Raw genomic sequence first — 132,646 nt, forward strand, 5'->3', positions numbered from 1 at the left:
GAAAGTAACAAAATCATTAGGAGTAGAGATGTTGTATTCAATGAGACTGTTATGTATAAAGATCACTTGTCGAAAAGGAAGAAAGTAAATGAAGACACATAATACACAACTCTTGATGAAATCACAGGTGATAAAATTCCAAAGGTTACAGAAAATGAGAATGTATAACAGCAGCAAGAACCTTACATTCCTCCAAGTGCACTTAGAAGGTCTACGAGGGTAAGTAGACCACCTGAGCTATTTTCTCCTTTTAATTATGCTCTATTGACCAATTCTGGTGAACCAAAAACGTATGAAGGACCAATGCAGGTAGAATCCAAAAAGGAGTGGGGGTGAGGCATGAACGAGGAGATGGCTTCTTTGCTACAAAGCCAAACTTGGGATTTGCTTTTCTTGCCAATGGGAAAAATACCATTGCAGAATAAATGGGTTTACTGGGTGAAGGAGGTGGAAAAAGGAGGTACAAGGCAAGGCTTGTTGTAAAGGGATTTGCACAAAAGAAAGGTATATATTTTGATGAAATATTCTCTCCTATTGTTAAAATGACTTCAATCATAACTATTTTGAGTCTTGTACGTCACTACTCAAAAACCAAGTAGAAATGGCAATAGGAAATGGCACCCAATTTTCATTTTTTCCATTTCTTATGTATGAAATGGCAACCATTCCTCAAAGTGCCATTTACTCAATAGAAATGTCAATTGGAGATGTCAACTAGTTCTTGAGTTCCCATTTCTCAGGAAGAAATGGTATTTTTTTCTTAGGAAGAAAGGGCAACAAAGGAAATGGCAAGAATTCATGAAAATAATGGCAAATTAAAATGACAATCATTTTTTGATTGCCATTTTTTAGATAGAAAGGGCAGCACAAAATGGCAGACATTCCTGATTGCCATTTCTTAGGAAGTAATGGTTGTACAAAATGGCAATTTCTTGATTGCCATTTATTAGATAGGAAGGGCACTTGAAAATGAAATCCTTTTCTTAATTTCCATTTCTTTGATAGAAGTGGAAATAAACTAATAGATTAACATGATCAAAATCCAAGACCTAATTGGAGATGGCAACTAGTTCTTGAGTTGCCATTTCTTAGGAAGAAATGGTATTTTTTTCTTAGGAAGAAAGGGCAATAGAGGAAATGGCAAGATTTCTTAAAAATAATGGCAAATTAGAATGGCAATCATTTTTTTATTGCCATTTTTTCAGGTAGAAAGGGCAGCACAAAATGGCAGATGTCCTTGATTGCCATTTCTTAGGAAGTAATGGTTGTACAAAATGACAATTTCTTGATTGCAATTTCTTAGATAGGAAGGGCAATTGAAAATGAAATCCTTTTCTAAATTTCCATTTCTTTGATAGAAGTGGAAATAAACTAATATATTAACATGATCAAAATTCAAGACCTAGTACCTTGTGCAAACTAAGTAAATGATGACTATTATAAATCCTTTAGAACATTATCTCATTTATCTTACATTTTTGGGCATACATGCAACTCTAAATGAATGAATAACTATACTTGTCTTCTTTGTATTTATAAAACAAGAAGATTCTAGGAGCATGTCTAAGATTCATATAACATTGAAACTCTATGTATGTATAAGAAATACAACTGACTACTTTTCCCAAATCCCATAACTCTTATTCACATAAGAGCTCTAAAAGGGTTTCACAAGATCAATTTGAAAGTGACACAGTAGCTATGAGATCATATAACCTCACTAGTCTTGGGATAAACTTCACAATATTAAAAATCTTGCACAATCTTGTTTATACTTATAATAGCATAATGAATGCACAAAGACTCACAAGTTCATGTGAGGAATGATGCATGGTTATCATCAATCTCCTCCGTGTGAATTCAAGTGCTTAATATATATAAGCTCAATTCCTATGATGACTAGCATTAAAAAATGATAATATTGGATAGTCACATATGAGTTTTGGGTGGTGGGCAACTCAAAACTCTCTTTTCACTCACTACAAGAGGCGAGGGGGTTAAGCATCAGTGCCTATCATAGAAGTGTCATGGGCGGGTTTTTTAATGCTAATTTTGATGAATATGTGTCAACCAAATGAAATTCAAATTTGTAAAAATGATGGTATCATATCAATTAATTATACTATTTTCGACACATATGCATCATTGCAAGCATCATTACTAGTGTCACCCGTAGAGTCATTGCTAGCATCATTCCTAGCATCATTTTGGAATTAGGTCCAAGAAGCATCCATTTGAAGGGTGCATGAAGTGGTTGTACATAAGGCATCCATAACACTTATTTCATTAATTTTGGACTCACATGTCTACATTTGGACTAATCCTAAAACTCCTTCCCAAATGAAAAGTTTACTTATGAAAATGCTATTTGAGAATCAAAAGTTTACTTTTCTAGCACTGTCATTTCCACATAATAAATTTCAAAATATCTCTCTATAATGTTGCACTTAATAACAATTTAAATTAATAATTTAATAAAAAATAATAGTTTAATTACATTTAAATTAATAAAAGCAATTTAAATGTATGGAAATTTTATATGTATGCATGCATGCATGCATGTATGTATGCATGTATGTATGTGTGTATGTATGTATGTATGTGTGTATGTATGTATGTATGTGTGTATGTATGTATGTATGTATATGTATGGCCCATACATGACATTAATTTACCATAAGAGTCCTCTAAAATCTTCAAGATATCATATTGATATAAACAAACACCTTTTGAGAGTTTAAAAACTCTAAAATCTGGTAGATATGGAGTCACACATGCATGCATGGAACGTACATGTCCTTGGTTCATCAATAAAAGGCCATTGATACATATGGTGGGACCAGTGCATTGCACTATCCATGTGGCATGGGCATGCCCGTAAGGATTTTATATTTATCTTTATACAGTTAAGGTCCATGTATGAGATTAATTTACCATTTGAGTCTTCTAAAATCTCCGACTTGTTAATAAACACCTTTTAGAGTTTTGGAACTCTAAAATTGCCAAGACTTAATAATGATGTCAATAAACACCTTTCAAAGTTTCAGAAAGTAACATCAGTATAATCTCAAAGAACTTTATAAACACCTTACAATAGTTACCAAGGTTTTTAAAGATGTGTTTGCACTGAGTGAAGCACACATCTTCAAATGATGCATCTTGATGGAGGGCGAAAGAGCGGGAAAGAATGAAAAGGGAAGGGAAGGGGAGAGACATGGAATGGAGAGGGAAAGAGAGGAAAGGAGAGGGGCAAGCCTCGGGGAAGGAAGGAAGGTAAGGGAAGAGCGAGGGAAGGAGAGAGATACTGAGACAGAGACAGAGAGACAGAGAGAGAGAGAGAGGACGAGGAGAGGAAAGGGAGGGGAGGGGAGAGGGAGAGGGAAGGGAGGGTAGGGTAGCTCTCTTACTGCCGTGATAGCAAAAAAACAAAAGTGCAACCCCCTTGCATTGTTGCAGGGAAGGAAAGAAAATAGGGGAAGAGTGGGGGGAGGGGGGGGGGAGAGAGAGAGAGAGGGGGGGAGCTCTCGCGAAAGGAAGAGAGAGAGAGAGAGGGAGAGAGAGAGAGAGAGAGAGAGAGAGAGAGAGAGAAGGGGGGGGGGAGGGAGAAGGGGGAAGAGAGAGAGAGAGAGAGAGAGAGAGAGAGAGAAGGGGGGGGGGAGAGAGAGGAGAGGAAAGGAAAAGGGGAGGAGAGGTCTCTTGCACTGCCGCGACAGCAAGAAGAAAGGAGAGAGAAGAAATGATTTTTTAAAAATAAATTTAATTAGATAAGAGGAGAAAGAACAGGGGGGGAGTCGTGCTGCCATGGTAGCACACACAAAAAAAATTTGTCATTGCGGCTGTGAAATGAGGGTGGGGAGGCATGGGAGAAGAGTAGAAAAGGGTGGGGAAGCAAGGGAGGGAGGAAGGAGAGGAGAACAGGGTTCATAGTTTAGGAACCAGTATTAGGGTTAAGGGTTCAAGGTTAAGGGTTTAGGGTTCAAGGTTTAAGAATCATGGTTTAGGGTATAGAGTCTAGGGTTGCAGATTTACAATTGCTCGTTCAAAGCTATGAGAGTTTATTTTTCCAAAGTGTATTTAGCTTAATCAAGCACACATATTCTTAGATGTGATGTTTGATACATCTTCACATATAATTATGGATGTGAATCAATATTGATATATGCAATGATCCATGCTCCTACAAATGGAGCTACTGACAAGAAAACTTCCATACTAGCGACTACTCAACATGACTCTCATAAGTTAGAACATTATAATTAACATAAAAAGTAGCAGAAGATAACCCGTCACCGCTTCTTTCACCATTATGCATAGCTTCTTCAAAAACATTGTCCCTCCACATTGCTTGCATGTAAGGTTGCCATCACATTGAAACTACATGGCCAACCTCCCTTCAAAGGTTGCCTCCTAACAAGCCCCCATTAAGCTAAGCAAGGGAATGAAACATCAGTGTAAAAGCTATCACCTACATAGGGTCAAGACACATGAAGAAAACTCTCTAGAACTTGCACCACCCACACAAGGCAAGGCTAGCTTGAAAATTCAACCACCCTAATAGGGCAAGGACAACTAGAAAAGTTTGACCACCCATACAGGGTAAAATCAACTTAAATAAAGATTGGCATCAATTGTAAATTTTAGAAAGCATATTCTTCATCATTTGAACACTCATCTTCAACCACTAACCCTTCAAAGTCTTCAATTATTAACGATTCTTCTACCAAGCAAGCCTTTGTTTAATTGCATTGTATATCATAAGCCTTTTTGTATAGAACTTTGTTGGATCTGTCCATCTTTTCCATAGTACTCACATATGGCCTTGTTTTGCTGCTACTATTCTTTGCCTTTCCTTTGTGTTTTACTACATAAGCTATTTCTCTTCTTGTTATGATTGCTTCAGCGCAATGTTTCTCACATAAAAGCATTGATATAATATCATTAACCTCAAAATTCTCTAAATTACTGCAATATAAGATGCTTCATGATAGATTACATTTATTAAGATGTGCACCCAAATTCTCTCATTTTGCCACGTGTGACCAAAATAACTCTTTCTTCAAAATGATCTATGAGTTCTTCAATTTCACACCACACAAAGTCTCAAGCATTACCCAATTCCGTGCTGTTATTTTTGGCACATCGACATGATGAAAGTAATCAAACCCTAAGGCTCTTCTAAGCATATCAATAGTTTTATTTCCAAGCATACCAATAGCATTCTCATCTTTTTATTTCCATGCCAAAACTTTTGAACCAGAGGCCTTTCACCACAAAGAAGAGTTGCACAACCAATTGCCAAGACAAGAAATTCCTCCCAGTAAACCTCATGCTGAATGGTAATACTGACAAAGAAGTCAATTTTTTGAATTATAAGAATTTAGTGGTACCCGCCACAAAACAACAACCATTGTGATTATCAATAGCCAAAGGTGATATGTGATAAATGTGGAAAGGAAACTCATATGGCAAGAGATTATTAAACCCTAAAGGAATCAATAATGATCTAGGCCAAAGATGTAGTATGCATATGCAATAGTTTTAGTGGACAAAAATCTAGTTCACTAGGAGTAAGGTGTGTACAACGTGGGATATCCTACCCTCAGCCTACTTGACCTGTGTATGCCTAGTGAACCTGCCAGTGTTCCTTAATTCCTGCATTAGTTCGGCCAACTACCCATTAAAGACGTGGATCTATTGCATCAACAATGCTTTTTCCTATTCAACCAACGAGAAAACATTTCCTCTTTGTGAGGTCTAACAGATTCTATCGAAAGCTCTTCGTAGCAATCCAAATGTACCTAATGAATATGACATTTCCCCATTCATTTTTCCACTAGAATTTGTTTGTGGGAGTTGAATAAATGAAATGGAAATAGGGCCTAACGTGTCTTGTAGGTACTGAACAAAGAAACCCCAATCCAACCTCTCATAGGCTTTGTCAAAGTCCACTTTAAAGAAACATATGTCCTGATGAGTGTCTTTAGCATGCTCACACCCCTACTAGGTGTTTATGATTGCCTCTAACAAATCTTTACATTTTATGAAGCCTTTCATTAAAGAAGAGTCCATTTGGTCATTCTCAATTTATTCCTCAATGATAATGCTTTTGCAAAGTTTTTATAAGTGTAGTTCACCATTGCTAGAAGTCTCCAATTTTGGAGTTCCTCCTTTGCAATTAGATTGATTATCCCTCCATCGACATGGGAAGAGAGTCTTCAAACTTTTCTGCCAAAGAAGAAGAAGGAAAGGACCAACAAAACTTTGTAAAAGTCTATGGGTAGTCCATCCTCCCCTAGGTTTTTCCCATCAGCCACCATAACATTAACTCCTTGTTTTAACTCAATAAGTGTCAAAGTTGTTCCAAAAAGAAAAGATTAAAATTTTCCATAGATTTGGATTTGGCCTATTGACATGTGAGTTTTCATCCAAAACCTCCCTTATAGGGATAATTGTTGTATCATTCAAGAGGCCTGCCGAAAAGAAATGGGTGTTAGACTCAAACTTCAACAAAGAGCTTGACTTGGTGAGCACCTACAATTGTCTATAATAGTAGACAACACACAGAGCTAAAATCTACCGAGGCAGGCACAATGAGCAACACAAAGTGCAGGTGGAACATCATCAGCACTCCTAATCACTGAACTCATTAAATCCATTGTGCCTTCGGCTTTTAGATAGCTCCTTGCCTAAAGCATGGGGATGATAGGCGTTGGTGGCTCCTGTGGGGCCTTCGGCTTTTAGATAGCTCCCTGCCTGAAGCATGGGGATGATAGGTGCTGGTGGCTCCAAAATCGATGCAACGAACTCATGTAAGCACGGCAATAGCGAGCCTCTAACAACAAACCAATAGATGCAATTCCCGTTGAAGGAGAACATGAACTAGTACGAAGTGAGGGCAAGCCAAAAAAGGAAGTGCTTGCTTGAACTCGAAAAGTAAAGGGGGAGCAAAATATTGAGCCGTTGAGAAAGGGGGGTTTTCCAAAGGTTCTCTTTATAAAGCTCACAACACCCACTCTTTGCGGGCTATGGAATGCAACATTCCATACACTATCATGGCCTTTGCCTCTAGCTGCTTGCTAGTGAAAGAGTGGCTCTTCTCTTTTGCTGCTTGAAAAGCTGCCACACTCGCAAATCTCTTCTGCTTCCAGCACTCGCTTCCATGAATATTTGTATCATCGCCTGCCTTTGTGCGACAACAATAGCATGCCTCCGCCGATACTGCTGCAGATGAATATCTTTGGTCCCAACGTGCCTTGTTTAAAGCATGGCCGATCACGTGAGCGGTGTGCAGCGATATGTCAAGGGGGTGACCCTTGGAGAAGGAACGTATGGTGTTGTTTATAAGGCGTTAGATCGCCAGGTGAGCTTTTAGCCTGTGATGTGCGCCATCAGAATATTCAATGGGTACGATCAGAAAGCATTTTCATTTGCTTCCGAAGGAAATTATAACTTAATCTGCTGTCTAAACAAGTTTGGAGTACCGTAAGGTCTCTAGGTGGGAACCAGATTTAAATGTAATTGCTCTACGCTAAGTGAACAACTAGGAAACCACTGGAAACGGCTCTAAAAGGACAATAGAGGTGTCAACCTTCCGAGTGTTTACGCCCAAGGATGATATCAACGATTCATCTAGGTCTAACAGAGTCGTCCAAAGATATCTGGAATACTTAACAGACATAAGTGAAGCACAAGTTCTATCAGGTCAGATTAGAGCTCCATCTTGGGAAGTGTAAATCTCGCTACAAACCACCAACAGCTGCTTTGTGAAGTTGCCTTGTCACATCTTGATCATCTTGCATATTTCATGCATAGTATAAGAGATTCTGGAATCTTTAAAAACCCAGAGAACATAAGGCATTGCTAAGTTACTTTTATTTTAATTTTTCTCATGTACTCATAATTTTTTTTTTGGCAAAAAAGAGACTTTTATTAAGTAAGAAAGAAACTCGCTAGAGCAAGCTCTGTGCTGAAATACAACATGCTAAGCATGTAATGAAAACACCTCAGAGGAATGAGGTAGAAAGAAAGGCTGAGGCTGAAAATGCCAAGTCAACCCTGTAGAAGTCTCAGCAAAGAAGGGAGAGTCTCTCCAATCTCTGAGAAAAGTAACTCTCCTGGAGGAGGCTGCTCGAGATGATCCCTGCATGGTCGCCCAAATGGCCATCAGAGTGTGTATCGTATCTGTCCAAGTACTGGCCAAGATCTGAGAAGGGTGAACCTGAGAACCCTCCAGAGCCTCAGTGCATCTCTCCAAATGTGCCATGCTGCAATGCTAGCTAAGATCTCCCATGGAGAGTCAACCGAGGAATGAGCAGCTCTGAAGAGAGTGGCCGGAACATCCTCTAGAGAGCACGACTCCACAAGATGTCGTCGGATGTGAAGAGCCTAAGAGGAGTCAAGTCTCTCAAAGAAGACCTGGGGCCCTGAAAGAGTAAGCCAAGCCACCGATCCCAGGTCATGAAGAAGGGTAGGCGAACAAAAGTGCTGAAAAGTCTTGCAATACCCTTCCATATGATTCTCGCCTGTTTGCAATCCCAAAGGCAGTGCTGTATTGTCTCCAAAGCAGAAAGGCAACGAGGGCAAGAAGGGTCAGCTCCGAACCTAGATCTCCATTGGTTCACTGCTATCCCACCATGAATAGAAAGCCAAAAGAAGAGAGTGATTTTTCTATCCCGGTGGGATTTTCAGAGCCTTTGCCAAAAGGATTTTCAGAGCCTTTGCCAAAAAATTTTCTGCAAGTCAGCATAAATCTGAAAGTTCTTCCAATGATGAACTCTGGTAGGCCTCCAACCCCTACAGCTGAGTTGGAATTTCTTGGCATTACTGATCGTGTAACGAAAGAAGGGGATGCCCTTCTCTCCGTGCCCCAGGTCATGAAGAAGGGTAGGCGAACAAAAGTGCTGAAAAGTCTTGCAATACCCTTCCATATGATTCTCGCTTGTCTCCAACCCCTACAGCTGAGCTGGAATTTCCTGGCATTACTGACCGTGTAACGAAAGAAGGGGATGCCCTTCTCTCCGTGCCCCAGGTCATGAAGAAGGGTAGGCGAACAAAAGTGCTGAAAAGTCTTGCAATACCCTTCCATATGATTCTTGCCTATCTGCAATCCCAAAGGCAGTGCTGTTTTGTCTCCAAAGCAGAAAGGCAACGAGGTTAAGAAGGGTCAACTCCGAACCTAGATCTCCATTGGTTCACTGCTATCCCACCATGAATAGAAAGCCAAAAGAAGAGTGATTTTTCTATCCCGGTGGGATTTTCAGAGCCTTTGCCAAAAAATTTTCTGCAAGTCAGCATAAATCTGAAAGTTCTCCCAATGATGAGCTCTGGTAGGCCTCCAACCCCTATAGCTGAGCTGGAATTTCCTGGCATTACTGACCGTGTAACGAAAGAAGGGGATGCCCTTCTCTCTGTGCCCTTCATCTATCCATTCCCATTCCCCAGGGTCCCACTGCAAAAACTTAATTGGGACACCTCCATAGAGCCACAGCCTCCATGAGCCCAGGGCGATGAGAAGCATGTCAGGATTCAAGTACCACTGTGAGAGAGAGCCATGCTCCATGAAGGCCACTATCCTGACTGGTTGAAACGGTACCTCCAACAAGATATCATCTGTGGATCTGGACAGCTTGCCCCCTGAAGAAACATCAAAGACTAAGGCATCCTTATGAGTGTCACGAAAAGCAATCACCTGTAAAGGAACTCCCAATCTAGAAAAAGCCCCCATCCAGGTGGAGCAAGTAATAGGCATATCATCTGTGTCCACCCAATCCAAGGGCAAGGCTGCATCAATCTGTTGGACTCTCCCTGCACTCCCTCTCAGATTAAGAATCAACTGGGCCTGTAGATCTGCAGGAAGCTTTCTGAAGGCTTTCCATGCTCCCATAGTGGATGCAGGGCCCCTCTCCCATCTTGGCCACTGCATGTAAGGAGAAGCTCCAAGTGGTCTGCCATGCTCATCCAAAATGCTGTCGTTCCACATGATAGGCTGCCTTTCAATCTCTTCACGGGTGGAAGGGGGAATCCTGCGAAGAGTACTCTTGAAGCTGGCCCATGCTTTCAGGATAGCAACCATAAGAGGGGAAGAGGGAGATCTGAGGTGGGCTGTGGTGAAAACCCATCTGGTACTGTGTGTGCAATCCTCTCCAGAGGTGGGCGTGCGAGACTATATGCATTTGATAAAGAAATCCTTCCAAGGCTCTTGCCTTGGCATAAGTCCTCTCACAACGACCTTGCAGAGTAGGGCTCTGCACTGTAGATCAGGGTCGATGATATTCAAACCCCCTTCTCTTGGAGGAAGAATCAAGGTCTCCCAAGCCACCCTAGCTGTAACATCACTTGTGCCATCTAGACCACTCCATAAAAAGTTTCGTACGGGCCTCTTAAGCTGATTGATACAATCCTTAGAGTGGCACCAACAAGAGCATACAAACCATGCTGTGGCTAGAAGAACCTGGTTAACCACCACCACCCTGGAAGTCAAGTCAAGTTTGGCTGATCTCCAGAAAAGGAGCTTTCTTCTGATACTCTCCAACACTGGAGCAAACTGTTGTGAAGGAGAGATGCCCACCCCAACCTGGCAGCCCAAATATCTGACGGAGACGCCCCTCTGTACCCAAGTGAAGCCAATATCATTACCCCAATCCGGGGTGTCATCATCGCAAATCCAGAAACCATTGGATTTATGCCAATTAATGTGTGCACCTGCAGCCGTGCAAAATAAATCCAAGGCTGTCCGGAAGGAAGTGAGTGTCTTGGGGGAGGCCTCCAAAAAAACAGCCGTGTCATCTGCCAACTCACTATCCAGGAGCTCTTCTTCCTGGCGGATAGGAAGCCCGGGGTGTCATCATCGCAAATCTAGAAACCATTGGATTTATGCCAATTAATGTGCGCACCTGCAACCGTGCAAAATAAATCCAAGGCTGTCCGGAAGGAAGTGAGTGTCTTGGGGGGGGCATCCAAAAAAACAGCTGTGTCATCTGCCAACTCACTATCCAGGAGCTCTTCTTCATGGCGGATAGGAAGCCTCAGCCCATAAATATCAGCTTGAGATCTAATGTAGATACTCATAGCTTCCGCCACAAACAGAAAAAGAAAAGGGGCAAGAGGACATCCCTGGCGGACTGATCTGAAAATCTGAAATCTGTCCTCTCTTCCCCCCCCAATGAGCACCTGGCTATGGGCTGATATGTAGAGAGAGGATATTCCTCTAATCCATGCATTTGAAAAACCAAAGCGAGATAGAGTACCCTCTAAAAAATCCTAGTCTACTCTGTCGTAGGCTTTCTCAAAGTCCAAGAGTAGAATGGCCAATCTCTGGCGGCTCTGCATGGCCCATTCTGAGGCCTCCCAAAATGAGAAAATATTATACAAAATACTTCTGCCATGTACAAACCCTGTCTGCGTGTCATGAATCAAATTTGGAAGAAAAACCTGTAGCCGCAGACTCTGATGCCGTTCGCCAGAATCTTGTAACAAGTGCCCAATAGAGTGATGGGTCTCCACTAAGACACTAGATTTCTATTACCCCCCTTTGAGATGAGATGAATGAGACCATCTGTAAGTGAATCAGGCATCTCAACAGAGTCCCACACGCCCTGCAGGGCTGATGTAATGTGATCACCAATCTGCTCCCACAAAGTAATAAAAAAGGAAGGGGTAAGTCCATCCGAACCTGGGCACTTGCCCTTGTGAAGGGCAAGCAATGCAGTCTTGAATTCTGCATTGGTGAAAGGTGCATCCAGAGAACCATACATCTCATCCTTCACCAATATAGGGATACACTGTCAAATAACCTCTCTCGCATCATCTATGGCCTGTGTGCCCGGATCTGCAATAAGAAGGGATGCAAAAAATTCTGAGGCTATACGCATGACGGCATCCGGATCTGATTGTAAAACCCCGTCTGAGTCAACAAGCTGCGAGACACTATCTCTACTATGTTTGGGCCCATGAGTAGAGAAGAAGTGTTTGTTGACTCTGCCACCCATCTGAATCCAAAATGATTCCCGTGCATGAAAGGCATGCTCTGCTCTCTGATCCAACAATGTCTGCATATGAGCCCTTGCTGCAGCAAGGCGCTCCTGAATCCAAGCATCAGTGGGCCTCTTTTGCTCTTCCCTCTGAAGGGACGCTAACTGCTGGCGTATACCAATCTCACGTCTAAGAATCTCAGGTCTCTTGGACTCGGCGAGTGTATGATAATAGTGAGTAATTCCGGATATGGCTGTAGCTAACTGAGATGGGCGGACAACTCCACCTTGTATGTGAGAAACCCAAATCTGTAAAATATCCTCCGTGAGGCTCTCCTCTGCATAAAAAGCATCGGGAGTCCTTACACTGGCAGAGCGTCCTCTCCGATGAGGCTCAAAAATCTGCAATACCACTGGAAAATGATATGAGGTAGAAACCCCATTAGAAATGCATACAGATCCGCCTCTGTCAAGTGCGCAATCGTCCACATAAAATCTGTCAATACGTGCATGGATGAGCATATGTAATCTCCTGTTCGACCAAGAGTACAGGAGTGACTGTGGGATAACATGAAAGGCATCATCAAACCAAGTGTCCCTGCCACTGTACTGAAAGAGAAAGGCATCCTAGGCTGCCCTCTCCAAAGAGTTAATTCCATCCTGTCTGCCTGTCTTTTTGTCTGATGGCAATTCAACCATGTTGAAATCACCACCAATGATCCAGGAATCTGCAATGGGGGCCCAAGAGAGTAACTCCTTCCAAAAGGAGATTCTCTCCCCTCTGTTGTTGGGGGCATAAAGATTGAGAAGACCAATCTTACGCCCTCCAACCAAAATAATGATCCATTGAGCTCTAGAGGGGGAGATAATACCATGACCTGCAACCAAATAGAAGAAGAGACCGAAATGCAAGTACCTCTTCTTGTGCCCATAGCAGGCGACCAGAAGGTATGTCCTGAGAGCAGTTTGCCAGACTTAGCGCAATCACTGGCATCCAACTTGTGTTCTTGGATAAAAAGGATATCAATAGCACCTCCAGTGACACTTGGATGAAGCTGATTCCGGATCTGTTGCCTACGGTGATGATGTGGAACTCTGCCTAGGACCTGTATGTTTCAGCTGACTATCCTCATTGACGGGAGGATGCTAGATGGAAGGGATTAACCGACCTAGTAGAGGAGACCAGCTTCCCCTGGGCCGAAACACTCTTGTTGAGGGCAGGAAACTCAATAGGTGAAAGGATCCCCACACCTGCTGAGGGGGAGGCCCTATCAAAAGAAATCCCAATGACCGGGACCCCTAAGTTGGAGGGCACAAACTCCTCATCATCCATGAAAGTTGCCGAATCTGCCAGTGTCGAAAAAGAATTCTTGAGAAGCAAGTCTGGCCGAGGAGTGCGAAGAAGACCTGCACTCGTAGAAGATGGATGAGAAGGACCTGCCAGGCCTCTATCAGCAGAACTGGAGCTGGGGGTTGAGGAGGCCTGTGGCGGGGCTGAAGAGGGATCTGGAGTCCTCATTGGTGCATGCACTCCCTCGATTGTCCTGACTGTGGCAGGAACAGTCTGTGGGGAAGAAGTATCGGAAGCCCCCTCGTGATCCGAAACCAAAGTGACTGGGGCTGGTGCATCTGAAGGCCCCTCTTGATGTGGAACTGTAGTGTCTGGGGCTGCAGCAACATCCATCTCTGGAGTCTGTATGGCGTCTGTCTGAACCTGATCAAAGGTCTCCTCTTGAGGTAAAGGAGCCGCTCTGATTGCTCTCCATCGTGGTACTGGGTGTGCTGCGGGCGTTGGGCGCCTTGCTGCCCCTTGTGGTCTTGGGGTGCACGAAGCAGGGCGCCCTGCTACTCTTGGTGGTTCCTGAAGTGCGTGGTATAGGGCGCTGGGGAGGTGCAGTCGGGGTAGTACGTGAAGGAGCCGCACCAGAAGGCCTCTTGGGTCTTTTTCTCTTCCTTGGGCAGTCTCTAGCAAAGTGCCCAAGTGTCCTGCAGATCCTGCACTGGTCTTGTCTACCTGCGATGTCGACTCTCTATAGAAAGAGAGAGCCATGTGGATGCTAAAGCATAATGTGGTCATCTGAAATGTTAGGGTCAGAGACAGTGACCCTAACTCGAGGCACCCCGTCCGCTCTGATTGCCTCTACCGAGAAAGAAGGCATGTCAGGAAGGGGAGGGATCTCCATGACCACTCTGAAAGTGGCTCCGATAGTACCAAGAAGTCGATAGTAGACCTGAGGAAGACCAGGGAACCTGATGAACAGAGATGTGACCTGACTGTCCTCCTCTACTGGATCGAAGCCCAAGGTGTAGGGCAAAAGAAAAATCCTCCTCGAACCCAAGGCCAAAGGATTAGCTTTGAGAACAAGGGCTGTGGACTCATGGGAGTCAAAAACAACCTGGAAAAATCCTCGTCTCAAAAGTCGAATATCCCTGAGGTGTGGGGCGAGATCTCTTGGTAATGCCGCCAGCATCCAGTCTCTAGTATGTGATCTGGAAGGGTGTGATCCAAAGATGCGTGCAAAGAGCGATGTGGAGCCCTCGAGCTCTACATCTTTTTTGAGCTGCTGCAACTCGTCTTCTGAAAATATGACGGTTCTCGCGGCCAGTGGGGGTGGACGAAGATTGGCTGAATGGGGATCCATTTGCCGATCGAAGTGAAAAGGCCGATTTAAACACTATAATTACTCCGTCCGTGGAAATGCTGCCTAGGACGCCCTGGAACAAGGGCGCAAGAAGGGGAGGAAAAGTGGAGAGGGGAAAATAGAAGAGGGAGGCGAGTTGCGAGTAGGCAACAAAGGGTTAGGAAGGGGGTGGAGGAGAGGGAGGGAGGGGCGTGAAGTAGAAAGGGGTGAAGGAGGGGGCGGGGGCGAAGGGGGGGGCCGGGAGGGGAGGAAAAAGGCAAGGGCAAAAGGTGGGGGGGAGGGGGGAGCGATCGGGGGCAAAGGAGGGGGCGGGGGAGAGGGAGGGAGGGGGCGGGGGGGGGAAGGAGAGGGGTGGGGGAAAGCAGGGGCAGCAGACGAGAGGGGAGGAGGGTGACGGGAAGGGAAGGGGTAGGCAGGAGTGAAGGAGGGGGCGGGGGAGAGAGAGGGAGGAGCGAGGGGGGGCAGCAAGAGCGAGGGGTAGGAGGGGTAGAGGGCGGGTGGGTGAGGGGCAGCAAGAGAGGGCAGCGAGGGGAGAGGGAGGGCAGCGAGGGGGGAGGGAGGAAGGGGGCGGGGGGGGGAAGGAGAGGGGCTGGGGAAAGCAGGGGCAGCAGACGAGAGGGGAGGAGGGTGGCGGGAAGGGCAGGGGTAGGCAGGAGTGAAGGAGGGGGCGGGGGAGAGAGAGGGAGGAGCGAGGGGGGGCAGCAAGAGCGAGGGGGAGGAGGGGTAGAGGGCGGGTGGGTGAGGGGCAGCAAGAGAGGGCAGCGAGGGGGAGAGGGATAGGGCAGCGAGGGGGGAGGGAGGGAGGGGGCGGGGGGGGGAAGGAGAGGGGCGGGGGAAAGCAGGGGCAGCAGACGAGAGGGGAGGAGGGTGGCGGGAAGGGCAGGGGCAGGCGGGAGTGAAGGAGGGGGCGGGGGAGAGAGAGGGAGGAGCGAGGGGGGCCAGCAAGAGCGAGGGGGAGGAGGGGTAGAGGGCGGGTGGGTGAGGGGCAGCAAGAAAGGGCAGTGAGGGGAGAGGGAGAGGGCAGCGAGGGGGGGAGGAGGGGCAGCGAAGGAGGGCTGCGAGGGAGGGGAGAGGGCAGCGAGGGGTAGGAGGGGTAGAGGGCGGGTGGGTGAGGGGCAGCAAGAGAGGGCAGCGAGGGGAGAGGGAGGGCAGCGAGGGGGGAGGGAGGAAGGGGGCGGGGGGGGGAAGGAGAGGGGCTGGGGAAAGCAGGGGCAGCAGACGAGAGGGGAGGAGGGTGGCGGGAAGGGCAGGGGTAGGCAGGAGTGAAGGAGGGGGCGGGGGAGAGAGAGGGAGGAGCGAGGGGGGGCAGCAAGAGCGAGGGGGAGGAGGGGTAGAGGGCGGGTGGGTGAGGGGCAGCAAGAGAGGGCAGCGAGGGGGAGAGGGATAGGGCAGCGAGGGGGGAGGGAGGGAGGGGGCGGGGGGGGGAAGGAGAGGGGCGGGGGAAAGCAGGGGCAGCAGACGAGAGGGGAGGAGGGTGGCGGGAAGGGCAGGGGCAGGCGGGAGTGAAGGAGGGGGCGGGGGAGAGAGAGGGAGGAGCGAGGGGGGCCAGCAAGAGCGAGGGGGAGGAGGGGTAGAGGGCGGGTGGGTGAGGGGCAGCAAGAAAGGGCAGTGAGGGGAGAGGGAGAGGGCAGCGAGGGGGGGAGGAGGGGCAGCGAAGGAGGGCTGCGAGGGAGGGGAGAGGGCAGCGAGGGGAGAGGGAGAGGGCAGCGAGGGGAGAGGGAGAGGGCAGCGAGGGGGGAAGGAGAGGGGCAGGGGAAAGCAGGGGCAGCAGACGAGAGGGGAGGAGGGTGGCGGGAAGGGCAGGGGCAGGCGGGAGTGAAGGAGGGGGCGGGGGAGAGAGAGGGAGGAGCGAGGGGGGGCAGGAAGAGCGAGGGGGAGGAGGGGTAGAGGGCGGGTGGGTGAGGGGCAGCAAGAAAGGGCAGTGAGGGGAGAGGGAGAGGGCAGCGAGGGGGGGAAGGGAGGGGCAGCGAAGGAGGGCTGCGAGGGAGGGGGAGAGGGCAGCGAGAGGAGCTGCGAGGGAGGGGAGAGGGCAGCGAGGGGGGGGGAAGGGAGGGGCAGCAAAGGAGGGCTGCGAGGGAGGGGAGAGGGCAGCGAGGGGGGGAGGGAGAGGGCAGTGATGGAGAGGGCAGCAAGGGGGGGAAGGGAGAGGGGGGGCTAGCGAGGAGGAGGGTGAGGGAGGGGCAGCAAGAGAGGGCAGCGAGGGGAGAGGGAGAGGGCAGCGAAGGGGGGAAGGGAGGGGCAGCGAAGGAGGGCTGCGAGGGAGGGGAGAGGGCAGCGAGGGGGGGAAGGGAGAGGAGCTGCGAGGGAGGGGAGAGGGCAGCGAGGGGAGAGGGAGAGGGCAGCGAGGGGGGGGAAAGGGAGGGGGCAGCAAAGGAGGGCTGCGAGGGAGGGGAGAGGGCAGCGATGGAGAGGGCAGCGAGGGGGGGAAGGGAGAGGAGCTACGAGGGAGGGGAGAGGGCAGCGAGGGGAGAGGGAGAGGGCAGCGAGGGGGGGGAAGGGAGGGGCAGCAAAGGAGGGCTGCGAGGGAGGGGAGAGGGCAGCGAGGGGGGGAGGGAGAGGGCAGCAAGGGGGGGAAGGGAGAGGGGGGGCTAGCGAGGAGGAGGGTGAGGGAGCAGCTTCACGGGGAGGAGCAGCAGCTCTCGATCGATGTGCCCAAAAAATGACTATTCTGTACTCATAATCGAAACTCCTTTCTTTCCTTTGTTTTTTTACTTTTTTCATAAAAATTGTAATTTTCCAGTCTTATGAAGGTATATAATATGAGAGACTATGAAAATGGTTGTCTCGGTTGATGGGGTGTTATTCTTCACAACTACTCATGTGGATACTCTCCATGCTTAGAAAACGGAGTTATGTGTGGGCTTCATCTTCAACGTTCAACCTCCATGTAGCTTCAAGCTGATTGCATATAGTATGCATTTTATGGGATGGAATTTATTGCTGTACAAAACCATTCTTACTTGGTATTTGCCACAGCTTGTCCAGAATCTTTTCAATGTTTGTTGCCCATTTCACTAACCAATTGATACCTGCGTTTTTAAAGAGTCCCTGTAGCACCTAGGAGGTGTAAGATTAATACATGATTCATCCTCATACCTCTTTATCTCACTTGAAATGGTCTGCATGCAAGAAGTGTAGTTAGTGGAAATAATTGTCGAGTACATGTAGAATACAAGCTGTTTTGAAAAGATGCCATACTAATATAAGTTGAGAGTGTGAATCTCATTGCTTCTCATACGATGCATGCTCACTAAGTGCTTGCTTAAAATAGAGAACATAAAAATTATGCGCTAAAGCTTTAAATATACAAGTGGCAAGGGGATGGACTTATTCTAGTCTTACATGTACTAGTGAAGCTCGAATCTGTTTCATGAAATGATGGACAAGGCTAAGAGTACTTCCTTCCATATGAGTTACCCGCAAGACAAGAATTAAAGGATGGAGACCTTTCAATATGGCCTACGTGTCACTCTAAAAACGAGTGATCCAAGCACATCCTTTGTACTGTCATGCTCTCTAACCTGGTTGAATTAGGCCGCTCTAACTACGTGTTGCACAGCTATGGATGGGTCCACGCATGAACTGCCATCTCGTATCCACATTTCTTGCAACCTACATATTAACATTATAGACATGGACATACAATTCATTCTTCAAAATTTAACAATTGATCAATTATGATTTATTATTTGCCAATGAGATGTAGCTATGTAGTATGAGCTTTAAATATACAAGTGGCAAGGGGATGGACTTATTCTAGTCTTACAAAGGTATATTATGCTTACCTCTTAGGTATTAGGGAGTCGCATGTACTAGTGAAGCTCGAATCCGTTTCATGAAATGATGGACAAGGCTAAGAGTACTTTCTTCCATATGAGTTACCCGCAAGACAAGAATTAAAGGATGGAGACCTTTCACTATGGCCTGCGTGTCACTCTAAAAACGAGTGATCCAAGCAGTCACTCTAAAAACGAGTGATCCAAGCACATCCTTTGTACTATCATGCTCTCTAACCTGGTTGAATCAGGCCGCTCTAACTACAATTGAGACACCACTGTCTGTCGAAGAGCTGCATGCATTGCAAGAAGGTGCTCCTAAACAAAGTGCATGTATGCAAATCGTGTCTTCAATTGTTGGATAATTTCAAAGTTGCTATATCTTGATCGTCCTACCTGCCATAGTGCCCAACGTGAGAATAGAGTATGGGATGGTAGTCTTCACTCCAATTTTTCAAGTGAAAAAGGTTTCCAAAATGTTATGAATATCATTTCAAGTGGATTTAGATATACTCTTGAATGTTACCCCTACTCCATAAAGCAAAACTTGTATCACCAAGGCATAAAAAAGAAATGCTTTCAAATGCCATCGCATGATATCAGCCTGCTCGCATCTATGCTCAAAAGCATAGTAGTTTATCCACCCAGCTGCAATTCTCCTTTTGGGGCATTATTGCCATCTATGATTGGATGCAACCTTAAGCACAGCTGAGACACCACTGTTTGTCGAAGAGCTGCATGCACTGCAAGAAGGTGCTCCAAAACAATGTGCATGTATGCAAAGTGTGTCTTCTATGGTCGAACAATTTCCAAGTTGCTATATCTCAATTGTCCTATGGCCAGTATCCAACAAGAGAATAGAGTATGGGGAGGTTGTCTTTATTCTGACTTGCCTTAGAAAGGTTTTAAAAATCTTGTGAATATCATTTTAAGTCGATTTAGATATACTGTTGCCCTATACTATATACTGTAAAGCAACACTTGTATCACCAATGCATAAAAAGAAGCGCTCTCAAATGACATCACATGATATGAGCCTGCTTGCACCTATGCTCAAACGCATAGTAGTTTGTCCTCCCTGCTGCTATTCTCCATTTAGAGCATTTTTTGGCATTTATATTGCCTCGGAAACAATTGAGTGATTGTCTCTCAAGGACTCTCTATAATGGGAGTCACATAAGATTTGGTGAGAGTCATGAGGTAAGGTACATGTGGCTTGCTCGTGTAGGAAATGGTAAGAATGTGATCAGACTATTGAAAATGTTAGAAATCACGGTACAACGGAAGCAAAAGAGATGAATACTTGTTGGGAAACAAGTCAACAAAAGTGCAGCAACAAAGTAACAAAGGAGATGGCAAAACTGAACAAGTTCTTCCTTCTAGAATAAAGGGCAAAAGGCTGCAAGAGGAGCAGCTACAAAGGGCAGCAGTTGCTGCAATCTTCTTCCACCAACGGTGGGCTAGACAAGTCGCCTTCTCCCTACTAAGTGCATGCTGCTGGATCAGCTTCAGTGCTGAGAGGCTGAAGGCTTGAGTGCTATATGATAGTGAGGGGGAAGGGGGCTTTATGTAATAGAGGGGAGAGGCCACAAAGGGGTGGTGGATTGACCACCGACCATTGACCTTCACCACCGACCATTGACCTTGGCCACCGGCCATTGACCTTGACCACCGGCCATTGACCTTGACCATCGGCCATTGACTTTGACCTTGACCACTGACCATTGACTTAGACCTTGGCCACCGACCATTGACTTTGACCGGTCGGTGACCCCCTCTCAATCACTCCCCCTTCTAACTGCCTAAGCCCCTTGCCCTTCTCCTCATAAATGGGGGGGCAAAACATGTGGGGCATTAACCACGAATTCTAACAGCCCCTCTTAATGACCCAATGGTGGGCTGATACCCATGTGTGTGATCAGATGCTCTCAATCACTCCCCCTTCTAACCGCCTAAGCCCCTTGCCCTTCTCCTCATAAAGGATGAAGGCTTGAGTTCTATATGATAGTGAGAGGCTGAAGGCTTGAGTGCTATATGATAGTGAGGGGGAAGGGGGCTTTATGTAATAGAGGGGAGAGGCCACAAAGGGGTGGTGGATTGACCACTGATGTGTGTGATCAGATGCTCTCAATCACTCCCCCTTCTAACCTGGGTGGATTGACACATGGGTGGGTTGACCACCCATGTGTGTGATCAGATGCTCTCAATCACTCCCCCTTCTAACTGCCTAAGCCCCTTGCCCTTCTCCTCATAAAGGCTGAAGGCTTGAGTGCTATATGATAGTGAGAGGCTGAAGGCTTGAGTGCTATATGATAGTGAGGGGGAAGGGGGCTTTATGTAATAGAGGGGAGAGGCCACAAAGGGGTGGCGGATTGACAACCGACCATTCACCTTGGCCATTGACCTTGACCACCGGCCATTGACTTTGACCTTGACCACTGACCATTGACTTAGACCTTGGCCACCGACCATTGACTTTTTTTTTGGGGCAAAAAAGAGACTTCTATTAAGTAAGAAAGAAACTCGCTAGAGCAAGCTCTATGCGGAAATACAACATGCTAAGCATGTAATAAAAAACACCTCAGAGGAATGAGGTAGAAAGAAACGAAGGCTGAGGCTGACAATGCCAACTCAACCTTGTAGAAGTCTCAGCAAAGAAGGGAGAGTCTCTCCAATCTCTGAGAAAAGTAACTCTCCTGGAGGAGGCTGCTCGAGACGACCCCTGCATGGTTGCCCAAATGGCCATCAAAGTGTGTACCGTATCTGTCCAAGTATTGGCCAAGATCTGAGAAGGGTGAACCTGAGAACCCTCCAAAGCCTCAGTGCATCTAGCTCTCCAAATGTGCCATGCTGCAATGCTAGCTAAGACCTCCCATGGAGAGTCGACCGAGGAATGAGCAGCCTTGAAGAGAGTGGCCGGAACATCCTCTAGAGAGCACGACTCCACAAGGTGTCATTGGATGTGAAAGGCCGAAGAGGAGTCAAGTCTCTCAAAAAAGACCTGGGGCCCTGAAAGAGTAAGCCAAGCCACTGATCCGTAGGTCATATAGAAAGGTAGGCGAACAAAAGTCCTGAAAAGTCTTGCAATACCCTTCCATATGATTCTCGCCTGTCTGCAATCCCAAAGGCAATGCTGTATTGTCTCCAAAGTAGAAAGGCAACGAGGGCAAGAAGGGTCAGCTCCGAACTTGGATCTCCATTGGTTTACTGCTATCCCACCATGAATAGAAAGCCGAAAGAAGAGAGTGATTTTTCTATTCCAGTGGGATTTCCAGAGCCTCTGCCAAAAAAATTTCTCCAAGTCAGTCGAAATCTGAAAAATCTCGCAATGATGAGCTATGGTAGGCCTCCAACCCCTACAGCTGAGCTGGAATTTTCTGGCATTACTAACCGTGTAATGAAAGAAGGGGATGCCCTTCTCTTCGTGCCCTTCATCTATCCATTCCCATTCCCCAGGGTCCCACTGCAAAAACTTAATTGGGACACCTCCATAGAGCCACAGCCTCCATGAGCCCGGGTCAGGATCCAAGCACCACTGTGAAAGAGAGCCATGCTCCATGAAGCCCACTATCCTGACTGGCTGAAACGGTACCTCCAACAAGATATCGTCTGTGGATCTGGATAGCTTGCCCCCCGAAGAAACATCAAAGACTAAGGCATCCTCATGTGTGTCATGAAAAGCAATCACCTGTAAAGGAACTCCGAGTCTGGAAAATGCCCCCATTCAGGTGGAGCAAGTAATAGGCATGTCATCTGTGTCCACCCAATCCAAGGGCAAGGCTGCATCAATTTGTCGGACTCTCCTTGCACTCCCTCTGAGATTAAGAACCATCTGGGCCTGTCGGTCTGCAAGAAGCTTCCTGAAGGCTTTTCATGCTCCCATAGTAGATGCAGGGCCCCTCTCCCATCTTGGCCACTGCATGTAAGGAGAAGCTCCAAGTGGTCTGCCATGCTCATCCAAAATCGTGTCATTCCACATGATAGGCTGCCTTTCAATCTCTTCACGGGTGGATGGGGGAATTTTGCGAAGAGTACTCCTGAAGCTGGCCCATGCTTTCAGGATAGCAACCATAAGAGGGGAAGAGGGAGATCTGAGGTGGGTTGTGGTGAAAACCCATCTGGTACTGTGTGTCCAATCCTCTCCTGAAGTGGGCGTGCGAGACTGTATGCATCTGATAAAGAAATCCTTCTAAGGCTCTTGCCCTGGCATAAGTCCTCTCACAATGACCTTGCAGAGTAAAGCTCTGCATTGTAGATCCGGGTCGATGATATTCAAACCCCCTTCTCTTGTAGGAAGAATCAAGGTCTCCCAAGCCACCGTGGCTTAACATCAGATGTGCCATCTAGACCCCTCCATAAAAAGTTTCATACAGCCCTCTTAAGCTGAGTTATACAATCCCTAGAGTGGCACCAACAAGAGCAAACAAACCATGCCATGGCTAGAAGAACCTGGTTAACCACTACCACCCTGGAAGCCAAGTCAAGTTTGGGTGAGCTCCAGAAAAGGAGCTTTCTTCTGATGCTCTCCAACACCGGAGCAAACTGTTGTGAAGGAGAGATGCCCACCCCAACCTGGCAGCCCAAATATCTGACGGAGACGCCCCTCTGTACCCAAGTGAAGCCAAAATCATTACCCCAATCCGGGGTGTCATCATCGCAAATCCAAAAACCATCGGATTTATGCCAATTAATGTGTGCACCTGCAGCTGTGCAAAATAAATCCAAGGCTGTCCAGAGGGAAGTGAGCGTCCTGGGAGAGGCATCCAAGAAAACAGCCGTGTCATCTGCCAACTCACTATCCAGGAGCTCTTCTTCCCGGCGGATAGGAAGCCTCAGCCCATAAATATCAGCTTGAGATCGAATGTAGATACTCATAGCTTCTGCCACAAACAGAAAAAGAAAAGGGGCAAGAGGACATCCCTGGCGGACTGATCTAGAAATGTGAAACCTGTCCCCTCCTACCCCCCCAATGAGCACCTGGCTATGGGCTGATCTGTAGAGAGAGGATACTCCACTAATCCATGCATATGAAAAACCAAAGCGAGATAGAGTATCCTCTAAAAAATCCCTGTCTACTCTGTGGTAAGCTTTCTCAAAGTCCAAGAGTAGAATGGCCAATCTCTGGTGGCTCTGCATGGCCCATTCTGAGGCCTCCCAAAATGAGAAAAGATTATCAAAAATACTTCTGCCATGCACAAACCCTGTCTGCGTGTCATGAATCACATCTGGAAGAAAAACCTGTAGCCGTAGACTGATGGCTTTCGCCAGAATCTTGTAAAAGGTGCCCAATAGAGTGATGGGTCTCCATTGAGACACAAGATTCCTATTACCCCCCTTTGGGATGAGACGAATGAGACCATCTGTAAGTGAGTCCCACATGCCTTGCAGGGCTGATGTAATGTGATCACCAATCTGCTCCCAAAAAGTAATAAAAAAGGAAGGGGTAAGTCCATCCGAACCTGGGCACTTGCCCTTGTGAAGGGCAAGCAATGCAGTCTTGAATTCTGCATTGGTGAAAGGTGCATCCAGAGAACCATACATCTCATCCTTCACCAATACAGGGATACACTGCCAAATAACCTGTCTAGCATCATCTATGGCCTATGTGCCCGGATCTGCAGTAAGAAGGGATGCAAAAAATTCTGAGGCTATACGCATGACGGCAACTGGATCTGACTGTAAAACCCCGTCTGAGTCAACAAGCTGCGAGACACTATCTCTACTATGTCTAGGCCCATGAGTAGAGAAGACGTGTTTGTTGACCTTGCCACCCATCTGAATCCAAAATGATTCCCGTGCATGAAAGGCATACTTTGCTCTCTAATTCAACAATGTTTGCATATGAGCCCTTGCTGCAGCAAGGCGCTTTTGAATCCAAGCATCAGTGGGCCTCTTCTGCAGCTTGTTGACTTGGGCTATTCTGTCCTTGATTCCCTGTGAGCACGAGATCATCCACATACAAAATGATAACCAGCAGCATCCCTCCCTCAATGAAGAAGTAGAGGTTGGGATCAGAAGGACTCCTCTTGAGCCCAATCCTGTCAAAGAAGTCATCTATCTTCTGGTACCATGCTCTGGGGGCCTATTTCAGCCCGTCCTCAATCTGTAGACTTGTGATGTGGACCCTGGAACAACCCTGGGGGTTGCTCAACATAAACCTCCTCCTCCAGGGTCCCATTAAGGAATGCAGATTTGACATCCATCTGAAAGATGGGCCAATTGTGATGTGCAGCCAAAGCTATGACTGTCCGAATCGATGTCATCCGAGCAGTTGGGGTAAAGGTCTCATCAAAGTCAAGACCCTCTGACTGAGCATATCCCTTCACCACCAATCTAGCTTTGTATTTGTCCAAGCTCCTATCGGACTTGAACTTCTGCTTGTAGACCCACTTGGTTCCGATGACCTTCCTCTTGCGAGGTCGATCCACCAAGTCCCATGTGTGGTTCTTCTGGATGGCGTCCATCTCTATCTGCATGGCCGCCTGCCACTTTGGGATATCCTTGGGCTCCTCAAAGGACCTGGGTTCTGTGACTTGAGTCACCAACGCATTGGGAGCAGATGAAGCCGAAGCATGCCGCTGGGACCTCCCTCTTAGGTATATCTGTCACTCGGGACTCCTGTAAAGTCATGATATACCACTTTGGGAGTTTCCTCACTGGTTGAGGATCCTTTGAAGTGGGTACTGGAGCTGGTTGCTCCTCCTCCTCGTCTTCAGCTTCTAGGGCCTCCTGGGGGACCTCCTCAATGACAACTTTGGGTGGGGGAGGGGGAAGGGCTCTGAATTCTTGATCATCATCAACAGTCTCTGGCAGTGTCTCCTCAAACACCACATCTCGGCTGACAATGATCTGCTTCTTCTTGGGGTCAAAGAGACTGTATGCCTTAGACTCTTCACTGTAGCCAACAAAGATGCACTGCTGGCTTTTGGGATCAAGCTTCTTCCGTTCATCCTTGTGCACATGAACATAGGCGTTAGAACCAAAAATCTGTTAAGTGAGAGATTGTTGGTTTCTTACCATAGCATTTCTTGGCAATACAGTAAACCCAAGTCATCTTGCTGAAGTCGTCGACAAATAAAAGAGAATACCTTGAACCTGCGAAGGAGTTTGTCAACATCGGTCCACATAAGTCGGAATGGACCAACTCTAGAGGGGCCTTAGCCCTGGATGAAGCCTCCTGAGGGAACTTGTCTTGATGTTGCTTGCCCTCCAAGCAAGCTCGATAGACACCATCTTTGCCCATGATTGGCGGAAGTCCATCGACCATTTTGGTCTTCTGCATGTTGGTCAAAGTGCCATAATTCACATGCCCGAACTGTTCGTGCTAGAGTTTGGACCGGCCCTGATCTCCATGAACAAGTAGGGCATTGAGACGATACAACCCATGGTCCTGTACTCCTCTAGCAACCACCTTTCCGTCCTTGGTCTTTACTGTGACTTGACCTTTGCTGAAGAGAACCAAGATATGATGCTGGTCCATAAAGTCAGGAACATAAAGTACACCAGATATTACCTTCTCTTTGCCGGAGCTCGTGACGAAAGGAATACTTCCAACACCTTTGACCAGCATGTTTTGCTGTCCCCCACCGTTACTTTGGAGCCTGGATGAGTAGACTCCATGGTGGTGAACCAATCCTTTTTGAAGGACGTGTGTTTTGAGGCACTGCTGTCCACGAACCAGCCATTGTCGTTCTCTCCTGCCAAGAGAGCAGAGCATGTTTCTGAGATCGTGAAGAGCTTCTCTGTGGTAACATTTGCCGCCTCTCCGCTTGACTCCTCCTTGCCCTTGTTCTGCTTCTTTCGCTTTAGGTCTGCCTTCTTCTTGCGGCATTCCTTTGCCAGATGACCAGGCTTCTCGCAATAGAAGCATTTCATGTTCTTCTTGCGCTCCTGATCGTCAGTCTTCTTGTGGAAGTCCTTGGACTTGCCCTTGCCGGACCTGTCCTTCACAGTGAGGGCTTTCTCGTCTGCCTAGGAGTAGCCTCCTCCTGGATGAGAAGAGGACAAAGCTCTTCAAAAGTCATGGGCTTTGTTCTTTGACCTGTTGTGACTGTTGTCACGAAACCTTTGAAGCTCCTGGGTAGCTTATGTAGCACCATCAGTGCCAACTGGCTTGAATCCACCTTTTGACCAACTGCCGCAAGTTGGTCTCTCACAACCTTTACCTTTGTCAGGTGGTCGTGTACTGTCTCCCTCACTCATATCCATGTTGTGAAGATGATGCTGGAGAGTGAGGATGCGGGTCGTGTTGTCTGTCTCGTAGAGGTCTTTCAAAATCGTCCATGCCTCTACGGAAGTCTCTGCCATCTGGATATGCGGGATGACCATGTCTGTCGTCATCCCAATAAGCATGGCAAGAGCTTGAGCATCTCGGTCTTCGCAGTACTCCAGATCATCGGGATCCACCGGGATAACTATGTTTCCTTTGCTGTCCAAGGTGTCTAGCAGCCTTGGATCACCTCCCGTGACGAGCCTCCATAGTTTCCGGGCCACGAGGTGACTCCGGATCTTCACCTTCCATATTGGGTAGTTGGTACCATCGAGCTTCCCGCTTTCTCCGAAGTTGGGGATGAAGGAAGTAGGAAGATGAGAAGAAGAGGGAGAGGGGGCTGCTGTGGATGAGGCTTTTGTCGACATGTTTGGAAACAGAAATCTTCTTCTTTACTGTTCGGACAGCAAGGGCAGCAAGTAATACTTGAACCAGGACTGTCTTCGGTGAAGATTCTCGCGTGGAAGTCCCTTCCTTCAAGCTTCTAAGTGAGTCCTAGAACTTGGCTCTGATACCATGTTAGAAATCACGGTACAGTGGAAGCAAAAGAGATGAATACTTGCTGGGAAACAACTCAACAAAAGTGCAGCAACAAAGTAACAAAGGAGATGGCAAAACTGAACAAGTTCTTCCTTCTAGAATGAAGGGCAAAAGGCTGCAAGAGGAGCAGCTACAAAGGAGCAGTTGCTGCAATCTTCTTCCACCAATGGTGGGCTAGATAAGTCACCTTCTCCCTACTAAGTGTGCGCTGGTGGATCAGCTTCAGTGCTGAGAGGCTGAAGGCTTGAGTGCTATATGATAGTGAGGGGGAAGGGGGCTTTATGTAATAGAGGGGAGAGGCCACAAAGGGGTGGTGGATTGACCACCAACCATTGACCTTGGCCACGGGCCATTGACCTTGACCACTGGCCATTGACCTTGGCCACCGGCCATTGACCTTGACCACCGGCCATTGACCTTGACCTTGGCCACCGACCATTGACTTTGACCGGCGGTCGGCGACCCCCTCTCAATCACTCCTCCTTCTAACCGCCTAAGCCCCTTGCCCTTCTCCTCATAAATGGGGGGAGCAAAACATGTGGGGCATTAACCGCGAATTCTAACAGAAAAGTGCATCAAGCAACAAAGGCTTCTCTAGGCTAAAGCATTAAAATAATCCTGGTTTGAAAAGTGCACCAAGCAAGAAAGGCTTGGTTTCTAGTTCTGGAGACTAACGCATTTGAACCATGCTTTTCCATTATACGCATTTCGACGATGGGCTACTTACTTGGTTCTATTGCGTGTGTCCTTTGGACCTGTCCTCTCGCCCGGGATCTCTTTTTCAGGTTGATGACAGGGCTTTGAGCTGATTTTCCCTCCACTTTGGGAAGCAGTTTTGGTTGTTTGGAAGACATGCTCCGATCCTGGAGTATGATCAATCTTCTCCTGGTGTCGATATTGGGCTCTTTGGTCATTGTATCGGGCTCGTACCTTTTGATTGTATGAGCACTTTTCAGTGATTGCTTATTCCCTTGGAGACCTTCTTCGGAAGTTTTTAATTTACTGTTTTTAGTTTTAAGTAGTAGCTGTCCCGGTCGGGGACAGCTATGTATGTAATTTCTTCTTAATGCAAAGTTTCTTTTACCCCAAAAAAAAAGTTTGTGTGTGCACGCGCGTGTAAACCAACCGTTGAGTATTCAATCAATGAAATGAAGTATCTGTGCCTGTGAGAGAGAGAGAGAGAGAGAGAGAGAGAGAGAGAGGGGGGGGGGGGGGGGGGATGTCGTTCATGTGTAACGTGACTTGGTATTGTAGACAAACCGGACAGTTGCTGTGAAAAAGATTCGTCTTGGAAAGTATAAGGAAGGTGTGCATGTCACTGCATTAAGGGAGATAAAGCTTCTTAGGGAGCTCAAGGATCCCAATATCATTGAGATGATAGATGTTTACCCTCACAAGCGCAATTTGCATCTTGTCTTTGAGTTCATGGAGAGCGATTTGGAAGCAGTTATCCGGGACCGCAACATTGTTCTATCTGCTGCCGATATCAAGTCATACATGCAGATGACATTAAAAGGACTTGCCCACTGCCATAAGAAATGGGTGTTGCATAGGTGAGTTGAGAAGTGGCTACAAAGTTTGTCAATAAAGTCCTGTCATTCTCAAATGTTTTTCTAATTTCTCAGAAAAGTATTAAAAAAAGAACAGTTTGTCTTTATTGCAATATGCAATTCTGTGGATAGTAGCTGTACTGCCCCATTCTCATAGGTTAACTTCCATGGCAGGGATTTGAAGCCCAACAACCTCCTTATTGCTACAGATGGCCAGCTGAAGCTTGCAGATTTTGGCCTGGCACGCATATTTGGGAGTCCTGGTCGACAGTTCACTCATCAAGTACACATTTTTGACTATAATTTGGATATTTTGGTTCTATCATGACACGTTTTGTGGTGTCAAGAAGTATGCAAATTTCCTTTTTAGAATTGCCCTCTTATTCTTTTTGCAATACTTCTCTGTCATGTTGTTTTTCTTCAAAGCTTCAAATATTCTTTTTATATGACAGCTTACTCTATATGTTCTCCACCAACTCTCTGACAGGTACAGGAGTGCAGACTCGTTTTTCCTGCATATCACATTTTCTGCATCAAACTTTGTTAATATGGAATAACTTTTTTGTTTCTATCCAATGTAACGTTAGGCCATGATTTGGCTTGCGATAAGTAGCTGTATGAGCTGCTTAGCTTTCCCCAGCCTGATTCAACAGTGCAAGCTTCAAACAGAGCAGTTTTGACATTCCTACATTTTTCTTCTTACAGACCAAGAAAGGGGTGCACATCAACTCTATGGCTTCAAGTAATAGAGAAAGTATCTCTAGGGATAAATATTTTATGGTTCCTTTCTCTTATGGGCAGATCCTACAAGAGAGAAAGGAGTATGATTTTACAACTGTTGCCCTGGTGATAAACGTTGTTTTAGGAACTCTGTTGCAGCAATCCTTTTGGGACTTATCGATTGATATTAGCATTTATTAAGGGTGTGGAGATTTTTCAAAATGTGAGGTTAATCATGGATGAAGCTCATGAAATGAGACACATGAGTAGAAATGATTTAACTTTGGGGGTTGTCTTGCTTGCAGTGTGGGCAAGGATTCTCTTCCATCCATTACTCACAATGGACTGCTGTGTGCGCAAGGCAGGGATTATAATTTAAAGATGATTTTAGGGCTTGAGAGTCCTAGGATGCAGAATAGGAATTTACTTTAAATAGCATTGCGTTAAGCTTTATAATCTGTTTTTCGTCTGACCTTGGGGATTAGATGTTTCAAAAACAATACTGAGATCGCTTAGTGGCAATTGACTTCTGTGCTCATGTCACATCCGTAAGACTTAGATATCTGACATCTGACTGGTGAGAATTGGTCTAGTAATGACTCCGCTGTTCATTTTCAAAATCAAGGTCCAAAGCTGTGAATACTTTGTGACATTTTTGGCAGTGTCAGCTTGTAGATATCGATTAAGGGATTCACTGTTTCTCTCTTTGTTACCAGGTAGAAATATATATGTATATATTGAGAGATATTTTGACTGACAGAAAATTGGTCTGCTGTTCATTTTCAAAATCAAGGGTCAAAGATGTGGCAATTGATTTCATATCTGGAGAATGTTTTTTTTTCCACAGAACAGAACTTTCTGTTATTGCTCGGGAAACTAACCATACAAGCGAATACCTCGCTTTGTAAAAACATAAAAGATGCTTGCAGGCCAAGCCTTACAGAAATGCTCCCACTTTTCGGTGATCGCCCTCGATCTTGAAGTCTTGTGCTCCCAAATGGTGCTCATGGTGTAAATGTTATCCTGCCAGATGGCTACAAGGGTGGCTGTAATGGGACCCTGATGGCCTCTTCTATCACAAGACTGCAGCGGGCAACCTAGATGTTCTAGGCAGTGATGCTGGACACTGTCTCCCAAACACTATCCTTTGGCGAAGGTACAGTGCGCAGGTGGGAAGGAGGTGTCGCATCCTAATGGCCCTGGATCCTGTGGATCAATGGAGTCCGTTAGCCATGCAGCCATCCCCCCAGTGAAGTCTCGCTGCATCCTCTGTGTGCTGGCAACAATCTGGAGGGTACTCATTCAGATCCTTTGTCTCCAGCAGTTTGTATGAACAGTGGCAACTGCGTCAATGATCCAGTACTTGCCCAAGGATCCCTTTGCTACTCAAGCGAGTCTAGAGCCTCGTCAACCCCTAGGTTCCCCATTGTCTCAGGCTGAAGAAGGCCTCTAGGCCCCACTTTGTATAGTTTGCATCGATACCCCCTCTCCCTTTCTTCTTGCCTTCCTCCCTTCAGACCCTGCCTTTCCAGCCCCGCTCCAACCCGCTATGCAGCTCGTGTGGACTTGTGGAAGTTTGTGGGGGTTGTAGTGTCCGAGTGGAGCTTCTCCTTGGTCACGACCTGCCTTGGCCCTAGTCCCAACTGCGCCGTACTGTTCCACCTGGCTTTCAGGCTCCCAAGCAATTCATGCCAGTCCCGGGCCACTTGGGGCCTGGTTTTCTTGGATGAACTAGTTGGTAAAGGGCGGCATTGCAACATGGGTGCTCGTGTCTGCTCCTTTTAAGGTCTTTTGGCGGTGGGTGTACCTAGGGTAGCTCCTTAGCCACCTCTTGTGCACCTTCCAGCTCTTAGAGCTCTTTGCTGGGCAGGATTTTTTGACTTCAGATTGCCGGATGCCTCCTTTAGTGGTGTTTGTATCACCCCCTACCCCTAGTTTGAGCTATGGGTTGGCCTTTTTTGTGGGGTCTTTTCCTTGCCCTTTTCCCTTTTCCTTTCCCGTCTTTTTGCACGTCCATCCTTCCTTTTTCAGCAGCACAAGATCCTTAGTCTTTCCTTGGAGAAAAGCGGCTGAGTCTTGCCTACAGGCAAGGGCGAGGCTGAGTCTTGTCGATGGCCTCTTCCGCGCCACATCAGGCTAGTGCTCTTTCAGCTGGGCCACTATCCCACTGGGCCCATCCGATGTGTTTCCACTGCCTCAGCTTGAGTCCTTCTTGATCCCGAACCATATGAGTGATTGCATCTCAAACTCCTACAAACACATCGGACTGATTCCTGCAGAGAAATGTTGCCAAACTGTGTGAAGGCTCCTCATTAGAGGGGAGCCCTTCCCTGTGAGGAGAGCCTTTGAAACATAGTTACGCTGAAACGCGTTCAGGGGCTATTTCGCCCCAAAACATTTCAGCAAAAATGTTTCTAGACAGAAACAGAAATTTCGCCCCCTTCATAAATGGCGTTGAGACATATCTGAAGGGACGTGAAACCTTTCAGTCCTGGGGCCATTGCAGATTGGCCCTATTTCTCCAAATCGCATTTGCCGCCGCCTCTTTTGTTTCGCCGTTTTTAGATGTTGGAGGACATTGGAGCTTGTCTCAGCCTTCCTTGCACTCCCTCGACTCCGTCAGCCTCCAATCCTTGCACTGCTTAGAGGTTCTTCAGCCCTCCTTGAGCTTCTTCCACTCCTACAACCCTCCATCAGTCTCTACCCCTTGAATCTCTCCTTCCGCCCTCCTTCAAAGTTAAGCCTCCACCCCTTCAGCTCTGTCTTTCAGTCCTCCCCCCCACTCCTTAATCCCTCTTACAGCCAGCTCTTTCAAGTTTCGGCCCTCTCTCAGTCCTCTCTTTCAAGTTTCAGCCCTCTCTTTCTACGTATGCATTGTGGCCATGGTTTTAGGAATTGGGATCCTCGAGTTTGAGCCCAAGAGGGAGTTTACCCAATCAGATTATTGGTGAGTCAAGTCAATTTGCAAGGCACGTACGACTCCAAGAAAGGAGGGGCTCGCAAGTTTATGTGTAGGTGGTGTGGATTGAAAAGCGGTGGGGCCCCTAATAGGGTGAAGGCCCATCTTCTTGGCATTAAGGAGAGGGGATTACAATATGCAGCATAATCCCTCAGGATGAGAAAGAAAGGATGCAACGAGAGGTAAGAGGCATTTCCTCCCTTGAAGAGGGCAAGAGCTATTGCATCTATTAGTGGAGGAACGCTCTACTTGAGGTTCTCATTAGCTACTGCAAAACGGACTTCTCTTCCCTTTGCTACTACTACAGTTTCTTCTTCTAGGATGGCACATGTTCTTGGAGCTACAGGTTCTGGTGCATCTTACTCACCTCTCCCACCTGCACGAAGGCAAATACATAGTTGGCACCCGCAAAGGAAGGCACAGGTAGATGCAGCCAATGGCCCGCTTTTTTAAAGATTAGTTTTAATGTTGCATGTTTTGCTTATTTCAAGGAGATAGTATTTGAAATCACAACATTTGGCCCACATATACTCCCTCCTCCCACTTTTGGTACGTGAAGGCAGTTAGTGAAGCCATTCAACTTGTGAAGGAGAAATGGTGTGACTTTGGTTGCAGATGGTTGGAGTGATGTGCGAACTTGAGGGCATTTTGGCATATTGTAGAGGATCTACCCTCTACATATACTCCATAAAGTGTGGAGTATGGCAAAAAGAGCCAATGTTTTGATGCAAATGCGGGCAGATGCATTGCAATATGTGGGTGCATCCAATGTTGTGCATTGAGGGGAAGCTTCTAAAAGATGAGGTGAAGGTAGTTAGTGAAGCCATTCAACTTGTGAAGGAGAAATGGCAAAAGTATGGTGTGACTTTGGTTGCAGATGGTTGGAGTGATATGCGAACTTGAGGGTATTTTGGCATATTGTAGAGGATCTACCCTCTACATATACTCCATAGAGTGTGGACTATAGCAAAAAGAGCGAATGTTTTGATGCAAATGCGGGCAGATGCATTGGAATATGTGGGTCCATCCAATGTGTGCAGCACTCAGCCCTTGGCTGTTACGGTGCCCCTCGACTAACAACCAGTGGATTGCAATGCGCAGCAAGGCGCACTCGCTGACTATTAGTAATCTCACGGCACAATCACCTGGAAAGCAGCCTCAGCCTGGAATCAGCCCAAAATCTCAACATCCAGCCTTCAACAGCCCAGAAACAGAACAACCACGGCATCCACAGCCTGGTCTCTGTTATAAATAAGCAAAAGACAGACCAGCCAGCGAAAACACAGCGGGAAGGCCCAGAAAGCAACTCGTCCAGCCTGTAGGAGCTCTGGAACAGCCTAGAACTGCTACATAACAATCGCCCCTGACCTGGCACACTCTAGGAGCACTTGCACAGCCCAGAGCCAAGTCGCCCTGCTACCATACCAAGAAATCAGCAACAAATGCTTCCAGATGAAATTCGCCCTGTTTCTTGGCCCCGGAACAGGAGAAATCTCCTCCTGGTGAAATCGTCTCCCTTCCCTGGCACCATAATTAGTAGGATTCAGCCCTATATGGAACAGCCAGAATCCGGCTCTAGATGAAATCGCCTATGCAAACCCTGCTCTAGAATTGCCTGCAAACCCTCAGAATCAACGCGCCCAGGCCAGATGCCCGAAAATAGTAGAAAACAAATCACAATTCTCTCTAACAGCCTCCTGCATGCACCAAATTGGGCAAAGTCACTCTTGGGCGCTTGGCCCCAGTTTGCACCTGTATCTTCTCCTTCTCTATCCCCTCCCTTCTTCCCTCCCCCTCCCCTCTATCTTTTTCACCCCCTTCTTCTCGGTGGAAACTAAAAATAGCAAATGGATTTTTACCACTCTTTTGGATCATCAAAAAACTACCCCAAGGCACCATTAATACACCACCAAGTGCACAATTTGCCTAGGATCACTAGGAATCAATTCCCGATCTTGATACACGTACCAAGACTCCCAAAATTCCTGTGCCACCAAGGTCCAAAGTATTCATGCGTAAATTCAATTACGTTAGAATTCACGTCCTCGTGACATACCCCCCTCTTGATACAAGGCAATCAACCTCGATTGCCAACCGCTGAAATACATGAACACAAGAATTGGTCAGATTTACAAATGTTCACATGCATTTAAAAATCAACATTGCACATACGATCAGTAGAGCCATGGATACCAAATTATACATCAATGCAAATTGTACTCTGGTCATAGAAGTCCCATGGCAGATATAGGGTCAGCTCAGTACCTCAGGTGAAACATGTAGTGTCACCAAGCGACTTCTAGACATCTGGGCTTGTCCGTGACAAGGAGGCGGAGGAACTCCCCCCTCTTGAATACGAGGCAATACTCCGGCCCTGTGCACCTCTGAAATAACCGACTGGCAGCTCCTTAATGGCCGACTGGTATGTCCCAAAACGAACCCCATGGGGCCTTCAAAACTAGGGCTTGTGCCTTATTTTCTCGCAAGGGCCTAGCCCCTATGCAAGCCGACCTGCTTGGCCGACTTGTGGCTTGCCTCCCCACCGACCTATGGGGCTATTTATAGCTGGGCCCTTGGCCCTTCATTCCTTGTAGAGTCCTAGCCTCTTGGTCTGCTCCATCGTGGGCCTGGTTGGTTGGCTCCAACCAGCCTAACCCGCCCTTCTTCTGGCCACCTTTGCAGGGGCCTAGCCCTCAGCCTATGCAGGCTGACCTGCTTGGCCGACTTGTGCCCTGCCTCGCTACCGACCTGTGGGCCTATTTATCGCTGGGCCCTTGGCCCTTCATTCCTTGCAGAGTCCCAGCGTCTTGGTCTGCTCCATCCTGGGCTTGGTTGGCTGGCTCCAACCAGCCCAACCAGCCCCTGGCCACCTTTGCTGCTGTTCTCCCTGCTCCATACCTGCGCTTCTTTGCTGCTCTTTAGTTGCCTCCTGCGAGTCCAGACCCAAGGCTTTGATGCCGCGTTATCTGTCCTGTACATCAGCTCCTTTGATGTAGCCTCCGAAGCTCTGGTTTGCCGTGAGGTGCTGCCCATGTGGCAGCCCCCTCTCTCTATCTCTTCTCTGGGCAGATCTTTCCCTAGGTCTCCCTCCCCTCATTTTGGGGCTTACAGATGGGGAGGTGACCTTTCCAACACCTTCCACTATTGACAGTCTCCTCTTGGATGTGACATCTATTCAATCCAACACATTTTCGGGTGATGGTGTGGCATTCCATCTGGCTTTCCACAGGCCGATCTGCTGATGTGGCAGTCATACATGGTGATGTGGCAGTTGGCAAGGCATGTGGCAGCCACATAGGTTGACATGAAGCATAGGGCATACACAGATGAGCTAAAACATGTACATATAGAAATGTTCATCGAGAGCAAAGAAACCACAAGAGAATCTTGTGTAACAGGGGGTTGAAAGGGCATTGAGTGAGGGCACTGAGAGAGGGCTGAGGGATTGAGAGAAGGCTGAGAGAGGACAAGGGGTGAGAGAGGGCTGAGTGAGTGCTGAAAGAGGGCAAGGGGTTTAGAGATGGCTAAAAGGGCATGGGCACTAAGAGAGGGCTAAGAGAAGGCAAGGTAGAACACCAGAAAGAGTCGCAGCAGCGGCGTCAAGTAAGTTTTTAGAGTTTTTAAAAAAAGGTGCCCGATGGAAGCAGCTTATGATTAGATGCGTTCAAAAGGCTTGGAATTCATCCAACGGTACCCTATGATAAGGTGTGAGCTCCAAATCAACCATGTGTATTCCGTACGGAGACTTGGGAAGTGTAATGCTATTAAAAATCTGGATGCATTTGTTTGGAGTCCTTGTTGTCCAATGAGAAAACGGATAAAGAAGACCATGTGAGGCCCAGATAAACATGACTTTGCCATATCAAGGTCTGAGTGGTTTTCGACCACGTGTGTCAAGAAAGGAAAACCCCCTCCTGTAGTGGTGAGTCCTCATCTAGAAAATTTTTGCTTGGACCTTCTTTCAAACTTGGCTTTACGAGGCTGACAACGATCCCACGATTTCCCTATGTTGTATTCCTTGATTGGCCCGCTGAACCTACTATTTCTTCTTATGTGAAAGGGGAATCTGAATGTCATATGAGTTGAGGATACTGCCATGTGAGCTGCTGTAGCCAAATCAAATGGTCAGTCAAATAGAACTTGGCAACTTGCTAGCAAAAGGAGGAAATGAGGGGAAAGTGTGAAGGTTGAAGAGAAAGAGCAAGGAGATGCGAAGGCGAAGTAAAAGGAAAGAGGATAGAGGGCTGAAACTGGCCTCAGGGAATGTATAAGAGAAAGGGAAAGCGATGGGTATGGGGGGTGGCGAGGAAGAAAAGGTGAGCCCACAAGGGTGTTGATCCAACTCAAGCAGACCAGAGTTGCCTTGAAATACCAAGAGGACAGCCCGACCTGTTAGAAATCGACCAACAGAGGGTATGAACAGTGGAAGACTGATAGAATAGCCCAGGAGCTCACACGGTGTGGTGTGGGGTGTGGAATCACAAACTTCTTAAACTTATGTGCAGACTCATCAATAGACAATGAACCAGCCAGATAGAGAAACCACCAAAATAATATATTTCCATCCAAAGTATGGACACAATACAAAAGAAATAGATCAGAGTCCCACGAATGGTGTGGTCCTCTGATCTTACCACAAGGTGCTCCTCCTATCTGATGGCTATCTCTAGACTCGAGTCTGCGTGCTCCACCTCGAGCGTCTGTAGACTTTCTGTCCAGAATGATCCTCTCCACCTTGCTGCCTATAGATCAGCCTAGGTGGGCAACCTTTCAAGCTCCGTCTGCAGCTTCTCTAGGTCTCTTGGTCCTCCAAAGTATAGGCTCCAAGATGGGCAGAAGACTGCTCCTGCTGCTTGTGTGACTGCGCTCCAGAGAATGGTAAATGAGGGCCTGGAGGCCCTCCTTTTATAGGCTTCCAAGGGGCTGCAATAGAACCGATTAGCCATGCCTATTCTGGCCGACCAGTCAGCATGCTGGCCGACTTGGTTGGCTGGTCCAACCAGCCCTATAAAAGGGCCTTTGGCAGGCCCTTTTGGGCTGCTGCCTTTGCGCCTGATGCAAGCCCCGAGCCTGCTCATGTTCTCTGCCAGATAGCCTGCCATGCAGGCGCCTCCAGCCTGCTCATCTGCTGCAGCATCTCTGCCTCTGTTCAAGGCTCTTCCAGCCCTTTGATCCCACACCACTGTTCTGTACAATCCAAAGCTCTGTACTGTTGCAAGTCCCTTCGTGGCAGATCCGTGTAGATCCAGGCTCGAAAGCCCCTCCATCCTTCCATGAGCAATCCAGCCATCATGATCCTCCAGTTGTCCCCCTCATAATGAGTTAACAACCTGGAGTCTTCCAGGCACCATGCTCTGAGGGTTTGTTTCAACCCGTCATCCTTTTGGCAAGGTCTGCAACAAATGAATATTTCCAGATAACCTGGACCACAAACTCTCAGTGAGTTCTGAAGCAGGTACTCTTCTGGCTTAAGTACACCCACACTTCCCCTTCTGCCTTCGAAGAAGGCCAATTCCTTCTAATCTTGCATTACCTGAGACAAATGAAGAGCAGAGTCTCTCCGCAGCATGCTATAAAGGCTCAAATGAAGAACATCAAGTACATGCCAAATCATCGTACTGCTTGTGTGCTTGCTCTGAAATTAAACCATGCACCTCATCGAGGCACACACCAATAGCCTGTATAATACTGTACTGTCCCCTTCTGAAGTACAGCATCCATCTAAACATGAGACCCCAGGGCACTCCATGGAATCCACCCTTGTGTCAGTGTCAAAAGCCACGCACGTGGAAGATACCAAGCACTCCATGCTGTCCGTCACCTTCACAAAGGTGTGTGACTCCTCGTCGACCCACATCTCAATGTCAGACATTCTCACTGTGGTTTCTAGGTCAACATATATGATCTCAGTAATACATGGAGATGTCACCAGGAACAACTCTTCGATTACCACATTTGCTTTGGCCTTTGTATCACCCTGTGAATCTGAGTCGGACTCCTTCCTTTTGTTTTTCTGATCTGCCTTCTTCTTTTTGCAGTCCTTCGCAAAATGTCCTGGTGTACCACAATAGAAGCACTTCTTCTTTTGCTTCCTCCTTCGCCAGCAACGCCTTGTCGTCTTTGTCGTTGTTGTAAAGTTTCTCCCTAGCTTCCTCCTGTAGCAGTAATGGACCCAATTCCTCAAAAGTTAGAGGTTTGGTTCTTTGTCTTGCTGTCACAGTCTTCTTTCTGCAGTCCTTCGCAAAATGTCCTAGTGTGTTACAATAGAAGCACTTCTTCTTTTGCTTCCTCTTGGAAGTGTCCTCGTCATCAGAGTCGTCTTTCTTGGACTTGCCAGCGTTAGGCTTGCCCTTTCCTTTGCCAGCGTAATCCTTCGCGAACAACGCCTTGTTGTCTTTGTCGTTGTTGTAAAGTTTCTCCCTAGCTTCCTCATGTAGCAGTAATGGACCCAATTCCTCAAAAGTTAGAGGTTTGGTCCTTTGTCTTGCTGTCACAGTCGTAACAAAGATTTTGAAACTCCGAGGTAGCCTCCTCAGTACCATCAAGGCCAAATGGCACGAGTCCACCTTCTAACCAATTGATGCCAGTTGATCCCTCACCACCTTGACCTTCGTCAAGTGGTGGTACCGAATCTCCCTCTTCCATATCAAGGTTGTAGAGCTGATGCTGAAGAACCAAGATCCGGGATGTGTTGTCTGTCTCGTACAGATCCTTCAGAGTGACCCATGTCTCTACTGACGTCTCGGCCATTTGGATGTGAGGAAGCACAGAGTCCCGCCGTAGTCCCTATGATCAATGCCAGGGCATGGGCATCTCTGTCTTCCCAAGCTTCATCGAGCTCATCTCCGTCTACTGCCACGAGTATATTCCTCTGTCTGTACACCATGTCCTCCGGCTTCGCTTCCACTTCCATTGTCAATTTCCATAGCTTCCAAGCCACTAAATGACGCCAGATCTTCACCTTCCAGATGAGGTAGTTTGTCCCGTCCAGTTTCCCAGACTCTCCAAAGTCAGGGATAGTGAAAGAAAGAAATCTGGGGGAGGAGGAAGGGAGAGCAGGGGCTGGAGAGGCTGAAGAGGTTGACATCTCTGTTGCTAAACCACACTGCAAAGTTGATCAAACTCAACCTTCACTAGACTAGAACTCCTTACACACCTGATTGAACCTGAGTCACCCTCCTTCTCGCCAGGGCAGTGTCCTCCAGTCGTGGAAGTCGATTCCCAAGAGCTTCTCAATTAGGGTCAGCAGGGTCCCTCCCTTCAGGCTCCCACACCTATGAGCCTCCTACTTGGGCTCTGATACCATGTTAGAAATCGACCAACAGAGGGTACACACAGCGGAAGACTGATAGAATAGCCCAGGAGCTCACAGAGTGTGGTGTGGGGTGTGGAATCACAAACTTCTTAAAACTTATGTGCATAAAATAGATGTGCAGAGTCATCAATAGACAATGAACCAGCCAGATAGAGAAACCACAAAAATAATATATTTCCATCCACAGCTATGGACACAATACAAAAGAGATAGATCCAACCAATGGTGTGGTCCTCTGTTCTTACCACAAGGTACTCCTCCTATCTGTTGGCTATCTCTAGACTCGAGCGTGCGTGCGGGGCTCCACCGCAGGTGTCTGTAGACTTTTTGTCCAAAATGATCCTCTCCACCTTGTTGCCTATAGATTAGCCTAGGTGGGTGACATGACCCCAACACCCCTGAAACCTTTGATCTGCAAGCAAACACAAGAACACACCAAATGTGAGGAAATTGAGTAGGCTGCTCACCACCCAACCGTGACATCTACAGGATGTGATCCCCAATCAGGAGATGTCCCCTCCGAGCCACGAGTTGAGCTAGTGGCACGAACTCCCAACCAGATCCTATCCAGCCTGGTGTCCCATATCATTAGGTGGCACCTAGAGGCTTGGGGTCTGTTGCTGGGCCTTGGGCTACGCTAAGATGCAAGCGCGCGTTCGCGACTCAATCCAGGATCAAACCTAGCACCTGGGAATGAGACTTGCTCCCATCGGCTCCGTGAGAATTGAACCTCTGGGCCCCTTATATATAGACTCGGGTCCAATGCGCCAAAAATAGCGAAGACCTCTAATTGGTTCATACCCTTGCCACTCAACCTGAGAATTAAGCCTGCCTAGCCCTAAGCCTCCCCAGGCTACCTGAGCTAGTCTTGTGTACCCCAGTACATTACAAATACCAATCCGTGCATATGACATACTTCCCCTCCTCTAAGCACTCACTCATGAGTTTGCTAAAAAACCCAGGAATGTCCTCTGGAGGTTCGGTAATGTTTCCCATGTTGCATCCTCCTCTTGTATTCCGTGATAGTTCGATTACGAATCTGTTTTTCACGAAATTCAAGAATACTCTCAGGTTTGTGTGGATTAAAAGTCAAATCTGTAACTTCTACTATTTCTTGAGGAGAAACAAGTTGATCATCCGCACTCAGTTACTTTTTTAGTCTACTGACATGAAACACTGGATGTACTTTAACATAAGGAGACAATTCTAGTTTATATGCAGCTGGTCCAATTCTTTTTATAATCTTGAAAGGACCATAGTATCTGGGGGATAATTTTGGAACCAAACCAGTACTTAGGCTCTTGGATTCCTTGGGAATAAGTAAATATACCATCGTCCCTTTAGAGTACTCTCTAGGTGAACGATGTCTATTAGCATAGAATCTGTCCCGATCTTGGACACTTCTAATAGACTCCTTGGCAAACTGCAACATTTCTTGCATGTCTTGCAAGAATGTCCTTGTAGCATCATTTTGAATTTCCTTAACCCAACCATAACTAGTGTGGGCCAACGATATTGGATGTTGTCTAGCTTTTTTCTCCCGAAAGCTACAGAATCTGCCCTTTTGAAATAAAGCTGCCCCAATCACAAAATCACTCGCATCGGCCTCTAAAACATAAGACCGGGTAGAATTAGGTAATGCAAGAACAAGAGCTTCCTTGATAGTTAGCTTCAAGGTTTCAAAAGCCTTGTTCAATGCATCATTCCAAGAGATCGGCTGGGTAGACTTGCGTCCACGACCTTTCAATATGTTGGTCAAGGGTGCCGTGATGTTCGAATAATCACGCACAAACTTCTGTAGAAAAACTGTGAATTCTAGGAAAGAACGAAGTTGTTTCACTATCTGAGGATGGCCATTCCAAAACCTTCTGGATACGATCGAGATCAATGCTAATACCTTCAGAAGAAATCTCGTGTCCTAAGTAACTAATCTCCTTCATAAAGAAGTCACATTTACTCATCTTGACATAGAGCTTATGCTGTCTTAGAATAACTAAGACAACCGGAAGTGTCCAATGTGATCCTCTAGCATTCTGCTATATACCAAGATGTCATCTTTTAACACGACAAGGAATTTGTCCAAATCTCGGAACAAATTGTTCATCATTTGCTAGAAGGTAGCAGGAGCATTGGTGAGACCAAAAGGTAATACGAGAAACTTGTAGTGGCCATACCTAGTTCGCAATGGGGTTCTATCTATGTGTTTAGCATAGATACGGATTTGGTGATAACCTGTACGCAAATCAATCTTAGTGAAGTACTTCACTCTAGCCAAACGGTCTATCAAATCATCGAAACGAGGAAGAGGGTATTGATTCTTAATTGTCACTTTATTCAGTCGTTTATAATCTACACACATTCTCCACGAACCATCTTTCTTCTTTCTTAAGAGAACAGGTGCACCCCATGGTGATTTACTTAGGCGAATATAGCCCATATTCAGATAATCTTGTAGCTGTGAAGTTAACTCATCCTCCTCAAGCTGGCTCATCCTATAAGGTGGAATACTAATAGGTTGAGCCCCAGGTACTAAATCTATGCGATGATCTACTGCCCGTTCTGGAGGTAAACCTTCTGGTAGTTGAGCAGGGAATACATCCATGAGATCATCCAACAACATTCTCAATTCACGGTGTTCAAACACGCTTAAATCATTTTTGTTATTAACAAAGACAACAAATGAAGAAACCGGAATCAAAACACATTGATACACATCATAATGAGAAGTGTTTATTATATTCCGAAGTTGCATCGCAAATACAATAGGTCCGTGAGGAGAGGAAATATTATCACATTGAATACAAAATTGGGTGTCCTTGTCCAAAAAAGAGAGTGTATGCTCTTTCCATCCAATCCGAAATTCTTGGGTTTTAAACCACTCTATCTGGTTACACCCTCTGTGACTGGGTCTCAATTCACAACTTGAATGGCCAAGAGGGGACTTCCAAAATGACCAAATACAATCAACGTGAAAAGGATACTAACAAGAGAACTCAAACCAGCTTCAAACGACTTCAATCCAGCTCTAGATTAGCTCCAAGGAACTCCAATCCAGTCTAGAACACCTCCACGAGAAGCAGACCCAGCAAGCAAGAGGTAGCAGGAGGAAATGGCAGCTAGGAGAAAGAAAGAAAGAAAGAAAGAAAGAAAGAAATTTTATTAGAGTCTTTGGAAGACCAATGGGTCTATGAGACTGAAAGAAAACCTGATACAAATCACAGTAAGGGTGGAGCTACTGAAACGAGCATCATCACCCGTGCTGAACCCTAAGTCTGATCATACATAATCAAATACATCTGGATGTAACAATGAAAAGAAAAGAAAAGGACTGGAGCGGAGCGGAATCCTCCGTATGTCATGTCGCCCTGGCTGGTGCATAGCCAGTGATGGGACACTGGCGCCCGTCAAGGTGTGCCATGCGTCTCGGTCTCTTGGACGAGGCTCGACACAAGATTAGAGCCACCGTGACTCCCATGGGATGTATCCTGGGTCTAAACAATGACGGGAGGTCCCTTAGAGTGACTGCGAATAGGCTGACTGATGCATCCAATACAGCTGCATAGATCTTGGACATCACATGTCCAATCATGATAGTCCTCTAGTTACTCGGGTCCATGGGATCCCCTGCCTTGTGGATGGGGGTGATGGTATTGAGTGTCCAGGTGCGGGGGAAACCAAGGCAAACATCGTCATTGAATAGCTTTGCTGGGATCGGGGCTAACGTGTCGATCCCATATGCGATAAACTTAGTGCATAGCCCCTCGTGATCCTTCGCTCGGCCATTGTGCAGTTTCAATGTCGCGTCCTTGACTCCCCCTCTGGTGAACAACGTGCAAGTGGTGGGGCGAGGTGTGTGTATGAGATCTGGAGTGGGCTGGTGTGGGACATCGTAAAGATGGTGTGCATATGTGTGCTAGACTCCCGTGTCGGTGAGGGGTGATGGGGACCTACGCTCAAGGAATCTCCGCAAAAAATCCTTGGAGTTGCTGCTGTCGAAGATGTGCAGTTGCTCCTCCTCATTTCGACAAAGAAATGCCTGCTTCTTCCGACGTACGAGACGTCGGTACTTGCTGGTGTGTTCGGGAGGTGACATCTGGTTTCAAATCGGAGCTGTCGGCGATAAGCCTTGCACTTTGCATTGTACCAATTGTTGCAGGGTATAGAATCAAGAGATGGTGGTCTAAGGACTGTGTGGTGTGGGGAAAGATTTGGAGGGCAGCCTCGTGGAGTGTGCGACTAATCAGGGCAGCACGGTCCTCTATGAGTGGTATGTGATGGATGTAGGTTAGGAGTCTGTTTAGGCGTCCAGAGTAGGCTGGTGAGAGGCTGTGATCAAAGTGTATGTCGTGGTTCCTATGTGGTGTGTGTGGTGTGGCTAAGCGTGGGGTGGCGATAGTGAAGAATAGGTATATGTGATCAGCTCCTGGAGGGAGTGGTGCTACGGTGAAGTCGGTGATACATGAAGTGAAGGTAGGGGATCCCATGATGTAATCTACTACACTAGTGCCCCCCCCGTGTGGGAAGCAAGTAAAACCACCTGAGGACGGCCATAGGTCGAGCCCGTTGTAGATGATGAGATCATGCATCTTGCCCAGATCAAGGTAGGGAATCCCATGATGTAATCTACTACATGAAGTGAAGGTAGGGGATCCCATGATGTAATCTACTACATGAAGTGAGGGCAGCCTCGTGGAGTGTGCGACTAATCAGGGCAGCACGGTCCTCTATGAGTGGTATGTGATCGATGTAGGTTAGGAGTTTGTCCAGAGTAGGCCGGTGAGAGGCTGTGATCAAAGTGTATGTCGTGGTTTCTATGTGGTGTGTCTGGTGTGGCTAAGCGTGGGGTGGCGATAGTGAAGAATAGGTATATGTGATCAGCTTCTGGAGGGAGTGGTGCTACGGTGAAGTCGGTGATACATGAAGTGAAGGTAGGGGATCCCATGATGTAATCTACTACACTAGTGCCCCCCCGTGTGGGAAGCAAGTAAAACCACTTGAGGAGGGCCATAGGTTGAGCCTGTTGTAGATGATGAGATCATGCATCTTGCCCAGATCAAGGTAGGGGATCCCATGATGTAATCTACTACATGAAGTGAAGGTAGGGGATCCCATGATGTAATCTACTACACTAGTGCCCCCCCCGTGTGGGAAGCAAGTAAAACCACCTGAGGAGGGCCATAGGTCGACCCCGTTGTAGATGATGAGATCATGCATCTTGCCCAGATCAAGGAGCGCATGTCCATATGGCGTAACAAGCCCGTGTCGGTCCCGATGAGGTCCTGGTGTCATACCTGCTCCATCTAGGTCCATGTCTGGTAGCATGATAGAGTCGTCTCGGAAGTACAGGAGTAGTGCCTGGTGCATGCTCGTCCTGGCGTTGAAGTCCCCAACGAGGAGAACTTTCCCACGGGCTGAAAGGTCTGGGATATCCTGATGTAAGGGTGCATATGGTGATGTCTCACCCTCCTCTCGTGCCACTCTGGCGAAGTGGGATGTGTCTGGCGGGAAGTAGCATATTGCTATGAAAAGGTCACGGGTGTCTGTGCGTCGGATCCGGATCCACATGAATCGGGAGTGTGCGTCCTTCCTCTCAATGGAGATGGCTCTAACAAGGGAAGACCTGTACAATATTGCGACCCCGCTTGATCCTCGGACTCCTCCTGTATCCCTCGTCTCATCCTTGAAGGTTGACTCCCATGTGTAGCCACTGATTATCGGTAGTTGACGCCCTGGGCTTTGGTGTGTCTCCGTGTAAAAGACTATGTCTCGTCCTGTATAAGACTCTGAGAAGTTCCCTGGGTCTGACCATAAGGTACCATTACAGTTCCAAATGGTGTAGTCTAGGGTCTCGGAAACCTGAGTCTCATAGGCCGCGACCCCTAGGAGGTACGGGTGGGAGCCCGACGGGGCAACAACCTACCGTCTCGGACCACGGCCCATTTTCCCTCCTTGCGGGCAACCTCTTGCTGCTGCAGAAGAACTCATGATTCATCGCTCCTCAATCTATAGTGGTGTCAAATCCTCGTCCATGGACATGGTGGAATGCTCTCGTAGAGTCGGAGTGTTGCTAGTCGAGCATGTGAATCTCTGAAGCGAATGACTAGGGGCTGCTCTCGGTTGGGATCTCTCCCAACACGCCATGCTCCCTTTATGCCATGGTCGGGGACTCCCATGGTGGTGGTCACAAAGGTGATCGCCTCCTCCATGGGCATCGTAGTGGTGCTGGTGTTGTCTCGTGTGATCCCTCGTACCCGGATGTTGAGGGCCTTCAAAGCCCTCTGCTGCTGCTCCTGTATGGCGGCTGAAACGGTTGCCTTTGTGGGCTCCCGTTTTGCCACGTCCACCCATCTAGTCGTCTCTGCTATAGCCGACTGTATCGTGGCTATCTGTGCCTCCATCTCTATGACTGGGGTCCCTCCAGGCGCTGCTTTGAGGGTCCGGAGCTCCTCTCGAAGCTGTGATGTCGTGTCTGGGTCCCTGGGTAAGGGTGCCCTGCTCCTGTGTAATGCGGGCCTGCTCCTGGGTGTATCGGGCTTGCTCCTGGGTGTATCGGGCTTGCTCCTGGGTGTAATGTGTCAGCTCTGCCTGACGGGCCCGGATGCTGTGTATCTCAGCCAATAGGGAGTCCCAAGCATTTGGTGGGGGCCTAAGATGTCCTGGTCTAGGTGGGAATTGGATCTCGAGAGGGGTTGGAATGAAGGTGGGCTGCTGAGGTTGTACTGAGGGTGGGGGGAGCATGATCTGGGCGGGGGAGTGATATGTAGGAGTAGCGAGGCCGGACGAGGTGATGAAGGGTGGCTGACTGAGAGGTAGAGGTGATACGAGGGGAAAGTACTGTGGCTAGTGGGGCCAGTGGTGAGGCTACTGGAGAGGAGACCTGTGATGATGATGCAGGAGAGGGGGAGGAGAGAGGTGGCATAGATGATGAGGCAGATGATGGTGGTGAAATAGTGGTGGTAACCATAGAGGTCGAGGATGTGGTGAGTGGCATGGGCTTTGGGTGGGCCCCTTTCTTCTGGGCCGCGGTGCTGTCCACTGTCAAACCGCTCCGGTTGCTGAGTTTGTTGAAGTCCTCCAGACTGAGTTGCTTTTGTGTTTTCGCCTTGTCACCATTCCCCTTCCCCATCTCCACGCGTATGCAGATTTGGATCGAAGGGTCTCCCGCCTAGTCTCTTGTCCTCATCCCCCTGTTCCCTTCATTATGGGGGAAACAACAGTGGGCAAAGAAGGGATTGTAGGAGGTCGAAGTTGCTTCTCTTTTAAAAAAAAAAAGTCGGAGCTGAGAGCGGGTTTTTTTTTTTGTGGGGGGGGGGGGGCTAAACGGGGGGGGAGGGAGCGGGGGTAGAGAGGGGTAGCGGGGGTAGCGGAGGGGGTTAGCGAGGGGGTAGCAGAGGTAGCGGGGGTAGCGGAGGGGGTTAGCGAGGGGTAGTGGAGGGGGTAGCAGAGTTAGCGGGAGGGGGTAGCAGAGGTAGCGAGAGGGGTAGCGGGGGGGTAGTAGGGGTAGCGGGAGGGGTGAGCGAGGGGCTGAGCGGAGGGGTTGAGCGAGGGGCTGCGGGGGCTGAGTGGAGGGGTGAGAGGAGGGTTGCGAGGGGGTGAGCAGGGGGGCTGAGCGAGGGGGTGAGCGGGAGGGTTGAGGGAGGGGGTGAGCGGGGGGCTGAGCGAGAGAGAAAACACTCAAGAGGGGCTGAGGCGGGGGGGTAGCAGACGTAGCGGGAGGGTTGAGCGAGGGGGTGAGCGGGAGGGTTGAGGGAGGGGGTGAGCGGGGGGCTGAGCGAGAGAGAAAACACTCAAGAGGGGCTGAGGCGGGAGGGGTAGCAGACGTAGCGGGAGGAGGTAGCGGGAGGGGTGAGTGAGGGGGTGAGCGGGGGGGTTGAGCGAGGGGCTGTGGGGGCTGAGTGGAGGGGTGAGAGGAGGGGTGCGAGGGGGTGAGCGGGGGGGCTGAGCGAGCGAGGGGGTGAGCGGGAGGGTTGAGGGAGGGGGTGAGCAGGGGGCTGAGCGAGAGAGAAAACACTCAAGAGGGGCTGAGCGGGGGGGGGGGGGGGGTAGCAGAGGTAGCGGGAGGGGTGAGCGAGGGGCTGAGCAGGGGGGTTGAGCGAGGGGCTGAGCGGGGGCTGAGTGGAGGGGTGCGAGGGGGTGAGCGGGGGGGCTGAGCGAGGGGGTGAGCGGGAGGGTTGACGGAGGGGGTGAGTGAGGGGCTGAGCGAGAGAGGGAGGCTGAGTGACGGAGGGGGGGGCAAGCGACGGGAGAGGAATTTCCACCGAGAGATTGGGAGACCAAAAGAAATGCAAGAGATTGAGAGGGGAAGGAAGAGAGAAGGGAAACTGGTAGCGGGGGGGTAGAGCGGGAGGGGTGAGTGAGGGGCTGAGCAGGGGGGTTGAGCGAGGGGCTGCGGGGGTTGAGAGGAGGGGTGCGAGGGGTTGAGCGGGGGGGCTGAGCGAGGGGGTGAGCGGGAGCGTTGAGGGAGGGGCTGAGCGAGAGAGAAAACACTCAAGAGGAGCTGAGCGGGGGGGGGGGGGGGGGTAGCAGAGGTAGTGGGAGGAGGTAGCGGGAGGGGTGAGCGAGGGGCTGAGCGGGGGGGTTGAGCGAGGGGCTGCGGGGGCTGAGTGGAGGGGTGAGAGGAGGGGTGCGAGGGGGTGAGCGGGGGGGCTGAGCGAGGGGGTGAGCGGGAGGGTTGAGGGAGGGGGTGAGCGAGGGGCTGAGCGAGAGAGGGAGGCTGAGTGACGGAGGGGGGGGCGAGCGACGGGAGAGGGAGGCTAGCGACGGGAGAGGAATTTCCACCGAGAGATTGGGAGACCAAAAGAAATGCAAGAGATTGAGAGGGGAAGGAAGAGAGAAGGGAAACTGGGAGCTGAGAAATGTGAGAAGAGCAAGGCTCACTGATGAAGATGCCCGGGCAAGAGGGAAGCTAGTTTGCCATGGCAAGGTCCACCTGCAAATCTGCAGCTTGTCCTTGAAAAGTGTGAAGAACAACCGCGCAAACCGCGCAAGCCTTGAAGAGTGTGCCCAAGCAGTCCATGCAGCAGCAACAGCACTAGTATCATACGTACAACAAAGGACTTGCCTCGAAAAAGGCACCAACAAGTCCGTACAACAGCCTAGGGGCCTTGGAATGCGTGTAGAATTGTTCGTACAGCAGGAAAAACAGCCTGTACTGCATTAATGAGTGCCTTGGGAGACGTGCAACAGAGAGAGAGAGAGAGAGAGAAAGAAAGAAAGAAAGAAAATTTATTAAAGTCTTCGGGAGACCGTGAAGGTCTATGAGACTAAAGATAACTAGTACAATGAGCATAACGGTGGCGGTCTCAAAACGGTCCGGCCAACCGTTTCTTCAAAAAAGTGCTCTGGCTCTCGCTCACGTCCGCGTCGTCGGCTAGACTGAGGAGAGGTATCCTGTGACTGGAAGAAATCAGTGATGGGTCGCTGAGTGTCCTCACGCTGTGTGGGCTGCGCATGCTGTCGTGCTCGGAGAGATGCATCTCGGTGGAAGGTCATCTCATGTAAGAAAGTGGCTAGGCACCGCTGGTCCGGGAACTGCAACATGCGTGTGAGGGGGCCGAATCCGTCACGAAATAGGCAATGGTACCGGCCTCGGATGGCATAATAGATAGGGCATCTGAAAGCAAAGTGCTCCTCCGACTCGATCTCCTACAGGTCGCAAAGTGGGCAGATGCGGCCCTCTCGTGGGATACCCTCTGCGCGTCCACTCTCGATCCGTAATCGGTGTGACGAAACCCTAAACTGGCCGAGTGAAATCCGGAGCGCATGCGGTAGATGAATCTGTGTATAGCCCGGGGGCGTGATGAAACCCTCCTATGAGATCTGGAGGCAGTGTCGGCGATAGCAATCGAGCTTCACAGGAAGCTTGGGATGAAGAAACCAAGTCCTCTAGGTGTGAAGCTGGAGCAGGTCCTCTCAGATGATCTGGTTGACCTCCTGGTCAGTGGGGGAGAAAGGGGATGGTGGAGCGTCGAGGCTATACTGAAAAGGAGGCAACCGGTCCATGTCGAGGCCCAGTCGGGTGAACCAACTGGAAAGGCGTCTATACCAACATCGCTGGTCCCCATCAGCGGATAAGGCCATAGAGGAGGATAGGGCTAGCCAGGGTAGGCGGAAGCGACCGTCGGAAGAGGAGCTGAAGTCCCTGACCCTGTGTAGATAAGTGATAGCCTGGAAGGCCGCAGCAAGCTGTACTGGTGAGGCGCCGAATTTTGCTAAGATGATCTGATGAGGTACCGATGGTGTGTTGCGGATCATCCGAGCAAATGTTAGTATTTGTAGGTGCTCGACGCGTGCCCACTCTGTGTGTGAAAGATCGGCCCCCCACCATGGGCTGCCGTACATGGCTCCTGGGCGGACCAAGGAATAAAAAAGAAGAGACTTGGTCCGCGGGTCTTGAAAGTGAGAGTGGTAGCACTGTCGCTCCTGTGTAGATAAGTGATAGCCTGGAAGGCCGTAGCAAGCTGTACTGGTGAGGCGCCGAATTCCGCTAAGATGATCTGATGAGGTACCGATGGTGTGTTGCGGATCATCCGAGCAAACATCAGTATCTATAGGCGCTCGACGTGTGCCCACTCTGTGTCTGAAAGGTCGGCCCCCCACCATGGGCTGTCGTACATGCCTCCTGGGCGGACCAAGGAATCAAAAAGAAGAGACTTGGTCCGTGGGTCCTGAAAGTGAGAGTGGTAGCACTGTTGCTCCAGTCTGGTAAGAGCGGCATAGCCTCGGCTGATCCTGGCCTGCATGGCCGGGCGCATTGTGAAGATCGGGCCTGAGAATACAACGCCCAGGTATGTATAAGAGTCGAGTATCTCAACAGGGTCGCCAGCGAAGAGGAACTGCTCTCGGTGCATAGCAGGTCGGGAGGTGTTGAAGATCATGACCTTGGTTTTCCCAAGGTTGACCTTCAAGTCGTGGGTATCACAGAAGATCTGAAGTCCATCCAGGTGTCACTGAAGACCAGTAGCAGAGGAGGATAGTGGATTTGCCACCAGGCAAGAATGCCATAGAGTACTACATTGTCTGCGTATAAGAGAATCTGGATGACAGTCTCCGCAAGAGAGCAGCCTGCACCTCCGAGTGTCCTGATGGTGGTCTCGGGCTCGTCGATGTAGAGGCCAAATAGAGTCGGTGACAAGGGACATCCTTGTTTGACCCCTATAGTGCTCGTGATCTCTGTGGTCCAGCTCGTACCAATCCTGACCCGGCCCGTCACCCTCTCATAGAGAGCTACTATCGCCCATATAACCTCCGAGTCGTAACCTAACTCCTGCAAGCGTCTAACAAGGCGGGCCCGAGGAACAGTGTCGAATGCCTTGCGGAAATCCACAAAGCAACATTATACCCTCTGTCTCCTGTGTCTGGCCTCCTCAATGATCCCTCAAAGTGTAAAAATGTGATCGTAAGTCGAGTGATCCGTCTTGAAACCGGCTTGTCCAGATGCCCTGAGGCCTCGTATCTCTGCGCGAGTGCTGACCTCACCATCTAACACTGATGCATAGATCTTGGACATAACATTTCCAATCATGATGGTCCTGTAATTCCCTGGATCCATGGGATCTCCTGCTTTGTGGATGGGTGTGATAGTGTTCAGGGTCTAGGCTTTGGGGAATCCGTCGCAGACAGCTTCATTGAACAACGTTGCCAGGATGGGGGCTAGAGTTTTGATACCATAGGCGACAAACTCCGTGCATAGGCCCTCATGATCCTTGGCTCGGCCGTTGTGAAGCTTGTGTGCTGCGTGGGTGACTCCCTCGGTTGTGAAAAGGGTGCAAGATGTGGGGCGGGGGGTGGCAGAGAGGTCAGGAGGGGGCTGATCAGGGATATCATAGAGTGTGCGTGCGTAGGAGTGCCGGAGGGAAGTGTCTGTGAGGGGGGTAGGGGATCGGCGTTCTAGAAATTTCCTCCAGAAATCCTTGGAGTTGCTACTGAACAGGATGTTTAGTAGCGTATCCTCATTCTGGCGCAAGAAGGCTAGCTTCTTACGACGGACTAGGCGGCGATATTCCCGGGTGAGGTGTGGGTCAGCCCTAGCATTTCGCTGGGTCGTGAGTCGGAGTGTGCGGCGTAAGGCTTTACATTCGTCATCATACCAGCTATTGCAAGCGGTGGAGCCAACGGGTGGGGGGCGTGTAGACCGAGTAGTGTAAGGAAAGATGTGGCGGGCTGCATTGTGGAGAGAGTGGGTGATGAGGGCGGCTCAGTGATCTAGAGAGGGTATGGTGTCTGTGTCTGAGGAGAGAGGCTAGGTGGGCTGAGTAGTTAGGTGAGAGGTTATGATCAAAGTGTATATCATGATAGGTGGTGTAGTGCGGAGTGTGGCTGGAAGGGGCTCGAGGCGTAAGGAGATGAAAGAAAAGGTAAGTGTGGTCGGCTCCTGGGGGTAAGGGTGCGGTACGGAAGTCAGTGATCTGTGAGGCTAAACCAGGAGATCCCAAAATGTAGTCGACGACACTGGCTCCTCCGCCATGTGGGAAACATGTGAAACCAGAGGAGGCGGGCCACCGATCTAGTCCATTGTAGATGACCAGATCATGTATACGTCCAAGATCCAAAAGAGCCTTGCGACGGACTAGGTGGCGATATTCCCGGGTGAGGTGTGGGTCAGCCCTAGCATTTCGCTGGGTCGTGAGTCGGAGTGTGCGGCGTAAGGCTTTACATTCGTCATCATACCAGCTATTGCAAGGCGTGGAGACAACGGGTGGGGGGTGTGTAGACTGAGTAGTGTAAGGAAAGAAGTGGCGGGCTGCATTGTGGAGAGAGTGGGTGATGAGGGCAGCTCGGTGATCTAGAGAGGGTATGGTGTCTATGTGTCTGAGGAGAGAGGCTAGGTGGGCTGAGTAGTCAGGTGAGAGGTTATGATCAAAGTGTATATCATGATAGGTGGTGTAGTGCGGAGTGTGGCTGGAAGGGGCTCGAGGCGTAAGGAGATGAAAGAAAAGGTAAGTGTGGTCGGCTCCTGGGGGTAAGGGTGCGGTACGGAAGTCAGTGATTTGTGAGGCTAAAGCAGGAGATCCCAAAATGTAGTCGACGACACTGGCTCCTCCGCCATGTGGGAAACATGTGAAACCAGAGGAGGTCGGCCACCGATCTAGTCCATTGTAGATGACCAGATCATGTATACGTCCAAGATCCAAAAGAGCCTATGTATCAGAGAGAGAGAGAGAGAGAGAGAGAGAGAGAGAGAGAGAGAGAGAGAGAGAGAGAGAACGTCCACAGGAGACCTCGCGGGCCTATGGGACAAAGTGCACAGAAAAGCGAACTCATACAAAGCCTCAGTGGGCTGAAGCAAAGGGTACGCTACGACCCTTGCTGAGTACTACTGAGTACTAGTCGATGCTAACAGAATCATAATCATAATCATAATCATATCAAGCAATCTATCCAAGCACTGGGACAAAACCGAAGTTTGGTACAGTGATGGCTCTCTGGTGGGCTGCAAAAATGTCTCGTATCTGCAGGTCGGACCTCAATAGAGTGTACTGTGGGGGCTCTCTGTCGTACATGTGGCCTCTGCGCCCCTCTCTCGGTGGTACTGTGCCGGCTGCTCATCCAGACTGCTCTCATATCGGCTAGCTCCTCTTCCTCCACTCCACTGTGTCCAGGGGCTGACACAAATGTATAGAAGTTTGTGACGTGCTATTGTGCCCGGTCACCCTCTATGTCGTGTAGTGGTCTGACCATCCCCTGCTGCTCTCTGATCTGTCGTAGAAGCGCCTCCCTGTGTCGCCGCATCTCCATTAGATAAAGCCCAATACAGACCTGGTCATGGAAATGGATCAGTCGTGACAAAGGACCGAAGCCACTTCCCTCTAGGTAGAGACCCGCTGCTCTCCCTGCCTCAATCCTCAGTTGATGGGATGAAACCCGCATCTGACCAATGGCAATCCTCAGTGCATGAGATACTCCTCTATCCTCGAGATACTGAGGTTTGATAATGAATCCCTTCTCTGATACTCTCAGGAAGTGGTTGCGATAAAACTGGGTCTTGGTCCCCCTCCAGTCCGGGATGAGAGAGAGAGAGAGAGAGAGAGAGAGAGAGAGATAGAGAGAGAGAGTGGTGGAGAGATGACCTCGGGGTGCGTGAGAAAATGAGAGAATTCCCAACGTCCAAAAATCTCGTACCTTTTGCCTTAGAGGGAGAAGAAGGGGGTAGGTGTGCATGAGGGGCTGCCACGTGGCCCCCTCATTAATGCTCTAACCCACAAAAACCAATGAAACATTGGTTTGCCCCTCACACTTAAATCCTAACCCTTTTAACCAATGAAACATTGGTTTCTCTTGGGCCTAACCTTTATACCCCTCAAAACCTTGCTTGCCCCTAGCATGTAGGTCTAGTGTGCGCACCTAGGGACTTCTGGAAAGTGTTGTTTCCCCTGGGCTAGTCCCCTAAGCCAAAGTTAGTCACGGTTCGTAACTTCACGTCCTCGGGACATATACTCTGTTGCAAGTCGCATCTTCTTTTCATTGGGGTAAGGGTGAAACTGGAAGTGTACTTGCCACTTGTGCAACCAAGTGTCAACCACCTCCTTGGTTTTGGATTTTTGATCTTCGGGATAAGGATCTGGAGTGATATTTGGACCTAACACTGAAGCCAAAGCATCCACATGCGTGAGTGCTTGAACAGTGCTAGTCAAAAGTGAGAGTGAAGTCTGAATCCCTTAGAGTTGCTGTGTCAACCCCATTTGATTCACATTAACTTGCTCAAACTTTTCATTGAGAGTAGTGGTGAATTCGATGAAGGCAGTCTTCGTAATCAAATCATCGTAGAGGCTCTAGTCATCATCTGCATGGTAACCCATATCTTGATCACCCATCGCAAGCCCGGGGTCTACGGAATCAGCCATAACTCGGATTTGATGAAGAGAGTAGACTAGAGAAGAGAAGCAACAGGTGGGCTCGGAGCTAGGAGACTGTCATAGAGTGAAAGCTGGCCAGATAGGAGGTGACGAAGAAAAGAAAGGCTGGCCAAGGAAAAGGTAGGCTGGTACGAAGCTGACGATCAGCCTCGAATCATTGAACCCTGCTACTCCTGCTCTTGGTTGTGCCGTACAGACGTCTGCAACAGCAGACCGTACCACATGACAGGCTCTCGAACAAGCTGGCGTGGAGAGGCTTCTCCATGGGCTTGGGTTAAGAGGCAAAGTAGTCGAGTTATAAGGTGGGTAAGCATGCTTTTAGAAAGCCGTGCTTTTCAAAAGCCCACCCTCCAAACTTGGAGAGGATGGTGCTTTTCTTAGCCTCCAGGCCGCCCCGAATAGCTCCCAATCTAGATCGGGATCTGGCTCCTGCCTGCTACGCACCTCTCCGCGCTCCCTTTCTGCATGCCATCGCGTTCCCTGGGCAGCTAGCCGCACACATGATCTCTTGGGTCCGCCGCCCAACTCTATGCTTACCTCACTGCTCCCTCCTAACTACCTCTCTCTCTCTCTCTCTCTCTCTCTCAGCCCCTTACATCAGCATCCGCTTCTCTCACTCTCTCTCCTTCCTTCTTTCCCAATCCAGAACCACAACCCTTAAACGATGAACCAATAGGCACTTACAGTGCATGAACATGAATTTTGAATTTTTCTTTTCTTTCAAGAAAAGTACTTTATTAAGTATGAATAAAAACCGCTGAGCAAGCTCAAGTGCGGGAGTACATCATGTCAAGCATGGGAAAAAACAGCTCAGGTGGCGGCTGAAAATGCCACCTCATCCCTGAAGGAGAGTCAGAGAAGAAAGGACAATCCTTCCAGACTCTGAGAAAAGCAACCCTCCTAGCAGTAGCAGTCGTGGAGGTTCTCTGTATATTCGCCCAAATGGCCATCAAAGTGTGTATAGTATCTGCCCAGATATTGGCCATAGTCTAAGAAGGGTGAACTTGGGAGTCCTCCAAAGCCTTTGTACATTTGGCTCTCCAAATATGCCATGCTGTGATACTAGCCAGAATCTCCCAAGATGTGTCTACAGAAGCATGGGGACCTCTGGATGGAGTAAACGGAACATCGCGGAGGGAGCATGACTCCACAAGATGTGGTCGAACAAAGGAAGCTGTGTCCGTGTCATGTCCCTCGAAGAAAGCCTGTGGACCAGTGAGTGACAACCAAGCAACTGATCCCCAGGTCATGAAGAAGGGTGCTCTATGACAAGTGCAAAGTATCCTAGCAACACCCTTCCAAACCATCCTCGCCTAAGTGCACTCCCAAAGGCAGTGCTGCACTGACTCAACCACTAAGTGGCATCGAGGACAAGTAGGGTCAGCCCCGAACGTGGATTTCCACAGGTTCACTGCAATCCCTCCATGGATAATAAGCCAGATGAATAACGTGACTTTCCTATTCTTGAGGGATTCCAAAGTCTGCTCCAAAAGTTTTTTTGCATCTTTGCAAAAATCTGAAAAGTATCCCAATGAGGAGCTCTAGAGGGCCTCCAGCCTCTACAACTGAGCTGGAATCTCCTGGCATTTATGACCGTGTAACGAAAGAAGGGGATGCTCTCGGTGCCCTGCAACTATCCACTCCCATTCCCCTAGATCCCACTGCAAGGATCTAATAGGGGAACCTCCATACAACCAAAGCCTCCAAGATCCAATAGCCAGCAGAACGGGGTCTGGATCAAGATATCACTGTGAGTCTCTACCCATCTCCATGTATCCTGCAATCCTGACTGGCTGAAAAGGAGCCTCCAAAAGAATGTCCTTTGAAGATTTGTGGAGTCTGCCTCCTGCATGAACCTGAAAGACAAAGGTATACTCATGTGCATCTCGCAAGGCTATAACCTCAAAGGGATACGTGTCCTCAAAAAAGCTCCCAACCAGGTGGACTCAGAAATAGGCAAATGGTATGTATCCATCCACTCCACTGGTATGGCTGCATCTATCTACTGCATCCTGGCTGCACTTCCTCTGAGGTGACTAACTGAACGAGCTCTCTGATCCTCTGCAAGCATCTTGAAATCTTTCCAAGCACCAACCGTGGATGCAGGTCCCAACTCCACTACATATAGTGTGACATGCCTAGTGATATGACATGCCCAGTGACAGCCCAATCATTCCACATGACGGGCTGCCTGTTAATTTCTTCACGAGAGGAGGGTGGAACTCTCCGAAGAGTACTTCTGAAGCTGTCCCAAGCTTTTAGAATGGCAGCCATGAGAGGGGAAGTAGGAGATCTGAGATGGGTTGACGTAAAGATCCATCTAGGGCTGTCCATCCAATCTCCTCCTTGAGAACGTGTGCATGTTTGTATACTGCGTAAGAAAAAATCCTTCCAAGGCTCCTGACTAGGCATCAAACCTCTGACCACCATCTTGCAGAGCAAGGCTCTACATTGCAAGTCTGGATCAATAATATTGAAGCCCCCTTCCTCAGTGGGTAGAATAAGAGTCTCCCAAGCCACCCTGGCTATCACATCTGAAGTGCCGTCTAATCCACTCCACAAAAAATTCTTGATAGGTCTCTTGAGCTGAGTGATACTGCTTGTAGATTGGCACCAACAGGAGCAAACAAACCAGGCTGTAGCCAACAGTACCTGGTTTATAACCACCACTTTGGATGCAAGGTCAAGTTTGGCCGAACTCCAAAATAGGAGTTTCCTCCTGATGCTCTCCAACACGGGAGCGAACTGCTGTGCTGGAGAAATGCCCACCCCAACCTGGCATCTAAGATACTTGACGGAGACACCCCTCTGAATCCAAGTAAAGCCAATATCAGCAATTTGGAGTGTCCTCGTCACTAATCCAGAAACCATTGGATTTGTTCCAGTTAATGTGAGCCCCTGCTGCAATGCAAAATAAATCTAAGGCATACCTGGAGAAAATTACATCCAAATTGACTCGTAACAGAGATTCCTACCTCAGGAGTTGGCTCTGATACCAACTGACATGACCCCAGCACTCTTGAAACCTCTGATCTGCAAGCAAACACAAGAACACACCAAACGTGAGGAAACTGAGCAGGCTGCTCACCACCCAACCATGACATCTACAAGATGTGATTCCGAATAAGGAGATGTCCCCTCTGAGCCACGAGCTGCGTTACTGGACATGACCCTAGCACTCCTAAAATCTCTGATCTGCAAGCAAACACAAGAACACACCAAACATTAGGAAACTGAGCAGGCTGCTCACCACCCAACCATGACATCTACAGGATGTGATTTCGAATCAGGAGATGTCCCCTATGAGCCACGAGCTGCGCTACTGGCACAAACTCCCAACCAGATCCTATCCAGCCTGGTGTCCCATACCACCAGGTGGTGCCTAGAGGCCTGGGATCTGCTGCTGGGCCTTGGGCTATGCTAAGATGCACGCGCGCGTCTACGACTCAATCTAGGATCATACCTAGCACTTGGGAATGAGACGACAAAAAAGCTAAGACATAGCTTTTGCAGTGGCTTTGTTTGAAGAAACTATGTAGGATCAATAATTCATTTCCTAGGAAGCTGGTTGACGATTTGTAGCATTTATTTTTAGATTCTTAGGTTACGTAGGACTTCATGGATGCATCTCAAACGCTGAGAACATGCAATTCACAGTTGCAATATGAAAGCTTTTAGCATCAGTTCGCTGATTTCTTACTAAAATAGTGCACTCCGGTTTTTCACATGAAGGTGGGTTTTAATTGGATGAAAGAGACATGAGGCTTTTTAATTTAAATGTGAGGAACACTAGATGATTTTTACTTTGCTAAAAGGGTGGTTTGCTAGAAAGGCTGTCAAACCTTGTAGCCTCTCATACTTTGACGTTATTTGTCTACATTTGGGACACCAAAATAGTGTTCTTGTTTTCTTCTTCACTTCAACAGAGGTTAGGAGCACTAGATGTTAGGGACAGTAGCTGATTTTTACTTTACTGGTGTTTCACCAGAAAGGCTGTCAAACAAACTCATAGCTCTCATACTTTGAAGTTTTTAAACTACATATAGGATGTGAAATTGTGTTCTTGTTTTCTTCTCTTGAATCAGAGGTTCCTGGATTGGAAGGGACTTCAATTCGTGGATTGAAAGAATGGCTTGAAGTCACACATTTCTCCTACTATGTGTGCAGGTATTTGCACGGTGGTATAGGGCTCCAGAGCTACTATTTGGCAGTAAGCAGTATGGTGCCGGTGTTGATATCTGGGCTGCTGGTTGTATCTTTGCTGAGCTTCTGCTGCGTAGACCATTTCTTCAGGTTCAAGTGCTTGAAAGCATTAACTTTTCAATTGGTAGAATCCCCATCAATGAAAGAACCAACACTGTACATGTCAAACTCAATGTATTTGGGTTGTTTGTTTCTTAAACTCAGGAGTCTCAATATGGTGACTGATTTTAATATGAACTTGATTATAGTTTCTCTTCTCCATAGTCACCTGCTCAAGTAACTTCCGAGTGTAGTGCACTACTCTCTTATTTAAAATGGATGCCAAACTACCCAATTTGGGCATTTGATATGAAACATCATGGGTAGGATATATTTCATAATTCAGTACATGGGCCTCCCATTTGGAGCTGGTCTAGAGCTTAGGATTAGGGGTAGTGAGTAAGCTAGTTTCTTTTGTTGGGTTAGGTATTGTTGGTAGGTTCTTTCAAGCGTCATGTGGCATTTGGTTGGAGTTACTACTGGTGTGAGGTGTCCTTGGTTTTGAAGTAATGTCTCTTCTTTAAAGGTTGAAACAAGTTGGAAGTTTTTTTGCCATTTGGTAGAAGCGCATGCATGGTAATGACATCAATGTGCGAGCTATCTTTGGAGATAGTTGATTCCTACCCCTGAAAAAGAGAGAGATTATTTTTAATGGCTATATTTCTAATATTTTAACATGGTGCATGTTGAACATTTGCAACACAACTTCAGACCTCATCTAATAAGGTGGAAGTACAGTGATGGCCTCATATGTGAGTACGTACTTACATACGTATGCACCTACATATGTACATAGCTACATACGTACCTACACACGTATATATGTATCTACGTACGTGGATATGTAAATAGAATAAGTACACAACACTATGTTGATGGTCTTCTCTGTGTGTGTGTGTGTGTGCGCGTCTCTCTCTCTCCCTCTCTCTAAAATAAAATAATAAATAAATAAATACACAAATAAATAAAGAATTAAATAATTAAAAAAAGTATCCAGATGACTAGCTGAGAGTAGGGTTAGCACAGCCTAATACGCATGCATATCCAGATGGTTTGATAGCTAGGGTATTCAGATGGACCGCCTTTGCCCCTTTCAGTGCACAACTGGGATGCGCCATCCCTGGAGATCCCGTGAGATGAGATCAACTGTATCATACGGTTGGATATTCCAGCTCTATACATCACGGACTTGGGGTGGGAACTAGGAGTTCCTTACCAAGATCAAGTTCTCCCATGACCACTTCTTGAGTGTGTCAGAGGACGGATTGATTACCATACCCTAGTATTTGGAGGACAGAAAGGTCTAACACGCACTGAGGATTGCTGTTGGACAGATGCGGGTCTTGTCTTATTAGTTGAGGATCAAGGCAGGGAGAGCCACATGCAGACAAAGTAGAGAAATGTAATAAAACTCATACAAGGCACAAAGGGATTTGCAGCAGATTTGCAGGGTATGTACATTGAGAGCAGCGGATTTGTAGGCTATGTACATTGGCAGAGGTGGAGATAGAGGAGCACTTCCTATGTGCTTGCCCCGCCTACTATGAGATTCAAGGATGGTAGCACTGTTTCTTTCAGGAGAGACATGGGTTCGGGCCTCTCTCGGATGATCCACTTCCATAACCAGGTCTGCGTTGGCCTCTTTTTGATGGAGATGAAGCGACATAGAGAGACCCTATTGCAACAAATTGGACAGAAGGAGGTGACAGTACCACATGAGACAGATTGAGCATAGTGACACATCACTGACTTCTATACATTGGGAGGAGATATTTGACATGAGGGCAACATAGATCAGCAGGAAGAGACGACGTGGAGCAGTGAAGCCAGTGACACAGAGGATGACGAGAGCACGTAGGATATAGGTTCAGTGCTCTATTCAGTGGAGACCATCTGAGTCGAGGTGTCACTCTTGATATGCCCGCGTCTCATCGGAGAGTCATCATGGCGTCCGGATATGTATTTGGAGCACTAGCTTTGCTTGCCTGAGTTTTTTGAGTTTTTGAGATTATTAGCTTGCCTTAGCGAGCCCTTTGCTTCATATATATATATATATATGTAGAGAGAGAGAGAGAGAGAGAGAGAGAGAGAGAGAGAGAGAGAGAGAGATGATTGTATTTAAGTCCACTGTGAGACCCTTACAGGATCTATGGGACTGGCGAACACTATCAACTAATAGTGATCCCTTACAACTAGTGTACTTGTTGGGCTAGCTTGTGTACTAGACCTAGTACCTTGTTTTGATGTTCCAATGCCTCTTTCAAGTAGCTTTCTAGCTTTCTGGCTGGCTGTAGCATGCCCTCATATATTTCTCTGATGTGAGATAGCCTTAGGAAAGCATATCCTGCAATATGAATACCTTCCTTGCTGTGTATTCTCATCCATCCCTCCAAATCATTGATAAAGAGACAAAAAAGCAATGGTGAGAGGGGGCTTAAGCCCTATGTGACTCCTTATTACAGCTTTTCTAGTGGAGCATGATCCAACTACTAGTGCCATAATTTCTTACATGGGACTGTGTCGAGAGCTTTCTTGAAGTCTACAACACAACAGCAGACAACTTCTTTCTTATGCGTGGCTCCTTCAGTTGCAGCTCTTATGGCAACCAGACGATCAACTGTCGAGTGCTTGGGACGGAACCCAGCTTGGGATGGTGGCCTGACTCCTTGTTCCTCTGCCCATGTGCTGATTTTTTGCTCGAGAATAGTGCCATATAGCTTTGCCATTAGACTGGTCACCATGATTGTCCGATAATTCTTTGTCATCCTGCTATCTCCCCCCTTATGAATCGGCACAATCCTACGAAGCTGCCAATCTGGTGGGAATCCTTCTTCTAGCGCCATATTCATAAGCTTAGTAAGCATTTTCTTTGTCTTTTTGCCTCCCTATGTCAACATTTCTGCTTCCAGCCCTTGTATGTCTAGGGCCTTTCCAGAGGATTGAGGTAGGGAGAGTCACTGGTATGCTTAGAGAGCAACGGATCTACAGACCATGCACACTGGAGGGGGTGGAGACAGAGGAGCATTTCCTATGTACTTGCCCCGATTACTATGAGATCCGAGGATGATAACATTTTTTAGGAGGGGCATGGTTTTTGGCTTCTCTCCTGGGTCATTCAATTCCAGGACCAGGTTTGCGTTGGTCTCTATTTGGTGGAGATGCAATGACCTTATTGCATTAGATTAGACAGCAGGAGGCAGTACCACCTGAGATTGAGATGGATTGTGCCCAGATTCAAATGTGTAGAAATCTATGACATGTCACTTGGACATGATGGAGTAGAGGAGGAGAAGATAGATGATATGAGGGCTGCGTGGATCGGTGGGATGAGCCGACGACGATGAGAGATGTAGCCAGAGATGCAGCTGCAGAGACGGATCAGGGCGTGCACGACGGAGGTTTAGCCCATCACAGCTGTACTCGGAGGGGTACGCCCAATCAGAGGTGTCACTCTCAACATGATACATAGATCACGAAGACCACGCCTCCTGCCACAGAGAGGCGATCTGGCAGACACAGATACAAGACATTTTCGTAGCTCACAGAAAGCACCATGGCACCTGGTTATGCATTTTGATTCGGAGATTATATACTAGTTTTGAGCTTTGAGTTTAGTTTACTATAGTAGTTAGCAAAGGGCCTTAGCGAGGCCTCAGCTTCAGTCCTTAGTGTATTGTATGAGTTACTTTGTGAATGTACTTTGTCTCATAGGCCCGCGAGGCCTCTCGAAGACGGTGATACATCTTTCCTTCATAACTTTTTTGAAGAAACGGTTGGCCGGACCGTTTTGAGACCGCCACCGTTATGCTCATTGTACTAGTTATCTTTAGTCTCATAGACCTTCACGGTCTTTCGAAGACTTTAATAAAATTTCTTTCTTTCTTTCTTTCTACACACACACACATATATCTATCTATATATATATATATATATATATATATATATATATATATATATATATGTATGTATGTATGTATGTATGTATGTATGTATGTATGTATGTATGTATGTATGTATGTATGTATGTATGTATGTATGTATATCTATATATACATATACATACATACACACACACACACACACACACACATATATATGTGTGTGTGTGTGTATAGATAGATAGATAGATAGATGAGAGAGAGAGAGAGAGAGAGAGAGAGAGATGTATATATACGTATATGTATATATATATGTATATATATGTGTGTATATGTATATGTGTGTGTGTGTGTGTGTGTGTGTCTACGATTGTATTCTCACAAAAAAAAAAAAGTGTGTCTACGATTGTTTTCAGACTCGTTTGATTGATCAGGATGTGTATACAGCTTATACTGAGATCTTTAGTTGAGTAGTAGCTACTTCGTTTTTGAAGTAACTATGAATGTAATTATTCTACAGAAATAAAAGATTTCTTCCCACAAAAAAGTGTGTGTGTGTGTGTGTATGTATTTACAAGGTGGGAAGTCTCCAAAATGGAGAGTATCCCAAAGATCAGAAACATAAAGCTCTATGCAAGAAGCATCTATATCACCCTCATGGCAGGCATCATATAAGGATTGCTGCAATGAGGCTCGGAAAGATTCATATGACTTGTGAATCTGCCGACCCAAGTATGCCAAATTATGCTCACTCCAGATTGTCCAAAGAGCCCAATATCTCACCCAAGAGAGAAATAGTGAGTATTGAGACAAAGACCTCATAAATCTGCCAAATAACAAAAAATGTTTCCCAAATCTGTGACTATAAAAATACAGCACTGGATATTACTTTAAAAAAAAAAAAAAAAGTGCGTGTGTGTATGTATATATATACAGTTGCCGCACTCTTGGAAGCATGGCATAGTCAAACTTGTGCCCAAAAAACATCTGTGTGACCATATTTCAGATTGGAGGCCTATTACTTTGATGCCTGTAGTTTACAAACTCATTGCCAAAATTCTTGTGTATAGGCTTCACGGGCTACTGAATGCGGGACTTCATCCTCATCAATATGGGTTTGTGCCGCGCAGACAAATCCATGATAATATCTCCAATGCCTTGACTGCAATTGAATATGCTAAGTATTCACATCAAGATGTGCTCATATTGCAGGTAGATATTACTAAGTCATTTGACACTGTTCAATGGGATTTTATCTCTCAAATCATGACAAAGATGGGCTTTGGTTCCAAGATAGCAAATGCAGTTTACTGGCTTTATTCTGGCTCTACTTCTCAGTGCATTCTTGGGGGTCATCTATCTCGGTCATGGACATTGGGCAGATCAGTTAGACAGGGCTGCCCTCTTAGTGCTCTCTTTTATGCCATTGCGACCCATCCCCTCTTAATGTATCTTGATCATCTTACAAACACAGGATAGATGACTGGTCTTAAAATCCCTGGGGCTGCATTTTTTTTGGCACAAGCATATGCTGATGATTCCTTCTTTATGCCACAGAATTCTCCCCGGGAAGTTCACATTCTCATGAGCACCCTATCATTGTATGGTTTGGCAGCGGGATTGCATGTCAATTTTGAGAAATCTAAATTGCTTCCCATGAAACAATGTGACTGACATTCTATTCTCTGGCGTAGGTGGTGCATTCCAAAGATGTAGTCAGGCATTTGGGATATCCTATTGGATGGCATATCACCAAGAAGTAGCAGTTAAAATGGATCTTCCAAAGACTTCAACATAAACTGGGACTACTGGAAAATTTCTACTTGGCCTCTTCATGTCAGGCTCAGAATAGTACAGTCCATTGTAATGTCCTATGTCTAGTTCTTTTTGCCTTTACTGCATTGGTCCTCCAGAGATATTTCAGCTTTTATGTCTCAAGCAATGGAGATGTTATGGAGGACAAAAACTGCTGTGAAAACATTGAGACTGATGAAGATGGAAATGGTGTGCTCTCCTAGGATGCATGGTGGACTCAATGTCCTCAATATAAGATATCATGTACTTGCCAGGAAGGCGACTATGCTCCATACTTTTTTCCGCCAACAACAGCCATGGACTTGTATGATACCATTCATGTGTGTCAACATGAGGACTTGTGCTTATGGTCATTGGACTACTGATCATTGGGAGGTTGTCATTGGGAGATTTGTAGGGAAGATGCCTGGCTGTCCTTTCTCTACTGCTCTGATACTTGACTGGAAGCAAGTACTTTCTAAGGTCAAATGGGCTCCTGATAATTGCTCGGGGACAAATTCAATGAGGAAAGAAAGTATTCATTGGAGTGCCATCTTTGACATTCCACTCACTTTACAGGAACCTGTTCGGGCATACAATCTCATGAAATTGGGAATTAGATACATAAATGATGTGGTAGATAATCAGGGCTATGTCTTATCTTTTCCCCAGGCCACTGCTTCCTATGCATTGGGAATGCACCATAGGTCCATATGGAAGAAAATTGCTGATCTATTACTTTCTTTTCTACCTGTTCCTCCTGTGGCTGACACAGACATGCTTATGGATTGGCAATTGCAACCCTCTGCTACATGCACGCATCCTGTTCCTCTTCCTGCCTTGACCTCCATCAAAGTCTACAGGCTTCTTCAGCCTGCTTTATGGATTCAGCAATATGCTACTACTCTGTGGCATATAAGGAAGCCCCTCTCATGGTGGCGAAAGAATCTCGAGATATTATGGAAGTGTAAAATGCCATTGAAACAAATACTTTATCTTTGGAGATGCATGACAGGCACATTGTCAGTGGGAGTCACACGCTTGCCAAACGTCGCATTGTGCCATCCACATGTTTAAGATGTTAGGCTCCTTCAGAGACTGTCTCTCATTTGCTTTGGCACTGCCCGTGTTCTAGGAACCTCCTCGGAAAAATTTCAGATCCGTTTCCCGAGTCACATTTTTGGGAAACATTTCTAGCTCTTTGGCAGATTTATGAGGTCTTTGTCTCAATACTCACTATTTCTCTCTTGGGTGAGATATTGGGCTCTTTGGACAATCTGGAGTGAGCATAATTTGGCATACTTAGGTCGGCAGATTCACAAGTCATATGAATCTTTCCGAGCCTCATTGCGGCAATCCTTATATGATGCCTGCCATGAGGGTGATATGGATACTTCTTGCATAGAGCTTTTCTTTTTATGTTTCTGATCTTTGGGATCCTCTCCATTTCGGAGACTTCCCATCTTGTAAATTTATGAACATATAAATATACTGCACTGGATATTACAAAAAAAAAAGTGTGTGTATGTATGTATATATATATATATATATATGTGTGTGTATGTATACGTATACGTACCTATATATATATGTGTGTGTGTGTGTGTGTGTGTGTGTGTGTGTATGTATGTATGTATGTATGTATGTATACGTACCTATATATATATATATATGTATGTATGTATGTATGTATGTATACGTACCTATATATATATATATATATGTATGTATGTATGTATGTATGTATGTATGTATGTATGTATGTATGCGTACGCATATATATATATATATATATATATATATATATATATATATATATATATATATATATATATATATATATATATATATATACGATACGTATACGTATACGTTGTGTGGACAAAAAAGTAAAAATGTTTTTCACTTGTTGCATGCTGATGGGCAGGTGCATAGCTAGTAGATGGATGGCTTTGAGCTATGGATACTCTCATAAAAGACTCTACATTGATGTATAGATGGTAGATACTTCTACAGGGACTTCTGGGAGATGATGAAAAGCAGTGTGGGTGCAGCAGGCATTGCTGAGCACATAATATCCAGTGTTACGGTGTTGGTTGGTTGAGTATTCATTTGGACATGTGTGGTTGTAGTCTCGTTGTAATGTCATATGGACATTGATGTATGAATGAGGGTGAAGTATGTGATGCCATGTGTGGCATGCATGCATTAAATGCCTAGTTGAAGGTTATGTGCAAAGGTGGTGTGCCTAAGGTTAGAATATAGGCACTAATAGCCATGGTATAAGTTTGAAGGGAAGGGTGGAGAGTCACGAGTGGTGAAAAGGCAAAGGTGACGTGGCTTAGAATAAAAAAAGGTATCCATGCATGTGGCTACGTAGAGAAGAAGAGGATGCTTCTCGTCGACGATGAGAAGGAGCTGAGGAAAAGGGAGGGCGGCGTGCGCTCCATGAGGGGAAGAGAAGCTGTGAGGCTATGAGGACTGTGTGAAGGAGATAGGCTGATGGGGTGGTGCGCAGTGAGAGCATGGTTTGCTCGGTGAGGAGCTTGGATGGAGAGTAGAACCGTGAGCTGCGAGAGGCCCATCGTTGTGCAGGGAGGAAATGATTGGAAGGGTAGGCAGAGAGAGAGAGCGGAGAGTTCTTGTGAAGGTGGTGGCTTGCTGGTAGAAGAGATAAGGGGCGGGAAGCTTTTAGACGAGAAATAGTGACTGCAGGCCTGGAAAGGACAGTGAGCGACAGAGACTCCATCAGCGCTGTGATGGCGAGGAGGGCAATGTAAAGGCATCAATCATCACTTGATCACAGTGGGAGCTAGTGGGCGACAGACTGAATTACAAACAGCTCGCTGTGATCTATGATAGAAGCTAAAGCAGGAGGCGACTCACCAGCAGATTGGGCTTGTAAAGAGTTGTAGCTTATTGTATGAATGGAATATCAGTGATAGGAGGCATGCTGGTTGTGTAGTCAGCACTATCTAAAGGTTGGCCTGTTGGTTGAGGTATTAAGAAGAAGAAGGAAATGGCAATCTGTATTGATGGAGTTTTGCTATGCAATACGTATGTAAACTTGTGTGATTGTGAGGCAATAGCTCTGCATGGTGATGAGGTCTATGAAGAAATCCAGCTGCTGTATCAGTTCAAAGCATGACTGTGTGGTTGAAGGAAATATCGAGGTGGTGTGTGAGTGGAAGGGGAACTGCAATTATGGATGATCATGTGAAGGAGATGGCCTGTATCATTTCTAGTGCTTGATTTATAATCTTGGGAAAGATAAAATAAGCTTTTTTTGACCGTGGTCACTTTGTGGGTGATTGTCTTGTGAGTTGTGTCTATATATATATGTATATATATATGTGTCTATATATATATATATATATGTATGTATATATATATGTGTCTATATATATATATATATATATATATATATATATATATATATATATATATATATATATATGTATTGTATGTATGTATGTATGTATGTATTACACACACACTTTTTTTTTGGGATGGAAATCTTTGTTGCTTTATATTACAGAGTGATGGTCCCAAAATGGGATGTTCCAAAATACATCAAGAGAGGATCTTAGTATATGACAAGTATACGTCATAGTCTATGTACTGAGTTTGCAGACAATCATAAAAAGATTGCTGCAAGGAGTGTCTGAAAAAAGAGAAAAGAGAAAAAGTAGTATCACCAAAGACTCTATGATTTTTGTTCTTCCATAGACTCCAGAGTGCACAGTAGTGAACCCAAGTGAAAAATAAATCGAACTCCTGTCTAGCTAGGTGAATCCCAAAAAGCCAGAAAAACTTCCCAAAAGTAGCATTTGGAAATCTGGTTCTCAAACGCTGCCCTAGGAAGCCCGAGAAATCACAGGTGTGAGAATATATATCACACACACACTTTTTTTAAAAAAAAGTGAAAACTTTGATTGATTATATTACAAAAATAGTCACCTCAGAAAAGAGGCGCTAGAAAATACATCAACTGAAGATCTCAGTATAAGCCAAATATTCATCTTGATCTATCTGGCAAGTCTGCAAGCAATCAAAGAAAGATTGCTGCAGAGAACGCTTAAAGTAAGCAAACAAAGAAAAATTGGGATCACTAAAGACTAAAGCCAAAGAGCTTGAAAAAATCCCGAAGAGAAGAGTCCGGAATGTCGCTCGTAGCTGCTGTCGAAGAGAATCCAGAAACTGCCGAGAAGACGGGCAATGCTAGAATAAATGAGGCATAGTCTTTTGAGAGGTCAGACACCGATGACATAACACACACACTTTTTTTTAAATTTAGTGAAATCTTACATTTCTGTGTGGGAAACCTCAAAAGAGGTAAAAACCCACCAATAAGTACAAGAAAAAAATTTACAAGTAAAGCCTCAGAGCAAAAGTCATGAGGCAGCCAAGTAAAATGCTACATATCAAGCTGGAGGAGGATCAAACACAGCATCCTCCAGCTTCAAATTATTGCTCTGTAAAACTGATGCAGTGATGAAACCACACTATCAATAAAAACAAGCTGTTTTTTGCCCTTGTGATTCTTCTTGATATAGGCTGGTACTTGAAATTTCTGAATCACAGGGTCAAAGACCTGTTGTAACATGGGATGAAAAGATTCCAGTAAAAAAGGCACTTTTGCATCCCGAACAGAAGAAGACTTTGGCACATGCATCAGAGGCAAAGGAGCTAGATCAACATCTGTATCCTTGGACGAAAGAGTTGCATCTGATAAAGCAAGACTCGGCATTTCAGCTTCACTTCGAGGATCAACCTGAGAAAGAGCATGTGCAGCATCCTGTATGATCCCCTCTGCAAGGGGCACATCCATATCTAGAGAACGAGGCTGATGATGCTCAATGGGAGTCGGATCCTGAACTTCTTTAGCAAGAGAAAGATTAACTTGTGATTTTTCTACCTTCCTCCAGTAATGCTTCGGAGTAGTAAAAGAAGGCTTATCCAATAAAGCCTTAGCAGAAATCGGAGGAGAAGGAAGAGTAAACTTTACAGTTGAAGAAGGAGTAGGAGGAGTGGTCATGGAAGCCGAAGGGCAAACACGTGCAAAATGACCAACCTGCCAGCACCGACAACATGCTCTAGGAAAAGAGGCAAAATGCAACCTGATGCGCATCGGATAAGCAAATCCCAAATCAAGATCCAGAGTAAAGAGCACGGGCTGTAATGTATCATATCCCATAAAATACAAAGGCGAACATCCCGAGTAGCCTGCAAAAACTCCTATCTCGGAGCATGTAGAGGCCTCCCTAAAAAAGCTGCAAGAGTAGGAAGATGCTCAAGAAGAGGCAGAGGCAACGCTTTGAGGGTAATCCAGAACGGACAGTGAGTCGGAAGAGAGGCAAACGGATTAAAAAGCGGATCCCAGGAGGCAGAGGCAATGCTTTGAGGGTAAAGACCAATTAATGTTACCTGCTCTACTTCAAGGCTTTATTAGTTAGCACTCATTATACAAATAATAACATAAGAATTGTTAATAAACTAAGACGTTTTAGAAACAAGCATCGTAAGACTTCTGTTCCTATTAGTTCCATTCATGCCACACAAATAATTTATGCTGTCTATAACATAGATAGTAGTAATACGCTTTATGTAGGACAAACCTAATGGCGGCTTTTATTCGTTTTCAAGGTTAGGGAAGCTAGAAAAGTTCATAGGAAGATTTCCTTGATTGAGGATTCAAAACCCTTATATGGAGCAATGGCAAAATCTGGTTTTGAATCTTGTCGTTGCTTTCCCATTGAGCATATAGAGGCCCATTTTAATAATGCCAAGGATTTTTACAAGGCTGCAAGACCTCATGAATACGCTTTATGTAGGACAAACCTAATGGCGGCTTTTATTCGTTTTCAAGGTTATGGAAGCTAGAAAAGTTCATAGGAAGATTTCCTTGATTGAGAATTCAAAACCCTTATATGGAGCAATGGCAAAATCTGGTTTTGAATCTTGTCGTTGCTTTCCCATTGAGCATATAGAGGCCCATTTTAACAATGCCAAGGATTTTTACAAGGCTGCAAGACCTCATGAATTGTTTTGGATGAGAACTTTACACACTTTTTTCCCAAGAGGTTTTTATATGGAAGGAAAATCAACTCATCATAAGAATAAAAGAACCTCTAAAAAGAACCCTATGATGTGGAGAACTCATATCAAGCCCTTTAACATTCCTCTTTATCAACATAGTCATACAGCTGGAAACTTAAAGTTGTGTTACGGGATTGTCCTAGTTCTCTTGCAATCTCACATATTGATCGTGATTTGCCTCTCTCACTTCTCCTCTTTCAATTCCTCTAACTTCCTCAGTTCCAAAAGTTTTTGCTTCTCGAGACTATAAAAGAAGACTCCTTTACCTAGATAAATTAATGTCTCTGGGCCTTTTTTCAAGAAAAGTTTCTGAAAAATATAATGTCAAAGTTCTTTACATTCTTCAATACACCTTGGGAAACTTCTCTTTTGAGGATTTGAATCTAACTAAGCTCCATTATATATAACTTAAAACTTCGTTGGATCACTTCTTGAAAGTAAAAGCTTCCTTTCAAAGCAAAGAACTCCATCTAAATAAGGAACTCTTGATTTCTATTTTGACTTTTTCTTCTCTTGACAAGGTAGCCGTGAACTTAATTTTGAAGTCTCCATAAGTAATGGTTTCTCTCCCTCATTATGTGAGAATAATTTGGAAGCATCTAGTAGTAGCTTGGAAGTATGTAAAAACTTTAGGAGAAAAGGATTTCAACTATGGAGAGATAGGCGAAAGGATTTCAGAGCATGCAAAGTCTTCTATCCTTAGAGAAATTTGCTCTTGTAAAAGTAAGAGATTCCAGAGCTTTATTGATGCTGATTTAGGACATGTAGTTACAGTTGATACTTCAACTTTGCTTTCTAGTAACTTAAGAGAGTTTTTCATGAAAGGCATGAAATTTTGATTGTACTCTTTTAAAGAGTCTTGCCTTTTAAAAGCTATTGATAAGGGAATCTCAAAGTTTGCTTTGCAAGAGAAGAAAGTTTAGGAGTTTAAAATATCTACCAAAATGGAAAGGGAAGATTTTGAAGAAAGTTGCTTTGAAACTAGAAGAAGTCCCTTCAATTAATGAGAGCAAATCAACCATCTTTCTAAAGAAGATGAACTCTTCTTAAAAAATTCCATAGGAAATTTGTCATTTCTTATATGGACAAATGTCCCAATAACTTTGTTTTTATTTGCAAAAAGTTTTACTTAGAATGTCTTTTGAGAGAAGTGAACTCGTCTGCCAAAACTTATGCCCTTGCCTTAGTTTCTCAAAAGAATCTGATCTCCAAACACCAGAGTTTTTGCAAGTCTTTAGGGTTTGTTTGCAATCCTAGTATCCCTTTTCTTTGTGCTGCTTGGAAGTTTCACAAAACTGTTAGAATTATTGGCATATTCTAGGTAGTGGCCAATGTAATTAATAAGTGAGTTAGGGTCACTTTTCCCTCACTAGGAGGTTTTTCCCCCTAACCACAGTTAGTGGTGTTAGTACAGTTTTGTCATTTGGACAAAACTATCCTCACACTGTACTCATCTTATCTTCTTCTATTGCACACTTACGTTTTGCTCTTGCTATCACACTCTTGTTTTCTGCTCCCTCTATTCTCACATTTGGTATCAGAGCAGGCAGCTCCTTACTCCCAAGCTCTTCCTGCCCGTGCTCCTGCTGCTGCCGCATTCCGTCCATACAGCTCCCATTGGAGCGCAGTTCATCTTTCGTACAACATACGGATTTCGTTGTACAGCCTGCTGCAAGTGCGCCGTACAGCTCGTACATTTCCGTATCAGGTCCGTACACGTGCGTTGTACATGTGCTACAAGTGCGCTGTACTTCAATAGGATTCCATCCATACAGCTTTACTTCCATCACCGTTCGTACAACAGTACGGAGCCGTACATGAGTCTGTACATTACTTCGCATGTGGAAGCTGTAATGTGGTATCATGGCTGTCCGTACCAGTTGTCGTCGACTGTATAGTCTCCGCATTGCGCAGTATTCCGTATATCCGCACACAACATGCCTCCGTATATTCGCCGTACAGGCCATACATTCGCACGCTTGCCGTGTTCTCAGTTCCAGACTGACAGTTCTGTACACTTGTAGGCGTCCATACATTTTCTTGCAGGGTCCTCTTGCCAGATCACTTTGCAGGATTACTTTACAGGTTTTCCTGTGCAGGTGCATTTTGAAGATAGCCATTGTTTGGCTTAGTTTTTAGGAGCACATTTGGGGCATCTTGTTTGTTACAGGCATTGCCACTAAAGCATCCGATTCAAAAATTTGGTGCTTTTTTGATTCTGCTCACAATCTTGCTGACAAAATTTGGGGCTTTTGCAGATAATTGCAAAATTTGGGGCTTTTGGTAGATTTGCCTCCTTTCAGGTGCAATTACTTGCAGGAATTTGGTGCTTTTGCATTTTGGATGCAATTTGGTAGTTGGCAGATTATTTGGGAGCTTTTGGACTTAGTTTGAGTCATATTGCAGACATTCGCCACTTTTTGCAGATATATTTTGCAGATTTTTGGGCATTTGCAGAGCATTTTGGTGCAGCTTTTGCATTTTGGATGCAATTTGGTAGTTGGCAGATTATTTGGGAGCTTTTGGACTCAGTTTGAGTCATATTGCAGACATTTGCCACTTTTTGTAGATATATTTTGCAGATTTTTGGGCATTTGCAGAGCATTTTGGTGCATTTCAAGCCTTTGATAGGCTGTGACAGCAATTGGCGTTTTGGGCAGAATTTTTGGCAGACTTTGGCTGTGCATCTTACATTCCAGGAAGGGATTTTACTTGTCTAGTTTGCTACATTTCTGAGTTTTCTGGTAGAGTCAAGCCTTTGATAGGCTGTGACAGCAATTGGCATTTTGGGCAGAATTTTTGGCAAACTTTGGTTGTGCATCTTACATCCTAGGAAGGGATTTTACTTGTCTAGTTTGCTACATTTCTGAGTTTTCTGGTAGATATGGCTCAGAACAATCCCAATGAGGTGTTTGGACTCTGGAGTCCTCACACAGGAGGATAAGTTGGATAAGTTGGATGGCACCAACTACTCCTTGTGGAGTTTCATTGTTCACAACATCTTGGTTGGTAGACATCTCTGGGGTTATGTCAATGGAGATGAGACAAGGCCAAAAACTGTGGCTACACCTGTCACTCCTACAGGTGGAGGCAAAGGTAGAGGTCAAACTAGATAAGTAAAATCGGAGGAAGGGATTTTACTTGTCTAGTTTGCTACATTTCTGAGTTTTCTGGTAGATATGGCTCAGAACAACCCCAATGAGGTGTTTGGAGTCCTCACACAGGAGGATAAGTTGTCTCATCTCTGGGATTATGTCAATGGAGATCAGACAAGGCCAAAAACTGTGGCTACACCTGTCACTCCTACAGGTGGAGGCAAACGTAGAGGTCAAACTAGATAAGTAAAATCACAGGAAGGGATTTTACTTGTCTAGTTTGCTACATTTCTGAGTTTTCTGGTAGATCTGGCTCAGAACAACCCCAATGAGGTGTTTGGAGTCCTCACACAGGAGGATAAGTTGGATGGCACCAACTACTCCTTGTGGAGTTTCATGGTTTGCAACATCTTGGTTGGCAGACATCTCTAGGATTATGTCAATGGAGATGAGACAAGGCCAAAAACTGTGGCTCCACTTGTCACTCCTATAGGTGGAGGCAGAGGTAGAGGTCAAAATGCAAGACAAGTGGTAGGAGAAGCAACAGCTGCTTTGGTAGCTTCCACATCAGAACAGAAAAGGTGGGATTCTCGGGATGCATAAGCTCTTTCCGTTATTTCTCTTTCTGTCAAGAGGTTTATCATTCCTCACATTCGGTCATGCAAGACCTCGAAGGCAGCTTGGGAGATTTTAGAGAGCATGTTTGCAGCAAGAAATGATGCTAGAGTGTCCTTCCTGAAGAGAGAGCTATCTTATACACATATGGATGAGGGAGGTTCTATGAATGCTCATCTCACAAAACTTCAGGATTTGAGGGAACAATTGCTGAATATAGATGAGATTACTTCGGATTCAGAGATGATTACCACCACTCTGAATTCTCTTCCTGAGTCTTATCTCGGTTTCCATACCTCATTGAATTTGTCATTGAGGGGGGGCAGCAATCCTCTCTCTTTTCACGAGTTGGTAGCAATCCTCTCTCTTGTTGCAGGAAGAGCAGACAAGAAAGAACATGGCAACACGGGCTGGCGAGCATGCCATGCTTTCAAAGTTCAAGCCCAAAGAGAAAGGGCAGCAAAAGCAACATGGAAATCAGCCCACACATCAGCATAAAGCTGATTCAGGACAGCCCTCTTATAAGGCTAAAGGTGATGCAGACAAGCCTAAGAGGAAGGGCATTTGTCACTACTGCAAGAAGCCAGGTCATTACATAGGTGAATGCAAGAAGCGAATAGCTAAAGAGAAGAAAAAGGATTTGGGTTTGGCTGTCTCAGATGCATCAGGTCCTAATGCACATGATGGAGGAAATGTTACAGCCAACTTTGTGGAAGAGCACTATGCCTTTTTGTTTGCATTTCAGATCAAGTGGATAGTCCAGATACTATAGCCACTCTTGAGGATGACCCGGATGCTTTCTTGACTTGCAGCTATGACCCTTCAAAGGATGCATACTGAGTACTCTTTCAGTGTCAATGAGACACTGAATACTTGGTACTTTGATAGTGGTGCTTCTAAGAACATCACTTCTAGGAAGAGTCTTTTTGCATCTCTGCATGCACCATCCGCTTAAAAGAAGGTGACAGATGTTCTTTATGTGCCAGGTATAAAGAAGAATTTACTTTCAGTGTCCTCTCTCAATCGAAGAGGATTTCAGGTCATCTTTGATGATGCTAAGTGTGCAGTCCGAGACAAAGAGAATGACTATGCTTTGATGTTGTCTGACACTTTGTATCGGGGTCTTTTTCAGCTTGACATTTATGAGAAAAGATGCAATCTTGCACTTTCAGTGAGCACTTTCATTGCTGCGATGCAGAATGCGGAGTTATGGCATGCCCGATATGGGCACATGAGCTATGGCAGCTTGATGACACTTCAGAAGCATGCTATGGTTGATGCATTGCCTCCTTTGGAGTCACCTCCTCCTCATGCATGTGAGGGATGCATCCTTGGCAAGATGCATCGATTTCATTTTAAATAAGATGGTGCAATAAGAGCTACTCGCAAATAACAGCTCATACACAGTGATATCTGCGGTCCGACGAGGATACCTTCTTTTGGTGGTTATCTCTATTATGTTACCTTCATAGATGACTACACCAATTATATTTGGGTCTATGGTTTGAAGAAAAAATCAGATGTGTTTATGCATTCCAAACACTTTGTGGCCATGGTTGAAAATGAGACAGGACTCAAGGTGTAGACACTTCGCACTGACAAAGGGGGGCAGTATATGCCTCATGAATGGAGAAAGGCATCACACATCGGCTTATAGTGAGGCTTACACCTCAGCAAAATGGCAAAGCTGAGCGAAGAATCACACTGTAATAGAGATGGATAATTGCATGCTTACCAGTAAGAAGTTGCCTCACAGATTTTGGCTTGAAGACCTAGCACCTTATTTTGAGGTTGCTACTCATATAATATAATCAATCAAAGATTTCACCAAAAAAAAAAAGTGTGTCATGAGACACGGGGCAGGGCTTCTTGGGCATCCTTCGGCAGAGATTGCGACTGAGATTTCCTCAGGCTTCTTTCGGAAAGCTTTTCTGGCTTTTTGGGGTATATTCTCGACGGTCGGATTTTGAGTTGTTCTTTACCTGGGTTCGCTACTAGGCACTTTGGAAAGATAGAAACCACAAAGTCTTTGGTGATCTTTAGAACAACAAAAAATCTAAATTTGTATGATTGGACTGATTCTAGTCTTACAAAGGTATATTGTTTTCTTTCGTTGTTCTTTGCAGCAATCGCTCTTCGATTGTTTGCAACTCTATGCATAGACTATGATGTATTTTGGTCCTACTCGAGGATTTTCTCTTGATGTAATCTTTCAGCTTCCCAGTTTTGGGATAGCTATCTTGTAATATAAAGCATTCAAAGTTTTCACTTTTTTTATAAAAAAGTGTGCGTGTGTGGATCACACACACGCACACACAAAGTTTTCACTTTTTTAATAAAAAATTTGTGTGTGTGGATCACACACACACACACACACCCCCATTTGTTTTCGTAGAAGAAATTTTGCATTAAGCATGCATTTATAATCACAGTTATGCTGAAATGCCGTTTCAGAGTGCATCCTTCCTTGAAACGCCGTTTCAGAAAGGGTCAGGTCTAAAACGCCGTTTCAAGGTTTGGAACGTTTCAGAATTTGAAACGGCGTCTGAAATGTTTCAGCTTGGTATGAAACACTTTTCAGCCAGCTGAAACATGCCGTTTCAGGCAACCACCCCCTCCAGTGCTTCCTTTTGTTGTTTCTACCTGTATTTTGGCCTCCACTTCCAGCCTTGCACTCTCTCCACTCCTTCAGCCTCATACTCTTGCACTCTTGACGGTTTTCCAGCCCTCCTTGACTCCTTTGAAGTCCTTTCACTCCTGCAGGCTGCTTCACCCCTCTATTTCAGCCGTTTTTCAACCCTCCTTCAGCCCCCTTTTTTAGCCCTCTCTTTCTAGGCTTCAACCCTCTCTTCTGTCCTATGTTTATGCACACTGTCTGTTTCAGGAATGTATTATGCCCTATGTTTTAAGTTATAGGTAGGTTGTAGGATGTAACATTCTAAATGTGTGTACACGTGCTCAGCTCAAAACCCTGCTTTCTACCCCCCCCCCCCCTTTCCCTTGATGACGTGGAGTTTTCTTGTTTCAGCCGTCCCAAAAATCTTGAAACATTTCCGTTTCCGTTTGCCCTAACCATGATTTACATTCATAGCTGTCCGAGAGTGGGACAGCTACTACTCACAACTGAAAAGGGTAATAAAAAATTTCCAACTGGGTTAGAGGAAGGTTTCCAAAGGAATAAGCATCCTGCAGAGACCAAAGCAAAGAAGCTAGAAAGTATGGGAAGACATTCATGGAAGAGTGCTCATACAATTGAATGGTATGAGCACAGTACTATGACGAGAGCGCCCAATATGGACACCATGAGAAGAAATGATCATACTCTAGGATAGAAGTATATGGTCCAAACAACTAAAACAGCTTTCTAAAGAAAGTGGATGGAAAGCGAGCACGAAGCGCTATCATCAATCGGAAAAAGAAATTTCATGCAAAAGGATAGGTCCAAAAGAGATGCAAGACCATCTCTCTTGCATGAGAGCAAGTGGGGCAAGTTGAGGAAGCAATGCGCCTAGAGGCCAAGAAAGATCCCATTGATAAAGCGCGCATGCACGCGCACACACACACGTGTGTGTGGGTGTGCGCGCGTGCTCGTGCGCATGTGTGCATGCGTGTGTTCCCTTAGTGCGTTGTTGTATGCGATAGCCACGCATCTAATGCTTCAATACATGGATCATCTTGTGCCTACAGACACATTGCATGGATTGGAAATTCATGAAAGTCACACTATGGTTAACCGCTCATGCATATGCTGATGATTCTTTTTTTACTCCAAAGAATACTGAGAGGGATCTTTCTTCCCTTATGCATTCTCTATCATTATATGGCTTGGCTGTTGGTGTACATGTGAATTTTCAGAAATCTAAGCTGTTGCCATTGCATTCTAAAGACTGACATAGTCTTTTATGGCCGGGGGAAATTGGTCCGCTTGTTAGAAACATGGTAGAGAGAGAAGAAGAAGAAGAAGAAGAATATATTATCGTCCTCTGAAGACCAAAAATCGGCCTATGGGACCTGAAACAATACAAAACCTTACATACATAAAGACTCCTCCCTCAAAGGGGAGGGTAATAAGAGAAACTACCTTTATGTCTAGGTGAGTTTCTGTGCTTGAAAAGCTTAGATACAAATGTTCCTAAAGCTGAGGGTGACGCCTTATGTAGCAAATCAGCCAGTCTGTTATGTCCCTCAAGAAGAGAGCTGAACTTTTTCCTAATGTGTGCATAGTAAGGGTGTTAGGGTCTGAGGAAAGGATGCTCAAATGAGAGAGAGAGAGAGAGAGAGAGAGAGAGAGAGAGAGAAGGTTAGGGTGTGAGGAAATGATGCTCAAATGAAGACATGAAGAAGGCTTATGATGCTCAAATGAAGACATGAAGAAGGCTTTCATTCATTCATCAAATATGACAAGATAAGTGAAGTACAAGCTTTATATAGGCTACTCACTCACACACTAGCACCTAGTGCATATGGGATAAGTCCCATAATGACACGTGGCACTCACACATGACTCACACAGATGAACTAGTACTACACACCAACATATCACACCAACTCACTCTTTTTCAAGAAATTACTTCATTAAGTATGAATGAAAACCGCGAGAGCAAGCTCAAATGCAGGAATACATCATGCTATGCATGAGGGGGAAAGGAAAAAAAAGGTCAAAAGGAGCTAATTAAAAACCAAGGCGGAGGCTGAAAATGCCACCTCAACCCTGAGGGAGACTCAGAGAGGAAAGGAGATCCTCTCCAAACTCTGAAATAAAAAACTTTCTCGGCAGCAGTGGCTGCTCTGGAGAATCCCTGCATGCTTGCCCAGATGGCCATCAGAGTGTGTACTGTGTCGGTCCAAATATTGGCCATAGCCTTAGAGAGGTGAATCTGGGTACCCTCCATCGCCTCTGTAGACCTGGCTCTCCAAATATGCCAAACTGCAATGCTAGCCAGAATCTCCCATGATGTGTCTACTGAGGCATGAGCAGCTCTGAAAGGAGTAAAGGGAACATCCTGGAGGGAACAAGCCGCCGTACAATGAGAGCTGGATCTGGATCATGTCCCTCGAAGAACACTTGAGGGCCAGTAAGAGATAATTATGCTACTGAACCCTAGGTCATATAGAAAGGTGCTGTATGAAAGATGCTGAAAATCCTGGCGACACCTTTCCAGATCGTCCTCACCTATCTGCACTCCCAAAGGCAATGCTGTATTGACTCAACGCAATGAGGACAAGCAGGGTCAGCCCCGAACTTGGATCTCCACAGGTTCATTGCAATCCCTCTGTGAATAGAAAGCCAAAAGAAAAAGAGTGATCTTTCTATTCCTTAGGGATTTCCAGAGCCTACGCCAAAAGTTTTTCTGCACAATTGCAGAAATCTGAAAATTATCCCAATGAGGGGCTCTGGAGGGCCTCCAACCTCTACGGCTGAGCTGAAATCTCCATGGATTTTTGATTGTATAATGAAAGAAGGGGATGCTCTTCTCTTAGGAACCTAATAGGGGAACCACCGTATAACCAGAGTCTCGAAGACCCCAGCACAAGGAGAAGAGGATCGGGGTCAAGATACCACTATGAGTCCGTGCCCCACTCCATGAAACCTGCAATCCTGACAGGCTGAAGGCAACCTCCAAAAGAATATCATCAGAAGATCTCTCCCGACTGAACATCAAAGACTAGGGTATCCTCATGTGCATCCCGCAAGGCAATAACCTGTAAAGGAATGCCCGTCTTTGAGAACGCTCCCCACCAAGTGGACTCTGTCATCGGCATGCCATCTGTGTCTATCCACTCTGTTGGAATGGTTGCCTCTATCTATTGTATCTTGCCTGCACTCCCTCTGAGGTGGCCAACTGCTAAGAGTCTTTGATCCTCTGGAAGTCTCCTAAAGGCTTGCCAGGCTCCTACTGTAGAAGCAGGTCCCCTCTCCCATCTATACCACTGCATATAGTGTGACACTCCAAGTGGCCTGCAATGGTCATCCAATATCGAGTCATTCCACATGACTGAGCCGCCTGTGAATTTCTTCACGAGGTGGGTGGAACTCTGCGAAGAGTGTTTTTAAAGCTGTCCCAAGCTTTCAAAATTAGCATCCATGAGAGGGGAAGGGGGAGATTTGAGATGGGCTGACGTAAAGATCCATCTAATGCTGTCCATCCAATCTCCCCCATGAGATGGAGTACAAGATTGAATGCTGCGTGAGAAGAAATCTTTCCAAGGCTCCTGTCAAGGCATCAATCCACGTACTACGAACTTGCAGAGCAAGGCCATACTCTGTAAGTTCGGGTCAATAATATTGAGACCTCCTCCTCCTGTGAGGAGAATGAGGGTCTCCCAAGCCACCTTGGCTACAACATCTGAGGTGCTATCTAAACCGCACCAACTCACTCTTTGGCTATGATATCTCCAACAACCCCCTTCAGAGCAAAGAGTGTGGAATCCAACACGCAAAAGTAGACCAATCCCCCTTCCACCGCAATTTTGCAAAGAGCAAGTCCAACTATCCGACACCTCCCGTGTGATAGCGACTTATCAGTCAGCTTGCGACTGGCAAGGGAAAACCATCACTCGTCACCTCAACTTACTGTGAACTGGGTGGTCAATACCATCAAACTAAAGTAAAAGACAATACATGCATTTTTGGGGGACAACCAAGGGTAGAGTACCTCTTATAATACATTCAATTTAGAGGGACAACTTAAGGCTGAGAATCTTTATTGACTCAACACAAACACAGAGAGCTAAGCAGCATCTACCTCCTCAGAGAGGAATAGATCATGCAACATAGCAGATGAAGCTTCCTGCTTAGGTCCAATAGATGTAGCAAAAATATTCTTCAGCTTGTCCAGGTTCTCCTTGGCTAAAGTAGTCAGGTCAAGTTGATGAAGCACGTTCCAACCTCACACCATTAAGCGCCAGTGCTTTGTCATGCTGTTCACCCCTAGCTTGAGGTAGAGCTGACGAGTCTTCACCACGAGACTCCATAGTGTCAAATTGAGGTAGCAAAGGCACCAAGCTGAAATAGATAACCAGGCAATAAAGGAGCTTGTCTAGGGCTCTGAAATGAATCAACAGCACGAGAAATGCTTGAATAAATGTGTCCAACAGCTGATGGATGCCCTCGGGGGTTCCAAAATGCAAGCCCTAATGGAAAAGCAGCAAGAATACTCTTGGAAAGGTATAACTGAGTGAACCCAAGTCAAATAACAGCAAGTAGATACCCTGAAGTGCAGAAATGAACCAAAAGAAGAGCACTTGTGAGCAGGATGAGTGCTCAAGATGGTAGAGCAGCTCCAAAATCCTGAAAAGGGTAGCTGGAGGGGCACCAAGTGGAAAGATATAGCTTGAAATGTATGCTCTCTAGGTATTCTGAATTGAAGTAGCAGGCCTCCAGAACAGCTCCAAAATGCTCAGTTGGCTATTCAAAGAGCACCAAGATGCTGCTGCAAGTCATCACACTGAACATTGATGGACTTGGACATGCTGAAAGACCAGAAATACCTCAAAAATGCCTCTGTTGTAGCAGTTCTGCAACAGCGACCTTAGAACACCTTGAGAATGCAAGTAGGAGCTCCAAAACTGGTTGAAAATGCCTCCAAATAGCTCGAAAATCTGCAACCAACGTGCGTGGATGGGCTGCTTTGCTGCGGCGGCCTGGAAACCCTAAAAATGGGGATGAAGATGCTCTGAAATGGCTCAAATTTCCACATGTGCTGCTCCTAATAGACCCGAACAGAGGTGGAATGGGCAGCAAAGTTGGCGGTTGTGCAAAAACCCTAAAAGGGTAGAAAGCAGCTGAAAGGAGACATAAACGAGGCTGAATCTGAGATGGAAATGTGCAGGGCTGAGGTGGCTGGAGGAAGAAAGGTTTGAGCAGAATTAGGGTTTTGGATTAGGGTTAGGTCTAGGATGATGTGGCAGCCATGGCAGGGTGAACCTGCTCTAATAGACTGATACCATGTTAGAAACATGGTGGAGAAAGAAAGAAAGAAAGAAAGTTTATTAAAGTCTTCGGAAGACTGATGGGTCTATGAGATTGTGAAAATCCTGGAGCTACTAAACGAGCATCCATACCAATGCAAAATGCAAAAATGCAGAATGGCAGTACTAAGTCCTAAGTACAACATAGTCATGTCGATGGTCGACTATATATCAATCTCAGCATCGTCATCAATATCATCATCATCATCGGCAGTAGCAAGATATCAGTGGAGGCATGAAGTTGGCAATAGAGTGCTGTCGGCCACTCAGAGGTGCGGTCCTGGAATGTCTCCTGGTCGTAGCTTTGTGTCTGACCAGGGCTACTGTGATCCCTGTTAGTCGGGCTCCGACTCTAAACAAGGAGGGGATGTCCCCAAGTGTGATCTGTGTGTCGACCCTCTGTCTGAGCTATCGGGTCACGGGCTCCGGGTCACGGTCTTGTCGAGGCCTCATCTCGTGGGGGTCCATGTGATCTAGCTGAAAGAACTCCATGATAAAGCTTTGAGAGGGATTAGCCGAGAAAGAAGTCTGCTCCTGTCTTTGTGCTCGGAGTATCCTCTCACGGTGTCTAAGTGCCTCATGAATGAAACCAGCCAAACACTGCTGGTCAGGGTAGGAGAGGAAACAGGCCGAAATCCCATAACTATCCCTGAAGAGGCAGTGGAAACGCCCTCGGATCTCATAGTACATAGGACACCTGAAGATGAAATGCTCCTGTGTCTCAATCTCATGCATGTCACACAGTGTGCATATGCCTCTCCCTGGGTAGTCACTCTGCTCTGCTGCTCTCGATGCGAAGTCTGTGTGAAGAGACCTGGAACTGCCCAAGAGAGATCCTCAGCGAGTGGGGTAGGTGAATTTGCGTGTATCTTGGTGGGTCAATGACACCCTTCGCTGTGATATGTAAGACGTGATCTCTGTAGAAGCTAAGTTTCATTGGGACTCACTCGGTCCCAACCAGGTCCGAAATGTGTGTAGCTGTAGTAGATCCTCACGGATAACTTGGTTGACCTCGTGTGATAAGAGGGGAGAAAATGGAGCATCCATGCTGTACTGGAAGGGAGGTAGTCTATCCATGTGGAGCCCCAATCGCTCAAACCATCTCTCTTTATGTGCATACCAGCACCTCTGGTCTCCTCCTGCTCCAAGTGCCATAGAAGAGGATAGAACTATCCATGGTAGCCTGCTACGCCCCGAGGTATAATCCCCATATTTCCTAACTCGGTACAGATACGTGATGACCTGAAATGCAGCATCTAGCTGTAAAGGGGGTGACCCAAACTCAGCCTGAATGATCTGGTGAGGAACGGATGACTTACCACGAATCATCCATGATAACATGAGAACCTGTAGCCACTCCACACGGGCCCACTCTGTATCCGACAAGTCTGGCTCCCAACAAGGGCTGCCGTACATCCCCGCTGGGCGAACCAAGGAGTCAAAAAGCAACCCCTTGGTGCGTGGATCTTGAAAGGGCGAGTGGAAGCACTACCTCTCTAGTCTGGCCAATGAAGCATACCTTCTACTCAAGCGTGCCTGCATCGCGGGTCTCACAGTGAAGCTAGGTCCGGAGAAGATAACCCCAAGATAAGTGTATGATGAAACTATCTCAACAGATGACCTCGCAAATATGAACTGCTCCTGACGCATGATGGCTTGAGATGTATTGAAGATCATGACCTTGGTTTTACCTAGGTTAACCTTCAAATCATGAGACTCACAAAAGGACTATAGTGCGTCCAGGTGTCTCTGAAGCCCCTCTGTTGAGGAAGACAAGAGAGCCACGTCATCTGCGTAGAGCAAAATTTGGATCAGCGTGTCCGCAAGAGAGCAACCTACACCCCCTTGTGTTTGCATCACCGTCTCAAGCTCGTCAATGTAAAGGCCAAACAAGGTAGGCGACAAAGGACACCCTTGTTTGACCCCGATGGTGCTCATGATCTCATCTGTCCACCCGGATCCTGCCCGAACTCTGCCAGAAACTCTCTCGTAAAGTGCCATGACAGCCGAAATGATCTTCTGGTCATAACCCAAGTCTTGTAGGCGCCGTATGAGGCGGGCTCTCGGAACTGTGTCAAATGTCTTGCGGAAATCCACAAAGCAACAATAAACCCTCTGCTTCCGTGACCTCACCTCCTCGATGATACATTTGAGCGTGAGAATGTGGTCCATGGTTCCATGATCACGCCAGAATCCGGCCTGTCCTTTTGCTCTAAGTCCTCGACACTCTACAAGTTTGCTAACCTTGGAGTCAAGTACTGATTCATAAATCTTGGACATGACATGTCCAATCATAATGGTCCTGTAGTTCTCCGGGCTCATGGGATCCCCTGCCTTGTGGATGGGTGAGATAGTGTTAATGGTCCAAGTGTGTGGAAATCCCAAACAAACAGCTTCATTAAAAAGCTTTGCTAAGATCGGGGCTAGGAGGTTAATCTCATATGCAATGAACTCAGTGCATAGCCCCTCATGATCCATCGCTCAGCCATTACGAAGTTTCATTACGGCATCCTTTACCCCTTCTCTAGTGAAGAGGGTGCAGGATGTGGGACGAGGCATGTGTGAGGTGTTAGGGACTAGCTGATTTGGGATGTCATGAAGTGTGCCTGCATAATCAAACCAGATTTGAGTGTCAGTGAGTGGCGGAGGGGACCGTTCTTCTAGAAATCTCCGCTAGAAGTCCTTAGCGTTGTTACTAAACAAAATGTTCATCAGCTCCTCCTCGTTCCGACAAATGAAGTCTAGTTTCTTCCTCCGTACCAGTCTACGACGAGTCTACGGTATTCGCGTAGCGTATCTGGTATGCTCGGAAGACTGTTTTTGGTTTTGAATCTTAGTTGACGGCGTAAAAGCTTACACTCATCATCGTACCAGCTATTACAGGGTACGGTTCCAAGGGGTGGTGGGCGGGTGAAGCGGGTGGTGTGGGAGAAAGCGTGAATGGCAGCCTCGTGTAGTGAGCGGGTGACAAGGGCAGCACGATCCTCTAAAAGGGGTATGAAGTCAATATAAGCGAGAAGTATGTACAGAGGGCCAGAGTAAGAAGGTGAGTGATCCCGATCAAAGCGTATATCCTGGTAGGCGGAGTAAGCACTAAGTGGGGTGGAAGGTGCTATGCGAAAGGAGGTGGAGATGCTAAAGAAAAGATATGTATGATCAGCCCCTGGGAGGAGAGGTGCTACAGTGAAGTCAGTAATGTGAGATGTGAAGACAGGGGATCCCATGATGTAATCAACAACACTGGAGCCCCCCCCATGTGGAAAGCATGTGAAAGCGGGCCATCTGTCAAGACCATTATACATAATGAGATCATGTATCCTTCCGAGGTCTAATAGGGCTTGCCCATAAGATGAGGATGGACCTCGCCTGTCAGTCGAAACCCGTAGCATACCTGCCTCCTCAAGGTAATATCTGACAGTAGAGTGGAATCATCTCTGAAGTCAAGAAGTGGTACCTGACGGCGGGCCCTTGTCCTTGCGTTGAAGTCCCCCACTAGGAGGACTCTCCGCGGCTAGAGAAGTAAACGATGGATTGATAAAGGGCAGCAAATGGGGATGTCTCATCATCACCTCGGATATCTTTGGCAAAGTGGGGGGTCTCAGAGGGGAAGTAGCAAACTGCGACAAACAGATCCCGGCTGTCCATGTGTCAAATCCGGATCCAAAGAAATCTGGAATGGGTATCTCTCTGCTCTACTGAAATGGTCCCCCGAAGTGTGGATCTAAAAAGGACTGCAACTCCACCTGAACCTTGAACTCCTCTTGTACCCCTCGCCTCATCTCTGTAGGCAGACTCCCATGTATATCCGCTGACTATTGGAAGAGGGCGCTCTGGACTCTGATGTGTCTCTGTATAAAAGACTATGTCGTGGCCTGTATAGGATTCTGAGAAGTTCCTTGGTTCTGACCATAAGGTACCATTATAGTTCTAAATGGTGCAGGACAGGGTCTCGGATATCTGAGTCTCATAGACCCTGCTTCCCTATATAGGGGGGGGGAGAGAGAAGAAGAAGAAGAAGAATGTATTACCGTCCTCTGGGGGCCGAAATACTGACCCATGGGACCCATAAAGGTCACGATACGAGTGTCTCCTTCCTTTTATGGAAGGGGGGGAGAACAATTATTTTGAAATACATTGAGTAATACAACATTCACGATATTTAAGAACCTTGGCAATATAGTTACCCAGAGTGGCTATAAGGGTGTCGTGTTCCTCTGTAATATTGTTAAAGTCCCTCCTTATGCAGGCATACTGTGTGCATGTGAAAGAGAGAGAGAGAGAGAGAGAGAGAGAGAGAAGGTTAGGGTGTGAGAAAATGATGCTCAAATGAAGACATGAAGAAGGCTTTAATTCATTCATCCAGTATGACAAGATAAGTGAAGTACAAGCCTATATAAGAGAGAGAGAGAGAGAGAGAGAGAGAGTCTATTAACGTCCACTGGAGACCAAGAGGTATATGGGACAACAAGAAACCCTCTAGTACATTTGCTTGAGGGAGGGCACATGGCAGCTCCCAGGGAGTGCAAAAGGCCACCCACATTATTTAGAATGCCTACATGATAGTCTGGAAGAGTAAATAGCCATACATCAGCTTAAGACTGAGAGTCTTTTGGTTTTGATTTGAACTAATTCAGTTGCCTTAATCTTAAGTTGAGCTTGTGTAAGCTCCTTTGCTATCCATACTTTGGTGTCCTTCAACTTGTAAGATTGTCAAAGAAGCTTATCCCGCATATCTTGTGACTTCAGTGTAAGGATTGCATGACCTTTATAGTGCAAAATAGAAGCTGGCCTGGAGCTGTTATCATCTTGCTCATCATCATCCACCCATTTAATGTTGGGCAAGCTTGCTTTGATCTTTGTCAATATTTCACTATATGTGTCCTCCTCTTTGTACCAATCTTCTAGGAGTCCCCCTATTCTAATCTTCAGCGGATTATCACATCTAGCTTCGTGTTCTTTAATCTCTGCTTGAATATATGATTTACATGCTTTGGTGTCCACTTCCACAATCACTTCCTTCTTAGCAGTTTGTACTTCAGTGTGAACAAGATCTTTGACTGTAGAGACTAGCTGCGGGGTAGGGGGGGAATCCTTACAAGATTTTACAGCCTCATCAATTACTGCCTGCTTACCGGGTCCTTCTAGAATGTGAAGTCGAGCCTTTACTTCTGCCAGTTCCAATCGTCGCTCTCTCACTGCCTGCTGCAAATAAAAGATATGATCCTGTTGCCCAAGGATGGGTCGTTTTGAGCCTTCTTGTTGGTAATTCCGTGCATATGGAGAGGGTGTCATGGCTGCAACTGTAGAGTGTCAAGTCTTGATGGATGTTGAAGGAGTTGAGGGAGTTGAGGGGGACTTGGAGGAAAGGGTAGGCCAGTAGTTCATAGTTGGTTGTCTATTTGACCCCCCTAGCTTAACCTAACCCCCGGGTTGGGTTGGGGGTTAAGCCCAACTCGACGTTATTGGTTAGTTAGGTGCTTCTAACAGGTACGGACGGGGGGAGAGGTATAGATGACATGACTGTACGGTACTGGCGACCTGTTGACGGGTTGTACGGACGAGGTACGGAGGTACGGTGAGGGTACAGACGAGGTACGAACAGGGTATTGACAAGGTACAGAAGAACGGACGAGGTACGGACGGGAAAAGAGAGAGAGAGGCTAACGGGAGAGGAGAGGCTAGCGGGAGGGAGAGGCTGAGCGGGATGGAGAGGCTAGCGGGCAGGAGAGGCTTGAGAGAGAGAGAGAGAGAGAGAGAGAGAGAGAGAGAGAGAGAGAGAGAGAGAGAGAAGTAGAAGTAGAAGTAGAAGTAGAGTCTATTAACGTCCTCGGGGGGCCAAAAATGACCCATGGGACCCGTCTCAATACAATGTAAAATAGAGTCTCCTCAAGGAGAGGGGTCAGGAGTCTATGAGTTCCTGACGCCAGGTTAAAAGATGAGTGACAAAAGATCCCAATGTTGCCGGAGAGGCAGGAGAGAGAACTGATGTCAGCTGAGCGGAGTCCTCTAGTATTTGCTGGTAGTCCTCCTTGATATGTGCATATCGGGGGCACTGTAGAGCCACATGTGCCTCCGTCTCAACTGTCTGCATGTCACAAAGGGTACAGACTCTAGCATGTCTGGGCTGATGCAAAATGTATGAGATCTGGTACGAAACCTGGCTATGTCCCCGCGATATAGAAGGGGGATAGGTGTGCTAATATAAGGCTGAGCATGAGTCTCTATGGACATGTATGTAGACCAACATGTGGGATTTATGTTGTCTTGGTAATATTCCAGCTTTACCCTCTTTTCACTTGTCAGCCAGTGAGTTTGTAAAGTGCTCAGTAAAGACAGTTGAAACTCTTGCATGGTGACCTTTTCAGGCGGCATGGTCAAATATGCTTCCACTTTCCATTTGCTGAACCATTTTCTTATGTCGGCTGCTCATCTTGTACATATGATCTTACTTTTGTGGTTCTTTTGAAGCTTTGTGCTGGCATTCCATGCTTTATGAGGCAACCTATTAGGTTGCATTTGCTGCACCTCTATTAGGTATTGCATAACTCTGATTAGTGCATGAAATTCATTAGCCTCCTTCCCGTTTCCAACAGAAGTACTGAGTATGGAGTAGTGGGTTTGACACCAAGGTGTCGCCGTAAGAAAGCCTTTTGCATTTTCTCAATATCATTCCATGTAGAGGCTGAAATACTGCCTCCCCATACTTCCACTCCATATAATGCTGTCTGTACTACATATGCATCAATCAATACATTTCGAATTTTCAGTTTCTGGTGTCAGTGTGCCTGCAGTCATTCTCAAACTGGTATTACTTCCCCCAGCCAGTGTCCATCCTTCTGTGTATACATTGCCACCATCTGTGATCTGCCGGGATATCAACCCCTAAGTATTTGAAGGTGCTGACATACTCAATAATCTCTCCATCAAAGGTCATCTCAGGGGGATGTTCTGGCTGATTTGTACAGAGTCGGACAGACTGCCATCATCTTTGTTTTTCCGACATTCACTTGCAGCCCACTTTCCCTACAAAAAGTCTTGAGCACTTGTAAAAGTTTGTGCATAAAGTCCGGATCGTACGCAAAAAGAACTACATCATCTGCGTATAGCAACAATAGCACTGTCCATAGTCCCAATTGCGGTCCCAATTGAGAGAGAGAAGTAGAAGTAGAAGTAGAAGTAGAATTTATTAGCATCCTCGGGGGGCCAATATTAGCGTTCTCGGGGGGGGCAAAAAATGACCCATGGGACCCGTCTCGATACAATGTAAAAAGAGTCTCCTCAAGGAGAGGGGTCAGGAGTCTATGAGTTCCTAACGATAGGTAAAAAGACGAGTGACAAAAGATCCCAATGCTGCCGGAGAGGCAGTGGAGAGAACTGATGTCAACTGAGCGGAGTCCTCCAGTATCTGCTGGTAGTCCTCCCTGATATGTGCATATCGGGGGCACTGTAGAGCTACATGTGCCTCCGTCTCAACTGTCTGCATGTCACAAAGGGTACAGACTCTAGCATGTCTGGGCTGGTGTATCCAAGCTCCTTGCTCAATGGCAAATGTATGAGATCTGGTACGGAACCTGGCGATGTTTCTGCGATATAGAAGGGGGATAGGTGTGCTAATATAAGACTGAGCATGAGTCTCTATGGACATGTATGTAGACCAACATGTGGGATTTATGTTGTCTTGGTAATATTCCAGCTTTACCCTCTTTTCACTTGTCAACCAGTGATTCCGTAAAGTGCTCAGTAAAGACAGTTGAAACTCTTGCATGTTGACCTTTTCAGGCGGCATGGTCAAATATGCTTCCACTTTCCATCTGCTGAACCATTTTCTTATGTCGGTTGCCCATCCTGTGCAGATGACCTTACTTTTATAGTTCTTTTGAAGCTTTGTGCTGGCATTCCATGCTTTATGAGGCAGCCTATCAGGTTGCATTTGCTGCACCTCTATTAGGTATTGCATAACTCTGATCAATGCATGAAATTCAATCGGTCTCCTTCCCGTTTCCAACAGAAGTATTGAGTATGGAGTAGTGGGTTTGACACCAAGGTGTCTCCTTAAGAAAGCTTTTTGCATTTTCTCTATATCATTCCATGTAGAGGCTGAAATGCTGCCTCCCCATACTTCCACTCCATATAATACTGTCTGCACTACATATGCATCAAACAATACATTTCGAATTTTCTAGTTCCTAGTGTCGGTGTGCCTGCAATCATTCTCATGCTGGTAGTACTTCCCCCAACCAGTGTCCATCCTTCTATGTATACATTGCCACCATCTGTGATCTGCCGGGATATCAACCCCTAAGTATTTGAAGGTGCTGACATACTCAATGATCTGTCCATCAAAGGTGATCTCAGGGGGATGTTCTGGCTGATTGGTACAGACTGCCATCATCTTTGTTTTTCCGACATTTACTTGCAGCCCCCTTTCCCTACAAAAAGTCATAAGCACTCGTAAAAGTTTGTGCATAGATTCCGGATTGTATGCAAAAAGAACGACATCATTTGCGTATAACAACAACAGCACTGTCCAAAGCCCCAATTGCGGTCCTTGCAACCCTTTCTCTACTGCAAATTCATTGATGAGTTACTCCGGTTGGTCAATGCATATTCTGAACAAGAGAGAGAGAGAGAGAGAGAGAGAGAGAGAGAGAAAGAAAGAAAGAGAGAAAGAAAGAAATTTTATTAAAGGTCCACGGAAGGCCATACATGGCCTATGGGACACAAAATCATCCGAAAGGAAAATACATCATCAACGATGCGCCAACTAGGTGGCCTCATCGTAATACAACAAAATGAAATGAAATAGAGTACCAAAAATGCCTAGATACAAAATGTAAAATATGAAATATGAGGAACATCGTCTTCTCTAAGGGGTCTATGATCCAAAGAAATGATGGAAGTCATGGCCATCGACCATGCCTCCTGCCATGAGTGTGAAGATCTGGGCAAGTGTCAAGTGGGCTGCTGGCGGTGCCAAGTCTCCATGGAATAATCTCCTCCGAAAATCTGCCATCATCCTCCGTCGTCTAGAAATAAAGCGACGGGTACGGCCTCTGTGTAAGATCATCCTGCGGTGCTGCCGGATCATGTCATATGTACATCCTCGGGGTGGAATCATCGGTGCTCTCTGGCAAGATGGGCTATCTTTGTGCTCATGGTCCTGCGCCTCGTCCTGCTCCTCATGAATAACCAGGTCTCTGGCAGGGATGCGACGGTGCTCTCTGAGGAATCTCTCTCTGTATCTGGTGATCTCCCTGATGAACAACGCTAAGCAATACTGATCCTCATACTCCATAATCCGAGAGAGAGGTCCAAATCCGTGCCCAAATAAACAGTGAAATCTGCCACGGATCTCATAATATAAAGGGCATCTGCAAACAAAGTGCTCCTCATTCTCCACCTCCCCCATAGTGCAACAAGGGCATATCCTAGTCTCTCGCCTGGGTCTATGTCCGGTAGCTGTACGACGCATCCTGCCGGCCTCAACGTCTAATCTGTGGGAAGATACCCTGAGTTGGCCCAAGGCAATCCTGAGTGAGTGCGACATATGAACGCCGATATATCCTGGGGATATGATGAAGCCATCCTCTGAAATCCTGAGAAAATGGTCACGATATGTGGCCATCTTCGTAGGAAGCTCCGTGGGATGAACCCAAGTGCGAAACGTGTGTAGCTGCAACAAATCTGCCCTGATAACCTGACTGAGCTCATGTCGAGTGAGAGGGAGGCGAGGGGCATCTATGCTGTATCGAAATGGTGGCAGCCTATCCATATCCAAGCCCAACGAGGTGAGCCATGTGGAGAGTGTGTGGTACCAACAAAAAGTATGACCTCTCTCCGCTAACATCTGCGAGGATGTCAGTGCTAGCCACGGTAATCGTGCTCTGCCTGCTGCTGAGTCTCCGAGCGCCCTGATCCTATGCAAGTATGTAACTGACTGAAATGCTGCATCTAGCGCTAGGGGTGTAGCTCCGAACTCTGTGAGCATAATCTGATGCGGTACCGTGGGCTTCGCTCTGATCAATCTGGAGAACATGATGATTTGTAACCTCTCTACTCGTCTCCAATCTGCAACACTGAGATCTCCTGCCCAAAAGGGGCTAGCATACATGGCTGCAGGTCTCACTAGCGTATCGAAAAGTAAGGACTTCGTGTCGGGATGCTGAAAATGTGACTGTGCACACCGTGTAGGGCTGAAGAAGGCTCCAAGCTACTCTTGCTTCAATTGCAATTGATGGAGTGTGATCCTGCATAATGCACAAGCGCCTAGGTGAGAAAAAACAAGAGAAAAGGGCTATGGGAGCTTTGCGAGGAAGGAGCAGGTGGAAATCAGCAACTCTGACAGGGTCGAGAGAATTGAGAGAGAATGGCCTTACTTAATAGAAGTAGAAGGTCTAAAAGTAGAAAGGCTAAAAGTGGATTGAAATGCAGAAAACTATTAACATTTATTTAATCTTGAAAATTTGCTAACAATTCTTAGTTATCTTTCCAATAATTTTTGTCCCATGATCCCTCTCCCCACGCACACATCTTTTAGAACTCGATGTGCTCTATCTAATGTGCATGTGAGTGATCAAGGTGCTAATCACTACGCTTATGGATTTTGGGTTATAAAGATCAATTTCTTCTCACGTTAAAACACTACATGATCACGATCTATCCTCATTAAGTCAAGCATCAATGCCAACACACTAAGGCTCACCCCCAAAGTGAGTTTGAAGGTGTTAGGAAGAATAAGGGTTTTTGTAGATAATACATGTATTAGGAACCCTTGTGGATGTGATCTTCCACGTACTCCTACTGGACATGATGGATTGTGGACAATAATTTGCAGGTTTAGCAAACAAGCCCACTTTGTGCCAGTAAGAAAGAAAATTACAGCAGATCAAATGGCCAGATTGTTTTTGCAGCATGTCTTCAAGTATCATGGGATGCCTGAATCCATAATCAGTGATAGAGATCCGAGGATGACCAGCCTCTTTTGGAGAGGACTGTTTGAAAATATGGGCACTACGCTGAATTTTTCGTCATCTTTTCACCCTCAGTCTGATGGACAATCGGAGTAGGAAAACTCTACCATCTTGGATATGTTTAAATGCTATGTCTCAGACCACAAAAGCAAATGGGAGCATTATTTGCATTTGCTGGATCATCAGTCTTGTACATCATGTTGATGTGAGATGGAGGTGATTTTGTAAGGAACAATCAATCGCTTGTAACTTCACTAATATGAAGTCCACTCCATGTCACGGGGACGTGATTTTTTTGTACAAATAAACCCGTGGACACTGAAAACCCCTAAGGTTTGATGTAAGGAATAGGTTCTTATCCCTAGGTGGACCCACTAGGTCCAAATGCTCGGGCCAAGGCAAGGTTTAGAGGGGTCAAAAAGTTGGGCCCAAGGGAAAGCCAAAGTGTGTCATTGGTAAGGGGTTAGAGGCTTTAATGAGCCACGTGGCAGTCCCATGTTTGCATGTGATGGTAGGTGTTGACCTTCTTTCACTATTTGGTTTTCTCTCACTAGCCTTGCACCTTGGAGAGGTAACGTGTGATCGTATGGGTTTCGTACGGGCTATAGGGCTGACTACTCGCATCCTGATGTGCTTTTGCTAATTGAACGGCTGCTGCACACACCATGACGATTCTCTCAGACTGTACAACTGATTGCACGCCACCCGAGATGATTTTTAGGCTGTACGGAATTGTTGGCATGCATTTCGAGGCAGTTGTGGCATGCATTTCGAGTCAGATTTTGCACGCATTTTGATGCAAATTCTCATGCTCTTGCCTGCTTGCTGAGGCTCCTTGCTGGCTGTACAGCCTCGCTTTGTTACTCGTGATCCTCTCCATGCTGCTCTTTGTCTCTCTCTCCTAGCTGCCCATTTCTCTTGCTAGCCTTTGCTTTGTGGATTTGCTTCCTCTGGAGGTGTACTCTTCATTTGATTGTGACTGAGGGTTAACTATGCGTTGCTAGGGGCCTAGATAGAGGATAGGTGCGAGGGCGGAGTTCGCCCCTTTTCCAAGGATAGCAGGTACGGTCATTCTGACCCTTGTTTTGGTTTCCATTTGTCATTTTTGAAGTTTGTTGTTGCTCTTTTGCGTTGGAAGCTCCCTCTTGGCCATTCAGGCTGTGGACAGACACTGTGTTCAGAGGGTGTTTCTAGATTGGTGCCAGAGGGGCAGTGTGTGGATTTCTTCCTGCTTTGAGGTCGCGTGTGCAGTTTGATATCTGTGTTGGACTGCCAAACCCTTTTAGAGCAAGTTGGACGTCTTGTGGAATGCCTGGACAGCTTTACAGTGGGAAATGCCTTAACCTTGCCTTCGCAGATGGGTTCTAGTGGAAGCTTGGGATTGGATGTCTTTTTAAGCCAAGAATTGGCTTAGTCAGTGGAATTGCCAGTGAGGCAGAGTGCAAGGGGTGAGCCCTTGTTGTAAGAACAAATTCCATTGCCAGAAGAAATAAATAAATACCAAAAGGGGTGCCAAAGCGTTTGGGACCAATCGGTGTCTCTCATGTATTGTTTTTGATGAGCAGGGGCACTCTAGCCTCCTTTCCAATGTGTTTGAAGTTGTTTTCTCAGGGTTGTGGCTGTAACTGACGTGGATGCTTTGTTAGTAATAGTTCACTGCCCTTTAGCTTGCTAGAGGCCGATTTCACTCCATGGAATATAGCTTCCAAACATCCTGGCACGAGATGTGACTATCATGGCTACCAAAGATCTATAAGCATATTGTAGATGGTGTAACAATGCTAAAGATGGTAAAGATCAGAGCGTACTGGAGAGGGTAAGAAAAGACCATACTGAAGATGGTAAAGTCATATTGAAGATGACAAATCACATTGAAGGTGATAAATGTGATGGTTCCATCTTGGGATGGCAGAGCTATACTGAAGATAGCATGCATGGTGCACAACCATGATAAGTGGTAACCACAAAACTGATGATGACGTGTACACATGATTGGTAGTAGAAGATGCGTGATCGAGGTGTGTAGTGTTGTCACAAGAACTCATACAAAGAAACTCACATGTGTTGTCAATAAACATATATTCTTAGAAAAATCAATTGTAATAAAATACCATGAATAATTCATAAATGTAGTCGAGAAATATGTAGGTTTTTTACATACATGAAGACTTAAGCATTTGATGCTTAAGAGATTGTAACAAAGCCATGAGAGAATTACTATTTTTACATGGGAATAAGAAACAAGTCTAGAAAACTACAAGTACAACCATGCTACCATAAAGTGAAGTTATTATAGCTGAAATGAATGGCATCCTTTCGTTTGTCTTAACTATGTTATGATTGATCCAAGATGCACTTTGTATGGGTACTCCCAACTATCCTATCATCATATCTACAATTGATGGATGAAACTCATTAGAGACGATGCACTCAAAGGGGTCATAGAAGGTGGCCATGAAGAAGCCAAAGGAATCTAAAGCTAAGGCTCTTTGACTAACATAAAAATTCTTTCAATTATGCTGTAGTCAATGTGTTCGGTCAAAACTCATATGGAACACGATTTTTCCATATGTATTTTATGAAACGTAAAATACCAGCATCGTACCTTAAGATAACGACTTACACGGTTAAAAAAAAAAGAAGACATCACCTGAGGTTACCTCATGTCAATGTGTGGCTTTCTTTCCCTTTTCCACTTGCAAGCTTGAACAACCAGCACATTAAGTTTCGAGCTTCCTGAGCCCACACACCCACCACCAGCAACGTGTGCTTATTGTTAATCCATAGGTTCTTTTTCACTTGAAGCCCTGATTGCATGCAGAGGGATGCCTTATCTATTATGTACGTTGTTGTATACATAATTGCCTATTTTTGATGTTTGGGTTGTCTTGATTGAATCAATACAATTCACATTACCACACCTCTGAAATTTGGTACTGTAAAACCTGTTTGTTCCACGAAACTTTACTTGAAAGAGGTCAGTCTCAAAACTGAGAGGCTATATATGTGACCTTAGACAGATTGTACTAAAATGCTACTCAATCTGTACACACATAAACTTTAAAATTTTCGTCCTTTATTAGTTCTGAAATAGTGTTGGTTTCTGAGTTCGTAATTGTGAAGCATAGAGGGAATGGAAGGTCTCTAAACTCTTGCTCTTCAAGTAATATTGAACTGCTTGTGCTTTTAAGTTGAGCATTTTCTGATTTTAAGGTTCACATTTTCTTAGTATACCAGAGTTTCAGCATATTCACTTCATATTTCTAAGCAGAAATGGTATGTGATGACACAGGGTTCCAGTGATATTGATCAGCTGGGAAAGATATTTGCTGCTTTTGGAACTCCAAAAGAGTCACAGTGGCCAGACATGACTTCACTTCCTGATTATGTAGAATTCCAATACTGTCCAGCACCACCACTGCGGTCACTCTTTCCCATGGCAACAGAAGATGCAATTGATTTTCTATCTCGAATGTTGACCTTTGATCCAAAGTCTCGAATCTCTGCACAACAGGCCTTGGAGCACAGGTGTCCTTTTTCTTGGGGATTTATTGGGATCGATGTTTGATTATTGGAGAACACATGCTTGGGAAAGCAAGAATAGTAGATTGTCTGTCTTTGGTGCACATGCTCTTGAAATTAGTTTTTTTTTTTTTTGGCTATCTTTCAAAGATAGCAAATTGTAATTTCTGTTCAGAGCTTGGGAAATTTCTTTTCTGTTCTTGACTTGTTTCATGCAAAGCATTTTTCCTTCTTGGGTGCAGATATTTCAGTACAGAACCTGCACCAACGAGACCAGAATTATTATCAAGGCCCCCACCCAGGCCTGAAGGTCCTACTAAGGCGCCAGAAGTTTCCTCGCCTGGTGGTCCTATTGTGCTCTCCCCTCCAAACAAAGCCAGGCGAGTTATGCTGTTTCCAGGCGCAGTAAGTGGTGATGTACACTCAGGGAAGATGGAGAGAGATCCTACTTCCATTGTGGAAACTCCAAATGAACATTTTGGAATACCTATGTCTATTGATACACAGAGAGAAATGGGGTCTTATCTGCTTCCCAGACCAACACTAAACAGGTCATTGTTTTCTTCCTGTCTGTGTGCATTTTTTGGTTTTGTTTTTGTGCTTGGCTGTATGCTTCTTCGTGCTGTGTGGGGATATGTTGTTTGCTTGATAAGAGGTGGTATTCATGCCATGACTGTGCTTGTCATCAGCGTGTGCTTCACTCTATTTCATCAAAAGAATGTGTGGTTACTCCAAGGAGGAGCAACTATATTTTATTTATCTGAAATAATCTATTCCAAGAAACTTAAATTTTGACAAGTTCTTCACTCTGACAAGGATTGAAAGGGTCATCATTGTTTTTACATGTGTTCATGCATCCCCTTCTCTACGCATGTCAGCTCATTAAAGTCGCCCACATGCTCGCGACTCACGCCCCTTCTAAGCCGTTAGATCCAACTAGGATCTAACGTGCCATAGTCCATCGCGACTTATGCCTCTTTTAAGCCATTAGATCCAAATAGGATCTAATGGTGAAAGAAATAGGATCTAATGGTGAAAGACACATCAAACTCGCCAATGAGCCATAGTGATGAAAGAGGTGGGCGAGATTAGACCTTTCGATTCTTGCTCAAAGGCAGCTAGCTTCTCCTTCTGCCTCTTCCAGTCCGGCAAGTCTCCCTCTTGCTCTTCGGCCCCTCTCTTTTGGCCTCTTTCCATTCCCTCCTCAAGCCCCTTCTTCCCCTCTTTTCCCTCTGTCTCTCTCTCCCTTTTCTTTTAATCCTTCTTTCTCTCCCTTCCTCCCCCCCCTGGCCTTTTGTCTTCCATTTTCTTCTCATAGGCATTAACATCAATATGAGGTTTTGTTTGACAGAGGGAACAACTATAGATGGCGACCTTTTGGTCGGGCAGCTCTCATGGTAGAATCATGATTCCTATAGCCACCTGCAATCCTCTTTCCCTGGAGAACAAACAACCAGTTGAGCATGCAAATAGAAGAGCTTTAGAGTGGTGTTATGTCCACCTGATGCTAGATTTGGAATTGGGCCCAGGAACCTTGGCAACAGAAGGGACCACATTCAAGAGATCAGCATCTATAGGAGAGGAGTCTTCTTTCTCCAACTTGCCTTGTCAGAGACACCTAGCTCTTGCTACAATGGAATCCTAGACTCACATTTGGTCTTTTCATGGGATGACAAGCAAAGTATGTGTGTCAAGGTTTTCGGTCACACTACAGTTTCCAAGCTTGCTTGGGAAATACATAAACATTCTTCCCATGGCCTTGGAGACCCCATGTAAGCGGCTTCGGTACTCATGGGTGAAAGAGTACTGAAGATGTACTGGAAGGGAGGTAGTCTATCCATGTGGAGCCCCAATCGCTCAAATCATCTCTCTGTATGTGCATACCTGCACCTCTGGTCTCCTCCTGCTGCAAGTGCCATAGAAGAGGATAGAGCTATCCATGGTAGCCTGCTACGCCCCGAGGTATAATGCCCATATTCCCTAACTCAGTATAGATATGTGATGACCTGAAATGCAGCATCTTGCTGTAAAGGGGGTGACCCAAACTCAGTCTGAATAATCTGGTGAGGAACGGATGACTTACCACGAATCATCCGTGATAACATGAGAACCTGTAGCCACTCCACACGGGCCCAATCTGTATCCGACAAGTCTGGCTCCCAACAAGGGCTGCCGTACATCCCCACTGGGCGAGCCAAGGAGTCAAAAAGCAACCCCTTGGTGCGTGGATCCTGAAAGTGCGAGTGGAAGCACTACCTCTCTAGTCTGGCCAATGAAGCATACCCTCTATTCAAGCGTGCCTGCATCACGGGTCTCATAGTGAAGCTGGGTCCGGAGAAGATAATACCAAGATAAGTGTATGATGAAACTATCTCAACAGATGACCCCGCAAATGTGAACTGCTCCTGATGCATGATGGCTCGAGATGTATTGAATATCATGACCTTGGTTTTACCCAGGCTGACCTTCAAATCATGAGACTCACAAAAGGACTGTAGTGCGTCTAGGTGTCTCTGAAGCCCCTCTGTTGAGGAAGACAAGAGAGCCACGTCATCTGCATAGAGCAAAATTTGGATCAGCGTGCCCGCAAGAGAGCAACCTACACCCCCTTGTGTCTGCATCACCGTCTCAAGCTCGTCAATGTAGAGGCCAAACAAGGTAGGCGACAAAGGACACCCTTGTTTGACCCCGATGGTGTTCATGATCTTGTCTGTCCACCCGGATCCTGTCCGAACTCTGCCAGAAACTCTCTTAAAGTGCCATGACAACCCAAATGATCTCCTGGTCATAACCCAAGTCCTGTAGGCGTTGTATGAGACGGGCTCTCGGAACCGTGTCAAATGCTTTGCGGAAATCCACAAAGCAACAATAAACCCTCTGCTTTCGTGACCTCACCTCCTCAATGATATATCTGAGTGTGAGAATGTGGTCCATGGTTCCATGATCACGCCAGAATCCGGCCTGTCCTGTTGCTCTAAGTCCTCGACACTCTGCAAGTCTGCTAACCTTGGAGTCAAGTACTGATGCATAAATCTTGGACATGACATGTCCAATCATAATGGTCCTGTAGTTCTCCGGGCTCATGGGATCCCCTGCCTTGTGGATGGGTGAGATAGTGTTAATGGTCCAAGTGTGTGGAAATCCCAAACAAACAGCTTCATTAAAAAGCTTTGCTAAGATCGGGGCTAGGAGGTCAATCCCATATGCAATGAACTCAGTGCATAGCCCCTCATGATCCTTCGCTCGGCCATTATGAAGTTTTGTTACGGCATCCTTTACCCCTCCTCTAGTGAAGAGGGTGCAGGATGTGGGACGAGGCATGTGTGAGAGGTTAGGGGCTGGCTGATTTGTGATGTCATAAAGTGTGCATGCATAATCAAACCAGATCTAAGTGCCAGTGTGTGGCAGAGGGGACCGTCCTTCTAGAAATCTCCGCCAGAAGTCCTTAGAGTTGCTACTAAACAAAATGTTTAGTAGCTCCTCCTCGTTCCGATGAACGAAGTCTAGTTTCTTCTTCTGTACCAATCTACGATATTCTAGACATCATGGCCATGGCTTGCTGCTGCTTCACATGATGCCTCTTGAAGGGAAATGTGTGCCCCACCATAGATTCTCTATAGCTTCTTGACCTAGCGATCATGCCCCTAGTGGGGTTTGGACCAAGAATGAGGGCCGAGCCGTGACAAAAGGCCATGGTAAGATAGATGGTTACAGATATAACCAAGGGACGTCAGGGGATGATTTGTGGTCAAAGTGAATATCCTGATAGGTTGTGTATGTGTGGTGGGATATCCTCTGTGATGGGAGTGTGATGAATAAGCTAAAAACCAATAAGGTATGGTCTACTCTAGGTGGGGGAAGTTGGATGTAGAAATCTATGACGTGAGAGGCATAGTTACTGGAATGGGGGAATGTCGTTCCAGAGAAAAACATGTTCCCAGAACATCCAAAACATGTATGGAATGTCTTAGAAAGCGGGTACGTGGGGGAATGGTATTTTGGTGTTCTTATAATGTTTCTGGAACAGGTTCCTTTGTAACAAGCTGTTCCGAAACGTTTTTCCACAAAAAGAAAGGAAAAAATTGTTTTTTTTTGGGCTTGCAAAAGTGCCTTCTCATATATTAGGGATATTATTTGGATATTCCCATACTCAAGTCATAGCTTATGAAATGTTCCAAAGCTTAAAACTCTAAGTTTTCTATGGAATTTTGTGTGTTTTGAAAGTCTAAAGCTAAAATGGAAAGTTGAAAGCTGTAGAGTTTACTGTCTTTCAGATTGTAGTATGGTTTCATGTCATATGAAATGAAATGTTGTGGACTGTAGTATATAGTTTTATGTGAGATGTTGTGGACTGTAGTATATAGTTTTATGTGACATGATGATGTGTCATATGACGTGGCATTCTTGACCCATGTTCCTCCTTTTCGAAACATTCTTGTTTTGACATTCGACATTCTCGAAACATTCCCGTTCCTTGGTAACTATGGTGAGAGGTAAAGGTAGGGGATCTGAGATAGTCAACTACAATGGCACCCCTCCATGCAGAAAGTATTGAGCCCACCAGAGGAAGGCCATCTCTCGAGAACATTGTAAATAATCATGCTTAGTGTCCTCGTCTATGAAAGTGTGCCGGTATGAGGCGATTGGGGCTCGTCAGTTTGTGAAAGCTCGGGAAATTTTTTTCATCTCAATTAATGCTAGGCAATAGGATCGAGTCGTGTTGAAAGTCAATGATCAATACCTAGCAGTTTGCATTCCTGGTGTTGAAGTCTCCAGGAAGGAGAAGCTCCCTGCAGCAGCTGCAGAAGTCCATGATGCTTGGGTGTAGGGCAGTATACAACACCTCTTGTTCTCACTGTCCCTGATCCATAGAAATCTGGCATGTGGGTTGTGTCGCTTCACATAGATCATCCTAGTGAGAGATGATCCATATAGAATTGTGATGCTACCTGATCCTTGTGTCCCACCTGTCTCTTTAGTCTCGTCACGATAGGTTGACTCCCATGTATATCCACAGACTGGTGGTAGTGGACGTTGTGGGATCTTGTGAGGTCTCTTGTAAAAGACAATGTCTCGTCCTTCTGTATGGCTCTGAGCAGCTCCCTGGCTATGACCATAAGGTTCCATTACAATTCCAAACGGTGCAAGTCAGGGTCTTGTTCCTTTGAGACTCATAGACTTTGCCTCCTTAGGTGGGTGCATCAATGGGTCCTCCTCTAGAACTAGTCAAGAGTCTTTCCTCACATACAACGACCCATCTCCCCTCATAGGCGACATGCTGTCGTTGTAGGAGAACCCGTCTATGCTCTACCGGCAAAGGAGTAAGAAGATCATCCACTTATGCACAACGACAAAGCAATCTTCAATATGTGTGTGTGTGAGAGAGAGAGAGAGAGAGAGATGTATTAACGTCCGCAGGAGGCCTTGCAAGCCTATGGGACAAAGTGCACAAAAAAGTAGACTCATACAAGCCTTAGTGGGCTGGAGAGAGAGAAAGAAAGAAAGAAAGAAAGATAGAGAGAGAGAAAAGAAAGAAAGAAAGATATATTAACGTCCGCGGGAGGCCTCACAGGCCTATGGGACAGAGGGCACCAAAAAAGAAAAACTCATACAAGCCTCAAAGGGATGGAGCAAAGGGCGTGCTAAGGCCCTTGCCGAGTACGAGTCTATGCTAGCAAAATCATAATCAATAGTCAACCAAATGTCAACCGGAACAACGGAATCAAATCAATCCATCAAGTACAAGTTGAATCAGGTCAATCTCGAAAAATCTCAGAACTTGGGACTCAGAAGCCGAAGCCGGCACAGTGATGGCTCTCAGGTGAGCTGCGAAGATATCTCGTATCTGCGTCTGTTGGGCTGTCTCACGCTATGGTTGGGGACGTGGTCTCCTCTATCTTTGAACTCTCTGGGCTATGTCCAGAGTGACCCCTCATCTCTGCCGGTCCCCCCTGGGGAACGTTGTGATATGTCGGACCTCAAGGGAATGTGCTTTGGGTACTCTCTGTTTGGTGCATGGTCTCTACGTCCCTCTCTCGACGGCACCGTGTCAGCTCTCTCTGCTTATCCAAGCTGCCCTCGTCTGAGCTAGCTCCTCCTCTTCCACTCCATTGTGCCCTGGGGTTGACTCAAATGTGTAGAAGTCTATGACCTGTCGTCGTGCCCGGTCAGCCTCTATGTCTTGTGGTCTACCACCCTCCTGTTGCCCTCTGATCTGTTGACCCGCGCATGACCAGCTTGTTTTGGCGGGGACTTTTTGAGAATATGGGCACTACTCTCTTATTTTCTTTTGCTTTTCATCCATAGACCGATGGGCAATTGGAGGAGGCTAATTCCACAGTTCTAGATTTGCTGAAATGCTATGTTTCGGAGCACTAGTCACAGTGGGAGAAGTTTTTACCATTGGTGGAGTATGCATACAATAACAAGATACATTCTTCCATAGGTAAAGCTCCATTTGAGATAGTGGAAGGCCGACGTAAGATTCCACCCATCTTGTAGATGAAAGATAAAATTTTTGAGGCTGATAATTATCTGGAGAGCTTGGACATAGCTTATCAGAGGGTGAAACAAGCATTGTAGAAGTCACAGGAGAAGTAGAAAAAGGCAGCAGATAAGCATAGGCGTGACGTTGTCATCAAGGAAGGTGATTATGTCTTGCTGCGTTTTCAGATAGCAAGACTGAAAAGTACACGGGGTCGTACTCGGCTATTCCCTAAGCTGAGTATGAGGTACTATGGGCCTTTCAAGGTAACTGAGACGATTAATGATGTAGCATTTCCCTTACAATTGCCTGACCATTGGAGGATTCACAATGCTTTTCATGTGAGTCTTTTTAAGCCTTTTCAAAGTGATGTGCCTACGGATCTGCCTTGGGAGATGCAACTAGAAGATCCTTGTACCCGAGCAGATTCTAGCACATAAGGAAAGAAAGTAAGAGGTAAGTTGCACGATGCTACTTGGTGAAATTTTGTAATTATTCTCATTCCATGCGAAGTGGTTGGACAAGGACGAGTTAGCAGATACTTCTCAGGTGTTACAGCTTTACCTTGAGGCTTTCCAGTTGGAGCCCACTTTAAGTGGCACTCATTCAGGTTCAACAGAGCGCCAGGTGTTTGTATCATTACCTGATGTACATGGGGGAGTTAGCACTTCCATTCCTTTTGTGCAGACCCGCTCATGTATCTAGAGGACACTTGGTGTTGCATTTTGTTTCACCCGAGGTACTGGTTGTTGCTGACAGTATCTTCGCCGTGAGGGCCTCTATGATTGCTGTACTAGTCACTTGGTTATGATGAATCTTATGTGCAATGTATTTTGTATTTGTTACCATGACTCTACAGATACATATTCATTGTTGGTTGACCTGTTGGCGGCATTGGTACGCTGTCCTTTCAGGTTTGGTTGGTCTGTTGGCGGCATTGTTTTCAGATTTGGTTATTTGGTTTTTTTTCTATTTCAGCTTTGGTTATTTCACTTGCTTTTGATTTTTCCATTGCTATTATTTCTTTTTGTTTGGTTTGTAGGCAATCGAGAACATTTGCCTTTTTTCAAGAGGGGGGTTCTGTCAGGTGGACGTGAAATTATGGGACTTTTGATTTGCGACTTCCGTAATTTGCGCGTGACTGCCTTGAGCGTTTGGGCGCGAGGTCCGGCCATGTGTGCGGGACTTGGGGAATTAAAATTCCCTAGTGGACCCTTGGGAATTGAGAATGTGCGCCGAGTTACTAGGCAATTAATACCTAGGGCCAAAGTGTGCAATAGGGGGCCACAAGAGTGGTGCAATAAAAAATTGATAATTTTAGCACAAGATTTTAAAAAGAGCAGAGAGTCCTGTTTTTGGGGACAGGAGGCCAGAATCAGCCCAGAAGGAGCCAGATTTTTAGTCGTGACCTGTAGGAGCTGCCAGGTGCTGCCAGAGCAAAATCGCCATCTGCTAGGAGGATCCAAGGACTGCCAGGAGAAATCGCCAACTGCCAGGAGGTCCTAGGAGCTGCCTGGAGAATTCGCAATCTGCCAGGAGGCTGCTACGGAGCTGCATGAGAACTTGCAATTTGCCTAGGGTTCTGTCTGGGAAATCCGCAGTTGATCAGGGGCTGTTCCAGGAGTTGCGATTGGTTTCTGGGCTGTCTAGGAGCTGCTACCAGGTGCTGCGAATTGTTTCTGGCTGAATAGGAGCTGTCTACTGGGATTTCGACCTGTTTTTTGCTTGCTTTTTGGGCTGTTGTTGCTGGTTTTTCTGTTCTCCAGGCTTGGAAGACTTCTCCTAAGCTGTTTCTAGGCCAGGCCAAAGCTGGATCTACTGTTTCTGGCTGGATTTAGGGTTTTTCAGCCCCGGTGATTTGTTTTCAGAGGAATCTTGGCGAAGGAAGGCTTCTCTTTGCCAGCTTTTTCCCACTTGTTGCTGGCTGGTTATATATCCAGGTAACCTGGTGGCACTCTGATGAGATGTGAGAAGCTCTCGTATCTGTGTCTGTCGAGCTGTCTTGCGACATGGGGGAGGGCATGGAAGCTGAGAATTAGGAACCACCTCGTCAATGTTGGCCAATTGCTCTTTCAAGTCCTTCACACTGGTAAGATAGGCATCCATATACCACCCTCTTCAAGCTTTAAGTCCTTCAACTGCTTGCGGAGATAGGGACCTCATTTTGCACCTGATATAAGGATGCAAGGTGATTGCATGCTTGCTTAGTTGTCTTGCATGGATCAGGAACCACCTCATCAATGTTGGCCAACTGCTCTTTCAAGTCCTTCACACTGGTAAGATAGGCATCCATATTACCACCCTCTTCAAGCTTTAAATCCTTCAACTGCTTGCGGAGATAGGAACCTCATTCCGCACCTGATATAAGGATGCACAAATTACCCCATGTGGGCCTATATGATCGGGCATGTTTTGGTTGCTAAGAATCTTTGGAATATTGTTTCAGGCATTGAGGTGAGAGCTACTAGACCTGCTGCTTCTGCTACATCTGGTACTGCCTCAGGCTCATCTGGTGATGGGTCTAATGCTACTTCTGATGGAGCTGCATCTTCTACTACATGTACTTTGCCTCCTACTCAGGAGCAGGTTCAGTGGAATGGACGTCATGCCAAAGCACATGCCTTGATTGCTCTTTCAGTGAAAAGGGTCATTATCCCTCATATCCGTTCATGCAAGACAGCTAAGAAACCATGTGATCACCTGTATCCATGACCCTTGATGGATTCCTAGATTCCTACCAGGGCTTTGCTACTACTTTGAGGTTGGTTACAGGTAGCAATGCCAACCATTACTCCTTTGACCAACTGGTTTCCCTCTTACAACAGGAGGAACAAAGCCGTGCTAATAGAAATGCTTCTATGGCTAGTGATCAAGACTTTGCTGCACAGCATAAAAACAAGGGCAAAGGCAAGGTTTCAGCTGGTAAGCCGTCTCATACACATGCTGGTCGCTCCCATGATGCATCTACTTCTGGGGAGAAGAAGAAGAAGAAGAGATGTAACTATTGCAGGAAACCTGGGCATGCTATCTCTGAGTGCAAGAAGAGAATTGCATCTAAAAAGGAGTCCGGTCTTGCAGTTTCTGGTACTCCTAGTTCAGATGATTGACATGAGTTAGCTAATTTTGCTCAAGATCAGCATTGGGCTTTTCTTGTTACTTGTTAGTACAATCTTGACATTCATGATGCCTGCATGATAGTTTCTGATGTTTCTGATGCCTGGTTCTTTGATAGTGGTGCTAGCAAGCACATCACTTCGTGTAGGAAGTTATTCAGCTCACTTGCAAATGCACCAAAGGGGGGAACAGTTACATGCCAATAATGCATCTTATTCAGTCAAAGGCATTGGGCAAGTTGCCATTACTTCTGTTTTTGGTCTAGTCATTCTAGACAATGTGCTTTATGTACTAGGCATCCGCAAAAACCTCATATCCATTTCAGCCATAGCTACTTATGGATATCAGGTTCTCTTTGATGGTGTTAGGTGTGCAATTTATGATGCTACACATGCCTTTACCATGGTGTTGACTGGCACATTGACTAGAGGGCTTTATAGACTTGATGCATATGACAGATGCTTGGATGATACTAGACTTGCAGATGCAGATGCTTATGCTATTGATGCTTCTACCATGGTAGATACTCATTTGTGGCATGAGAGGTTTGGACACCTCAACTTTGGGGCTTTGGTGAAGCTACATAAGGATGATATGCTTGTTGATCTTCCTAAAATGCATATGCCTTCAAAGCATGATTGTGAAGCGTGCTTGCTTGGAAAAATGCACTGCTTTGCATTTCCCAAGGATAGGAGAGTTGGTACATCTCAAGTTGTATTTGATTCACAGTGATGTTTGTGGTCCCATGCAGGTTGCAACTATTGGGGGATTTTACTATTTTGTCACCTTCATTGATAACTTCACCAGATATACTTAGATTTTTGCCTTGAAATCCAAATCTGAAGTTCTTGCATGTTTTAGACATTTCATTGCCTTGGTAGAGAATGAAAGCGGGCTGAAAATTGCCCACATCAATATAGACGGGGGGGTGAATATATGTCAAAGGAATTTACTGATTTTATGGCCTCATGTGGCATACGCCATCAATGCACCGTGCCTTATACTTCTCAGCAGAATCCTGTGGCTGAGAGAAATAATAGATAAGTCGTGGAGATGGCCAGGTGTATGTTGAAAGGCAAGCATTTGCCTAACAAATTGTGGTTGGATGCCATTATGTGTGCAAACTATATTTTGAACAGATGTCCCACAAAGGCATTGAAAACCATCACACTTTATGAGGCTTGGATAGGTCATAAGCCCAGGATTTATCACATGAGGACTTTTGGATGCTTGGCATATGCACATATTCCTTCTGAGACACGCACAAAGTTGGATGATAAAGCTTTCAAATGCATTTTTGTTGGGTATAGCTTAGAAAGCAAGGGCTACAAGCACGAACGGGCAAGTTTTTGTGAGTAGGGATGTTGTCTTTGATGAATCTTCATCTATGCCTTTGCTGGACTGTCAAAAACAGCCCTTTTGTTGATGCCTTTGACAGCTTGATGCCTTTAATTCCGTCAGACTCCCATGATGATGTCGCATATGAGGTTACTCCTCCTTTCTCTATTGGTCATTTGCAGTCACATGTGCAGTCTGAAATTCAGCATGATTTACAGCCTGATATGCCACAGATTGATCAGGATATTGTGCACAGGGCTGTTGACCAAGAGAGAGCTGAAATTCAGGATCCCAAAAGGCTTCCCTGTTGGCCCTGTTGGCTCCACGACAGTCTCAAAGACAGCAAACAAGATGCTCCTCTGTTGGATTCAGGCTATGCAAGCTGAATTGGATTCCATCCATCAGGATAACACTTGGGAGTGGTGTGGCTTGCCTCTTGGCAAGAATGCCTTTGGAACTAAGTGGGTCTACAAGATTGAACGGAAAGCTGAATGTACGGTGGACTGTTACAAAGCCCGTCCTTTTGCTAAGGGCTATGCAGCAACAAGGCATTGACTTTGAGGAGACTTTTTCCCCCACTTCCAGGATCACTATTATCAGGATTGTTATTGCCTTTGCTGCCCACTTTCATTGGGAAATACATCAGCTTGATATTAAGATAGCTTTTCTTTATGGGCACTTGCAGGTGGAAGTCTATGTTACACAATCTCCTGGCTTTGAGGTTGCAGCATCTGAAAGGTCTACCGGCTAAAGAAATCCCTCTTGATATTCCAGGATACATGCTCATTTGCTAGTCTTGGATTTCCGAACAGCCCTACAAAGGCTACCCTTTACATCCGTAAGAGTGGGACAGATTTGCTGATTTTAGTACTCTATGTGGATGACATGATTGTGACTGGGACACATGCTAAGCAAATTGCAGCTTTTAAGCTTAACTTGCATAAGACATTTTCTATGTCTGATCTTGGTCTTTTACATCACTATCTGGGCATTCAATTTGCTAGCAGTAACAATCCAATATATTGGACGGCTTTTGCAGCGTTTTCAGTTTGAGGATTGCAAGCCAATATCCACACCATTAGAGCCCTACATAGGCTACCCTTTACATCCGTAAAGAGTGGGATAGATTTGCTGATTTCCAAACAGTCCTACAGATGCTACCCTTTACATCCGTAAGAGTGGGAAAGATTTGCTGATTTTAGTACTCTATGTGGATGACATGCTTGTGACTGGGACACATGCTAAGCAAATTGCAGCTTTTAAGCTTGACTTGCATAAGACATTTGCTATGTCTGATCTTGGTCTTTTGCATCACTATCTGGGCATTCAATTTGCTAGCAGTGAGGGGGGTATTTGGATGTCACAATCCAAGTATATTGGACAGCTTTTGCAGCGTTTTCAGTTTGAGAATTGCAAGCCAATATCCACACCATTAGAGCCTTGTTTTCACTACTCATCTGAGGATGGCAGTGGTAAATGTGATATCACCCTCTATCAGCAAGAAGTTGGTTGTTTGATTTATTTATGCCATACCAGACCCGATCTTCAGTATGCTGTCTCACAATTGAATAGATATATGCACAGTCCCTTTAGACACCATTGGCAGGCCGTGAAGCGTGTCTTCAGATATCTCAAAGGCACTCAGTATTTGGGCCTTCTCTATGAGGCCAATTCTTCACTTGTCATGCATGGATTCACTGATAGTGATTTTGCTGGCTGTTTTGACACGTGTGTGTCACATAGTGGCAACTGTTTCATGCTTGGTACTTCCTGCATCTTTTGGTTCATCAAGGAGCAGACTACAGTTGCTACTTCTAGCTTTGAGGTTGTCTCTTAGTTGAGTAGATATATGCACAACCCCTCTACACACCATTGGCAAGCCGTGAAGCGTGTCTTCAGATACCTCAAAGGCACTCAACATTTGGGCCTTAACTTGTTATGCATGGATTCACTGAGTGATTTTGCTGGCTGTTCCGACACCCGTGTGTCACATAGTGGCAACTATTTCATGCTTGGTACTTCGTGCATCTCTTGGTTCAGCAAGAAGCAGACTACAGTTGCTACTTCTAGCCATAGTTACTAGGGAACGTGCATGCCAACAGAACACCAACCCCCTAGGGAACGGGAATGCCAAAAGGGACGGGAACGGGAAGGGAACGCCACATCACCATACTCATTAAAAAACACACTATCTGCACAAGTGCTTTTGGACGAAATTTGGAGTCAGGATGTCAAGATATCAACAAAATCCTGATGATAGATGAATTGGGACTCCAAATTTGGAGTGAGGAACTTAGGACATAAACAAAATCCCAATGATAGACAAGACTTAGGTTGGGGAACGGCATAGGGAATGTTCCCTAGACGTTCCATAGGTGTTCTCCAGCGTTCCGTAGCCGTTCCAGAAGTCTGACGTTCCATAGGCGTTCCATAACCATTTTTGAAGGGAACCCTGTTCCTGGCAACTATGCAAGTTCTAGCTCTGAGGCTGAGTACAGAGTAGCTTTTATAGCTACAGTGGTGTGTGTTTGGCTTCAGAAGTTACTTGTAGATCTTCATGCATGTCAGACTGGTCCTACTGGCATCTTCACTGATAGTTAGAGTGCTTTGGTTGTTGCACGGAATCCAGTGTTCCATGCCCGCACGAAGCATATTGAGACTCATTATCACTATGTCAGAGAGAGATTATTAGTAGGTGATATTCAGTTGTCTTATGTTCCCACTGAAGACAACTTGGTAGATCTTCTTACGAAGGCTCCTCCTTGACCTAAGTATGAAGCTTTTCGGCAAGCTTTGAGCGTAGTATCTTTTGTCACTCGATCCGTTATGCTCTGTAGAGTCATAGGTTGCTATATCCCTACATGATGAACATGTGCAACCATGACATTAGTTATTCAGGTGTTCTGTGACGTGTCCATGATACTTCAACCCATACCATGGAGATTTGTAGGCCATTCTATGGGCTATCCATAGGTGCCACTCATTCCTTGGTATGTGCCTTGTAGGCCTAGTTATAGGCAGTTAGGACACTTAGTACAGTTAGTACATGTACCAGTTAGGATACTTAGTTCAGTTAGAATACCCTGTCCTAGGGTTTTGTTATATTGGGTGTACTTTGTACTAGTTCATTGATTGCAGCAATTCATTCTTCCATTGCCTCATTTCTTCAGCTTCCATTGCTTGCCCTAGCCTACATTGAATGGATCCCTGGAAGCCTCCAGGCATCGGTATTCACACTAGAGCCTAGAGGAGCACCTACGTACATGAATAGGTGAAGTGTCTCGACGGCCGCCTGGGTGTGCACACTGGGCTGCATGGGAACATGTTGTTTGTCGCCCTACCATGCCCCATCAAAAGAAAAGTGTATGCATCCACATATTGTTGTGCCCCAACTTGCCCTCTTGCATGCATTTCAAAAATTTCAATTCAAATGTGGCAAGTTTGGTTGGCATACTATCCATGTAGGAGGGAAATTGAATAATGATTGCCATGGTGTCCAACCTTTTAATTGCCTGACGAACTATGCCCTTCATATACCAGCCACCAGTAGTACATGAGGCCCTAGAAAATTCTCGGCACCATCTATTCCTTTCCAGGGGAAGCGACTTGCCCTTGATCTTCGTGAAATATGTGCTTGAGTGCAAACATAAATCTCATTGCTAACAAGCATTTCATATCCCCATCCCACACACGCTTAATAGAAAGATTGATCCTGCACTATTTATGTAACTTGGTAGTTAAATAAACTGACAAGACATAAAAATTGGTAGACATCCATAAAATAAAGAACTTCATGGAGGTGTCGGACTTTTCAGAACCAGTTTCGTTTGTGGAGTCAAGGCTCAAAAGTGCGAGGATATCTTGCACAGTTACAAGTTGAGCAATTGGTGACCTCCATGTATAAACAATTACTTCAATGCTATTACATTCTTTTAAAAATTTCACTTTTTTTATATTCAGTGAGTGTAGAATGCGGTTCTAAAGGGGCATGGGTCTATATGATGCATGCATGATACAACTTCTAAAATGCACGGCTAGGTCCTAGCTTGGTGGTTGAGCAAGTGCATGAGTGTGGGGGACATGGGTGTGTTCTATCACTAGTTGGGGATCCTGTGCCTGTTGATCTAGGGCTAGGATCCCCTTGATAGGACCGGGTGAGGGTTGAGTAAAGCTGAGTTAAAAAAAAAAACACACTAAAATTGAGAAGACATCTGCTCCCATGTTGCAAAACACAAGGGCTAATGACTTTACTGTATCTTTATCTTGTTACCTTATTGTATAGTGACGCCAATTGTAATAATGTAGATCATCATGAGGGTCATAAACTGTCTCAGTAGAGGTTGCGAGCTCTAATGACATCACCTATGTGAAGTCAAAGATCCATGAGAAGGAGGGCATCCCTCCAAACTAGCTGTGCTCATCTTTGCTAGCAAGTAGATCAACAATCGCCACGTCTTGGCCGACTATAACATGTAGAAGGAAAGTGCCTTGCACTTGGTGCTTCACCTACGAGGCAACATGCTGATTGGGAAGACCATCACCATTTGACAACTTCAAGACCAAGATTCCTCCTTGAGAGCCCTCATTCAAGCAAAGGAAGTTGTCCCTCCTAATTTGCCCTCGCATATTCTTGGCATGGTCAACATGACAAAGAAAGCAAGAAAGAAAGTAAGTTTATTAAAGTCTTCGGAAGACATATGGGTCTATGAGACTGTGAAAAACTTGATACAACCCAGCTGCAAGGGTGGAGCTACTATAATCTAGCATCCACACTAATACAAAACACAAAACTATATCCTACATAGTCAAACCAAAATAGTAGTCATCTACATCATCACTATCATCAACATCCTCATCAAAGCGATTGTCATCATAATACAAGGTGAAGTAAGCTCCAAGGCCACTGTGGTCCCCCCCCATCATCAAGAGTGAGGGAGTGATAGCATGAAATCAGAAATAGAGTGCTGCCAGCTCTCTGTGGATGCAATCATGCGTTGTCTCTTGGTCACGGCTCTACATCTAACAAGGGCGACGGTCACCCCAGTCGGTCGCACTCCCACTCTGAACATGGAAGGAATGGTGCATATTATATTTTTCTTATAGGTAATGAGACCCCCACTTGTGTAGGGTCCCTTGAAGGGTATGGATGACCCCCCCACTTGAATTAATGTACTCTTTCTTAACCCCCCATCTTACATACACGCGTAGTTGGTTTGTCATTCTTGATTATGAACTAACCCCCTCTTTTTTATAATCTTGTTTACTGTAGTGATGGATCACCTCTCTGATTTGGTTGTTAACTGAATTTGATAGGAAATTTCGGAGAACTCAAACAAAATTTGTAGGACTGCTAGGATGTCCGCAATCACAGACCCTACCAAAATGGCCTTTATTTCTCAAAAGATGGAGAATGCACGAAGAAAAATGGAAAATATTGGACAAAAGAATAGAAATAAACCATTTTTGTATCGAAAAGCAAAATGTAAAAAACACTATTTAACTTATGGCATCCAATTTTCTTCTTTGTTATACATTCAGAATCTTCAGTTGTTCGAAGTCCTTTGGTGTCAATTTTGGTCTAACAAATGGTTTTATATATATGGTGATAGGTAAGTAAATCCTAACCAAGGTACTTGGAACTTCGAAAAGATTCGACACTTTATGATATTCATGTATTAGTTCCTCAAAGGCATTTGTAATTATTAATAAAAATATTTTTGGATATTTCTCGTGTCTATAATGCTTCATGTCTCACTATATAATTCTTGATTATCATGTTTTTATTTTTAAACAAATTATCCTATGGATGGATTTAATTGTATGACTCAGTCAGTGATGGGATTTTTTAAATTTAAACACACAAACTGATTTCCCAACTAGCCTTTTGTCGGGCTAGTGTCATACAATTATTTCATATTTAATGGATAATATTGTTAGTTAATGGATAGTGTGTGTGTGCGTGAAATAATTATTGGTGGGTTTTTATCTCTTTTGAGGTTTCCCACACAGAAATATAAGATTTCATTAAAAAAGAAAAAAGTGTGTGAAATAATTGTATGAAATCAGTTTGTGTGTTTAAATTTAAAAAGTTCCATCATTGACTGAGTCATACAATTAAATCCATCCATATGATAATTTGTTTATAAATAAAAACATGATAATCAAGAATTATATAGTGAGAGATGGAGCATTATAGACACAAGAGAAATATCCAAAAATATTTTTATTAATAATTTCAAATGCCTTTGAGAAACTAATACATGAGTATCATAAAGTGTCGAATCTTTTCGAAGTTCCAGGTACCTTGGTTAGGGTTCACTCACTTGTCACCATCCACAGAAAACCATTTATTAGAATAAAATTGGCATCATGTAGAAAGACACGTAATGCATGTGTTCCCTAGCTTGTTATCGCTTATACCAAAGAGACTTAGAATAACTGAAAGATTCTGAATGTATACCAAAAAAGAAAATTGAATGCCATAAGTTAACTAGTGTCTTTTGCATTTTGCTTTTCGATACAAAAATGGTCTAGTTTTATTTTCTTGTCCAATATTTTTAATTTCCTTTTGTGCATCCTCCAGCTTTTGAGAAATAAAGTTTGGTAAGGTCTGTGATTGCGGACCTACAAAATTTGTTTGAGTTTTTCATCAGAATTTCCTATGAAATTCAGTTAATAACCAAATAAGGGGGATGATCCATCACCACAGTAAACAAGATTATAAAAAGAGGGGTTAGTTCATAATCAAGAATGAGAAACCAATTGTGCGCGTACGTAAGATGGTGTATATTAATTCAAGTAGGGGGGTCATCCACATCCTTGTGAAAAAAATACCGTTTAGACAATTTCCTTTTTAATCTAGGTGAAGTATTCAAAGTGACCCACACAACTTGTGGGGGTAGTCAGTGCCAATGTAAAAAAACTAAACTAGGGGGGTGCTCGCTTAATTGAGAAAAAGTTTTAAAAATGGGGGGTCTTCCACATCCATGCATTAAGCACAAAATTAAACATCTCGAAAATCAATTATTAGCATCATGATTTTTTTTCCTTTTGAGCATGGGGGATATTCCACGCCCATATGCTATAACTAAATTATACAAGAAAATTAGCAATTAAGTTAAAAGAGTATTACGTGAATCTTTTCTTTAATTTGTTTTAATTAAAACCAAAAGAATCAATAAAGAACAATTGGGGACAAATCTAAGTAAGTGCACGATTGTGTGTGTGTAGCAATTAATCAATATTATATTACTTTGGTTATTGGAGGGTAGATCCTTGAGGGAGGTCGAGTGGGATCCGAGAGAGTGGTTCTAGCCTTCCAGGGGCGGCCTAGCCGAGTAGGTGGATGAGGTGCTTGCTTAATTGAGAAAAAGTTTTAAAAATGGGGGTCTTCCACATCCATGCATTAAACACAAAATTAAACATCTCAAAAATCAATCATTAGCATCAGGATTTGTTTTTCTTTTGAGCATGGGGGATATTGTACACCCAACTAAATTATACAAGGAAATTAGCAATTAAGTTAAAGAGTATTACGTAAATCTTTTCTTTAATTTGTTTTCTTTAAAAACAAAAAGGATCAATAAAGAACAATTGGAGACAAATCTAAGTAAGTGCACGATTGTGTGTGTGTAGCAATTAATCAATATATATTACTTTAGTTATTGGAGGTTAGATCCTTAAGGGAGGTCCAGAGGGATCCGGGAGAGTGGTTCTAGCCTTTTAGGGGCGGCCTAGCCGAGCAGGTGGATGAGGTGTCCTTCTTTTCCTACACCACACAAATTGACAGGAGGCTTCAGATGGACTTGTCGTGGTGGACCCTGTCGAGGGAGAGGTATTGGGTGACTCAGAGAGTGCCCTGGGATGTTCGTTCCGGGTTTTTGGATGCGGTTATGGTCTAGTTTGCGGCCGAGGAAGATATCCTACTTCTTCTGGCTGGCCGCCTATGGAGGCTTGCCCATCGGACCGTGGTTGGAGCAGATGCGAGTGGAGAGGCAATGCCATTGTTGCTCCGATGGTCTCCTGGAGACTATCCCACATTGTCTGTGGTGCTGTCGTAGCGCAACGAGGATTTGGATGGGAGCCTTTAGGATCATGACACGTATGCAGAGTCTTCAGAGAGACTGGTTAACACTGGTTGAAAGAGGGAGGACACGCGTTTTCGATTGATGAGATCTCCCCAGCCTACTGGATACAGGGTCATAGCATCCAGAGGATAGCACTCCATGAGGCAGACCCTCCTGACAGCCTAGCTCCTTCTCCTCCTAGGGAGGACATCGTTTGGGAGGTTGTAGCCAGCATTACGGCATGGAACATTTGGGTAGCTCGTTGCAGTCTCGTGATGGGTGAGCACTCGGTTCCACCCTCGGCCACCCTAGTCGCCGTCTGGCAGGACATCATATACACACTTCGATCGACCTAGGAGCAGGCTCCAGGGGGACTATCGAGAGGCGTGCTCGTTTCTGCAAGGCTTGGCCTATAGGAGTTTTCTACATCTTTACCCCGCGAGGGATTCGCTGGTTGTATAGTCCTGCCACTTGGCTATTAGCCCCGGTATCAGAGATCCCATAGGCAATGAGCTGGGTTTCTCTGGAACAGCCTAGTTTTTTCTTTCAACCTTTTCCGGCTTTTTTTATACTCAACACCTTCAGGGCTGCTGTTTTGTATGAAATCTTTCAAGCATTAATAGAAGGTTCCTTTCTTTGAAAAAAAAGAAAAAGAAAAAGGATAGTTTTGTTTCTTTAGCATGTGATCCGTTCTGCTCGATAAAGCATGTCTCCATGAACCCACTCGAAGTTGGTATCTTGCATGTGAAGTTCCATCTCCCCCACTCCTTGAGGATATTGATTTGGTAGGTACATGTCTCACACATTATGTGATCGACGGGAGATTGAGTCGGAGAAGCACTTCGCTTTCAGATGCCTTGTATACTATGAGATCTGAGGTCCCTATCACTATCTCTTTAGGGATTGTTTCGGAACCCTATCTAGTTTCTTGTCCCACCCCAATCAGGGATGCATGGCGACTTTCATTCATGAGGCCCTCTGAAATACGTAGTATTTGCTCATGACACATAGGTGGGATCCGGGTGTACAGCTAGCATAGTTAGGGGAAACGGAAACGGAAACGTTTCGGGGTTTTTAGGAGGGCTGAAATGGAAAAATGCCACGTCATCAGAGGGGGGGGGGGGGTTAGAAAAGGGTTTTGAGCTGAGCACACACAGATTTAGAATGCTACAGCCTACAACCTACCTATAACTTAAAACATAGTGCATAACACATACCACGATCTACAAAATTACAACTTTGAAGACATATCATAGTATAGAACTTAGAGTGAAGGAGGGCTGAGCTATGAAGGAGGGCTGAAGGGGAGTGGATGATGGGAGGGGGCTGAAGCAGAAAAATCCAAGAGTGTGAGACTGAAGGGGTGGAGGGAGCGTAAGATTGCAAGCGGAGGCCAAAACGAAAACACATACAGAGAAAAAACCCGACGGCAGAAATCGCGAAATAGAGGGTTGGGGATGTTACTTGAAACAGCCTGTCTTTTAAACGCGTTTCAGCCAGCCATTTCAGGGGTCTGAAATGTTTCAGCCCTGAAATGCGGTTTCTGGTTGGGACCTTTCTTGAAACGCGTAGCTAGGCCCTGAAACGCGTTTCAGCGTAACTATGATAGCTAGACTCCACACAGAGCCTGATCAATGTGTTTTCTAGTCAGACAGTACGAACCAGCTAGCCGTACGGAGACTGCAGATCCGAGGACAAGCGAGAGACATGGCAGACTCGCCAATGGGCTGAGGCACAGATTAGACTTGGCAACCTTTGCTTGATGCTCACCAGACCGCAGGCATGGTCGATGGGGATCACTTGTTTGATGCAGGGCCATAGCTAGGAGAGCACAACAGATCACGGATCACATATTCTGCTGACCGCCGCCAGGCTTTATGCCACCCCAGCCTCATACAATGCCGGGATCTCTCTTATGCTTGATCCCGTCAGCTTTTGGATGATCATCATAGTGCTGTTGATTGTTGCTATGTTGTATTCATCTTGGGTGTTGATGCCCGCTTACAGTCTCCACCCTTTCAGCTTGTATCATGTTCTTTAAGTCTCATGGACCCTGCGGTCTTTCGAAGACTTTTAATAAACTTTCTTTCTTTCTGTCTCTCTCTCTTTTTCTTCCCCCCCGTCCCATCTCTCTTCTTCTACTCTATGCACATGTCCCTCTCCTAGCTTCTTACTACCTTACACTTCGAGTCATTGGAGGGGTACTGGTACTTACCAAAAGCAGTACTGCTACTGCAAGTAAGCACACAAACCATCAATTATATAAAATGATGGCTGGTATAGACACAACAGTCTGGATTGTGACCGTCTTTGCTACTTGAGCTAACAATCTGTTCCCTCCCTTTGAGAATACTCCTTGGCCACAAGATGGGCCCTAAATTTGTGGACTGCGCATTTGAAGGATACTACATTCTGTAGACCCATGTAGTGGTTTTTGCCTGAGCACAACAGCAGGAGGGGTTGAAGACCCCTTGTGCAACAGGACTGCTCATAACTGACAGTAAACACCACCAAATTTGGTAGAATATGCAGGAAGGTTAGAGTAGAGTAGTACCTTATGTTTTAGGAAAAAGGTAGGGGTAGAAGGTCATGGGCTGGACCTGCAACAGAGACTTGTGAGGGGCTGCACAAGGACAGGAGGTATCTTACAGGACCCTACACAAGACAATGAGGAAGAAGACGAGGAAGAAGGAGCTGTAGAAGGGAGCACAGAAGGGAGCAAGGACATGTTGAAACTCTTGCTGTGTATTCTATTTCAGTAATGAAGTACAAGTCATGAATAAATGCCAAGTACAACTAGAGCCCTTATATAGGTATGGCCCAGGTGAATACAAAGCAGTATTGCTTATGGGATTACCTCCTAGGATGCCACGTGGCAAGTTATGGTATCCCCTAAAGGAAGGAAAAAGACACTTAGAAGCCAATAAAGGCCTTTCCACTAACTTAAGCCTAAGTAAAAAGTAACCCTCTGTGACCTTCTATTTGCATCTATTGGTAATGTGTGCGTGTGTGTGTGTGTGTGTGTGTGTGAGAGAGAGAGAGAGAGAGAGAGAGAGAGAGAGAGAGAGAGAGAGATTGTGTTTGACATGTGTGCAGGTCCTTTGTTTTGACCGATCAAATGGTCTCTGCAGTACTGACAGGTCTCATCTGAAGAGGAAGCTTGATATGGACTCTGCATTGACGCACATGTCATGATCATTGATGACTGCTGTTGAATGATGCAGCAGTCTGGATATCTTTCTGTATTTGTATTGAATGAAAGTTCTCCACATATCTGGTCAATTTGAATTAATCCCCATTTCTTTTATTTTTAATTGATGGGCTTCAAAATTTTAGATAACCAAGAATATGTTTTGATCTGTATCCTGGAGATCACCCCTGTTGAAAATATCAGGTAATCATCTCCTCTTTAAATGGAACTTTGAATCTAGGTGATAGCTTTTTCTGTGGAAGAGCTTGCTCTAAGAATGTTTGCTGAGCAAATGGCGGTATAAAGCGATTTCTGGTCATTTGAACTATATGTGAAATAATTATTCTCATAACAATGTCTGGAAAGCTTTTAATAATGAAGTTCAGGGAAGGATTCTTATGGATCGATTGTTATAAGAGGGTTTTTGCTTTGATTAATCTATTATGTCCTCGTATCATAGTCACCTTTATTTCAAGCGAATTGCGTTTTGATTATAGTGATAAGTATTGGGGGAGCCGTTGTATGGTGGCAATTCTTTGAGCGTAAAATGAACCCCCCTCTGATATAAGTCTTGCTACTCAATCATGCTTGAGATCTTCAGTTCTAGTGATTCTTGGGGCATGTTGGTGTTTCAATTGCTTTTATATGCAGCACAAAAGTCAAAATGTTTAACAATGTTTCTCATATATGTGTGTAAAATTTTAACAATGTTTCTCATATTTGTATGTGTAAAATTTTTCCAATTATTATCTTATTTGGAGTATTTTTCTCTCTAGAAATAACCAATCTAGTGAATATAAAGTTGCTTAATTCTTAAAGAGCAATGAACGTTGTGCAATCATGCTTTGTAAATTACAAAGAATTGTTATACTAATTCACCTTTCATCTAGTTTTTCGTAGTTGAAGTTGAAATTTTAGCGTCTTGCACGCGCCACACATATGCATGTAGGTACACATGTAGCCCATACATGCACGTGTGCTGTACAGGTAGGATTGTAAGATAGTATTAAGTGATAGAGATTTGCTTATAAGTACAATGTCATTGTGGTGATTTTAGGTAAGATGTCCTTGTGGCTAATTGACGATGCACATAAGACAAAACCAATAATAACTGACTTTCATTCACAATGGTACAAATAAGGTAGATGAACAACGGAGATTTCATATGTGATGTTGCCTCAAATCCAACAGAAGATTAAAGCAAATGCTCTCCAATGTTATGATCTCATATTGCAAGTCAGTAGCTCAAGTCATTAGGTAGATGATGATGTTGTCTCAAAAAAAATTAAAGCAAAAATGCCCTTCAAAGTCGTGCTCAATAGATAAGAGAAGAGATGGATCAAGTTAATGAATAGTGTGGTGCAATTGCTTTCTTTTTGATAGCATGATGGGCTTATTGAATAACCAATTTGGTCAATTGGTAGTTAGTTGGTGAACATCGATTGTATGAGGGCCTTACATGTTGAGGAAGTAAGGACTAACTAGGCACCCAAAGGTTGGACCGATCATTGAGTTCTAATGCCCATCCTCAATGTCTATAAATGGGACAATCAATGTTCAAACTTTGTCTTCAAGAGGTGAATTCTATGATTAGGAAAGGTGACTTTGAGTTAGTGTGATATACAATGTCTATTTTTGGATTGCAACAAGAATTATCTTGATGGTTGCCATGCTTTGCTATTCAATTACATGTTTCAATAGTTGTATCCTTTCACTTTGAGCATACCCTTTGGTTACCAATCTAGCATAGTTACTTTCTCAAAGAGCCATCAAACTTGTAGCCAGTTTTGAAGACCCACTTTATACCTTTTGTTAAGTAGGCCTATCCACAAGATTCTAAGTCTTGTTATAGAGTATGGAGTCCATCTCAAGCCTCTTCTTAGTGTGGCTTCCTCTTGCACTCTCCAACCTCTATTGAAGTAGCTTGGTCTTTCTAGATTCCGTGTTCTTTGTCGGAGATGCTTATCATGGAGTCTCCTATCCATTGGTTATATTTGCTCAACTTTTCTTTCATTTATGGATCTCTATGGCTCATCATTGTGAGAGCTATAATATTTTTATGGCCTTCGGATAGAACATAGTGTCTCTTTGTTGGAGATGCTCATCATGGAGTCTCCTATCCATTGGTTATACCTCCTCAACTTCTCTTTCATTTATGTATCTCTATGGCTCATTGTTGTGAGAGCTAGTATATTTTCATGGCCTATCCATGGTGAATTGAAAAGCATAATGCTTTCACATAGGGTCTTTTCTTGATCACTTCATGGATAGTCTTTTCTTCACTTCCTTTGCCAAACTAAGTGCATTGCTTTATCCTAATTCCTTTCTTTTGAGCATTGACTTTGTCATCTCCATGATGTTTCTATTCCTTTACTTTGCTACCCTATTTTGTGATGGACCATGAGATGTTTTGATTTGTTGTTTGTTCTTCCCCCATGAGCTATAGTATTGGTTGAATTGCATGGACAAACACTTGCTACCCTTATTTCCCCAATGAGCTTTTTTCTAGTTTCATTTTCGGCGACGGCACAAGAACTTTGTCTTGTCAATGATATTTTATTGTTCCTCATCCATAGAGCAAATAAAGGAATAGGTCCTTCATAATGCTTTAGAATGTTGATATGAGAAGCATTGTGTATCTTTCAAGTGGATGGTAATCATAAATGAAAAGAAATACCATTGATCCTATTCACAATCTAGAAGGGACAATGGACACATCTCAAAGAAATTTGGGAGAAGGTTGTATGTCTTCATGTATCTTGTTGTGTCAGCACTTTTTTCAAACAATGATATTGTGATGGTATGGACCATTCATTGTTGCAAGTTTAGGTTTTTCAAAATTTAATGCTTGTTTGCTTATTTTTGTGTTGAAGATTGCTTTGTTAGTCCCTCTTGAAAATTAGAGGCAGTGCTAGTGACCAGCAATGCTACCTTGTTCAATCTATGTAAAGCCCACTCACTTTATTAGCAGAGTGCACTTATGATTGAATAATGTCCTTTTTGTAGATAATCATGGGCTAATGTAATGATTAGTAGTATAAATTAATGCTTTGTATGCATGATGGTAAACTTCTCATAAATCATATATAAGATGGTGCCTAACCTATGGATGAGTAAGTATTGGTTTTTAAGCTTATCCACCCATAAGGGGAACACTTTTCTCAAAGCTAAGAGTGGTAGTGAACATATATGTCTAATGATTTTAGCCAAATTTTATTGGCATATTTTCTATGTCCATCCACCTCAGGATGAAAAGAACATGTGAGTTTCAATGTAGTACCCAAATTATTGAAAAGGGATTGCCAAAAGGTATTTATAAAGTTGCTATCTATCTAACTTCATAAATATCTTTTGGTAAGCCCTTTTCAATAATTTGGGTACTAAGTTCCAATGTGCCTAACTTTAGAAAATAAGGGATTGAAGGGTTTTCAAGGTTTAGGAGCTAGATATAAGAAATGTTGTCTGTGAAGTAAAAGAGAGAGTGGCACAAGGGGGGAGAGAGTTGGGTGAGAGATAATATGTGAGATAGGGAGAGGGAAGCAAGAAGGAGAGTGGGTGAATGCAATCCATTGAAGAGGGGGAGGAGAGTATGACTAGAAGGATTTCAATAGGAGTAGGGGTTGGAGAGTTAGAGCATGCTAGGGCAAGGTTGAGAGTTCAAGGAAGCATGGACTCTTGAGTGATAGTGCGTGGTTGAACACAATACCCAAAGAGGATAGCCTTCATTCCTTCATGGGGCACATGAACCTTAGCATTCTCTCTCTCTCTCTCTCTCTCTCTCTCTCTCATCTAGCATACGAGTTTGAGATTTGGCTACAAGAAGAGTGTAGCCTTCATTTCTTTATGGGGTACGTGAAATTTAACTCTCTCTCTCTCTCTCTCTCTCTCTCTCTCTCTTTGATCTAGCATATGAGTTTGTGCTTTAGGTATCCAACATTGGCTTGGAAGAATCAACACTCAATTTGGAGAACAAAAGTTTCTTTTGCTAGTTCCGTTGTGTGGCACTCTAGCTTACTCAATCTCTCTGTAGCTAGGTCTTCTCTTGTAATCCCAATAAGCTCTTGGAAGGGAAATCTAAGACCTTGATTTAAATTGGGTTCTCCAATATGTAGAAGTCAATTGAGTATGTTAGCTCCACACAGGTTTGGGAGTCTAGCATAGTCTCTCACTAGTCCTAGAATTCTCTTTAAAACATTAGAATTAGAAATTTGCAAAAGTCTATAGATCCATGAGCATAATTTAAATTAAAATCTGCTTGCATCTCACTGATCTCTCTTCGGTAATGCATTAAAATTCGGGTGAGGTTTGAAGCATAGTATTCTTATAGGTAACCTTCGTTGTGCACCTTGGGTCTCCTCCATTGTTGATGATTGCAGATCCAGTTGTTGAATAAGGCATCTATTATTTAACATTTTTGTATATTCATTGGTATAACTTTTGATGTCACTCCCTCCTCTCTAGATTCTATATTTGGTTGCACTTGCCAGAACCCTTGGATAGTGTCCATCGACATTTAGATCTCAATGTGATGACCTACTTCTTTTGGGGGTCCTCTCATGGAGGTCCTTATTAGATCATCCCCACCCTTGAATTGATAATGGAAAGTAAAAATGAGAGAATATGGAAGTGGATGGCTCAGTGAAGACCAAGTAGGAAGAAGCTTTGGGAGTTTAGTTCATAAAGGGAAAATAGGTAAGTCGTCTTGATATTCCTTTGGAGAAGGATTGTTAAGGCCATGAGAACATTTGGGGCTCATGGAGGAATTGTAAATGATGAGAGGCATGGGCACGCCAACATATTTAGGAGTAATGGCTCAATTTCATTGATGAGAGGCATGGGCATGGTAGCACGCTTAGGAGTAATGCTTAGGAAAGGCATGTAAATGGTAGCATGCTTAGGAGTAATGCTTAGGAGTTGTAAATGATGAGAGGCAAGGGCACGGCAGCAAGCTTAGGAGTAATGGCTCGATTTCATCTCTTAGAGAAGTTGGCAATGATAGAGGCAAATGAGGTTAGGAATGCCTAGATATTTCTATGGAGGTTGTTGAGGTATGGAAGGTTGGAAGGGAGATGGGATAGATGTCCCTCAAATACCTAGTTTTCCTATCGTGCTTGAAGAATCAACTTCAATATGGAAATTTTAAATGGCATGTATCTTGCTAAATAATGCTTAGGAGTTGTAAATCATTAGAGGCATGGGCATGGCATTATGCTTAAGAGTAATGGCTCAATTTCATTTCTTAGGAGATGGCAAGGATAGAGGCAAATGAGGTCAGGGATACCTAGATATTTCTATGGAGGTTGTTGAGATAAGGGAGATGGTGTCCCTCAAAAACCTACTTTCCTTATTGTGCTTGAAGAATCAACTTCAATATTGTATCTTGCTGATATAGATGGTGTTGCTAAAGCAAAGGTGCTAATCCATTGAAAATTTGTGGGGGAAGATTTCCCATGAAGCAACCCACATGTAGAATGTGGCATAAAACATCCTTCTAGTCCTTCTTGTCCTTTGATAGGCCTTGGTATATGAAATTAAGAGTTTTCTCTTCCATTTGTTTATTCCAACTTATGGTTGACAATGAGTTAAAGTGTTGTATTTGTAGAGTTTCCATTGTATTAAAGCTTTGCTTTCCAAAGTAATCATCAACCTCTTGATGGGTGATTTTTGCTTAGTACAAGCTTATGACTACTTGGATAATTCACACCCCGATTTTGTATGCAGGTTGCGCAAAGCCTTGTATGGCTTAAAACAGGCGCCGAGGGCATGGTCAGACAAGATAGGGCAATATCTTGTCACTATTGGATTTCAGATTTCCAATTCAGATTTTTCACTTTATGTGAAAAGGACAAACAGAGGGATTGTGCTTATAGTCATCTATGTTGATGACTTGATTATTACAGGTGATAGTGATGCAGGCATTAATGAAGTGAAGCTGCTGTTGAAGCAGAAATTTGAGATGAAGGATTTGGGAGAGCTGCATTACTTCTTGGGCATTGAGGTTATTAGATCCCCGAGTGGGATATGGCTGTTGCAAAGGTAATACGGTTTGGACATGCTGTCCAAATATGGGATGACAGGCTGTAAGCCTATCTCTGTTCCATTGGAGCAGAATGTGAAGCTCAATGCAGAGACAGGTGAGCTTCTTGAAGATATTACTATGTACAGGCGCAGAGTAGGTAGCTTGATTTACATGACTATAACCAGACTAGATTTGAGCTATGCTGTGGGGCTGGTGAGTCAGTTTATGCAGGCACCGAGGAAGCCACATTTGGATGCGGCTAGGCGCATACTGCGGTATGTGAAGTCCACATTGCATTATGGACTGTTTTATGAAGCTGGGTGTGCATTACAGGTACATGGATACACAGATGCTGACTGGGCTGGTAGTGTCTCAGACAGGAGATCTACTAGTGGTTTTATGTTTTCCCTTGGGAGTGGTGCCATCAGTTGGAGCAGCAAGAAGCAGCCAACAGTTGCCTTGTCGAGCAAGAGGCTGAGTACAGGGGTGCAGCAATGGTTGCATGTGAGGTAGCTTGGTTACGGAAGCTACTTGCAGATATGGGACAGACAATTCATGCAGCAGTTGTCATTCATTGTGACAACATTAGCAGCATCATGCTTGCTAATAACCCAGTTTATCATGCTAGAACGAAGCACATTGAGGTGCATTATCACTTTGTGAGAGAGAAGGTTCTAGCTGGTGAGATTGATCTTGTCTATGTCAGCACTGAGGAGCAGGTGGCTGATATTTTTACGAAGGCATTGGGTACCGAGAAGCTTCGCAGATTTAGGAGCTTGCTTGGTGTACGTGAGATGGATTTGAGCTTGAGGGGGAGTGTTGAGATATCAAGCTCTACCCCCGATATATCTCTTGGATGACTATCATTATGTCACCGCCTATGTTAGTTGTACTCGTGGTGTAGTTAGACTACCACGTATGTTTTTGGTTTGGGTTCACATATGAACCACGTATTCTAGGGTTTGACATATAGGGTATTTCCCTCTTCTATTGTATTATTGTTGTGTGTGCAAAAGTGAAGAAAGGCTTCACCCTCCAACCTTGTGTCCTCTCTCTTTTGTGTGTTGTGAAGAAAGCTGAACTTGAGTCTCCTATCTCTCTCCCTTCTTATTTACACTTACTGCAATCTTACTGTCTACTCATGAAGGTGTATCCAACCACATCATGGACTTATTTCACTTCTGTCCACCATTATATTTTGCTCTGTGTGTGTGTGTCTGCGTGTGTGTAGCCCCATCTATCATCCAATCGTCTCACCTCTCGAGCTTAGTTCTCATGGCTATAAAGCACATGACGTGAAACACACTTAATCCTTTACTCTCCTTGGGAAGCAAGGCTAACTTCTGAAAGAGGTTAGATTAGATCACTTAGGGAAGAGGATGCTGGCTTATCTCTAGACATACTGCCAGCTCGATGCTCCTAAGAAAAATACAAATACCTTTAATGATTACTGGTCCAAACACATCATGGCCTTGTCTTATTTCACTTCTGGCCTACCATTATATTTTTTCGTTCCCTCTCTCTCTCTCTCTCTCTCTCTCTCTCTCTCTCTCTCTCTCTCTCTCTCTCTGTAGCCCAACCTATCATCCAATCGCCTCACGTCTCAAGCGTAGTTCTCATGGCTATAGTCCACATGACATGAAACATATTTGATGCTTTACTCTCATTGAGAAGCAAGGCTAGCTTCTCAAAACGAAGGTTAGATTAGATCACTTAGGGTAGAGGGTGCAAGCTTATCTCTAGACATATTGCCAGGTCATCAAGATGCTCCTACGAAAGATACAATCACATTTAATGATTACTCGTCCAACCACATCATGGCCTTGTCTTATTTCACTTCTGCCCTACCATTATATTCTTTCATCCTCTCTCTCTCTCTCTCTCTGTAGCCCCTCCTATCATCCAATCACCTCACATCTCGAGCTTAGTTCTCATGGCTATAGTCCACATGACATGAAACATATTTGATGCTTTACTCTCATTGAGAAGCAAGGCTAGCTTCTCAAAACGAAGGTTAGATTAGATCACTTAGGGTAGAGGGTGCAAGCTTATCTCTAGACATATTGCCAGGTCATCAAGATGCTCCTAGGAAAGATACAATTACATTTAATGATTACTGATATCCAATCGCCTCACCTCTGGAGGTTACTTCTCATGGCTATAATGCACATGACATGAAACATACATAATCCTTTACTCTCCTTGAGAGGTTGATTAGATCACTTAGGGTCCAACCACATCATCGCCTCGTCTCTAACTAATACACTAACTTAATTCACTTTTGTCCATCAATATATTTTCCCTCTCTCTCTCTCTCTCCCTCTCTCTCTCTCTCTCGCCTCTATTATCTTTTAGTTCTTCCGTCTCAATTATATAATCATCTAGAAACTATAAGATCATAATGGTTTGGATGGTTTTAAAAATGTAGCTTACATTTAATGATTACTGGTCCAAACACATCATGGCCTTGTCTTATTTCACTTCTGGCCTACCATTATATTTTTTTGTCCCTTCTCTCTCTCTCTCTCTCTCTCTCTCTCTCTCTCTCTCTCTCTCGGTGTAGCCCCACCTATCATCCAATTGCCTCACGTCTCAAGCTTAGTTCTCATGGCTATAGTCCACATGACATGAAACATATTTGATGCTTTACTCTCATTGAGAAGCAAGGCTAGCTTCTCAAAACAAAGGTTAGATTAGATCACTTAGGGTAGAGGGTGCAAGCTTATCTCTAGACATATTGCCAGGTCATCAAGATGCTCCTACGAAAGATACAATCACATTTAATGCTTACTGGGGTCCAACCACATCATGGCCTTGTCTTATTTCACTTCTGCCCTACCATTATATTCTTTCGTCCCCTCTCTTTCTCTCTCTCTCTCTCTCTCTCTCTCTCTCTCTCTCTCTCTCTCTCTCTCTCTGTGTAGCCCCACCTATCATCCAATCGCCTCACGTCTCGAGCTTAGTTCTCATGGCTATAGTCCACATGACATGAAACATATTTGATGCTTTACTCTCATTGAGAAGCAAGGCTAGCTTCTCAAAACGAAGGTTAGATTAGATCTCTTAGGGTAGAGGGTGCAAGCTTATCTCTAGACATATTACCAGGTCATCAAGATGCTCCTAGGAAAGATACAATTACATTTAATGATTACTGATATCCAATTGCCTCACCTCTGGAGGTTACTTCTCATGGCTATAACGCACATGACATGAAACATACATAATCCTTTACTCTCCTCGAGAGGTTGATTAGATCACTTAAGGTCCAACCACATCATCGCCTTGTCTCTAACTAATACACTAACTTAAATCACTTCTGTCCATCAATCTATTTTCCCTCTCTCTCTCTCTCTCCCTCTCTCTCTCTCTCTCTTTCGCCTCTATTATCTTTTAGTTCTTCCGTCTCAATAATATAATCATCTAGAAACTATAAGATCATAATGGTTTGGATGATTTTAAAAATGTAGCTTACATTTAATGATTACTGGTCCAACCACATCATCACCTCCATTATCTTTTAGTTCTTCCATCTTAATAATATAATCATCTACAAAGTTAATTCATTTCTGTCCACCATTATATTTTCCCTCTATCTCTCTCTCTCTCTCCCTCTCTCTCTCTCTCTCTTGCCTCTCCTAAGAGATATGCACAGACAAAGCAGGCGTTGAGGTAAGAGACTCTACACACAGAGCAGCATAGCAAGGTCCACAATAGAAGAGATCATGTTGAGCCAATAGAAAAGGATTGTAGAAAAGGCTGGTAGTTTAGCATGCAACTGTGTTGTAGGTTGGGCGAGAGAGAGAGAGAGAGAGAGAGAGAGAGAGAGAGAGAGAGAGAGAGAGAGAGAGAGAGAGAGAGAGAGAGAGAGAGAGAGATATGTACCATGTTTTTGAAAAACATGGTTCTTGTTCAGTTTTCCCCTCCCAAGAATCTAAGCATCCACGAATTATAAGATCAGAATGGTTTCAATGAATGTAGCTTGTCTCAAACGATGCAAACTCACACACACACAATGTGTCCTAAGGAAGCAAAGAATTCATGAATTATCAGATCGGAATGGTTTCAATGATTTTGAAAATGTAGCTTGTCTTAAACGATGCAAACACACACACACACACACAACGTGTCCTAAGGAAGCAAAGAATTCCAAATAGAAAGCAAAGTCAATTGAAAAGCAAGGCTAGCTTCTCAAAATGAAGGTTAGATTAGATCACTTAGGGTAGACAGTGCAAGCTTATCTCTAGACATATTGCCAGGTGTCTCAATAATATAATCATCTAGAAACTATAAGATCATAATGGTTTGGATGATTTTAAAAATGTAGCTTCTAAGCTTTTCTCTCTCTCTCTCTCTCTCTCTCTCTCTCACCTCCATTATCTTTTTGAAAAAAGATGGTTCTTAGTTCAATTTTCCCCTCCCAAGAATCTAAGCGTCCACGAATTACGATCAGAATGGTTTCATGAATGTAACAGAGAATTCATGAATTATCAGGTCGGAATGGTTTCAATGATTTTGAAAATGTTTAAGATGCAAACACACACACACACACACACACAATGTCAATTGGAAAAAAAGTGATCACCTACCTGGATAAACAAAAGTTGTGGAGAGAAGCTAGTGCTAGTCCAACAATAAATTGAAGCACCTGCAAGAAAAACAACCCCAAAAAAAAGTAAAGCTAAGCGAACTGTACATCTCTCTCTCTCTCTCTCTCTCATAGAAATACGTAATGACATACACCCCCACATATAAATTAAGCTAATGCCTTACACCTTTATCCCCCCCTCCCCATTTCCTTTATATTTGATTTAATCCATATTCTTTTGTTTTCGGCGCATGCAATGAAATAGTCATTGCACCCCTTCACCTCACTACATGGGCCCTCCATGGTCTAGATTCCATAAACTAAATCACACTCCCTCACCTTTTTCTTTATGCCGCAAACCTCCAATGTACCTCCATAAGTGAGGGGATAATTTTCCTTCACTTTTGGGCTGATGATGCTCAGTTACGTCTCAAAGTGGATGTTTGAAGTGATTTTTGTTATGTGCTAGAGGAGCATGCGATGAGGCAAGGAAGGGAAGGCAATAGATAGAAGATAGATGCTCAAGGGCGCTCGTATAACTGTACATCTCTCTCTCTCTCATAAAAATACCATAGCTAGAGAGAGAGAGACAGGGGAGGGGGAGGGGGAGGGTTTATCAAATGACTAATGACACTATCTCTCGAAATGCACATCTCAACACACACACACACAAAAAAAACCCGTAGCTAGAGGTGTTAACACATACACATACACACACACACATACATGTGCACACACACACACAATTGATTAGATATACATATAGCTTGTAAGGATTATAAATGTTATGTTTTTACATTTGTGTGTGAATGTGAGTGCCATGCAAGATTTGTGAATGCGAGAGAGAGAGAGAGAGAGAGAGGGGGGGGGGGCGAGGGGTTTATCAAATGACTAACGCCACTGCCTCTGGAAATGTGTATCTCAACACACACACACACACAAAACCATAGCTAGAGAGAGCGAGAGAGAGAGAGAGAGAGAGAGAGAGAGAGAGAGAGAGAGAGAGAGAGAGAGAGAGAGAGAGAGAGAGAGAGGAGGGGGGAGGGGGAGGGTTTATCAAATGACTAACGACACTATCTTTCAAAATGCACATCTCAACACACACACACAAAAAAAAAACCCGTAGCTAGAGGTGTTAACACATACACACATAATCTCTCTATCTCTCTAAAAATGGCATGTACACTTCTATGCATGCTATAGATAGAGGCTAGAGGCACAAAAATACAAAACTTCACATGCCACTATCTCCCAAAATGCACGTAAGATTGGTGCCAGCATGTACCCTAACTTAAGGAATATGCTAAAATCAGTTAATTAGTTGAAGGGAAAGGAGGGTGTAGCATATGTGTCTACATGCAAGGTTGCACGATGGTGATTGATTGACCTATAGTAGGGTGCACACTATCTCTTTTCCTTCAGGAAAATCTCTCCTTGCTTGCTTAAATCTACCTTCTTTCGTTCCTCCATTATCTTCATTTTCTTTCATCTCCTTTCCTTAGATATTCATGCCCTTTCATCTTCCCCTAGCATCGATCAACCCCTACACCTCTCTTTCTCTCTCTCTCTCAAAACCACATACAAAAATTCTATAAAACTCCCCCCCCCTCTCTCTCTCTCTCCCTCTCTCACAAAAACACAAAAGCGCACACACACACACACACACACACACACACACACACACACACACACACAAACACACACTCTCTCTCTCACACACACATATAATCTCTCTCTCTCTCTCTCTCTCATAGAAATACGTAATGACATACACCCCCATGTAGCTAGAGGTGTTAACACATACACACATAATCTCTCTCTATCTCTCTAAAAATGGCACGTACACTTCTATGCATGCTATAGATAGAGGCTAGAGGCACAAAAATACACACAAAAAAAACCCATAGCTAGAGGTGTTAACACATACACACACACACAACACACACACACAAACATACACGCGCACACATACACACACACACAATTGATTAGATATACATATAGCTTGTAAGGATTATAAACGTTATGTTTTTACATTTGTGTGTGAATGTGAGCGCCATGCAAGATTTGTGAATGCGAGAGAGAGAGAGAGAGAGAGGGGGGGGGGCAAGGGGTTTATCAAATGACTAATGCAACTGCCTCTGGAAATGTGTATCTCAACACACACACACACACACAAAACCATAGCTAGAGAGAGAGAGAGAGAGAGAGAGAGGGGAGGGGGGAGGGTTTATCAAATGACTAATGACACTATCTCTCGAAATGCACATCTCAACACGCACACACACAACACACACACACACATACACGTGCACACAACACACACACACACACACACACACACACACACACACACACACACACACATACATGCGCACACACACACACACAATTGATTAGATATACATATAGCTTGTAAGGATTATAAACGTTATGTTTTTACATTTGTGTGTGAATGTGAGCACCATGCAAGATTTGTGAATGCGAGAGAGAGAGAGAGAGGGGGGGGGCGAGGGGTTTATCAAATGACTAACGCCACTGCCTCTGGAAATGTGTATCTCAACACACACACACACACAAAACCATAGCTAGAGAGAGAGAGAGAGAGAGAGAGAGAGAGAGAGAGAGAGGGGGGGGGAGGGGGGAGGGGGAGGGTTTATCAAATGACTAATGACACTATCTCTCGAAATGCACATCTCAACTCACACACACAAAAAAAAAACCCGTAGCTAGAGGTGTTAACACATACACACATAATCTCTCTCTATCTCTCTAAAAATGGCACGTACACTTCTATGCATGCTATAGATAGAGGCTAGAGGCACAAAAATACACACAAAAAAAACCCGTAGCTAGAGGTGTTAACACATACACACACACATAACACACACACACACACACATACAGACACACACAATTGATTAGATATACATATAGCTTGTAAGGATTACAAAACTTCACATGCCACTATCTCCCAAAATGCACATAAGATTGGCACCAGCATGTACCCTAACTTAAGGAATATGCTAAAATCAGTTAATTAGTTGAAGGGAAAGGAGGGTGTAGCAT

The 132,646-nt window shown here is 45.3% G+C and overlaps 1 protein-coding gene across 3 annotated transcripts; it reads left to right on the forward strand.

Annotated features, from left to right (window-relative positions):
• Positions 1–6,907: 6,907 nt before the first annotated feature.
• On the forward strand, positions 6,908–120,133 carry LOC147896372 (cyclin-dependent kinase D-1-like). 3 transcript variants are annotated; one of them, XM_087382457.1, is made up of 7 exons: positions 6,908–7,360; positions 28,451–28,749; positions 28,921–29,029; positions 58,763–58,888; positions 96,552–96,787; positions 97,024–97,332; positions 120,031–120,133. In XM_087382457.1, exons 1-7 carry the CDS (start codon positions 7,265–7,267, stop codon positions 120,032–120,034), a joined length of 1,179 nt encoding a protein of 392 aa, XP_087238583.1. In that variant the 5' UTR covers positions 6,908–7,264; the 3' UTR covers positions 120,035–120,133. The 3 variants fall into 3 exon arrangements, with proteins under 3 accessions (XP_087238583.1, XP_087238582.1, XP_087238581.1); XM_087382456.1 differs by lacking the exon at positions 120,031–120,133 and adding an exon at positions 118,880–119,358; XM_087382455.1 differs by lacking the exon at positions 120,031–120,133 and adding an exon at positions 118,915–119,358.
• Positions 120,134–132,646: the final 12,513 nt, after the last annotated feature.

The sequence above is a fragment of the Dipteris shenzhenensis genome, chromosome 12, assembly GCF_047967505.1.
Source record: "Dipteris shenzhenensis isolate YYH24624 ecotype China chromosome 12, Dip_SZ_1.0, whole genome shotgun sequence".
NCBI classification, from domain to species: domain Eukaryota; kingdom Viridiplantae; phylum Streptophyta; class Polypodiopsida; order Gleicheniales; family Dipteridaceae; genus Dipteris; species Dipteris shenzhenensis.

Excerpts from the sequence above, each read along its gene's own strand:
- LOC147896372 (XM_087382455.1), top strand. The coding sequence starts at position 7,265 with ATGGCCGATCACGTGAGCGGTGTGCAGCGATATGTCAAGGGGGTGACC. Across the intron at positions 7,361-28,450 it reads ATAAGGCGTTAGATCGCCAG|ACAAACCGGACAGTTGCTGT; the intron begins GTGAGCTTTTAG and ends TTGGTATTGTAG. Across the intron at positions 58,889-96,551 it reads TGCGTAGACCATTTCTTCAG|GGTTCCAGTGATATTGATCA; the intron begins GTTCAAGTGCTT and ends GTGATGACACAG.